Source organism: Balaenoptera acutorostrata, chromosome 13, assembly GCF_949987535.1.
Source record: "Balaenoptera acutorostrata chromosome 13, mBalAcu1.1, whole genome shotgun sequence".
Taxonomy (NCBI): Eukaryota; Metazoa; Chordata; class Mammalia; order Artiodactyla; family Balaenopteridae; genus Balaenoptera; species Balaenoptera acutorostrata.
This window is the reverse complement of record NC_080076.1, coordinates 6,536,018-6,680,196: the sequence shown is the minus strand read 5'-3', so window position 1 is coordinate 6,680,196 and position 144,179 is coordinate 6,536,018.

The following is a 144,179-nucleotide window of genomic DNA, read 5'->3' as shown; positions in this document are numbered from 1 at the left end:
CAGGAAGTCATTTTCCCCTAAGCAGAATGCAACGTTTCCATGGCAGTGAAAGGAACCAACATTAGGTCAGACAGTTAAAGAAGTAGAACAAGTGGAAGACATTTTTTTCTAGATGTCAAAAGTGATGATGAACCTGCAGCAATTAGCAGAGTATGATATTGATGCAAGCATAGAGGAGCGGTAATTAGGCACCGGAGAGACTCTGCAAGGACACAGACACAGACACAGACACACACACACACACACACACACACACACACACAGACGCACACACACACACACACACACACACACACACACACAATCTTGACAAATGCGGCTCCACGGACCAGTGAGGAAAGAGCACTCTTTTCATTAATTGGTACTGATTAATTGTAAAAATATAATTTCTGATGCTTTCTTCATACCATACCTAACCTTAATTCCAAGCTGACTATAGATTGAAACTGTAAAAGACCTCTAAAAAATAACAAGGGAGAATAACTTTTTGTCCTTGGAGTAAGATTTTTTTAATTGTCCATTACTACTAGTACAAGGGAAATAAATGATCATTTGGAGCACATTAAAATTAAGAACTTTTGTTCATTAAAAGAGACAGTCAAGAGAGTGATAAAGCAAGCCGTTCTTTGGAAGAAGATATATATATATATATATATATATATATATATATATATATATATATATATACTCATGTACACAACTAAAGCTGTTGCCCAGAGTATATAAAGATTTCCTAAAAATTAGTAAAAAAAAAATAAAAATTAAAAAAAAAATCTTTTCAATAAATAAATGGACACAATCATCAACAAAGTACATTAAAAAGATAGTGTCTAAATGGCAAAGGGCTCAATCTCATTAATAATCAGGTAAATTAAAATTAAAGTTAAAAGGGCACCTGTTGAAGAACCATACTATGAGTAGCCCAGAGTAGAACTGTTTTTTCTATTAGTGATCTTAAAATGTACCCTATAGCATCTGGGTTCATTGAAGTTTTTATAAACAGATGAATGATATTTTGATTATGGATGGCTTATTCTGCGTCAGTGCGAAGTACAGATTTGAAGATGACACAGTTAGATGAAGAAGACAATAGAATGCCGACTGTTGTAGATGATAATCTGAATGAAAGATGAGGAAGGTCTTAACCAGGTGAGGAAGGCGATTTGGAGTTAACAGAATAAATATTTAACTCAGGGTTCACATACTCCCTTTCTCCTTCCTAAAGGGAAGCGTCTGATACTTTCCCATCACTAGGCTGAACCTTATCTATCGGGAGAAAAAAGACATCAGACACACGGACCAAAAGACCCACAGGGGCAAAAGTTAATTCAAGGCTACCTGGCTGTGAAAGGAAATATACATTAGAAGTGAAGGGGGAAGGTACATATATAGCTTTCTAGGTAAAGAACAAGTGTCTCTGTTACAGCTTCATTTGTTTCACCTTTTCAGTTTCATGGTTGGGATTAACTGCTTAACCTATTTCTGTAAGACAGATGACCCTTCTGTTTCTGTAGGATGTATGTTGTCTTTCTATGCATTTTCTGCCAGCAGTGTCTATATTCTGTGTGACTCCCACTTTCTCTTTCTTTTCCCACAGTATACCTTTCCTACCAGGATGAAATTTTTATCAGGATAATAAACTGTAAAATTGAGGTTTAAGCTAAAATAACAACAATAATAATAATGATAAATCTCTTCTGACCATTCGTGTTGTAAGAGGGTCAAACATTCTGTTTCCTCTTCATGTTGTGGCTCAAGGCTCTGTGTTTGTCTAGTTTCCTCACGCTCTCAAAACTCCTGTCCAAAGGCACTTCAGGAAGCAAGCACATGGCCAACCAAAAAATTGCAATAAATTTGGTGTCTTTGGAGCTCAGGAGAGCGTGAGGAAGTACGACAAAGACCCTCACACTCTGGGCTGGGTGAGCAGGGCAGGAAGGTGTTTGCCTGATGGACCTGAATGTTCAGTTTGGCATGCCTCCACCAGGGTACTTATTTCATATTTTTCCAATCATGAATGCTTCCTTCCCTTATATAGCACTATGTTATCTAGACCTTTGTGCTCTATGGTATGCATTTTGTGACTTTAGTACTATTTTTCAAATCAATGTCAGGGATAAATGTCAGTTTTTCACAGAGACATCCAAAATTAGGGAATTAAGGAAGAAGAGTTTTACTTTAGATTTGGTACCAAAATGCTATAAAAATATCTTAGAATAGTGGTGAGTAAGTATCATTTATAGATACTATTCAATTTCTTCAAAATTGAATCATGAATTTTTAAAATCATAGATAAAACCATATCACTTTATGGCCTGAAGCATGCATAAAAGATAAGTAAAAATTATGCTGGCTTTTCAAATTTAAAAAAAGGGTCTGTATTTCACAGTCTCCTCTGAGGTGTTGTGTTTTTTTTTTCTTCTTGTTTTATCTCTGATTTCATTTCAATGGCAAGGTGAAACTTTTGCGATGTTTCTTTTCTTCCTTCTACTTCACGAAGAGTGCATTCTCTTTAATCCGTCATTTCCCTGTGTTGTTTGTTTGCTTTTTAGTATATAGTGGGCATGTGTGCCCCTCCCTTTCACAGGGATGCCAGAAACATTTTTCAAAGAAGACAAAGAAAACATTTTTTTTTAAAAAGACGGTAAGCCTGAATTATTGATAGGCTCACCCATTCAAAAGGGTTGACCAGGGTGACTGTGGTGTCTGTCTGCTTTCCTCTGGGTTCTGCCTTAGGGCACACCTTCTGCCAGTGGCTCTGCCAGGAACACCAGGCTTGTTCTTTGCTCCTTTTCCCTGCCGGGTGATTTTTGAAAGCTTGACTGTTTACTGGTACAAAGCAATGACCCAAACAGAGCACAAAACGCAATGAAGATAGTCTATGAGGGGGCCTGGCGGTACATGATTGCTGGCTGCAGTTAGGACATGGAGAAAAGAAAACAAAGCATCTATTAAGAAGTAGCCAGGAGGAGCTGCAGAACTCTTCTAAGAATTATTTTCCTGCGATAAACAAAGGAATGAAATAGATGTCCACAAACTCCATGTTGGTTTTCTTTTTCTTTTTCTTTTTCTTTTTTCATTCTGCACCAAATAATTAAGTAATGATGAGACAGGGAGAGGGAGAGAGAGTTTTTATGTATTTAAGGAAAGAGACTTTTCTCTCTTTAAGGTTTGAGTGCTGTGTGTTGGGTGAGGAACATGTAAGGAAGGGAGTGGGCAGGGAAGGAATACATAGGCACACAACCTCAGTTTTTTTTTTTTTTTTTTTTTTACAACCTCAGTTTTTAAAAGAGATTTTTGGCAGAAAATTTTTCTGAGATTCTGGTCTATTTTTGCCTCATGGATGAAGTTAAAGGCTGGGAGAGGATGAAACACTCTCTGTCACTATTTTCCCTAACGTTCATAGACAGGGTGTTCATATTTTTCCCTTACCAATCATGGAGCAGGGAGGAAGGCATCTTAGCCATAGGTCACAGGATGGGTCATATAATGACCCAGAATCTTTCTTTTCTCTAAGCCCATGAGGCTGAGGGAAAGAAAAATATGCTAAGATTAATATTTGCCAGATAGAATCAAATTTAATTGATTCTTAGTGTACTTCCAAAGGTGCATAGAAATAGTTAACCATTTCTATGGCCGTGAAGCTATGCCAACGACAACAATACTATCATTTGTTTTCCTAATATCATCTTATCCTTACCTACCTGAGATGAAGTATATTCAACAAGTAGCACTATTCTTGGAAAATGAATATATTGTTGCATTTGATTTGCTATTTTTCACTTTAGGATTTTGGGGTCAAGGTTAATATATTAAGTGGAAATATATTAAACAAGTTGAAGTTACAGCTTTCCCAAGGAATTCCAATTCCATAAGTGTTAACTGAGCATAAAAATAAATTAAACTCTAGTTTATAACATACAGGATGGAGAGGTAAAGTATGAATATCTTAAAAATAAGAAGCATTAATAGATGGATATAGGATTGGATAGGTATACATGCAATAAACAGAACTGCACAAAGTGATTCTTGCAGAAGTTAGGTAGTGCCCCATATCCGCATTCACTGTATGCTTGCAAATTTTCTACATTTCAGAGTTTTTAAAATGAAATACAGGAAATTCAAGTATAATGTGTACTGAATAATACACTCTGCTTCATTATATATTCTTACAAGTGAAACAATAAATTTTTTTGAATCTGCAAAATGAGTGGCTTTCTATAACCTCTTTTAATAATATTTCATCTAACAGTTGTTAAAAAGAAACCCACTAAGATCACGGATTCCCTAATGACCCCTTTGGAGATTAAAAGCATGCCGCATTGTGTCAGGTGAATTCTTAATGGCAAAAACTTTCCATAAACAGAGAAACTCAATCATGGGGGTTGCCATTCTGAGGAGATTTCTTGAGAGTATTTGGGAGGAAGGTACTTGGCCGGGGACTTGTGTACTCTGATTCATAAAACGTTCCCAGGATTCCTGGTTCCAACCCAGTTTGGCAAGCAAAGTGGAAAAGTAGTGAACTCAAATGATCTTTCAACATGCTTCGGTAAATTTGCATTAGTAATCTAAAAAGAGAATATTTCTTTCAAATATTTCCTCTATCTGTTACCCACTAAACATGGAACTTTGATAGATAGAATTTTAAACTATTTTAAACTATGATTTCCAAAGATTTGATAAGTAAAAATGTGGAAAATGTGTATTTTGGTAACAGAAACAAGGTATAATTGGGAAATCTTAAATTTCTTAAATATGGTTTGAGGTTTATATGTTTTATAAACCCGCATGATAATTTACAAAAATATGTAGAATGAACATTCAAAAAGTGAATGAGTGCAATGACCAGGTTTTAAAGCAGTTTCATAAAGTAATGGCTAAGAAAAGGTATCCCACTCAAGTTCTGTGAATATATAAACTATCTTCCTCAAAGATAATGTAGTGGAAATGGTTACAGCTTCTGTGCAACCTTGCAGAAGGCTGAAAAGAAATGCGCTGGCTTCAGGAGTTGTTTGTATTGTGTGAGATGGCCACCAACAACTTGCATTGCCATTGCTAGGGACTTTCAAGAGAAATGTCACTCCTCACAGCAAGCGATGAGATTTGACATATGGCATCAAAGCATCATTAAAACCACACCTGCTGCAGAAGAGGCTGTGTCTTTCAAGAGATTTTCAAGCAGAAAAGGTTACACTGAATATCCGAAAGGCTAAGGCTTATTTCTTTTCTTTGCAGACAATTAAATGCTCTAAAGAAGAAAGTAAATTTCACAAATTTATGTAAGAAAAAAATCTACTTTTGCAGTATACCTCTTCTAAAACAACTTTATGAAGGTAACACTTTTTTTTTTTTTTTTTGCATCACTAGAACATACAATATAACCTAATACAACTTATCCACAAGTATTGATTTCTGTGAGAAAAGTTTTGTCAGGAATCATAGCACACAGGGGCCTGAAAATGTCATGGTTTTGCTCTTTGGGAAAAATCTACTTTTTAAGAACTTTTCACCTCTGTTCTATATATTCAACTCTGGAAAGGAAGGTGGTGTAATTTATTGAGCATTAACTCTATGGCAATGGTTTACATATTTTATTCTCTAGTCTCACCTGGTGATGTATATAGATAAAGAAACTATGTGAGGGTGTTTAAATAATTTTTTCAAGCTCATACAACCAAAGTGGCAGAGTTGGATTTTAAGTCTGAGTTGGTCAAATGTAAAAAGTTTGTATTCTCGTTTCTTTAGGCTAGTGATATTCTCTGTGTTCCAGATTGGATTGTATGTATCTGGCAAAGGAAAATAAGTGTTGGTCTCTGAGCTCACATATTTTATGATTAGTTTGTGAGATAGGGCATATTCATAAAAGAAAAAAAAGAAACATGGTGTGGCATCTGTTAAGCATTAAATAACTAGTACAGACAATAGGCACCACCCCATCCAATATAGCACAATGATCAGACACTCAGGAAAGGCTCCTGTAGGGCGTAGAACTGACATGGGATCAGACGAATAGGAAAGATTTAAGTCAGAAGCTTGAGGGACACATATCAATAGGAATGCTGTGAGCAGTATATGTGTGGCATTTTTAATTTTAATGGGAACAGTCGACTGAGACCTTGAGTTGGCTTCTGATTCTGCTATGTAGACTGACATATATTTAGTCTCTCTCTGTATCTCCAGTGCTGGTGAATTGTCCTCATAATCAGCCTCTCTCATCTCAACACATGATTTACAGACATGACAAATATTTTTACAGTAAAATTTTCATACTGTTATCGAGCTTTCATCACTGGGAAGAAATGTTCATACATCATTAAGGAAAACATTTGTGTTTCCTACAAACAAAAAGTCACATAATTTTCCATGTGAAATCAAATTTTAATTTTCCTACATCCAAGAAAGAAGGAAGGATGCCTTTAAAAATATGTCCAAAAGAGCAAATGGCAGACTGTGTAATGAAGGGTCAAGTAAAAGGTCAGCCTGATGAAATGCATATCCGAAACTCTGTATTTCAGAACAAATGTGGAAGAAACACTATCAGTGAATAAAGTATTGGGTTGGCCAAAAAGTTCGTTCAGGTTTTTTGTAAGATGTTACAGAAAACCTGAACGAACTTTTTGGCCAACCCAATACTTTATTTGAGGATACACACAGTTTAATTTTAGTATGTATTCCATCACTTAAAAATATGTCTGGAATATTTACTATATACAGATAACATGCTAACTACTAGACACAAAGTGAGTGAAAATTGTCATATTTTGTGCTGAGTGGAAACAAAGGTGAGTGACAGATAGTAAATGTTAAAATCCCACCAGTAAATGTAAATTTTAAAACTGAAAGGTTTTTGGAAGCATACAAGAGAGGGTTCTATAACCAACAGGGACCTACTGTATAGCGCAGAGAACTATACTCAATATTTTATAATAACCTAGAAGGGAAAAGAATCTGAAAAAGAATAGATACATAAAATGTGTGCGGGGCATGTGTGTATATATACATATACATACATATAACTGAATCACTTTGCTGTATACCTGAAACTAACACAACATTGTAAGTCAACTATGCATCTACTAAAAAAAAAAAAACGTTCTGAATGTCTAATTGGATTTAAATAAACTAAAATTCAAGAAAAATGATAAAAATCACTCTGGGAGAGAAAACAAACATCAGTTCCCCAGTTCACCATGGAGAACAGGATATTTAGAGAAATGCAAGACAGTCATTGGGGAAGAAGAGAGAGTGGCGGGAAAAGGGCAAGGTTCTTGGGCTCCAGAGGCCGCAGGGCCAGGTCGTGAACAGCCGGATCAGAAAGGGTGGACATGCTGGGATTACAGTTCCTTTTCAGTGGGTGCCTAATATAGTCACATTTTATTTTATCTTTGCAAGCAATCCCTCTGGCTTCAGTGTGGACAGTGGGCGGGGTGGAGGTAACACACACGGTGACTGCGGTGCTGGTGTCAGAGCTGAGAGCTGATTGGACGCCCGGGATGGGGATGCGGGGAGGGTGGTGGGTTCGGGAGCCGGAAGGGAGCGGCTTGTGCTTCCCTCGCTGCCGCCCTGGGAGTGAGAGGGAACGAGACGGCACGTGGAGAAACCCTGGCGGGATAAACAGAAAGTGACTCGCGTGGGAAGGTCATCGCAGGTTGGGGCAGAGGAGGTTCAGGGCCGCACCAAGGAGATGGTTTTGAGGAGAGAGTCTGCCCAGCTAGTGCTTTTATTTCCTGCCCTCCACAGTGACCCGGCTGGAACTTTGTCTGTCTTGTCACCAATGAGAACAGGAAACACAATGCATACCTTAGGTTTTAACAAGGCAACAGCACCCCCCCCCGCCCCCCCCCCCCCCCCCCCCCCCCGCCTCCAGGAGTTGCCCTTAGGAACCCCCTAAGGGCTCCTTCCTGCCCCAGGGCCTCTGCATAGCAGACAGTAAACCAGGCACAGGAGCGGGTGTGCGCCATGCAGGGCTGCAGTCAGGGCCAGTGCGTGGGGAACTTCTCTGGCTGCAAGGGCTCCTGGGACGAGGACTGGAAATCAAGAATCGCCAGATCTCGGCTGTGGGGGAATAGGCTTCTCCCCCGCCCTCCTCGGGACACCATTCCTAGACTCCTGAATTCGTAAAGAATGACAAAATGGAGAAAATGCCATTTGGCTTTCCCCATCTCCCCAGCCTCTCCCGCCACCCTGTGAATACATCATCGGCCAGTATGCCTGACTCCTGAAAGGGAAAAGTAAGATCACAGGCACACACGTCTTCAAAGTCTAATTAAAGGGGGTAATCTGTTGTAAACTCTGACAATTTAGCTGAAATTTAATGGAAGACATGACCCGATTTATATTTATTTATTTATCTTGGCTACACCAGGTCTTAGTTGTGGCACATGGGATCCTCCTTGCGGCGTGTTTAGTCGAGGCTTGTGGAAAACAGGACCTTATTAATGCAAAAAATGCAGATAGGTAATTTTTCTGAAAGTAAATCATGGAAAAAAATAAAATTCATGGAACCGACATTGGCAGCATTCAGGGCGGAAGTATTTGGGATACAGACTGGAGCTGTCTGGTTGCTGAGATCAATTTGTTTTTCTTGGAGTCCAAGATATTTGGTTATTTGAGCCTGAGGCCTGTACCTATGTGAAGTGTGTGCTTACGCCCTCACCCCTTGCCCCACTTCTCCGCTTAAAGTCAGTAGAGAGAACTCTGGTAAGTTGTCTATATGTCTGTATGTAGATTTTAGGGAGAGAACATGCTAGAGGAATAGTGTGACTGGTTTATTGTTGGGCCTATTTATCTTTGTAACAGAGAGAGAGGCATTTTCAATTCAGACATCCGTCTCAGAGTCGTGGCTAAAGTGACTCTCTTCTGACTCAATCAGGTTCCCCAGCTCTCTGAAAAAAGGCCAGATTGTAGATCCCCACAAATTAATTTAGGTAATTAGCTCGTTGCCATTCTCCTGGGAGACAAGTGTTGCTTTTTCCTCACCTCTCTTGGTTGACATCCACTGGCATTGGACTATGCAGCATATTTTTCCCCATCTTCATGCAGGAGGTAATGACTGAACAGTACTTTATGGGACAAATATTTCTTCTAAAGAAGTTATCCACCTTAAATTATCTAGAATAGTGCAGCCAATATCATTTGGGAAGAATCATGAAAGTAAAATGAGGTTAACTAACTTGATTAATCTTTTATAAATTAATTGCTCTACTGGAAAGAAAAGAGCTTTGAGTTCACTAATATTTTTTTATCATTAAGAAATATATTGGTGAATTATGCTTCTGGCCAAGATGGAGTAATAGAGACTGGATTTACTCTCCTGCCTGGAACAACCTAGAACATTGTTTTTAATGTATAAAATAAATAAAGCAGCCATCTACAACACATTGGACATTAGGCAACAAAGGATAGCTATCCCTGAGAAGCAGAAAATAAAGATGACAAGACCTAGTTGGCTGCCCCCAGAGTTTCCCAGTGTAAGGGCAGAGGGGGCATTAGTTTGCCATGGGTGGTAGAACACATTTCCACAGAATTAATGGCTTAAAACAACTCAAATTTTTTCTTACAGTTCAATATGTTAGAAGGCCAATGTGAGTCCAATGAGCTATAATCACAGTGGCAGCAGAGCTGCATTCCTTTCTGGAGACTCTGGAGGAGAATGTGTGTCTTTCCGGGTCCTGCTTCTAGAAACTTCCTGTGTTCTTTGGCTTATGCCTCTTTCTCTCTATCTTCATTGTCAAGTCCTCATAATGCTTCACTATATCCCTCTTCTCTACCTTTATCTTCTCCCAAGAATCTTGTCATTACATTGGTCCCACCCAGATAATCCAGAATCATGTCACAATTATGAGGCCAGATGTTTGGCAAGCTTTCTTCCGTCTGAAGACCTTAATCTCTTTACGTGAATAATGGCAAATGTATAGGTAAATAAATGCTTTGTCTTATTATTTAAGTTTTGTTAAAAAGTAATTGACCATTTTAACAAAATTGATATTAACAGTGTAGTGAGGCTTTTAGAATGTGTAAAATTAGAATGTATTTATGACGATATTGGATTGGGACTGGACAAATGGAAGTGTTAAGATTCTATTGCAAGTTGTAAGTTCTATTGTAAGATTCTTATACAACGCATTCGTGGCATAAATATATGAAGGTAGACTGATTAGTTAAAGATGTATACTACGACCTCTGCAGAGGCAATGTAAGGTAATATATTGCTCTTTTACTGTGAGTTAATACATTTAATTTTAGATTTACACTAATGAATTTGTTTTTCAGTTTAATTCTCAGAAGTACATCTCTTCTTGGTGATAGTATCATGAAAGTGAATTTATCAAGGAACAAATGTTAAAGTCATGAGTCATCTAGTAGACTGTCCACAATCCTTTTTTCCGGTAGCTTTATACTTTTCCTTTCCCTTCTTTTCCTCCTTCTTCATGTTATTATTTCTATTATTATTATATATAGGACATCTCCACTGGTACAGAACATCATCTGGGCAGGACTGTATCTATTTTTTTCGTTGCTATATCCCCACATCCACCATAACTGTGCCTCTCTTATAATAGTCTTTCAATAAATGGTTGAATTGGCTTTTATGCCTGCATTTTATTACTTCCAGAGTAACAACTTAGTAAACTTTTATTTTTTTAATATGAATATCTAATTAATTTTTAAAAATGTGAAAGTCAGGGTGAGCAATTATATTTTGTTAGCCACTTAGCTTCTTGTCATCTGTGTACATCTCTTCACTGATGAAGGTTTTCCTCTTTTGCTTATGATGATGAAGTGTGGGGAAAGGATTTTCCATCTTTTATAAAGATGTGTGCATAACTGTTCCAAGAGATCATTTTGTCAAAGCTCAGCTGATAATTCCAGGCTTGTTGGTGGAAATTAAATAATCATATCTCTAGTTTAGCTGCCTGTCTCCTTTATTGCATCTCCACCAAAATCTTCTAAATGATGCTTAGAGACGCTCCTTCTGTTTCTAAAGCTATTCTCTTCGCCTCTCTCCCCATGGTTCCGCTTTTCCGCTGTTTTTCCTTTGCTGAGGTTTCTTTTTTGACCTGAAAACAGGAATCTAAAGTGGATCAAGGAAGCTCTCTTCAGTTTCAAGTGCAATCACTCTATTGAAGGGAGGTATGAGACTTAAAAGAAATGGAAAACAGGAGTTTTATAAAAAAACTCCCATTCTGGGTATTCAGTACTTTCTTCTACAATATCTTAAAATAATAGATGTATTTATAATTTGATAGAATTGTTTTCATGCCTAAGTTTTATGTCTGTCTTTTCTCTGATGTCACTTTCCGTAAAACCAATTGTCCTACATTAGACTTTGAATAAAATTACAAAGTCCATGCCCATTAACTTGGTAATTAAGCATACAGCTCAATCAGTCCTTAGTAATTTTTGGTTTGTCCTCAGATTGCAGGGGATAAGGTTAGAGAAAAGGGTGACCACAGAGAAGAGAAAGCGTTCTGACCCCCCTGAATCATCTCCATTCGGTGATTTCAAATCTGTTTTTAATTATTACTGGCAATCGTGTTTTCTTGGTTTTACCAAAGAGATTTTATTCCCTTTCCCACTTATAATATGTAATTAATGTACTCCTTTTCTTGTATGCTCCCCAAATCTATTTTCTCGAGAGTGATATTTCCCCTCAGGATATAATTTCATTGTAGCCTTCCGATCCTAATATTATCTATCCTTCTGGAAAACTTCTGAGTACTCGGTCCAATTTAGGCTATGCTTTTTGTAACCAGGTCTCCTTTAGTCTCTTTATAAGGGGCTGTCTCTCTCTCAGTTTGTTTTCTTGGTGTGCATGACAGAGCCACGTTTCAGGTGCTCATTTGAAACGACGAGATGATCAGTCCAGGCACCACGTAGTCCTTAATGTGTTTCTTTCTTCTGGAATCTAACATTGTTCTCTTGACCAAGTCAGCACTTGTCGAAACGTTGACTGAGAGACTGTGACTCCATTAAGGCACTTGCATCAGCACAAAGAAAAAAGGAGAAAGAGAAGGAGAGGAACATGTATTTTAGGTTGTAGTTTATCATACATAGTATATCATGCATCTTAGCTCCTTAAACATACATTTATCTGAATATATATTCTGATGAGAAATAATATTAGGCATTAAAAATTCTCTCACTGGGAAGGTAATAGATTCAAAAGGCATGGATATAATGCCTCTCTATCTCAATCATGGTAGATTTTTCATTTTACTGTAATTTCTTTCCCTTCAAGATGTTACAATGGAAGATAAAATGACTGGCTGACAGGTGTTTTTCCTTTACTCCTCCCATGCCCCTTTGCTACTCCAGCTGAGAGAGCTCATAAAAATGTCCGCTCTCCACTGGCAAAGCATGCCGCACCTGCTTGCCAAGCACTTTGTGACTACTGACATTTATGTAGCACTGTATTCCAAGTCAAATAAATTGATAAAATGCAACTCAAAATGCAGCACAGGGCTTCCCTGGTGGCGCAGTGGTTGAGAATCTGCCTGCCAATGCAGGGGACACGGGTTCGAGCCCTGGCCTGGGAAGATCCCACATGCCGCAGAGCGGCTGGGCCCGTGAGCCACAACTACTGAGCCTGCGCGTCTGGAGCCTGTGCTCCGCAACGAGAGAGGCCCGCGCATCGCGATGAAGAGTGGCCCCCGCTTGCCACAACTGGAGAAAGCCCTCGCACAGAAACGAAGACCCAACACAGCCAAAATCAATCAATCAATCAATCAATCAAACATACGCATCTGATTCAAGATCCTCATTAAAAAAAAAAAAAAAAAAAAAAAAGAACAATACTGACAAGGATTTATTAAAAAAAAAAAAAAAAAAAATGCAGCACATTGCATCTCTAATGCTTTTAAGGAGAAATGTCTTCTCTCCCAATCTTAATGCAAAATGGCCATTCCTTATTCTGTTCAGTAAAAACATGGCCGCTTCACTATTCAATTTAATTTGGAAAATGGTGCTGAAAACATATTAAAATAATATATATATGCACTTAACCAGACAAAGTCTCTCTAACCTACTTTAGGATTGTTTACTGATGTCACAGAATATGCTAAGCCAGCTAAGATTTCATTCTCTGCTAAGGCTTGTACAAATTAATAATTCGTCCATTCATACAATTTCCATTACAGATGTAAAAAGCTGTGGGTGATAGCAGAAAGTAGCCTTAGAACATTGATGTATGCAAATGGTGCTTTGGCTCTGTCTTTCATTTTCATGAAAACTTTTACTTACTTGCCATCTGAATTTATTTATTTATTTTTTTGCCTCAGCTTGCTTTCATTTACTGAAGGTATTGCTCAATGTATCAGAGTAACATGAGAAACATCTTCTAAATTGTTCCTTAGAAGAAATTATATTTTTAATAATAATAACAATAAAGATATATTTCTAAAAACTAATAAAAGAGATAACAATGAGGTAAATTTGCTGAGTCTAATTTTTAAAATTTAAATAGATACTTTGCACTCACGTTTTAGATCCATGCTTCATCTTGCTCACAGATTCACCAGGAACCTTTTCCGTGAAAGGCCGATATATCCTTTCAGAGTAGAACTGCTAATGTCTCTTGTCATATTATTCTTAAAAATGTATAATGTGTGAGTTTCTGTTGCATCTTTTTTTGTGCTAATTAGTATTTCTATGAAGGGACAAACACCCAGCGTGGACAGTTACTTGTTGTATGTCAATAGTGATAGATTAGGAATAACCTTCTAGAGATACACTTGAAGATGGATCCTGAGTCTGGGTCTCTATCCATGATCAGTGGGAAATGATGTCAAGATCAATTTACTAGTCTCAAACTTTATAGGCTAAAGTAAAACAAATTTTGTTTTATTCAACCTGCAACTGCAAAATGATATAGGTGTTGTAAATATTTTTGTGGTTGCAAATTTCTCAGTAAATTACACTTCTAGAAAAATCAGTACCTTAAGTTGCAAAGGCCCTGGTTTGGGTTATAAGATCTATCATTTAGTAACACCTATACTTGAAAATGTATTTACTTATTTAAAATTTTTTAAAATTTTATTGAAGTATAGCTGATTTACAATATTGTGTTAATTTCTGCTGTACAGCAGTGACTCAGTTATAGTATAGATATATATATTCTTTTTCATATTCTTTTCCATGATGGTTTATCACAGGATATTGAATATAGTTCCCTGTGCTATACAGTAGGACCTTGAGGACCTTGTTGTTTATGCATCCTATATATACTAGTTTGCCTCTGCTAATCCCACACTCCCAATTCATTCTCCCCCCACCTGCCTCCCCCTTGGCAACCACAAGTCTGTTCTCTATGTCTGTGAGTCTGTTTCTGTTTTGTAGATAAGTTCATTTGTGTCGTATTTTAGATTCCACATGTAAGTGATATCATATGGTATTTCAAAATGTAATTGGAAGTTTTGCTCTTATTAAGATACAGAAAATAACTCAAAATCAAGCATGCATATAAGATGCAACCATATTAATGCATGCATGTTAAAAATGTATTTCATATATTCTTTGATTTTAAAACAAAGAAGATTAATAATTAATTGATATGACTCAGTAGTACTTTTGAAATAATCATCTTTCTTCTAGTTAAATTTTGTAGATGCTTTTAGTGTTAAGAAGAGAAATCGTGAGTCTAGTGATAACCAGTAAATATCTTTTAAACAATTCTTTATCGAGGTCTATATAAAAAGAAATCACCAACATACAGTGAAAGATGTATAATTTTTATGTGCTGAATGCATTTTATATTATTTCTTTCAGACAGCGTTATTTAAAGGTCAGAATCAGCATACTCCAAATAACTAAATAATTCTGGGCAATTAAGTCAAGTTTAATACAAGCTTTGGGAGTAATTACTACTTCTTTATTAGACTACATCAAGGCCACATAAAAGAATAGGATTAATTCCCAGAGATTCTCACATTCTAGTAAAATGGAAAAATTGCCCAATGTAGATAGTTTGTAAGTCTTGGCTTGGGTCTGCTTTATGTCTAAACAAAGATAGATAATGAATTGATTATTAATGCTCATTATCAAGTTGTTTTGCTGTTCTTATTTTTCATATGGGATATATTAAGACAGTAGAAGTAGATTCAGGACATTTTCAAAAGCTTTGTTATATTTGTTATATTTACAAATGTCTTAATGTTATAGATTATAGGTCCATTCTATCAAAAGTTTATATTAGGCATTCGTATAGGCATAAACGTTTGCTTAGATGCATAGGAAATTTGAATTCTAGTTACTCAATATTTTGTTAATCTGCTACACTTATCTGATCATTAGATGGTTATCCTTATATTTAACAGGTGATAATGTAGTATTATTTTAAAAAGCAAAAGAGTTGTTTTTTCACTCAGCATTTTTAAAAATCTTCTTCTCTGGGATAGAATGGGTGATGCTGGATCCCTAAGTTAGAAGAGGCCACATAAAGACCTCCAAGGATGTATATGTGTGTGTGTGTGTGTGTGTGTGTGTGTGTGTGTGTGTGTGCGTGTGTGTATATGTATGTAGATTAAATATAGGATAACAATCGTCCACCACAAAAGAGTTTTTTATTGTTTGGAAAATCAGAAGGAATAATCAAATTAATAGTGTTTTAATACCAGAGAACCTCTGAAAAATCTAATTTAAGGGGATCTCATAAGCTGTCACATTTTCAGCATCTTTCAAGCCTTATCTAAAATAAGTGTCATCTATTAATAATTCCTTTACTCCACATAAAAATATTATTTTGCCTTTAGATAAACATCTTTGCATAATTTGTATTACAGATCACTATAAAGATTGCAAGACCAGGATATAAATTACACACTTTTTATGTCTTCCGGTGTTTTTGTATAGTGTCTAATATAAAGATGCCACTCATGGATATTTATTGGATTAAATATCTATTATTGAGTTGTGAAATATTTTTTAAAAATATTGTTTTCAAAATTAGAAGTGAGTGTTAAATTATTAAAATTAACCATTCATTTGGGAATTCAGCAGAAAAGAAATTGTGTGTGTGTGTTACTGTATATTTTCCTACACATACAAGTTACTGACTTTAATGTCTATGTGACTGTAATACACATTTGTTAAAACATTTTAGATGTAAGTTATATTGAAGATTTCATTTTCAAGCTAGTGATTTCATTTTAACATGGAAGTCTGTTCTGACATTCAGGTGAAATAAATGCACCAAATTGTGTGTAAAACCTTGGATTAGGCAGTCAAATTCTGTGGCAGTTAAAATAATGCTACACGGATTGCTACAGTTCAAAAACCTGAATAGTCTATTCCTTCCTGTGGACATAGATAATGCAGATATTTGGGGGGAAATCACAATGGTATGCTAGGGACCAAGCTTAATAAATGAAAATAGTCAGGTTTTAATTGGTATATAAATTTCCCAAATTAAAATCCATACTTACAGTTCAGTTTTCTCAGAGGAAGGCTGTAGTCTCATTGCAGAAAGTTATTTGTCTTGGAAGAGAAGGTGTGTTGGAGGAGAAATGTGCTTTCTATGAAATCATAGGTATTTTACATTCATTCATTCATTTATTTTTGTTCATTTATTTATTTGTGGTATGTATTACTTTAACAGAATAGACTCTGAGACTTTATTGTAAGACTCCTACTGATAGGGTGAGACATTATGTTTCTGGGATTCCCTTTATTTAGGTTTCTGTTCGTAAACATTAAAACTTTCAAAACCAATTTTATCATCTCTTAAATCAAGGGTTTGGTTTTAAAAGGCATTGTATCACAGAGATTAATACTACAGACTTGGGACTCCACAGGATACAGCTCAAATCGCAGTTCTGCTCATTTTAATTAGGCAAACTATTTAGTCTCACAACCATTGTTTTTATCTTTTTAAATTTTCTTTCTCTTAGTTATGTCAATATTATCTACAAAATGTTTATTGCGAGCAATCAGTGAGGTCCTATGAGGATTCAGTAAACACTCCCAAATTATTTTTATTCCATGGTAACCACTTCCTCTTCCAGCTGGATCATTTCGTGAGAACACACACATTGTAGATAATTATTTACAATGGACTGGTCAGGCACCCAGGAAATATTCACTGTCGACCGCCTTAAACACTGGCCAAAACACCCCCAATAATTGGCATCTGTGGACTCAAAAATGGAAGTCGATTTTGGTCATTTTCAGCAACATCAATCTCAGTTTTGCTGACTTTCATTGTGTTCTGTCATGTAGACGATCTGTTTCTCATGGCAAAAAACCACAGAATTAGTGACTGATAACCCTTGCATGGCCAATGGGTAACACTGAATTTCATGATAAAAAACGTATCATCATCCTAGACTGTTCTTAGAGAGCCTGTGTTGGTCCACGTGGCATCGACGCACACTGTGATTCTTCTTACATCTTAGAAGCAAAAGGTCTGTTTTCTGTGCTGGGACATGTGGCCTTAGGTGTCACTATGTTTGCCTAAGTATGAGGACCAGGGAGATGGAACTCTTGTATACAATGCCTTTTGGAGTACGTCGGGGAACAAAATTTGTTACCCCTTGATGTCTCTTTGGCATGAGGATTATTTTGAGCTAAAAACAATCAAGGCCCCAAACACTTTGACCTCCCCCCTAACTGCCTAAAAGAATGTAGATAGAGGACCTGTTCCAGGAAGGAAGCTATCACCCTAGATAACTGTGGTATGAGCTAGGTGTGTAGACAGGGAAACACCTAGCAGAGTCTGCCTGTTAAGATTCCTTTCTGTGTCCCATTGTCTCTGCCAGGCCCAGCAAACATTTACCAAATATTTGCTTTTCCATATCCATGTCAATTGCCTTTCTCCTTTTGAAGTCCTAAACCACTACCCCCCAACATCCTGCTTTGTCTTTAGCTGAAGACGGTATTTAAGGTGAGGGTTTCAGCCATTTTGGTGAGTTGCTCAGTTTTCCTGGATCGCTCCCATATATACATGTTGTTAAAATTTGGTTTCCTCTTGTTACTGTCTCATGACAATTTGATTCTTTAAACCAGCCAGAAGAACCTAGAAAGGTAGAGGAAAATTTCTTCCTCCCCAACAAGTATTTATAACAAGGCTTTCTTGACTGCAGCTGAGGTGCTCTAGAGGAAAATCTAGGGCTCTCTATTCACTTTTCACATCTTTCTCTGTCTTCCCCTGGAATTCTGCAAATTACAAGATTGCTTGAAGAAACAGTTTGAGCCTCATCCTTAGCATTAGTGGGGAATGATCCCATATATCAGGTATGATTTTATATGTGCATCTCAGGTAACACTCTGTCTGCCTGATTAGTGATCGAAAATGTGCCAGTTTCTACTAAGATAATTTAGGGGGAAATATAAGAATCAAGAAGGCTTAAGGAAGATAAGCGTTCTCCTCTTTCCTGTACCAGACTGCATAACAGACAAAGAGGCCCAGTTGTCACATTCAGAAATCCATCATTATGCTTGCAGGAGACCACATTTCCCAGACTGCTCACAGCCTAGGGCTGAGACTGAGTTGGATACTAAGGCAGGCTCTTTGCAGGGGTACGTGGTCTGGCCTTGCTGAAGCTTTCTTGGACTGCCCATTAGTCTAGGGCACTTCCATCCAAAACTTCTCCCTTTCCTCTCTCCTTCTCTTGGGGTCAGACTGCAGTTATGGCCTGATGATTCTCTCACCTTCTTTCTCCCTGTTCCCTCTCCATTTCCTGTCACGGGTGTTTCTCCTAATGAAATCATAGCGCAGGTAATTCCATCTTTGTTTCTGCTTCTCAGAAGACTGGAGGACTAGCATAGCTCGTCTCTTTTCAATCTTTTAGCTCTGATGAAGTGTTAAGATCATCATACCCTTCAGTTGATGGCCCATTAAAGTTACTGGTCCCTGCAAGTCTCCTCTCTCATTTGATTTTCATGTTAACTTTTATTTCCCCCTAAATCACAATAATACCCCATCAGCCCTTTCATCACTAATATCCTGCCATCATTTTATTGCACTTATGTGTTATTTTGTTTGTTTATGCTCTTTCTAAATGTGCACTTTATTCATGTTTTTCAATTTCAAATTATTTTTCAATTTTAATTTTGTAAACCATGAGTTATATACATTCATTATATTTCTGTTTCACAATATTTATATTTTTTTCAGATACAACCATGCTATAATATGTATTTCCAAGTGGTTTCTTTTCCCCTGTTATTCTGAGAATGTTCATCCACCAACTACAGCCTATCATGTTTACTTTAAGATAACCAGGTTGCCTACAACTTCCAACTACTAAGGTAGTGCTGTAATAAAAATCTTTGTACATGTGCCTCTACAGACAAGGGTGGAAAGTTGTTAAGATACATTCTCTGTAGCAGAATATCTGGTTCATAGTCTATGCATCTACATACTTCATTATCTTCTTGAATTGTGCCCCAGTTTTTACTGCTGTCAGCTATTCATGAGGATCGCAATATCCGCACATCTCTACCCTAGGCAAACATGATTACTCATTGTAATTTTAATTTACATTTTCCACTCACTACTGGTTTTAAGCATTGTTTGACCTGGTTGTGGCTTTGTGTGTTACCATCTCTGTAATTACTTGCTTATATTCTTTGTTCATTTTTCCAGTTCAGTTGCTATTTCTTATGTATTCTTGCTAGTAATTCTTTTTAATATATTGCTAGTGCCATGTCTTATTTTTATATACACCCATTATTCTTAATTTTTAGGTAATAAACCCTATCACACTTTTTTTGTCTTCTATAGTTTAACAAATTCTTCTCTATTCTCAGATCAACACAATTTTCCAATTTTTTTCAATTCCATTTTTTAATTAGCTTTCATATATAGCATTTAATTTATTGGTGTTCACCCTTGTGTCTGGTGTTAGGAGGGATCCTACTTATATTATTTCTTATATAAAGACCCAATATCCAAAATAATCACTAAACAATACATCATTTTCCCATATTTTCTCATATTATCTCTTATTTCCCATAGTGTCTCTACCATATTGTATGCTTCCATGTTGGATGTATTAGCCTGAGTTTTATCTCTTCATGTTGTTACATTGTTTTATTTGTCTGCTCTTGCCCTGATACCTCACTCCTTTAATTGCTGTTGCCTTGCTGTGTTAATATCTGTCCAGTGCTTTGGCTTCCTTTACTCTTTAATTGCTATTGCCTTGCTGTGTTAATATCTGTCCAGTGCTTTGCCTTCCTTTATTTAATGCTTAGCTTCACAACAGGTAGACTTTTGGCTTCCTTATATGCGTGCTGTATCTTATCAAATGCATTTTTCTGTACCCCTTGTTTTGCACATTGTTTTCTCCTTTTCGCCTATTAACATGGTAAAATGCATTAATAGATATTCTTATGTTGAACCATCCTTTGCATCCCTGAAATAAACTTAATGTATATTTTTAATTCACAGTTAAAATATGCTATGGGATACCATTTGTGGAATTTTTATGTTTACCTTCATACATGAAGTGAACCTATAATTTTCTTTTAATGTATTAGTTTTTGGGTTTTAGAAATATGATTACACCTGTCCCATTAAATAATCTGGCCAACTGTCATTCTCTTTCTGTTTTCTGGAAAATTTTTCGAAAAATGGGAATTAGCTGTTTCTTGAATGTTTGGTAAAAATCATATGTAAGCTTCTTTGTTAAGGGGACATTTGAGCAATGACTTGAAGAGTCTTAAAAAGTCCACCCTGTGAGCATAAAGAAGATGAGCTTTTCATGCAGAAGACAGAGAAAACAGCTAGTGGGAATATAAGAGGGTAATTGGTGTAATAAGTGAAGAGCAAGAAGGCCAGCCTAGCTAGAGCTCAGTGATTTAGAAAGACAGTATTTTGGTGTGAGTGTGGGTATTTTCCGATCACATAGGCATCATAGGACATTGGAGTATGTTGGCTTTTACTTTGCGTGAAATAGGCAGGCATTGCAGGGTTTGGAGGTGGAAAGGGCCATAACTGTCATTTATTTTAAGGAATTACTTAACTACTTCTCTAAAGTAAACTGTAAGTGAGTGAGCATTAAAAAATGGACAGCTCAGATAACTGCAGGAATCTATTTGAGAAGGGACGGTGACTCACATGAACCTGATAGCCTTGCAAGTGGTACAAATTGTTTCAGCTCTGGATGTGTTTTCTGAAGATGGTGCTAGCAGCATTTCCTGCAGGATGTATACATTGTGTGAGAAAACAAGAGATAAATGGGGGATCTGGGAAAGTCTTCTGGGGGAACAGATTTGGAGAAGAGTTCAATTTTAATCATGCTGATTGGACATTTGGAGAGAAGAAGTTTGATATTTGACCATATTCAAAATTGCAGTGAGAGGGTGATCTGCATTGACATTCGTATGGAGGGTATTTCAAGCACGAGGGAGAGTAATCACAAAGATCCTGTTGTGGACTGGGGTGTGTGTGTGTAGAACAATTACATATGCAAATTCACTGTAGTCAAGCTGGGAGTAGAGTAGCAGGAGAAACAGGAGAAAAGTGGCGTGTGAGGTTATGGAGGAAGATGGAGCTGGCATTCTCAAATCATCAAGTCTAAAGGGCAGATAAGAGGTTTGGTCAATAAACAAACATTAACACAGGGAAAGTAGACAAGATGAAGAGCAGAGGGTGATGAAGCGTCACTCTATATACTGAATGCAAACAAAGCGAAACAAACACGCACAAAAAATTTAAAAACTCCATTTGGACCCATTCATAGCTAATTCATTCACATCTAGAATCCACACTGACTCAGTCTTCCAATATTAGTTGATAGCTGGTCCAGGAATCTGTAACCATTTAAATAAGGTTAGCTTTAGGGTCAAACAAAGTTCTCAAATGAAAGATGATCTGTAGAGGAATTTCGTTTCCATTTTCTGATTGTTTACTTCTCATAGTGGCAGAGCCAGGCTCTGAATAAATAGTAATGTCACAAAGACCATGCATATGTATAGTGTTTCCCTTCCTTAATGTTGCCCATTATTTTCCCATTAAACAGCAAATACTTTGCAGACCTTTTTTATTAATCATAACAGTAAATAATATTTTCGTGATGAGATGCTGGAAAAATACTGAAAGAATGCAGGTGGCTAATTGAGGTGCTTCTGTGATTTATTCAAAATGAGGAACTAGTTCTCTGCTTTCTCTCACCCTGCTGCTTTGAATAACCTGAATAAGAAGGTAGCAAACAAAATGAGTTGGCTTCATATTAGAAATGTTAGCATCTGGAAACATGCAAAGAATGTGTTATTATGCCATCTTCCTTATGGTAAGAATATACTCACCCAACATGAAGCCTTTAAAGGCTTATATATATTGAGATATATGAATTACTCTGAAAATATCACTCCACTTTAAAAGTACAATTTAGACAAATTTACAATGAAAGTGATTTCTGTACCTCTTAGAGTTAAAAAATTTATAAAATCTTTGAGAAAGTCACAGTGCAAATAAATACCTTACCATTTTCACACTAATTAGTAGTAACATAAATCAAGACACCTACTTCTTGAGATTTCTCCCTTTCTTTCTTTCTTTTTCTTTCTTTCTCTCACTCTTTCTTTTTCTCCCTTTCTTTCGCTCTTCTTTCTTTCTTTCTTTCTCTCTCTCCCTCTCTCTCCCCCCTCCCTCTTTCTCCCCCCCCTCCCCCTCTCTCCCTCTCTCTCCCCCCCTCTCCCTCTCTCTCCCTCTCTCTCCCCCTCTCTCTCCCCCTCTCTCTCTCCCTCTCTCTCTCGCTCCCTCTCTCTCTCCCCCTTCCCTCTCCCTCTCTCTCCCTCTCTCCCTCTCTCTCTCTCTCTCTCTCTCTCTCTCTCACTCAATACGTTTTTAGATTGATATTCTCTCCATATGTATAATGTTTTAAACTGAATATACAAGACAAGCCCCTTAAACAATAGGGAAATGAATTGAAACGCATACCTGGAGTCAGTGTTTGAGCAGGATTCAAGTTTGGCTACTCACAATATTTCAAACATACGAACAGTACATTTTTAGAGCTGGAATTTGGAAAAGGATATGGGGGATTCTGACATTTTTAGCCTCCTTTCTCCCTGATGGAAATTTACAGGCAAGGAATAACTCATGCTGTTATAAATTTTAAATTGTAATTTCCAAATAAATTCACTAAAACAACAAGAATTAAAACAAACACAGAAAAAATGCTTCTGAAGCACCTCATACTTTTTTTTGCCAGAGTCTAGGATTTGTATTTTAGCAAATGATGAAAGACCAGTTTTTTGACTGGAAATTCATATAAACTGTCTTAGAACTAACCCTTTGATCCTCACACACAGAGGCCTGGGCTGCGGGCCTTCATTATGACTCCTGTTTAATTGAATACGTTCAGGAGTTGTGCTGCTTAGAATTTTAATAGCGCAGATGAGATGACAAGAACTTCAGAGCTACACGGAGGCCCTTGCATATTTTTAACAAAGCTTTTGACAACTTGTCAAAAAGTTGTTTGTTTTTTTTTTCTGGGTGAAGAAACTTGACGTTAAGTTACATGAACCTACCATGTGTGCTCCTAGAGATTCCATAATATATTACCCATCTCCTGAACATGAGTGCACTGATTTGACTCTCAAAAAGAGAGACTTTTTGTGTGACTCTCTTAGCTACAAAATAAAATACAGTGTTTGTTCTAAAGATTGTCTGTATGTAGAATGGCTCTGTGATGTAGTTATAATTATTGGTGTTAGGGTCTTGGGTTTCATTCCTAGCTCAGTTGTTGATTTTTTTTTTTTTTTTTTTAGTAAGTCGGTACCATTTGAGATTCCATTTTCCCCAGAGAGTGACAGCATACATTAAGTGGCTCATGCTTTTTCTTCCTCTCTCACCCTAGTCCCCAACCTGGGACCTGGTTTCTTTCAAACATTTCTGCCTCTGTCTTTGGCTCATTCATTCTCAGACAGTCCGGGCTCACAGGCTCAGCATAACTTTTGACATAACTCTAGCTATGCTACATATAATCAACACCAAATTATGTTGATTCTTCCTTTGAATCTTTCCCTCATCCTTTCTTTTCTCCTCCTCCTTATGGCCACAGATCTCATCAAATTAAATGTAGATTATTGTAATTGGGATTACTGGGCATAATTTGTCTTATTCCGTCCATCCAGGAACAACACTGCCTACATGCATAACATATTAAGAACATACTGAACTTCTGCTTTGACACAAATGGCATTGCTTGCAAGGTCTTCCAGAATTTGATGCTGATGCGCCCGTATAAAGAGATTTTTCTCTCTTCTTACGGTTTTTCTTATTTCTAATCTGATTTGGGCATATCAAAATCTCATAGATCTAACAGACTAATCATTCCTTTCTTTTATCTAGGATTTATTTTTTTGGAAGATGAATAATAGAATAATGTTCTAAAATCACTTTAATTGGATACTTTAATGCCTGTGTGGGCTCTTGTGATTAAAGGGATGAAACTGTTGAAACAGATTCACAGGGCTGTTAGCATTTGTTATTCTCTGCTCTCATTTCCTGCTGATCATCTTGTTCACCTGATGGGTAGACGCCTTGAGGGCGGGGAATATATTCAATGACCTTTGGCCCACAATGCCTGGTGCACAACCGGGCACATGGTGTATTTTCAAAAGTATTTTTAAGTGAGAGAATAATATTCAGCTTGATATTTTATCTACTTCCGCCTAATCGTGACCTGTAGCATATGTGTTCTTACTGCCCTATCACCCTGAGAAACTTTCCATCCAATTTCTTCCCTAACAATGCCTAAACTAAACTGGTCTCTAAGTATAGAGAGAAGAGGCAATTTTCCTGTTTGTTTTTTTTTAAGATTTAGGGACCTGATCTCCTCTTAGGGCACGATGTTAGACCTGAGTGAGCTATTAATACTTTTAAGAAGCTTAACTAGTCCCAACAAACACAAGTCAGCGAATTTGTGTCTGTGATACTTTCCAGAGGTAAGAAGACTTGTGCTGGTGATGAATATGATACATGGGGGTGGGGGGGAGTCACTGAAAACCACTGGTTTAGGAAAATGGCTTCTGTTCAGTGCTATCTACTGCTCTGCCCATGAGAGCGGCTTGCTTCACTATTCAGGCAAACTCCCTGCGTGTGTTCTCGGTGCAAGTCTACATGGAGGATACGAAATACTTAACAAAGCATATAGTATCTGAAAGATTTTGGTTTTCTATATGAATATTCGTCAAAAGTCTTTTTCGAATTTCTCTTTGTCAATTTTTAGAGCATATATTTTAATAATTTCGTGTGATGTTATGAGAAACAAAAGAGATAGGGATACTTTTCCTTGCTGCCTTGAAAATATTTTTGAACTAGTTACTGACCAACTATCTCTACTCTTTTGCCCTTTAGCAGCAATATTGGATTTCACAAATGCTCTGTCTCCCTTCTACATTAATCATCAAGTAAATGTGGCAGCTAAAATCAGCCTGCACTGTACTAGTGCAAAAAAAGAGAACAGATATATTGATAAATTGGGGGTTTTTCTTTAAAATTTATGTGTGCTTTTCTAAATTATAATATACTTTTCTGCTCTGCATTCCATGGCTTTCCATAGTATATCTTCTATATGAAAATAATCAACAATTTTTAACTGTGACAAAGTGTGCGCTGCTTATCAGAGAAACTACAATCTTGTCATCAAAAACATTTTGGAATTATTGCAGATATTGTGCGATTTTGCTATTTCAGTACTTTATATATTCTTAATGTGCTTATATTCTATTAAATTTCGACAGTTTGGAGGCAAATATTTCTGTGACTAAAACAACTGTTACTGCATTGTCATTATGACATCTGACTACATATAACTAAATCTATAAAGAAATTTATACATTAGCTATTTTATTGCTTACATCTTGTATTCTTACAAAAAGAAATTTTAAAACTTTCTTCACAAGTCTTAGTTACTGAGGTTATAAAACCACAGATCTAAAGACTTGTTAAGTGTTGAAAATATTGTAAACTTACAGTGTATTTTGGAAGTTGATGCCACACATACTTAATGGACCTTTCAATAGCATTGTCGCTGTTTGTCAGTAAGTGTAGCTTTGCGTCAAATACTTTGCAAGGTGCTGAATTTCTGTGATGGCTCAATTCATGCTGTCAGTGAAAATATTTACTTACCTGTAAGATTTCTATAGAATCACGTTGTTAATGGCCCAATTCTTGTTGAGATGTATCTCACAATATAAACATGGAGCTCTATAATCTTTTTAATAAAGTTTTCATCTGGTTTCAAGAAGAAACTTTCTCAAGTATTCTGTAATAATGATATGGTTGGAGAATAACTGATTATCAAAGTTGATATCTGTTGTGTTTTTCTGTTTATGTTTGTTTCTTAGCTTTGTTTTGTGTGTGTGTGTGTGTGTGTGTGTGTTTGGTGGTGGTGTGTTTTGTTTTTTTTGCTCTGAAGTCTTTTTCCTCCACATGGTAAGCTTTCTGTCATTTTTAATGGCATTCCTCATTTTCCTCTCAGAGCTATGTGAACTTTATTAAGTAGCGATGGGTGTGCTGTGTGGTAAAAGTTTTATGTCTCAGCAAGTAGTTGGGATGGGTGCCGTTAGACTTTCTCCAGCATTATAAAATCATGCTAAAAACTAGACTAAAATTATACTAAAAATATAATTTTCTATAACTCTTTCTTAGAAAACATCTAATCCAAGCAAACTCAGCTATTGACGCAAGAAACAAAATAGACGTATATAAATCCTGAGGAAATCATGTTTACATGTAAACTTCTCTTACTATTTCAACTCTCCTCTGTAATGACTTTTCTTATTTTTTGTTCAATAAAGAGAAGATCAGTTTAAATTATCGCTGGCACAAATCAAAGCGGGATGTATTCTTGTAGAGCCACCATCTCTCACTAATGACAACATTATTTGACGCAGTGTCCTCAGAATTCAGAGTCTCTGGCCATCTCTGAGCTGTTACGCCTTTTCCAGGATACTGCACTTACTTTGATATATGGCTTTTAAAGCTGATAAAAACATTAATGTGGATTTGATGCTACAGAGGAAATAGCAACAAAAGTAGTTTTAAGCACCGTTTTGTTAAATAGCATTTTGCTTGTGAGAGTGTCTAGTACCAACAGAAATGGGAACTGGACAAGTCTTGCAATTTTTTTCTGAACAAAGGTTTCAATAAATATTTGAAAACTATGATGAGTTAAATTTACACTCAGTTTATTTCAGATGGCTTTGAAACAGGATATCAGAGCACCAGTCATTATAACTGCTTTAAAATAACGGTTCCTCACAACGCAAGACAGCTGGATTATTGAAATTTCAAATATACTTGGGTTTTAAGCTTATTCTCCTAGGTCATAAAATAATATATAACTGTATCTACATATAAGTTAGGTTTGTCCCATGCTGACCTACTGCACTGAAATGTCACTGCTAGAATTTCAGTATGTCTTCAGAGAAGTATATTTAAAAAAATATACTGATGAACCTGCTGAAAAGTCTGATGTGTTAACTGGGGCATAGAGTGAACATAATATAAAGTCATATTTCGAAGTTCAGCTAGTGAAGGAATTTTTTTGCTATCATGTATTTTAAAAATTGTATGAAATAATTATTTTACAAATTAGTTTACAAAATATATCCTTACAATATTAAAAGTATATTTTGAGGAAAAAGCATACAAATTGGTTTACATTTGCCTATATTTGAAATTGCTTTATGTTTGCAAAATCAAGTGGATTGATTACAAATCATTTTTATCCTAGAGGTTATATTTTGCCCCCAACACTGAATTAAACATTCTCCGTGTTTGCATTGTACAAACATAACCATTAAAATCTGACACATAATTTCTGTTTGTAGCTATTTTTTAATAGCCATCTAGCATTGTCTGTTGTAATCCTGATTAACAATCAAGCTGTCATTTTTAAGATGGGGGTCACAGTAGCAGAAGTTTATTAAATTTATTAAATCCGTGTTTTAAGAACTTTTATATGATAATGCTTTTGTAGGATATGATTCTTTTGTGTCCATTTAGCAAATATTGTGTTTTATTTTGAGAACTCCAAACACACCACGAAAGACAGATGATATTCATCTATTATTTTAGTAAATTACAATTAACCCAGTACTTGAACTGACATGACAGCCTCCTCCAGATCTGGGTTTCTCAGTCCCGATTCTGTTGACATTTTGAGCTGAGTAATCCATTGTTGCAGGTGCTGTCATGTGTGTTGTAAGATGTTTAGCAGTATCCCTGGCCTCTAGATGCCAGTAGCAACACCTTTACCAGTTGTGACAAATGCAGATGTCTTCAGATGTTGCCAAAATTCCTCTTGGGGACAAAACCTACTCTGGTCGAACACCACTGATTTGAATAGTGAGCATGAATATCACCTGGAAGACATAATATCCACTTTATTTTTATTTTTAAATTTACATTGCTGCTTTTTCCTGGAAGATCTATGAATTAAATTATTTGTGAAAATTTGAAGATCTGTGCTTTGGAGGAAATGCTGTCTGGCTTTTTCTTTTAGATGCCCTGTTCCCCTTTTAGATACTTTTGATGCAACGGAGAATGAGGATATGACAGCCATACCTCCGAAATACTGCCTGTTCAGTTCCAGACCACTGCAAAAAAGCAAATATCACAGTAAAGCAAGTCACACATTTTTTTCTTTTTTGGTTCCCAGTGCATGTAAAAGTGAATATTAACACTACAGTGCATTAAGTGTTCAATAGCCTTGTGTCTAAAACAGTGTACATCCTTTAATTAAAAAAATACTTTATTGCTAAAAAAAAAATGCTAATCATCAACTTAGCCTTTAGCAAGTCAGAATCTTTTTGCTGGTGGAGTGTCCTGCCTTGATGTTGCTGGCTGCTGACTGATCAGGGCAGTGGCTGCTGAAGGTCAGGGTGGCCGTGGCTTTTTCTTTAAACAGAACAACGATGAAGTTTGCCACATTGATTGACTCTACCTTTCATGAACAATGTGATGTTTGAAATCCATGGTAGAACTTCTTTCAAGATCGGAGTCAATCCTCTCAAACCCTCCTGCTGCTTTATTAACTACATTTGTGGAATATTCTAAACCCTTTGTGGTCATTTTAACAATCTTCACAGCCTCTTCACCAGGAATAGATTCCATCTCACAAAACCACTTTCTTTGCTCATGCATAAGAGGCAATTTCTTATCCATTCAAGTTTTGTCGTGAGATTGCAGCAACTCAGTCCCATCTTCAGGCTCCACTTCCAATACTAATTCTCTTGCTGTTTCCACCACATCTGCAGTTTCTTCCTCCGCTGAAGTCTTGAACCCCTCAAAGTCATCCATGAGGGTTGGAATCAACTTCTTCCAAACTCCTGTTTGTGTAGATATGTTGACCTCTTCCCATGAATCATGATAGTTCTTAATGGCATCTAGAATGATAAAATCCTTTCAAGAAGATTTTTCAATTTACTTTGCCCAGATCCATAAGAGGAATCACCACTTATGGCAGCTATAGCCTTAAGAAATGTATTTCTTGAAAGTCAAAATTACTCCTTGATCTATGGGCTGCAGAATGGATGCTGTTAGCAGGCTTGAAAACCACATTAATCTCATTGTACATCTCCATCAGAGCTCTTGGGAGACCAGAGGCATTGTTATTGAGCAGTAATATTTCGAAAAGAATCCTTTTCCTAAGCAGTAGGTCTCAATATTGGGCTGAAAATATTCAGTAAACCATGTTGTAAATAGATGTGCTGTCATTCAGGCTTTGCTTTTCCATTGATAGAGCACAGGCAGGGTAGATTTAGCATAATTTTTAAGGGCTCTAGGATTTTTTGAAATAGGACATGAGCCCTGGGTTCAACGTAAAGTCACCAACTGCATTAGTCCCTAACGAGAGAGTCAGCCTGTCCTTTGAAGCTCTGAAGCCAGACATTGACTTCTCCTCTCTAGCTATGAAAGTCCTAGATGGTATCTTCTTCCAATATAAGGCTATTTCATCTACATTGAAAATCTGTTGTTTAGTGTAGCCACCTTCATGAATTAACTATATCTTCTGGATAACTTGCTGCAGCTTCTACCTCATCACTTGCTGCCTTACCTTGCACTTCGATGTTATGGAGACGGTTTCTTTCCTTAAACCTCATGAACCTACTGGTTCCTCTGCTGGCTTCAAACATTTCTTCTGCAGCTTCCTAACTTCTCTCAACCTTCATAGAATTGAAGAGAGTTAGGACCTTGCTCTGGATCAGACTTTAGCTTAAGGAAATGTTGTGGCTTCCATCCAGACCACTAAAACTTTCTCTATATGGGCAATATGCTGTTTTACTTTCTTATCATTTGTGTGTTCACTGGAGTCACACTTGATTTCCTTTAAGAACTTTTCCTTTGCATCGACAGTGTGGCTAAATGTTTGGCATAAGGGGCCTAACTTTCAGCTGATCTCAGCTTCAGATATGCCTTCCTCAATAAGCTTAATCATTTCTAGCTTTTGATTTAAAATGAGAGATGTGCGACTCTGTCTTTCACTTAGGGGCCATTGTAGGGTTATTAATTGGCCTAATTTCAATATTGCTGTGTCTCAGGGAGGAGGGAGTCCAGAGGAGATGTAGAGAGACTGGGAAAAGGCCGGTTGTTGGAGCAGTCAGAACACACACAATATTTATCGATTAAGTTCACCGTCTCCCATGGGAGTGATTTGTGGCACCCCCAAACAATTACAAAAGTAACATCAAAGGCCACTGATCGCAGATCACCATAGTAAATATGGTTTGAAATGTTGTGAGAATTACCAACATGTGACACAGATACAAGGAGTGGGCAAATGTTGCTGGAAAAAATGGTGCCAATAGACTTGCTTGACACAGGGTTGCCACAAACCTTCAATTTGTAAAAAAATGCAATATCTGTGAAGCACAATAAAGTGAAGGGCAATAAAATGAGGCCTGCCTGTACAAGTACAAAATAATTTTCAAAATTGGGGAAAATGTTGAAAAAATACAATATAATGCAGTATTCTGAGGATACAAATGAATAATGACAGATGTTAACTAGATTATCATGGTATATGCAAATATCAAATCATTATGTTATACACCTGAAATTAATATAATGTTATATGTCAGTTATACTTCAGTAAAATAATAAATCAGTATGAAAAGTTATTCAGTTTAGAATTAAGGTTAATGTCTATAGATTTATTTATATATATAAAGAAAAGTTTTACCTAAGTACATTGCTTCCTGTTTGAATATCCTCTGATTTTGGTTGATCAGTCACCAATATTTTACGATGTTACTTTCCACCTTCTCATTATAGTATCTACTAAATATAGAAGGTAGGACACTTGTTGTTTAGACACTTTTTGCTCATGAAATTTGAATTAAAGGATTATCATTTGATTTAGTTATTTTTCCCTTGACCCTTGCCGAATGTGTAATTTTTATATCCTCTTCAGTGGGGATACCATTCTCTTCCCTTCAGATTTCAAACCTTGGCTGTAAAGTAATCATTCTAACACATTATTGAGAAACAATCTCTAATTACCTTCCCTTCTTCTTCCCTTGTGATGTACGATGACTTTACTTATCTGAGGCCCAGGCTGGGAACTGAATATGTGTTCCTTTGTTCTCTTTCCTTCTCTTTTCCTCTCTATCTGCTTCCTTACTTTCCCTTTTTATAGGTTATTCTTACCTTTGTAGTCATTTCTCTTGCAAACAGAGTAGATGAATTTAATAGTGGAGGAAAGTAGTAGGAAGAATGAACGTAGACAGGGTCAAATTCTCCAGTTTACCAATAGTAATAATATAGTGTGATTCATCTATCTGTTTCTAGATCTATGAATTGGTTATAAACAATAGACACAGATCTAAAACTCAGCACCTTAATTGAAGTGATTTCAAGGGTGGAATTTAATATTTATCAATATTGAAAATAAAAGTGTTTTATTACCTAACACATATTTCTTTTGTGGATTCAGCTTTGAAGGTATTAGCCTAAGATTACAAGTAACGTAATCTATGGCTTGTGATCTTGTTATTACACAGTAATATTAATTTATCTATTTGAACTGGCTATTTAAGATGTGTGATTTTTGTGAGGTTTTACGTTAAGGAGGAATAGAGTTAATTCTTCCTCACTCATGTTGCTTTTTTTAACACAAGTAATAATTGACTTTTTTTAACTAGTCTCCCGTCCTAATTCTCCCAAATGGCATCATCTCAAAAACACACCTTGCCATTAAAAATATCTCCATCCATATTCACTCTTGGTATGTTCTTTTGCAAATATTCGGTTGGATAGATCAAAATCAGCCTCCTCCCTGTATTTTCCTTAACATACTATGTTCAGTTATATATAAGGGAGACTTTTCTATAAATGGCCCCAAACCAGAAGAGTCCAACAGAGAACAAGAATATTTTAACCTTTTCAATTCTTTTATTTATCAGAATGCACATCTTTTTGTCAATATGTTGTTCTAAAATACAAAATTAATATCTTAGAGTCTGTGTGAAACATATGCTGGAGTGAGTTAAACATTCTGCATGATTGCATTACGTTTTTCAGACAAAATATTCTTTGGTACTTGAGAAATAATAGAAGAATTATACTTTGATGAGAAAACAATTTGAAAAAATCACATCAGACCTTTGAGTTTGCTGTTATTTACTGTCAAAGGAACAAATCTCTTGATTTTGTTCAATTAGTTGTATAGGCATTAGCAAGTAATTTAACTTCTCATATCCTGCCTAATTCACAGGGTTGTTGAGAGACAAAACAGGTGTATTATTTTAAAATGCAGGTAGACAATGATAAAACTTCATTATTGGAAAAACTGAACATAACAAAATGTAAGAATAACAACAAAAAATATTTTAGTATCCTCTGTGAATGAGATGTCTCTATTAGCTTCCTTCCTTCCTTCCTTCCTTCCTTCCACTGATTAGCTATGTAACTTTAGAAATATTACTATAAAATAGGGTTTTTTAAGGTAACTTTTTTAGCATTTGTTCTGAAGAAATTATTAGATCACTTACTCAAAATATTAAAGGAATAGACTTACTCTAGATGGCTTTGGAGTGCAGTTTTCTTCTGTAGATGGTGTGACTCCTTTAAAATGGAAGTTTTGATTTTACTTTGACATTACAAGGAAAGGTTAAATTTTAAAATGTTTAGCAAAGCATTTCCTTTAAATTCTAATGCTTCACGATAATTATTTCCTGAACAATGTGACATAAATTCATTTTCAACTGCACTTAATAAAATTATACAAAATAAGGTGGAAAAGCTCTTGTATTTGAATATCATTATTGCTTAAGTCACGACTTGAATTATTCTGAACCACATATCTTAGCTTCATGAAATTTTATACCTCATAGGCACATTTCTATTCCTTGATAAAATAAGACAGACTTAAAAGAAAATATATAGCAAACAATATACTACAGAATATGCCTTTGTTGTGTGGTGTGAATCAAAAGAAATGCATATTTATATGTAGGTTTAGTGTTCACTTTTCAATTCTGGTTTAAGTTTCTGTTATAAGGAAAATTTATTTTTCTACTTCCTTTTTACTTTTTAAATCTATTTCATATTCTTTCAACCATTATTTAACATCAAACAGGAAATTTTACACTCTCAAACATAACATTCTCCATACTACTCTTCGTTTCTTGTGATGTAAATTTAAGCAACTTATTTATTTCTATTTCATCTTAATTATCAATCATGAAAAATGAGCAGTCCTCCCTCGGGCAACACAACGAGATAGCAACACAAGTGTCATACTCTTGTGCCTCTTTATTGTTGTCATTGTAAAAAAAAAAAATATCAATGCTCCAACTTAGGGAAAACTAGAACAATTAGAAATCATTATCATTCAGTAACTTTGATAGGAGGTTTACATGTCTAACTGGCATAATCATTTGTAAAGAAATTATGTGCATGCAAAAATGAGAGAGAGAACTCATTTCTCCTCCCAGAAGGAAATTGCTGGAGTTTTGACTGTGTCTGACACTCTAACAAGTGTCATGTCTTTTGATTCAAATTCTAGATGGCATTTTCCATTTTGCATAGTGTTTTAATGATCTGTGTCTTCCTTCCAGTAGAAAATTGGTGTTTTAAAACACTAAAAAATAAAATTTATTTAGTACAAAATAGTGTAAGATTCAGCAAGACAGTTGTAGCTTTTTAACTGAATTAGATAATTAATATCAAAAAGACTTTCTAAAATCTGCGAAGAGGTAGTAAAGTAGGTAACATTTTTCAAATGGGATAATTGCATTCATAGTTCATAAATATACTATAAACTCAGGCCTAGATTCTCTAGATTCCTAGGCAGTAGAAGTATTTTACAACTCTTGACCTTCATATTCATCATGTCAATTATCACAATTTATTCAATACATTTTAAGAAGGATGCCTGTCAAAATGTCCTCCGTCATAGGGGTACAAACGTGAAGACACGCTGTATGTGTCCTAACAGCCATGCTGACACAGCGAGACTGCTAGATTCATAGAGCACAGGGTTTGGGGATTTCAATCATGCCTGGAATGCTGCGATTCTTTTAGACACTGGTGCGCACGCACATATAACATGTTATTTAGCGAACCAACACCAAGATCTCTGTGCATCTGAGCAAAATGTGTATCTTATCATTTATTAACCGCTTTCTTCAACATGATGTGTTTCTTTATGTGTATGATCCTTCTACAACACTGCAGGCACCCTGAGGAGCAAGTTTGTCCTCCTTTAATCTTGTATATTACATGTTGTTGATAAAGTACTTTGCATTTAATACTGGCAAAGAAAATGCAATTTTAATGACTGTGACCAAGACTCCAATGCAATTGAATTCATTTGTCATGTGAAATATGATGGTCACCCAATGTGTTTAAGTCATTTATGAGTCCTGTGTTTATTCGTAAGAGACTTGAGCTCTTATGTTGTGAAATCATTAAGTTTAAGGATTTAAATATATAATTTATTCCCCAATATTTTATTAGCAAACAATCACTAATATGGCTTATTGAATGTGCGAATAAGTGAAATAAATTGATTATAATTTACATTAGCTATGGTTATTGTTATTTAATACAACAGGTAAACATTTGTGTGTGTATCTAACCATCTTTCTATGCAACCATCCATCCATTTACCTAATTATTGAATTTACTCTAAAAAGGCTATGTCCCTATCTTACGTACTCATATCCCAACAAGTTCATTAAAATAAAGTCAGTGGAATCTACAATTAATAGATAATAGCTTTTTAGATGATTATTGCGTTAGTCGTAATAATGCACTTTAATTAAAAGTAAAATGAACTACCAAAGTTTCACTGAGTCACAGTGAAATGAAATTTCAAAAACTTTTATAGGAAGCCTAAAAATAACTTTTCCTCATTTCTTTTGTAAATTTTTAGTTGTGGAGTTGAGGTCTTTGGGAGAGATTGGATCCGACACATGATCAGAATGGTTTTAGTAGCAGTCAACTGGACTAACGAACCCCTCAACTCCTGCTCAACCTTCAGGAGTTCTTTTCAGATTCGGCCCATTCTTAAATTGTGGTCTGTTTTCCAACACTAATTATCTGTATAAGGGTACTACTAGAAAATTTTCTCATGTATCACAGGTCTAGTTCTCTTTGGAATAATGATAAATTGGAATTCTGGTGCTAATTAACTTATGCCACTCTTTTTTAATTCTTTCCCCATGGCTAATACCTCCTTCTTGGAGACTTTGATGAGATATGGAAACCTATTTCAGTAATTCAGTAATGAACATCAGCAAGGATGTTTTCATTCATGTGCTGTGTATATATCACAGTGTTTATTGAATAATCTGTGAAGCCTTCAACCTTAGTCTATACAATAATATAGGACATAGTATATGGTATAATATGGTTTTATAATAGAACCACAGAAAAAATATTACATGAATCCCAACAGGAGATGATTATTTGGTTTAAAATAACACCGGACTCCAATGTTAACGTAGTATTTGGGCTGAGTCTTTGAAATCTAGACAATATTTGACATGCACTAGCCCCAGAAACCACCATCCAGACCGCTGTTATTCTATCACCACCACCATACCATCATCACTGCCACCACTATTATGCCATTTGAATACCGAGGTCATTTACAGATCTAGTTTACTATTGAGAAGTCTAATGACTCCCAGAATCTTAAGAGGGATTACAGATACATATTGTATCTCATGATTTGTGGTCTAAGGACTATCGAAAGATAAGAACAGAAAGAGCCTGCAAAATAACCATCTTTCCCAATTTAGCATCGGATGAGATCTATTATCTTTAGAGGCAAATGGCATCTTCTGACAAGGTACCTGCTCTTGATAAGAAAAAAGTGTCCATCTTGTTCTGCACTACTCAGTGTCTAAGCATGCACATGTTACCCAAGTTCTCACCTTTACATCAGAATTAGTAGATTCGATGTGACAAAATTAGACATACTGTACCTATAGAGAGAAAAGATGGACCAGAGTGACTGAGATGAAAAGATATTGAAAGGTATAATCAAATGACTTCTTTAATGAGTAAGGAATTATAAGGGGTTAGACCAAGGCCAGCTAAACTGTGGAGCTCCGAGCGGTCCTTGTTCAAAAATTATTAAGAATTTTAAGATGGGGATAGCAGAACATTATACCAAGTCAGGGGCCCTTTTGAGTATGGGGCCCTGGGTGATTGCACAGCTCACAAGCCCAGGAAGCAATCCTGAATTAGACTAAGAACACCAAGCCTAGAGCAAGCTCGATTTAATATAGAAAACAAGGGTCTAGATTTGTTCTCCAAATTTCAGAATAAAGTCTTTTCTAAATACTAAAGTAGAAGGTGAAGGCAGTCCAATACGTAGTATTTATCATAAAATATGGGTGTTTATGAGGAAGCTATTCTGAGTTTACTCAGATAAAGTTCAGAGTATCTAAGAGTGAAAAGGGGGTTCTCAATATATCCAGGTCACAGAATGCATGTGTGCTAAGACTAGTATTCTCTCAATCACAAATTTTCTAGTAAAATTTGAACGCAGAGAAAAGCACATTAACAGTCATATAACAAAAAACAGTAGTTTTTCTAAAAAGTCACAGTGACCCTAAGTAGAGAAAACTCTTTCAATGAACAATGTAAGAAAATGTTTTATTTGTTTAGACATCTGGGAGAATGAAGGTTTTAACATTTTATTGTTGTTGCCATTGTTTTCTTGAGTAAATCAATAGGCCCATAAAAGTGATAGAGCTTAATTGATTGCTTAGGGTGGAAATATCAAATTCTAATATGAAGTAAAAACTTGAAAACAGAGGCCCTTAAGAAATTTCAGAGAGCAGGAAATACTCAGAAAGCCTAATTAGCTATTCTACATCTGAGATGCTGTAGTGAAGAAACTATAATAGATATGTGAATGGATTAAATATTTTTCATCCATAATGAAAGCTATTGTGTAAGTGAGTAATGGTTAACAATAAGATATTCAATTGAGGCCTTATTGTTATGCATGAAAAGGTCATCAGCTGGTCTATTATTAAGTATAAACCTTACTTAGAGACACTCAAATGAAAGAAATGCACATGGAAGCAGAATTTCGCCAACCAATTAACAAATATCCAGTCCGTGAGCAAAGTTGTTTGCAAACAGAAATCTAATTTGGTTTCATTGATTGTATTTTTATTCCATCCTATGGTCATTATAGGCATTCATAGTATATTTAATTTTCCTGAGGCTGTTTGGAGAATAAACTACAGCCCTAGAAGAAGAAAGCTTTATTGTGAAATAGAAACCTCTCTGGGAAATAGAACACAGTGATTTTTGTAATGTAATGTAATCATTCTAGATAATGGACTAAACCCGGAAGAGAGTTTACTTTAGTTAATCCTAATTGATATTTCTCAATTTCGGCAGCCAATTGTTTTCAGACTAAGTGTTACTGATGCACCCCTTTTATGCTGCAATTTAAATAAATGCATGCTCTTTCCCATGTTAAAATCTGTTAATTATTTCCTTGAGAGTTTAAATGAAACATAAACTGGAGTGGAGTTATAGAGAAAAGGACAGGCAACCAGCAGTGGAAACCAAGGCTCTAACCTTAACCTTTCCCTGGGCAAAATATTTTACTTGGACCAACTCATTTATTTTGTTCTAATGACTTCGTATCACCTCAGAAAATAAGAGTAAAACAAATAAGCAAAACAAGAAACAATGACGTCATCCTGTCCCTCACATCTAGCATCTACTATTGTTAAAACCAAATTATTATACAAAGTATTCTATAATAGATACTTTGTATAATCAAAAGATTCATACTTTGTGTGATCAAATGAGCACACGTAAAACCAAATAAAACAATCTATCCATACTGTAAAAAGAAAAAAAAAAAAGAAATGATACTGTTCATCTTCCTTATTAATGTGCTCTTCTTTCTAGGCACTATTATCTACCTTTTCATTTCAGTAAATTTTCTTCCATTACCCATTCTTTTTCACAGTTTCCTGATCGACTTAAATGTGTTTTTTAACAGATGGTTTATCTACTCTACGCTTATATTTTATTTAATTTTTGTCTAAGTTTCTTAATTTATCAAAGATTTATATTTTTGGCACCAGGTTTTTTTTTTTTTTTTTTTTTTTTTTTTTTTTTACTAAACAACTTATCCCATGTATTTTTTTTCCAGCTTTATTGAGGTATAGTTGACAAATAACAATTGTATGTATTTAAGATTCATAACATGATGGTTTGACATATGTATTAATTGTGAAAGGATTAACACAGTCATGCTGTTTAACATATTTAGCACCTCATATAATTGGCATTTTGTTGTGTGTATGTGTGGTGAGAGCACTTAAGATCTACTCTCTTTGTAAATTTCAAGTATACAACACAGTATTATTAACTGTAGTCACCATGATGTACCTTAGATATCCAGAACTTATTCATCCTGCATAACTGAAACTTTGTGTCCTTAGAACAACATCTCCCCATTAACCCCAATCTCCAGCTCCTAGAAACTGGTATTCTACCCTCTGCTTTTATGAATTCAAATTTTTTTAGATTGCACATCTAATTGAGATCATGAAGTATATGTCTTTCTGTGCCTGACTTGTTTCCCTTGGCATAAAGCCTTCCAGATTCATCCATGATGTCATAAAGGGCAGGATTTCCCTTTTTCAATGCTAAGTAATATTCCAATGTATAAAAATATATACACCACATTTTCTTTATCCATTCTTCTGTCCGTGGACACAGGCTGTTTTCATATCTTGGCTATTGTGAGTAATGTTGCGATGAACTTGGGATCACAGATAACTCTTGGCAATCCTGATTTCATTTCCTTTGGTTATATGAGCAGGAGTGGCACTGCTGGATCACAAGGTAGTGCTATTTTTAATTTTTTGAGAAAACTCTATACTGTTTTCCAAGATGGTTGTACCACTTTACATTCCCACCAACAAGACACAGGTGTTCCCTTTTATCCACATCCTCCCCAACCCATTTCCTCCCAGTAAGGCAAGATGAACGTGCAAACTCCTTCCTACTTTTTTGCACCACCTTGTCCCAGGCTCATCTTGTTCTTTCCATGCTGCAGACCAGAATTCAACCATTTATTCAGACTCAAGTTCTTAACACAGGGGAAAATTAGAAGCTGTAATTTGAGTTCTTGAAGTTATCATTCCTACTGGGGTAATATTTGTTTGTAGGCCATTTCAGTGGAAGTTTTTAAAATTGTGAATCTATATTAATAGTTTCAATTCAGTTTCATAACACTTAACCTCATTGTGTTTTTTAACTGTTTCCCCTTGTGTAATATGGTATATTGGAAAGCAGTGGCTAATAGCAAACCCATTATCTAAATGGCTCTCAAAAACAAGTATTTATTTCTTGCTCGTGTTATCAGAGGCTGCAAGTCAGCTGCCACTCTGTTTGGCTCTTCTGTGCTTACCCATCTTGGCCTCAGATGTTTTCTTTTTGTAGATCATTGGCTGAAGGAGCTGTCCAGTGTTTAGGATATGGCCAAGGAACATCACATCGCCAGGTCCCAAATCAAGGAGGCTGTGTAATGTGCTTTTCCTACCAGATGATCAGACAAGTCACATGACAAGCAGAGGGGATGATATATAATAGTATTACAAGGAGGGGCAAATCATTGGTAGCAATAATCCAATTGTCTACAGCCTTCCTTCTTTGTCACAAACATTTGCTTTCGTCTGCACACAAGATAAAGTCCCCAAGACTCTCCAAGAATTTCATGCAAAGGTGACACAAGACTTGAATTCCAGGATTCTGTAATCCAAATTATGTCATGATACAGCTTTTCTTACAAAATCTGAATGAAAGACAACTTGCTTATCAGAGATTCCCTTAGATCTTTTCAAAAGGGCCATTGCACTGGATCTTGCTCTTTTGAGGAACATGTTCTGACCTTCCTCTGGCTGTGACTTTTCTCTAAGGACAAGAGATCGTGTAGTCAAGGGATGTGCATGCCTGGAACCTACGCTCTCCCTTCTAGTCCACACTTGAGTTACTAGGACCTTTGAATTCCCTGTACACATGGCCTTGAGGATATACCCTACATGGCCCTTCCCTCATCTACCCTATTGAGAATCTCCTGTCCCGTCAGCATGCCCCTCCCTAGATCCAAAGGGTAGCCAAGTGACAACAGTGTTTATGAAGAAGTACACGTACAGATTGTTGGCTGTAGTGTCCATAGGTATGCACCCAAGGAGCCTCCTGGTGTAGGACAGGTCTGGAGTTAGAAAGAAGGGGGTAAAGCAAGAACAAAGGGATTTCTCCTCCATCAGCCCATTGGGGAGGGACTTTAAGAAATTAACAATGCTGACTTCTATTTCTTTCTAGGTCATTATGATATATATATATATATGCATGTATATGTGTGTATATATATGTGTGTGTGTATATATATATATGTATATATACACACACAAGTATTTTTTTTCAACCTGACATTGGGAATTTATTTTGTAGAAAAGCAACATGTAGAGAATGCCATAAACAGCCCTAGTATGTCTAAAGTACTATATATAAAAATGACAATTGCTCCTAATGACAACACAGAAGCAGTGAAAGATACACTGACAGATCAGACAAATGTTTTCTAGCAATTAGCTCAGTTTATAAAATTTAAATTTGTGTGCGTATCATATATGAAGCACCATTTATTTTCTTACTCCACCTGGCACAATTTAAAAGCAGCTCTGTTCACTAGGCACCCAGCATACAGTGGTCCAGCATAAACAGGACAATTGAAATGATCTCTGACATGAGAACATATGGAAAGTAGCAGACACATACCAGTCACTGGTCCAGAGCAAATCTGAAATTCCACGAGGAAAACATGGCAAAGTTTATGTACTGTGATGGTTAATTTTGTGTGTCAACTTATTGGGATGGTGAATGTCCAAATAGTTGGTAAAACTGTCTCTGGGTATGTCTATTAGATGTCTAACTCAAACCCAAAGTTTTAATTCATGATGTTTATTAATAGTAAATAACATTGCAATGAGAGACGTGTGGATAATATAAAACATTGCTTAAGTTATTTAAAACACATACGATATGTTTTAAATCAGGAAATGTTAATGATGTTGCCAATTCTATTAAAGACTCACAGATATTAATACTTAAATGAAAATCAATTTATACTTTTAGTCTTTGAACTTATCATACAAGTCTGGAAATATAAAGAGACTAGAACTTGGATTGAAAGAAAGAGTGCATCATTAGTAGGAAGAAAACTTGCTGAAAATCCAATTTGGCAATATTTTAACGTCTGTTTCCAGAAAGTACAGGTAAACTAGGAAGGATGCTAGAGTGAAAGTCATTTTCATTCTTAGATCTGAAGTTCAAGGAGCAGTCTGACTATACAAGGAAGAAAACATTGGGCAGAAAATTCTTCCTGAGTATTCTGTTGACTACAGTTCTTTGAGTTCACATTTATAAATATTTATCCACATCTTTTAATCCCTGCAGTTTCTGAAATTCTTGACTAGATTCTGTCATGGGAATTCACAGCTCCTCCTTTATTTTTGTGTCTGTGTACCTTTTGGGCTTTAAATAAAACAAGAGAGTTAGCAGTTTTAGGCTACACAGGCATAGTCATGATGGAAGAATAAATGGGGCAGTCCTTTTCTTCTCCCTGTTATTGTTCATAAGTCTCTACAGAATATTACTCTTAGGGCAATAGTACCAATCAGTCACAATGCTTTCTAAGTAACATTTGATCACTAATGGGACAAATAGGCCATGCTAGGTAGGCTGCATAGTTTCATAAGCCAAAGTGATGTGCGAAAAAAAAAAATGACAGTTTATTTTTTTTAATTGTTAGCTTTATTAAACCATATTTTGTTCACTCTACTTCTTAACATTTTGAATGATATTTGCAAGCACATTTATAGAATTATCTCCACTCGAACAGTCTTATAAATATGCTCCAAATTTTTCCACCATTTATTTAACTAATGTATGTAGAGTGTCCACCAGGGCCCAGGTGCCATGATGGCCAGTGAAGCTAAAACTGGGAAGAAAAAGTACAGTTACTAAAGTTTTAGCGTTTATGAGCTTAGAGTGAATATAGAGGTATAAACACTAATCAAAGTATAATGTTGACTATGTTCTCATGTGTAAATATTTTATATCTGTAGAAATTGCTCTTGAAATACAAGCATTCAGTCAGAGTGGCTTCTCAGAGGAAAAGCCATCCATGTGTAAGATGAAATTGTAATACATGCTTAGAAGATAGGAAAGAGAAAGTGGTGAGTAAATTGTAGGAGGCTGGGGAAGAAGGCCAGAAAGGATAGTGCTTCCTAAGGAGAAAAGACCCGTGGGATGGGGCTCAGAGGGAAAATGAGAGAAAGCACGAGTGAAATCTGTGCAAGGTGCAATTATATGGGAATGCAATATATACCATTGTATATGGACATACAAAGAAACTACAGACTGATGTGTTCAACACCTTCAGGATGAAAACTCTCAGAAAATAGGATACAGGAGCACTTTCTCCACTGGATAAGTAGTGCTCACCCCAAAATTCTCCAGTTAACATTATACTTCGTGGTGAAAGGCAATTCTTTCTCCTAAGATCAGGAACAAAACCATGTGAGATTTACATCTATGTACTTCTCATTTAGTAACTGTAAGTGGTATTGTATTTTCATTTTCATTTTCTGCATGTTTCTATATCTAGTCATGAAAATAATTGTTTTTCTTCATCTACCGCAATAAAGATTGTGGTTATTAAATTTACAAATATTTATCAAAGCTTAACCCTGTCAGGCAGTAGAAACACCAAGGTGAGGAAAACAGAATGCATCTCTGTCCGTGTGGGATTTACAGTCTCTGGAAAGGGAGGGTCTCTTCAACTTTTACACTTACCATGATTACACACTGCAGCAAGTGAAGAGGGATGGGGAAAAATACAGCAGGGCGATATGATTTGGTTCATAGATTCAGGGAATGCTTCCCTGACAAAGTGGTCATTGAGCTGTGATCTAAAGGATATGTAAGAATTCCCTGGGCTGGGGATGATGCCTTTCCAGGCAAAGGGAGCTGCATGTGCAAAGTCTTTAAAGGTAGAATGACCACATTACTTTCAAGGAATGGAAAGAGATGTGAAGCATGCAATCGACAAAACAAAGGTTAGAGGGGTATTAAATGAGGTAAAAGAAGAAGGCAGTTGCCAGATAATGCAGGGCCAAAGAAAAATTCAAATCACTGAAGAATGATTTGGCCACGTTTGTATGTTCTAAAGGTCTTTCCAGCTGCAGTGTAGATACGGGATTAAAAGCTGATTGAGGATAGAGCAGCGAGGAGAGGTTTCCAATAGTTCCAGTGAGATACTGATAACTTGTTCTCTGTAATAGGGGTAGAGACACATTATCGATATAAAATTACTAGGACTTGGTGACAAGTTTTACATGAAAGTGAAAGCAGTACCGTAGTCAAGCTTTTATTCTACCTTGTCCAGCTCTAGACTTGGAATATGTTTCCTGGAAACAGCAAATGCAGAAGGAGTGTGTGTCTGTACCAGATGCCATTGGAAATTCTACATAGTTTCATCACTGAGTCTGGATCCCAGAGAAAGATGGTCTCTAGAGATACAGAGTTGTGAACCATCCGCCAGTATTTGGCAACTGAACTAGGGATATAGATGAAATCTCATTGGAAGTTATTACAGTATGAAAAGAAAGAGGAAACCCGGTCTTCGATTTCAGGGAGGTGAGCAACAAAAGATGCTGAGACACTTTAGGCAAGAAATAAAACATACTGATTATAAGAGTGTTGTGTTATGGAAGAGTATAGAAAATTCTTTCAAAATATAAATTGGTTAAAAATACATATCAGTTGTTAGGTTATAATTAGTTACATATAGTTAGGTATAAATTAGTTATATGTGTGTGTGTCTATGTGTGTGGTGTGTAGTACATGGTGTGTGTAAAATCCACGTTTAACTTACTAAACAATGACTTCTTTTTTTTCCCCAAACATTCTCTTTGACCTTTATAAACCACTAGGGGTTCATATTGTCCATTGCTTTCTGGACCATATGAGGAATAATGTGAAGTTCATAAAAACAGCGACATTGGCTTGAGAATTAACCAAATATTGAGAAAAGAAGGTAATAGCTTTGAAAGACCCCGGCCTCCCCCTTTCTTGCTGCCTTGTTGTTGCTCATTTGGCATACTCTGCCCAAGTGCCATATGCGTCTAGCAATACTTTTGACAAACAAAGATAAAACAAGAAAAGTTTTCTCTGACAGGTAGGAAGATAATATTGCCAGTCCACAGTAATAAGAAGATTAGTATTGGCATGAGTACAAACAAATAGATGAAAGGGCTGAGTAGAAGTCAGGGAGAAAACATAAATACTTGGAAATTTAATGTGCAATACATTTAGTTCCGTAAGTCAATGGGGAAAGTGCAGAGTGTTAGATGGAGAAGGATGGAAATAATTCCCTGCCTAATCCTGACTGCATGGGTGGAGCCTCGATGTGTTTAAAACCAAAATGTGAAAGATGACATTGTAAATGTAATAGAAAAAAATTGAAGAAAATATCTTTGTGAGCCTAGTGGGGGAAATAACATCTTAAACCTTTAAAGTCACAAAGCATAGGGCAAAAGTTGATGAATATGATTAAAGCAAAGTCAACGAAGGATATAGAAATGATAAAAGATGACCACACCCCCAAAACGGCTACATGCAATATTTTAGCAAGAATAAGTACAAACAAAATATACGCATTAAACATATTAGAGTGCTAAGTATGGGTAAGGCAAATTTTCAGCCCATTTCTTAACTTGCCACTAGCCTTCTCAGAAATGTATCCTAGTTCAGAGAATAAGTTACATAGTCCACTACCTATGGCTGAAGAAAGGGAAATAGATTGATATATGGGGATAAAAGAAAAAAAATACATGTCTAGTGGTAAGCTGGAAAATGATTCATAACCTTCTCTCTGAAAAAAATATATTCACACCAGCATATATATTTATTGTAAATTTTACTGATATAAAGGATATATATATCACATAATTTACCGAGAATAGTAAAATGTAAAATACTATTTATTATAAATTTCGGATACCCAAATGGAGTCTCAAAGTATGCTTTTGTTGATTTCGACCAAGTCCTTATATTCACAGCCAAACTGGTTTTCAATTAAATCATGATTTGACAAATGCAGTTACTTCCCACTTCATGAACTCTTTTTCCAATATATTTGTCATTAAATTTGACGGAGGACCTCCTGTTAAACGATCCCTTCCCCAGTGCAGATTTTATTCATTGAATGAAACTGCCTTCAGCTCTGCATTTGTTGGGATTTCACGTGTTTATCAATGATGTGAGCAACATCTTGGCTGACAGTTGACAGTTTCAAACACTGGAAGAATGATCTCTCTTTTTTTGTGCTATTCACAATGTAGCAGTTATAGACACTACATATTTTTAAGTTTGTCCTACATTCCTAACATTTTCTCCATCACGTTTCATCTAAACAATAAATCAGAAAGTAAATTAAGCCCTGATTTACGGCATTTTCCAGTTCCCATGCTGTGTTTCCACCGTGGCTGATTCCAAGCAACCAACATGATGTTAGTGAACAAGGAGTTAGGAGTGGCACACGGAGTATCATGTTTCCACCATACAGATGCTACAGACAGAAATAAATTAAAAAACTGAGAAATTAAGAAAATATAGTAAAACAAGTAAGAAGTGATAAGCTTTGAATATATATTACATTGTTCTAATATAACTTATTTAATTGCAAATTTATACATTTTAATTTTTTTTTAATTAATTTATTTTTGGCTGTGTTGGGTCTTCTTTTCTGTGCGAGGGCTTTCTCTAGTTGCGGCAAGCGGGGGCCACTCTTTTTTTTTTTTTTTTTTTTCACACACACTGTATTTTATTTTTACAAGAGATAAATAGACTGACACCAAGCATTGTACATGGATGACCACAACAAAAGCAACAATGATTGCAATTACCAAACATGAAACACACTCATACTATGTCATAATATTGACATTCAGTCCAGTAATCCTCCACTGTAACAGCTCCTTTACTTTGCAGTGAAAATTGATTTGTATATTCTTTGCCTCTGAGTCCTTGTGGGATTTTTTTTTTAATTCAGACAGAAAGTCACAAAAATTATACTCATCCTCATCAGTTCACTCAGTCCCATGTAATTAATATTTTTTTTCATCTTGATCTTTTGTTAGCACTTTTATGAGTTCATCAGTTCTTCATTCGAGTTCTGAAAATGCTTATTCATTCAGTTCAGCAGTACAGTCAGTTACCAGAAACCTGTACTTGTCCGAGTCTTTTCCATGAATTTCTTGAAGATGAAACCCTTTTATAGGAACATATTTGCAAAATCATCAGAGTACACCCAGAACTGTCTGTAAATGACAAAAGACTTAAAAATGACCACGGTTAAAGATTTGATGAAAGTTCATAATAATGCAGTTGACAAGAAAATTAGTTATTTCTGAGATATACATTTTAAAGTAATAACTAGGATTATTACTTATAACATTATACCAGAACATATAAGATTTTTAGAAATTTCATGTAATGTCTGAAACATTTATATTAACATATTTCCATACATATTTCCATACACATACAAATATAAGATTTTTAGAAATTTCATGTAATGTCTGAAACATTTATATTAACATATTTCCATACAAATAACCCAATGAAAGTTTAGTATTAGTTGTTTTGTTTGTTTTTTTTTTATACTGCAGGTTCTTATTAGGCATCAATTTTATACACATCAGTGTATACATGTCAATCCCAATCGCCCAATTCAGCACACCACCATCCCCACCCCACCGCAGTTTTCCCCCCTTGGTGTCCATATGTCCATTCTCTACATCTGTGTCTCAACTTCTGCCCTGCAAACTGGCTCATCTGTACCATTTTTCTAGGTCCCACATACATGCATTAATATACGATATTTGTTTTTCTCTTTCTGACTTACTTCACTCTGTATGACAGTCTCTAGATCCATCCACGTCTCAACAAATGACTCAATTTCGTTCCTTTTTATGGCTGAGTAATATTCCATTGTATATATGTACCACATCTTCTTTATCCATTCGTCTGTTGATGGGCATTTAGGTTGCTTCCATGACCTGGCTATTGTAAATAGTGCTGCAATGAACATTCGGGTGCATGTGTCTTTTTGAATTACGGTTTTCTCTGGGTATATGCCCAGTAGTAGGATTGCTGGGTCATATGGTAATTCTATTTTTAGTTTTTTAAGGTACCTCCATATTGTTCTCCATAGTGGCTGTATCAATTTACATTCCCACCAACAGTGCAAGAGGGTTCCCTTTTCTCCACACCCTCTCCAACATTTGTTGTTTGTAGATTTTCTGATGATGCCCATTCTAACAGGAGTGAGGTGATACCTCATTGTAGTTTTGATTTGCATTTCTCTAATAATTAGTGATGTTGAGCATCTTTTCATGTGCTTCGTGGCCGTCTGTATGTCTTCTTTGGAGAAATGTCTATTTAGGTCTTCTGCCCATTTTTGGATTGGGGTGTTTGTTTCTTTAATATTGAGCTGAATGAGCTGTTTATATATTTTGGAGATTAATCCTTTGTCCGTTGATTCATTTGCAAATATTTTCTCCCATTCTGAGGGTTGTCTTTTCGTCTTGTTTATGGTTTCCTTTGCTGTACAAAAGCTTTGAAGTTTCATTAGGTCCCACTTGTTTATTTTTGTTTTTATTTCCATTACTCTAGGAGGTGGATCAAAAAAGATCTTGCTGTGATTTATGTCAAAGAGTGTTCTTCCTATGTTTTCCTCTAAGAGTTTTATAGTGTCCAGTCTTATATTTAGGTCTCTAATCCATTTTGAGTTTATTTTTGTGTATGGTGTTAGGGAGTATTCTAATTTCATTCTTTTACATGTAGCTGTCCAGTTTTCCCAGCACCACTTATTGAAGAGACTGTCTTTTCTCCACTGGGGGGCCACTCTTCATCGCGGTGCGCAGGCCTCTCACTATCGCGGCCTCCCTTGTTGCGGAGCACAGGCTCCAGACGCGCAGGCTCAGTAGTTGTGGCTCACGGGCCCAGTTGCTCCGCGGCATGTGGGATCTTCCCAGACCAGGGCTCGAACCCGTGTCCCCTGCATTGGCAGGCAGACTCTCAACCACTGCGCCACCAGGGAAGCCCCTACGTTTTAATTTTAATTCTGGCTATATGTAACAGCTCAAAGCTTCCTGGAAAAAAAAACTTTTTTTTTTTTTGGCGGTAAGATTATACTTTATTCTGTTTGCAAATTGAATGAGAGAAATGACCTTTTGCCTGGACTCAGCCACAAGCAGACATGGGCACAGCCCGACTGACTGCCTAGCTTAGAGTCCTGGGAAATAGTGCACTGGTTCTCAGTCCTGACCTTAAGAATGACCCGGGGAGCTTTTATAGAATATTGAAGTCCAGGCCTCACTCCAAACCAAGTAAATCAGAATCTCTGGGAGTAGGCTGGCTTCCTCATTATAAAACACTTCTCAGTTGATTATAATATTTGTCCAAGGGTTGAACACGTCGTGCAGGTTCTTTGGTGAATTCAGGTTCTACTAATTGGGTTATCTACCCCTCTGGTAGATTTTTGTTTGTTTGGTTTTTGTTTTTAATTTTTACTTTTTAAAAAAGGTTTTGTTGGAGTATAGTTGATTTACAATGTTATGCTAGTTTCAGGTATACAGCAAAGTGAATCTGTTATACATATACATATAACAACTCTTTTTAAAATTCTTTTCCCATATAGGCCATTACAGAGTATTAGGTAGAGTTCCCTGTGCTATATAGTAGGTCCTAGTTAGTTATCTAGTTTAAATATAGTTGTGTGTATATGTCAATCCCAATCTTCCAATTTATCCCTCACCCCCTAGTAACCATAAGTTTATTTTCTACATCTGTAACTCTGTTTTGTAGATAAGTTCATTTGTACCCTTTTTTTAGATTCCACATGTAAGTGATATCATATGATAGCTATCTTTTTCTCTGTCTGGCTTTCTTCACTCAGTTTGACAATTTCTAAGTCCATCCATGTTGCTGCAAATGGCATTATTTTGTTCCTTTTTATGGCTGAGTGATATTCCATTGTATATATGTATCACATCTTCTTCGTCCATTTCTCTGTTGATGGGCATTTAGGTTGCTTCCATGTCTTGGCTATTGTAAATAGTGCTACAGTGAACATTGGGGAGCGTGTATCTTTTCGAATTATGGTTTTCTCTGGACACATGCCCAGGAGTGGGATTTCTGGATCATATGGTAACTCTATTTTTAAAAACTTCCTGAAAGTTTAACAATCAGTTTCCGTGAGGGGGTTTGAGCCACCTCTATCAACACTGCTGGGTACAAATACATACATAAAACAAACCTTCTGACTGTCCCTGCATTTCCAATTCAGCGTAGTGGGGCCTGACAAGACTTCTTTGTATCATCCCGTCAAAGCTCACACTCTTTTGATATCTCCAATTCTCAGCAGAAATGACACTTCATTTATTACACTGAGTGACAGTCTACTTTAGTAAGATTTGTCTTCTGCCCTGGATGTACCTTCCCTGGGTCTCTGATTACGAACAAGTGGTCTCCATCCATTCCTGATCCCCTCTCTCCCACAAAGTTCTAACCCTGATGGCTGCAGTCACCTGGCAACCCAGTGGCTTCTAGTTGAGTTCAGGCCTTGAGAGACTCTGACACGTGATCAAAGGGCAGGAAGAGCCGGGAGACGAGGATTTCCTTCTCCAGCCTCATCTCTGCTTTGAGGTTTGTTGCCCTTTGCTTTGTTTTTGGCAGTGGCTGTCTCCCTTGTGACAGCTCTGGGAGGTGGCACCTCCTTTGTGGGTGCAAAGCCACAGGGCCCCAGTAAAACAATTTTCCCTCCGGGCCCTCTCCTATATGTGATACAACAGTTTCTCACCATTAATCTCTATGTGCCTTGATAACCCATCGTGGTTCCCCTAACCCTGACCTTATATCTATACTCTGTTATACATTTTCTGAACCCTCTGCAGGTTGTAATTTCTTTCCAGGATGAAGACCAACACAACTATAAAATGAGAGGGTTGGGCTAGGTTACTTAGAAGTCCTTTCTAGCCCCATAATTATATAGAGTCTAGAATTCACTCAGGTTAATTTTCCAGAAAGCGTTTTTATTATTAACTTAAAATTTTAGATTATGAATTCCTATCTATACAAAGCAGACCTGGGAAAAGGAAACTGAATAAAAAATAGGCCATATTTCAAAAGTATGTGATGAAATAAAGGAGACAAATAAATGTGAATAATTATGACACAACAAGCAAAGTAATAAATAATAGATCCCTTAGGTAAGCCAAGTGCATTGCTCACTGAGATAGATATCTAACAGAGATGGTTGGGGCCATATTGTCTTTGTATGTGTGTGTGTCTCATATAAACATATTTTTTGTTCATCAGTATATCAGGGTTTCTCCATATTGGCATTATTAACATTTTGGGCTGATATAATTTTGTGGTTGTAGTGGGGATTGTCCTGTAAAATATAGACTGTTCATTAGTATCCTTGGCTGCTACCCATTAGATACCAGTAGCTCTTCCCCCAGTTGTGACAACTGAAAATGTTTGCAGTAATTGCTAAATGTCCTCAAGGGGGCAAAAGTGCCCTTGGTTAAGAACCACTAATTATAAGATTACACACACATGTATGTGTATAGATAGATATAGAGATAGACATATATGTCAAAGAAGACTTAACAACAATTTGTTTAGAGTCCTGCATTCAATATTATTCTACATTGTTATTATTTTGCATGCTAATACATGCTCTAACAGCTATGACTGGAAACATGTGATTTTGATTAGAAACACGTGATTATAATTTTTTTTTCCCTTTTTCCTTCCATCACATCACCTTCCGTTGTAAATATACAAGTAGAGTTGCTGACAGAACCAAACACCTAAGAAATAAACAGTCTGCACTGCATGTGCAGGACCTTTTCTGTCACCATCCAGAGAGAGGGCAGGAGGTGAGACAGCAGCACATAGGTCTCACTTTCTCCAAGATGCAGCTTCTAAAAACTCCAGTGAGAAATAAAACACAACAAAGGTGCCACTTCCTGCTGCGTTGTCTTGAATGAAAATGGCTATTTACATAGTCATTTTCTGCAGCTCATTCCAGATTTAAAGTGCCATTGTCAGTAAAATTCTGTTTAAATCAACATTTCCTGATCTACCCTACAGCTGATTCTGACTGAGCCTGTGGCTTATGAATAATCTTTGCTCTCAACCTCTTCCTCCCTTTGCTGGTAGAATCTGACCATCAGCATAATACGGGAGCTAGCTCTGGGTCAAACTGAACATTTCTCACCATTTTAGGAATATTTTATAGTAAGTTATTTCTGCCTCTGCTCTAACACATTTACCGTGTATTCTGTCAAATTTAATTTACTGGAATTCCCTTTCAATGTCACGAGTATGCCCCTCACCCATCTTCAACCATTGCAGGTTTCTCACCGGACAAAATTATTGCCAGTTGGAGGACTTCCCTGGTACCGCCATGAGTGCTACTATTTTCTCGGGGGGCACAGAAAGCATGATACGGAATCGATTTATAGATAAATATACATACTGCATGGGTTCCTCATCTTACCTAAATTTTGAGAGAACTAAAATGACATCACTTATGGTTGTATAAATATAAATTTGAAATAAAAGTAGTTTTTTACTTACATTATTACGTTTATTTATTTTTTTACAAAAGGCTTAAATTTGTTATAAGAAATTAGGACAATAAAATTACATAAAATTATGAAATCCAACTGTCCATGGGTAAGCCCTATTAATAGACACACGTCTCTTCAGACCTTCTGTAACATATACACATGCCTATGCACACATATTTTACAAAAATAGTTGCATAATATTGTTATGCAAATTTGGTTTTTAATTTCAACACTATAACATAGTCAGCTTTCCATACCAGGCATAGAAAATGAACCTAATTATTTTTAATAGTTTTATAAGTATTCCATGGTACAATTTTTTTTCCACTTTTAACATATGTAAAAAAACCAAACACATGAGCAGTTATAAACAATCCTAAATATTCTGTACTCTGCCTGCGTTTCTAAAAACCTCTTAAGTCAATGTTGATTGTAGACTTTTTACCAAAAGGTTCTTTTTTGGTGGATAGCACCCCAATGACACTGAAGAAAGATGCTTCAGCTGAAGTTGTTGCTGTCTTCCTTAACTCACAGTTGATGAATGGACTTGAAACCCTGGGAGTCCCTCTGAGAATGGGATAACCTCAAGGATTGATAGCCGTTATTCTTTGCTTTTGTGAGTTTTTTCTTGTATTAAAAAGTTTCAAAAATATCCAGTTTTTCAAACATTACTTTAAAAAGAGTATATTTGACTCAAACAATATTTAGATAAGTATATAATGTCCTTTTTAATTCCTATCAATGAACATTATATGATTTACATGAGTGAAGATCAAGAATAAGAATTCCTGATGTCCTATGTAACAATCTGTTTCTAGTCCCATTTGTGTCAACTTAAGCTAGTTCCTTGCTACTGCAAGAAAAGGGAAGTTTTGTGCCAGAGAAAGGCAAAGCTGCTACCTAGAACTTGGGGACATCCTAACATTTAGATGACTGTATTCTTTGAGGAAGAAAAAAATGAATTATTCTTTTTTCTTTTTTGTTGAAGTATAGTTGATTTACAATACTGTGTTAGTTTCAGGTATATGGCAAAGTGATTCAGTCAGAGGTGTGTGTGTGTGTGTGTGTGTGTGTGTGTGTGTACTCTTTTTTCAGGTTCTTTTCCATTATAGGTTATTATAAGATATTGAATATAGTTCCCTGTGCTATACAGTAAATCCATTTTGTTTATCTGTTTTATACATGATAGTGTGTATCTGTTCATCTCATGCTCCTAGTTTATTTCTCCCCCTCCCCTTTCCCCTTTGGTATCCATAATTTTATTTTCTATGTCCGTGAGACTTTTTCTGTTTCATACGTAAGTTCATTTGTATTATTTTTTAGATTCCACATGTAAGTGATACCATATACTATTTGTCTTTGAATTACTTCACTTAGTATGATAATCTCTGTGTCTATCCCTGTTGCTGCAAATGGCATTATTTCATTCTTTTTCATGGCTGAGTAATATTCCATTGTGTATATACCACATCTTCTTTACCCATTCACCTGTCAGTGAACATTTAGGTTGCTTCCGTGTTTTGGCTAAATAGTGCTGCAGTAAACACTGGGGTGCATGTATCTTTTCAAATTAGAGTTTTCTCCAGATATATGCCCAGGAGTGGGATTGTTGGATTATATGGTAACTCTATTTTTTTTTTAATTAATTTATTTATTTATTTTTGGCTGCATTGGGTCTTCATTGCTGTGCGTGGGCTCTCTCTAGCTGTGGCGAGCAGGGACTACTCTTCCTTGCAGTGTGCGGGCTTCTCATTGAGGTGGCTTTTCTTGTTGCGGAGCATGGGCCGTAGGTGCGCGGGCTCCTGTAGTTGTGGTGCATGGGCTTAGTTGCTCCGTGGCATGTGGGACCTTCGTGGACCAGGGATCGAACCCATGTCCCCTGCATTGGCAGGCGGATTCTTAACCACTGCACCACCAGGGAAGTCCCTCTATTTTTTATTTTTTAAGGAACCTCCATACCGTTTTCCATGGTGTCCGCACCAATTTACAAAAAGGAACTATTCTTGTGAGGTTTCCGTGAGTATTTTGACAGCGTGGACAGATCTTAGAAAGTGGCAGTATCAGAAAATTTTAACAGCAGAAGGATGGAAATAGCATACAATAATAATAACAAGAATAATGCAGTAGTAGTAGTAATCTTAAAAATAAGGTACTGAGGAGAAAGAGCTCCACATGGAACATTCCTCAGGCCCAGCATGCATTTGACATTGTGTGGTTGACAGCTCAGCTGGTTCTATTCAGGACACTGGCTGGTTTTGTTCCTTTGCTTTCGGCAGTGTCAGGGTGTTGAAATGATTTGTGAGTAGAGCAGAGTGAGGTAGCTCCAGAATTGGCCTGTAGGAGGCCTCAGCGACCACCTTGGTGAAGCTTCTTTTGAAGAGAAGTGACCTGACTGGTCCCTTAGTGTGTCCTCTCTTGGCTTCTCACAGGCTTCCTCAGTCTGGAGAAAGTGAAATCTGTGATGACTGGAAAGGGTTCAGAACATGCCACCCCAAAATATGCTGCTCCGGCATATTGACTATTTTGAGTTAAAGGCACTTGGAAAACAGCAGATACAAGGAAAATGCTCTAACTTTCCTTCTTAAAAGCAGGAGACGAAATTCCCTACTAAAAATGTCCTCCCTCTATGAGAAGGACAGTGGCGTTCTTATCATCAAGGATGAGAAGTTGAGACTGAGAGGATTCTATACAGACGGACCTCGTTAAAGCAATCCTTATCTTCCTGTAGCTCCCACAGAGCTGAGTCACTTTCCCACAATCTACCTCTTTTCTTCAACCTAATATGAGAGCAAGCACATCTCCCCATTTTTGGGGGTCTTCATTCCATGTGAGGGCTCCCGTGTCACGTAAAACTTGTATGAAATAAATCTGCGTGCTTTTCCCTGTTGATCAGTCTTCTGTCAGTTTAGTTCTCAGGCTCAGCCAGAAAGAACCCTGGGGTGGGGGTGGGGTAAAGGTAAACATTTGCTTCGCCTAAGGCTCACCCCACTCAACGCCCCGCACTCCACAGCTGACTTCATCTTCCACGTTCTCCTCTACGTGCCTGAGACCGTAGGGTCCTCCAAGTCACCTCCTGATTGTTTAGTGCTGTCGATACCAAGACCGGACAAAAAAGCGCAGGTGCTTGGAGGGGAAGGACTTGGTGAAAGAGGCTGTCTGTCTTCGTAATTCAAAGTGGAAAAGGAGGAATACATCTGAAAATCTGGGATGAGGAATGGGAGTTTTCTATTGTGTTTTGGAGGCTGAGAGGCTAAAAAAAACTGTGGAGTGAAGACTCTGTGTTTGGAGAAAATAGAGCACAGTTGTCAATGAGATTGATGTATTAGATTCTACTTAACATACTTAAATTTTCAGTTGTGTTGAAATGTACTTTTTTAAGTGTAAATTTATATTATTTTATGGAGATATAACTGACGTATAGCGTTGTGTGAGTTTAAGGCACACGATGCATTGATTTGATACATTCATATCTTGCAATGTGATTACCACCATAGCGTTAGCTAACACCTCCATCATGGTCCATAATTATCATTCCTTTTATGTAGTGAGTACACTTAAGATCCAGTTTCTTAGCCATTTCGAAGTATATAATATGGTATTAACTGTAATCACAGAACTGTCCATGAGATCTCCTAGAGACTGTCATACAGATTGAAGTCAGAAAGAGGAAAACAAATACCATATGCTAACACATATATATAGAATCTAACTGCAAGATTGTACCCTTTGACCTTTTTAAAATGTGACCTAGCTCCTGTAGTCAACCACCTGATCTGACGCTTCAGTAAGGTTATTTTCTTAAACAATAACACCAGTGTACTAGAAATGCTTGGCATTGAGATCTTCCTATGCAGCCCATGTGCTCTACATCTGTGAGGAAGGCTGGGAATTTCTGTCTGGTTTAATTATAGGAGGGAAGGAGATTTTAGTCTGTCTGAAAATTCACACTGTTGAAATGAATTAAAACCCAGACAAAGGAATCCATTTTCAGAGGAATCTGAAGATGCATTTCTTTAATATTGCTTATGGAGATAAGGCATCTAAGGAGCTCACAGTATTGCCCTTTATCTGGGTGCTGGAGAGAAGTCCTAAAAAAGGCCCTAGTCATGAATGAGGTGAAAATAAAATGCTAAAGGTTCATGCTTGGGAAAGAAAACGCTATTGGAAGTTTCCTGGCTGTTAAAGCTCTAGAAAGGTTCATTAAAAAATGGAGAGAAAGCTGACAGGGGGAAGGAGGAAGGTCTGGAGTCAGTGAGCTTGAAGATGTATGATAAACAGTGGTGAGAACAGTAAAGCAAATCGTGATGGCAGCCCCAAATGACTTCCATGGGAGTGGTGATTTTTTTTAATGCAGCTTTAGTGAAGGCAATAGGAAACATGCATTCAGGAAAATTATGCTAAGCAATATTCAGGTGGCTGAAGGGAGACGAAGAGTACAAGGGAGGAAAAGAAAATGAGAAAAGGAAAGGAAAGGATAGGAGGACCCCTGCCCACCCTCACCCCATACAAACAAGAGTTTATTCTGTCCAGAGGATTTGTGGTTTTGTTGATGTGGTTTGTAGAGTTTGGGTTTTTTTTTTTTTTTTTTTTGGAGCAAGGTGAATTGGAGCAGCTGGGGTTTCCAGAAGCCTCAGCAGAACTGCAGGCCACAGATTGAGAAAACCCAGAAAGATCAAGCTCCCTCAGCTGTTCTGGGTAATGCATGTGCAAACAAGTCTAGGAACAGGAAGAGGGAAGGGGATTTGAGTCTCACCTACTTGTCTCTGAATTACTAAGTCCTATTTCTCATTGGATCTATTAATAAAACCTGTGTGTATTAGTTTTCTATTGCTGCTGTAACAAGTGACTGCACACTTGGTAGCTGACGAAGCACAAATTTATTGTCTTACAATTCCAGAGGTCAGAAGTTTCATGTGGGTTTCAGGGATTGAAATACACAACGTTAGCAGAGCTGCTTCCTTTCCGTAATGTCTCCGGGAAAATCTGTTTCCTTGCCTTTTCCGACTTCTAGAGGCCTGTGACTTTCCTTTTCCGACTTCTACAGGCCTGTGACTTTGCCACGGCTCCTTCTTTCACTCACAGCCAGCAAGGCTGCATTTCTCTGACTGTTCATTCACAGCAGTATCTCCTATGACCCTCCCTCATCAGGAACAGTTTCTTTAAATGTGATGAAATTGGGCCCACGTGGATAATTCAAATAATTTTATATTCGTTATGTTGATCAGGGATCCTTAGTGTCCTTCATCTCAATCACATCTGCAAAGCCTACTTTATACAGGCAGACCTCATTTTATTGCACTTTGCTTTATTGTGCTTTGCAGATACTATGTGGTTTTTGGTTTTTTGTGGGTTTTTTTGTACAAATTAAAAATTTGTGGCAACACTGCACTGAGCAAGGCTGGGGCACCATTTTTTCCAACATCATTTGCTCACTTTGTGTCTCTGTGTCACATTTCATTACTTCTCACAACATTTCAAACTTTTTCATTATTATTATATTTGTTATGTTGATCAGGGATCCGTGATCTTTGATGTTACCACTACTCCTCTCTGAAGGCACAGATGATGGTTAGCATTTTTTAGCGATGAAGTATTTTTTAATTAAGGTATGTATGTTTTAGTATTTTTTAGACTTAAGGTTACTGCACACATAGCAGACTACAGTGTAGCATAAACATAACTTTTACACGCACTGAGAAACCAAAAAAATATTATTTTTTACTTTATTAAGTAAAACATTTTTCTTTTAATTAAAATTTTATTTTTTACTTTATTATTTACTTTATTAATTTAATTTATTACTTTATTGCAGTGGTCTGGAACAGAACCCGCAATATCTCTGAGGTCTGCCTGTAATACAATATATTTACTGTGTCCTGAGAATAGGACTGAACCTTTTGGGGGTGGGAAGGACGGGTGTTATTCCACCTACCACACTTTGTAAAAATCACTTTTCCTCCCCATTGGTTAAATGAATGAGGAGTAAATGACGTTATTACATATCGCTCTACCTGATCAATGTCTTGATGCATGAAAGACTTTATGTGTTTCAAAACAGTCACGTTTTATAACAAACATGCAAGCACTCTGGGAACCACAGACACAATAATAGGATCAAGAGCAATTGGCCTCCGTAGCCACAAGTATGTGTTTCATGCACAATTAGGTGAATAAATTTCTACTCTGAGTCTATCAAGTACGCAGTCCAGAAATGGAAGTCGGCAGTGGCTTTCATTTCCATCAGTCTCGTAACATGTCTTGATCTTTCTTGCAAGGAGCACATTTCTAGGCGAGCAGCCACATGACATAGCGTGCTCATTCTTACCACCCTGCCCAGATGATTAAGCCTCAGAGTAGAATTTAAAGTCAAGATCATCTCCTTTATTCTGCCCTGATTCTCAGAGCAGGAGGCTTAAATGTTTAGATGCATAATTTTCTTGATAGTGTAGCACCTGTTTATCTTATTGGCAGATAAAATAATGATTTGATGACTCTGACAGTTGGAGAGTTCAGTGGGGCAAGCAGCATCTTTTCAACTGTCTGTGGCTAAAGTATCAGTGTTACGTGGTGGAGAGAGATTTCTTGGAGGTCAGAGAAATTCTGGATAAAATCCCTGTTGTAACAACAGCAAAAACAAATCTGTGACTCTTGACTGCTCTAGCCAAGCTCATGATTCAGGGTATAAAACGTGAAGTGGTACCAAGAACCTGAGACTGAGAAATTGGAGTAACACTGAGGTTATAATTCTCCATTTGAATCAGCAGCTTTTGTGCGGTATAGGTGTGCATGTGTTTATGAAGAAATTAATTAAATGGAATCAACAAAAATAATAAAACTTCTCTTTCTCATTAGCAATTAAAAGATGCTGATTTTGGCAAACTCTCATCACCATTCTGTGGTCGCCATAACAATTTTTGTTCCTTCATTGGCATAGCAGTTCTATAAAACAGGAAGACTGTGTGTATAATTTGGGCATGTGTACTGAGGAAACACGAAAATACATTTGAATCTATTTAATTAAGCAAATACTATTTTTAAAAACTTGAAACAAAGTATTTTTTCCTTTAGAATTCAAAGTCATTTGTCCAGGTCCAGAAATAAGAAAAGAAGTCATATTTATTCCTATGAGTTAGAAAACAGTGACCTTCATTGAGATTTCCAACAATGATAACGTATTTAGAGCAAAAAGAGATTGGTGCCCACTGTTTCCAATTTGGAACTGAAAAAGCCCCTGATTCGTTTCATAGAGTTCGTGGTTTTGAACGCTAAAACCAATTCTCAATTTCTCTGGAAAATGCATGCCCCTTGTGAGTTCCTGTATTTGGGAAGGTATGCCAATAAAAAGTAACGGAAAGCAATATCTTTCAGTCACGTTTTGAATGCATTGAAACTAAGGGTTTTAAACAGAAATCTGAGATATAAAGAAGAAGGCGTCAAGGCAAAAGGAGAGAGGTTAGAAATTAGTCATCATATATCCCTATATTGTAGCTTATAGCTATATATTTTTAACAGAAGGTGTCAGAAAAATAAAATTTGGAATAATAAGGATTAATAGCTCACCTCTCACAATTTTAGGAAAGTTATGGTTGAACTTGTGTTGCAAAACCCTTCACATGTAATTATATTTATGTTACGTATCTAAGTTATTAAGTACACTTTTACTATTATAGGTTCTCCGGCACAACATACTACTTATAATCAGAACATTGCAAAAGGAGTCATGTAGAGAATGAGCTTTGGAGATAGTCCTAGAGTCCAGCCTGGCCTCATTTTTTTCACTGGCCTTGGAGAATTTATTATTCTCCCAGTGTCTCAGTATTCTCTGTGGAAATAAATATAGTCATATCCATATCTCACATATGTGGTGATTAAATAAACTAAACGTGCATGGAAATGCCCAGAAAATAGGCAGTCAGAAATTACTTATTTTCAAAATTGAGTTTCATTAAAACAGCAATGAGATACCACTACACACTTATTAGAATGACCAAACTCTGCAACACCGACACCACCAAACGCTGGTGAGAATATAGAGCAACAGGAAGTCCCGTTCTCTGCTGATGGGAATGCAAAATGGTGCATCCACTCTGCAAAAGAGTTTGGTGGTTTCTTACAAAATTAAACTTATTCTTTCAGTAAGATCCAACAGTCGTTCTCCTTTGTATTTACTCAAAGGAGTTTAAAACTTATGTCCACACATAAAAATGACAAGATAGATTTAGACCACATTTAATCAGTTTAGATTATGAATATTCAGGAAGTTACTTTTTAATTGAAGTGTAGTTGATTTACAACGTTGTGCCAGTGGGAGTTACTTTATAATGAAAATATGACTAATTTTGTTGTTGTTGTTTAAGAAGAATTAGTCTAACTGGAGATGCTGGAAGGATTGAGGGAAGTAAAATATTTGAATAAAAAGACCGATTAAATAGTCAAAAAAAACCCCTTACATCCACACAAAAACTGGAACATTGATGTTTATAGCAACTTTATTTATAATTGCAAAAACTTGGAAGCAACCAAGATGTCCTTCAGTAGGTGAATGGACTAATATATTGTGGTACCTCCAGACCATGGAATATTATTCAGCACTAAAAAGAAATGAGCCATCAAGTCATAAAAAGACATGGAGGAACCGTAAATGCATATCACTGAGTGAAAGAAGCCATTCTGAGGTGACTACATGCTATATGATTCCAAATATATGACATTCTGGAAAAGGTGAAACTACGGAGACAGTAAAATGATCCGTGATTTCCAAGGGCTGGTGGGAGGGAGAATGAAGAGGTGGAGAACAGAGGACTTTTAGGGCAGAGAAAATAATCTCTATGATACTATCGTGATGAAAGCAGGACATTATACATTTGTCCAAACTCATAGAATATACAGTGCTGAGAATGAATCCTAAAGTAAACTATGGACTTTGGGTGATTATGATGTGTCAGTGTAGGTTCATCAGTTGTAACAAATGTCCCACTCTGTGGGGGGAGGTGTTGATAAAGGGGTAGTCTATGCATGTGTGTGAGCAGGGACTTTAAGGGAACTCTCTGTACCTTTCTCTCAATGTTGCCGTGGACCTAAAACTGCTCCCCAAAAAAAGTCTTCAAAAATTGAATGTCACAGGAATATTACCTCTCTAAAATTTCAAAATTAAATGATAGTATGTTTTTGATAAGAGATTATACGCACATACATACAAACACATACACATGTCATTTATCCCAAAATTAAGAATTCGTGTGAAGTTGGATAATTTGTGAATGTTGATTTTCTTTATTTTAATGAATATGTCAAATTATCTATATACTTTACCCTGAAACATCTATTAGTAGTAAAATATTACAATAAAAACATAACGCATTTTCTAGATTACATAGATGAGTTTTAATTTGCATATTTTAAATGCGAATTAACTCATATTTTCTAATTATGCATACAAAAGAGATATGTGTATTTCTCCATTCACGGGTATATTATTTCTGACTGTGTTTTTACAGTGCATGCACTGTGGTTTAAGATATGCACTAGCACGTTGTTTTATCCTTTCCCTCTTGTGTTCTTTCCTTTTCCCAGTGAAACACTGAATTCTAGATGACCACCTGTCTAAAGAGCTTATGATGCAGATAGGACTGATTTATTTACAAGACACATCTTGGCAAACATTCTTAGATCTCACCGGCAGTCTCAGGAAAACCAGAAACGCTTTCATCCTTCATAGGATCAAATGAAAGTACTTCACATCACTTTGTGTCATCAGCCAGGAGCATATAAAGTATTTAAACTATCTGAAAGAGGCTGAAAGCGTGGCTTCTCGAATACTTTGGGCACTAACCCATGCATGTGGCTAACGTAGAAGGTTAGAACAGCGACCCCTGTCTCTCTATAAGCCCCAAGAAAGTAGTCGCCATCATCTTAAATAAGGAATTTGCCTTATGTAGCACTTGTACAGAGACACACTGACACACAGAGACAATGACAAACAGACACGTGGCTACGGGATGAGATCACGAAGAATTTATTGAACTCACTTCTGTGGAATAAACAGCTTTTTAAAGGAAAATGATACTACACTGATGTTAATAGTCATATAAAGGACATTGTAAAACTGTTATGCTTTGACCAAACATTTGGACTCAGATAAAAAGGAATGCTACAGCAATAGTCATTTTGTGTTTTGAGTCATTTCTGTGCTGTTCACGTCTTCCTGGACTTACAACGGGGTTACAGCTTGATAAACCCATTGTAAGTTGAAAATATCATTCATTGAAGATGTATATTTAACACTGAACATCATAGCTTAGCCTAGCCTACCGTAAACACGCGCAGAACATGTACATTAGCCTACGTTTGGGCAAAGTCATCTAACACAAAGCCTATTTAATAATAGTGTTGAGTAGCTCATGTAATGTATTGAATACTGCGCTGAAAGTGAAAAACAGAATGATTGTGAGTGTACGGCTTGCTTACCCTCGTGGTCACGTGCTGACAGGGAGCTGAGGTTCTGCTGCTCTGCCCAGCTGCACGAGAGAGGATCTTACAGCATATCGCCAGCCCAGGAAAATATCCAAATTCAAACTGAAGTTTCTAGTGAATGCATAGCCCTTTCGCACCATCATAAGTGGGAAAAAAATCATAAGCTGAACCATCATGAGGCAGGGAGATTCTGTGTACAGATATGGTACCCGGACTTTGTTTTACAAAGAAACAGAGAACATGGCAATATTCAGATACTAAATATATTTTGTTTTAAAATATACACTGTTTTAAGGTGGTTCTATAATATTCAATGATGCTATCAGTATTGTCAAAGACCCAACTAGGCAAAGTAGATTAGCTGATAAAAGGAAAATAACTCAGCTTCTCATCTCTGTTCTGATCTAAAGGCTTCTAGTGGTGAGGGATCAAAAAAAAAAAAAAAGAAAAAAAAAAGTCGTGGTGCGATGGCCAGATCTGCAGGAGATTGTAAGAGGGCTGGGTGGAGTGCTGAGCCATCCTGTAACCAGTTCAGATGATGTCTTCAACCCTCAGTATGCAATGTAATAAAAACAAATCAGTCGACCAAAAATGTTTAGGCAGCAGTAGCTGAGTTGATCCAAAAGGAACTGATTAACAATACATTTGTTACCAACCATATCCCACTGGTGGAAGAAGGCTTGGATCAAAGTATTTTCTCCTGTGGAGCATAAAAGGATTAGATTCAAAGAGGAACAAATTGCACTTCTATCTTTTCCTTTTTATTCACTGTACCTAATAGCTCTTTAGGAAAAAAAAAAAAAAAGTACTGGCCCATGTGTTTCATAAAAATCACTTACTTTCATTGAATTAAATCATGCCTAGAGATAATTAAAATAGGTTATTCATTAATCAAATATTCCAGAAGCCATTTTCCAATAATTCTTTATCAGGGGACTAATTTAACAAAATTAGTTTTCTTCATTTGGGACACCAACTCAGGAAAACTGAACTACCGTCAGAAACTAGTAATAGGTCTTGAAATTTAAAGACCAAGAAAGGTTTCTTGGCTTTATCGACACTTCTCAGAAATGGAAATGTCAGTCACTCTCTTATTTTCTACTTCTGGCTTTATGAAAATTATTTTCAAATCTGTATTTGCATCCTCATTAGCACATCTGATATATATTCTTCTACAATGATCTTATGCATTTAACTTTCTCCTGGACAGTTTAACTGAGATGCTCTATGCTATCATCACAGTCAGGGTGTCGGGAAGTCAATTCTTGACCTGGGTGGAAATGATGGCGATAACGAAAAGGATTGCTAAATTTATATGGCATTTTACTATCTATTTAAGACGATTTTGTACATTCACTAAAAGGCCAAACACACATTAATAACTTGCCAATGTTCATGTAGTTAGTGACACAAGTAAAATATAAAATTTATCTCTTTTCAACAGTGTATTCATTCAACACATATGCACTTAGTACCCAAAAGTTTTATTGGTTCTGAGGATATGAGCACGAACGTGAGACATTTCCTTCCTTTGTAGAGTTTATGTGACATTTTGATATTGAATTAGTTTCTTAACAGGTCTCCTTGCTCTTTGTTCCCATTACACATACTCCTACTGACAGAATACTGACAGAATCAACTTTCTAAGAATATCACAGAACACATGTTCTCCCATAACCCAGTAATATAAATGATTGTGTTATTAACCACAATTTGAAGTTCAACAGTCTTAGCTCAGCATACATGACCCGTGATGAATTATCTCCTTCATTTACAACATCCTTCGTGTCTATTAATATTGGTGCATTCAATTATTGCCCCAAAGCATGTTGTAAAATATTCCAGGGATGCCTTGGTTGATGCCACTCATCTTCACCAGCCTCGCCCTTTTTCGGTGTGAGACCAGTGCCCAGCACCTCAGCTCAGTCCTGCACATTCCCAAAATCCTTCCTTGACACCCATAGCCTCAGTGAGGATCTCACTTTCTAATATGCCATAGCAATCATGATTTGTATGGTTGCTGGTACTTACCGTAGATTCTAGCATTATTTTTCTCTTGTATGTGTGTGTGTCTCCTCAAACAGATTGATAATTCAAAGAAGAGTTTTTACTACACTATCAACAATCAACACAATGGTTAGTGAAACATAATTTACTAAATAACAGTATAAAAATACTTGCTTAATTGAATAATTCCTTGATTTATCAGTTCTATTACTTATTATGGCATGTGCCAGATGAGGTACCAGAAGCTAAAAATGGAAGTAAAAGGTAAAAATGGAGAAGAAAGCAAATGATTCCTAGCAATAATAAAAATGACACCCCAATACCCATCTAATGTTCACAGTGCTTATCATTGCATGTGACTTATTGAATTTTATTAATAGATGTTTATTTTTACCTTATAGTCAAACTAAATAAATATTTTCATACAATAGAATTGTCCCTAAAACTTATTATCTTGTTTAAATTAATAATTTACATAATCCCTTTTAAAGAAATCTAAATGTGAATATTATCAGTTTACTAATAGTTATTCTCGCTCTGTCCTAAACAAGATCTATCTTTATTCTCTCTCTGTATCCATGAACAAGCTGTTAAAAATGAGAAAATATCAAAATGCAGGAGGAGGATATGAAGTTACATACTCAGGAGAAATTCAAGATATGACAGACAAAACAATGCAATTATGAAAAGGAAAATAATTTAGCAGAAATCCAATAAAATCTCAGTAGTCATTTTTGAATTAACTTGGGAATGTTATCAGGTAGAGAAAGAAACATTAGTATTTAGTAGATATATTAAAATCCATTCAGTAATAAAAAGAACATGCCTAAAACAAATCAAAAGGAGAAAACTAATAACTTTGAGTCAATTAGAGTAATTAGATGGCATTGGGAAGAAAATAAGAGTCTAAATAGTCTACCTTCCCCCATTGCTGAACAAACTCAATTTCATACTTCTGTCTTTATAAAACTGTTTCTTCCTTTATATTTTTATATTTTCATTTATTTTCCTCCAATTTCAAAATACATAGCTGTAAATTGAAATTTACTATTTATCTATAATGATATTCCCTGACATTTATTAGACCAGTTTACTACATATGTTTCAGCACAGTTAAAGGCAAAAACACATCACACATTTCTTGACTGCTTCTTACGTGAAGAGTACTAGTACTACTACAGTCTTGAATTCTATTATCCATGGATTATTCAGGAGTCATAGTAGATTAGAAATGGAAAGAAAATTTAGATGCCATTGAATCCATGTCTTTAAATAGATTGAAGAACTGAACTGAATTGAATTCCAGATGTTTTCGCCATCAGAAAGTGAGTCAGTACAATCCAGGTCTTCTAACAGGATACAGACCTAATGCCTGTAAATTCTTGTTTTAATTTACACACTGAAAAATTGCCAGTAAGTCTGTGTAAGAGTTCTGAAAATTCAGAGACCAAAACCAGTGTATCATTCCACTGTGCAGAATCGTTTCATTGTTCTGAATATATATTCTCTCTCTCTCTATGTATATATATGTACATATATAAAATTCACATACATATGTAAATTCCTTCAGTCAATAAAATTTTATTTCATGGAAAAGTATTTAAAGCTTTATGCCAAATAACTGGCATTAAAAATGCAAATAGTGTAAATGTACTAATTTCCTCGCCTTTTATGGTGGTGAATCAACAAATACAATTTAAAGGTCATAACTCAAGTAATGGAAGTTTAAGTGTATCATTATTAATATAATGCCAAAATCTAGCAAATAGAAAAGCAGAAATCCAGTGTAAATCATTCAAAGTATTTAAGTACAATTAAATAAAAGAAAGACTAATAGCAAACAAGGAAATTATGCATTAAAATTAATAAATGAAACATGAAATAAGGTGACATATCAAGATGTGAAAATGTGATAAAGTCAACCCCCCAAAGAGAAAAAAAAAAAAAAATCATTGGTTAGCTAATAGGGGCAACCACGACATTTGTACTAATATCTTTTAAAAAGCTATTGAATAGTTTGGAAGTAAAAGGATAAGAAAACATATACCAAGCAAATAAAATAGCAATCAGGAGACAGTATATTACCATGAAACAAAAGTGGCCACTTTATAATGATGAGTGTGCAACCTATGATAAAAATCCAGTATTTATTTCATGAAGCAAGTAACATAAAACTATGAATAAAAAAAATTACAGGAAAAACTACAGGAGAAATAGGAAGACATTACGGGAGTAAAAGGCTTTAACTGTCTTATCTCAGGGCACAATTAATAGAAGTAATAAAATAGTTGACCTCCAAAGCAGCAAGCAAACTTTCTTGTCATCTGCCTGAGAATCTGTTTACAAATTGACTATTTTGAAATCACAAGGGAAATAATGGGAAAATAGCAACAGGAATCTAGGAAATTAAAAATATTAAGTAAATATTTTATTCAATTATATATACAGAAATCTGGATAAAATAAATGCTTTTCTTTGGAAATATATATTATGTTAACTCACCAACTCACCACAGAAGTTAATAAAAATAAACTGTAAGCAAAGAATTATACGTCATATGAAACTTATGAAACAAGTATCCAGGGTAAACATTTTAGGAGGAAAATACTTTCAAATTGTCAAAAATAGCTTTTATCCCAAATGTATTTAACTTATATAAAATGTTGAGAGGAAAAAATGGTTTATTTTTTTTTTTAACAAAGCTAACACTGTACTAATAAAACCCAAACACTTTAGAATATTTGTAATTAAATATGTTGATAAAAATTTTCCTAGATAATATATTAACAATAAAAATTTCAGATTACTTTAAGGTCATTTAACTATTTTCTCAGAAATTAAGACAAGAAATAGACATAAATGCATGTAAGATTTCAGTGTACTACTAGAAATCATAGGGGAAAGATGGATTATTTAACCAGTATCTACAGCACAATTTGGTACTATTTAGAAAAAAAATATGCTACCTAACTCCTTATAGTAGATAAATTCCAGATTTAGAAGATATTACTTTGCTTTTTAATATCTTCATACCCACATGCAGGGACATTTATATAAAATTTTACATAAAATCATATATCAAGTATGTTTATTCTCTGCAAATACATTTTCGCTCCTTGTGCTTTTTTTTTTTTTTCTTCTTTCTTTTTTTGGCTCTGCCCTTCTTGTTTTTCATCTATTCTATGTAGAAAAGCAATCTCATCTATCTCCTGTGGTAATACACTAAGACGGATTTTTCCATATTTTTCTTCATGTTCATATAACCCTAGGTAGATGAATATGCATATCATATGAACATGACTATTTTCAATCAATTTCTAGGTTTTTTTTTTTTTTTAAGATAGTTTTTGTGCCTTGCTTTTCTTCTCAACACCACCTCATAGTAATTCTTATAAGTCGGCTTGTCAAATGACAACTTGTTTTTAAAACGGCTCTGTTGCTGATGGCAAATGCTGAGACTGCTCTTAAGAATTTCTTTTTGTATTTTTGTTTTCAGCAATTACACTGTGATGTACTTAGTGTTACTTTCTTTGTATTCATACTGCTCAGGAGTTGCCGAGTTTTTACATACGTTATTTGATGTCTTTCGTCAGTTTTATAAATTCTCAGACGTTGTTTCTTCAAACATTACTACTTTTTATTACTTTTCTCCTCTCCTTGAATTCCATGCTTTTAAAAAAATATTTTTACCTTTTTTTCCCTGTTGAGTGCTTTTATTTGGTTATTTTCCCTTGGCCTGTCTTCCCTTTCACTAATCTTCTTTTCATTCTTATTAAAGATAATAAACCTGATATTTTAAGAACTTCGATAACAAAGCCATTATCTAAATCCTCAGGGATCATTTTCTAATATCATTTTTTCCTCTTATTTTACCTCACTTCGCCCTATATTGGCCTGCCTTGTTGTTTTTTAATGGATGCCAACTATTTGTATGAAAAACAGTGGAGATTCTAAAAGAGCTTACCTTCCTCCAGAAAAATATCACTCTTCCTCTTCTCTCATGATTTCTCTAGGATTAAGGTATCTGAAGTCCTGGTGAACGAAATAGCTTTTCAATGTGTTCCAATACATTTTTTTCTTTATTTGATCCTTCCATAGGAAATTTTCTACTGTTTCCTACTTACATGTTTTCAGAAGGACATTGACCCTTCACAAGCAAATGCATGATAGCCAAAAGCAGATGATCCTTAATTTTGTAAAACAACATTTCTACCTGTTAGACTGGCAGATAAGTAATGTGAAAATGCATAACTGAAAGTTTCTCTTCACTCCTGATGACTGCATGTAAATTAGTAAGAACATTTTCTAGTATATTTTTAAAATATACTTGAGATTCAGAATTATACATAACTTTTACCTAAGAACTGCTTTCTTTTTCTTTAGAAATCTTTACTTAAAAAGTACTCACATAATACTGTAACAATGCATGTAAAGGATTTTACTGTGGCCTTTTAATAAATGTAAATGTGACTGTTGGCATAAATATTGATTGTTTGGTACCTGTATGATCACATGATAGATTATTAGAAATACATAGAATATTTAATTTATAATGCTAGATATAAAATTATATCTTTGGCTTATTTTCATGGAATTCAACTTACACAGTACACAGTAATACAATTAATTGGGTGGAATATAGTGAGGTTATTTTCATAAGAAATTATAAAAGATCTAAAATATACCTTCTTCAAATAGGCCATGCCTTTTAAAAATTTGTATGTGATACTGCTGACACAAAAGCATGAATTTGATTTATTCAAATAGGTGAAGTTTTTGACAATCTTAATGGCAAAGTAAAATATTTAATTTTCCTTTTTTCCTCTACTACATTGCCTCTTTCTGTCTCAACATTCAATGGCTCTTACACTTTTTATATAATTTTACAGTTTTCATTTAGTCTCTATGGAGGGAATTGCTTTCACAAGATTAGATGGAATCATATCCATGAAGAAGATACATGGGAAGGAAGGGATATTTTAATATAATCAACCAACAAACTTTATTTTTGTACAGCTATTTGTAATATTTTTCTACTTCTCTGGTCTTTGAATTTCCTTTATTTTACTCTTCATCTTTCCAATTAATTTGAACAGGAGGTAGAATAAAAATATTGTAGTTAAAACAATTGATGTAGAAATACAAATCACTTTTCAGATAGCAAGGGAAGGAAACATTTCAGAGATATCTACCCCTAGTTGTTAGGAGTTCAGTTTTTCAGTGTTTCACTTGATGATAAATTATACAATGGCAAATCTTGAGTTTCACTTATATAAAATTCTGTGCATAGTCTCTGTTAAAAAATTCTGAAGCAAAAAGGCATAGTTAACATTTAAAGGTTCCTCGACATTGCATTTTCCTTCTCCTTTAAAATATTACTGCTAATGCGTATGCTCAATAGTCTTACAGCAGAAGCTCAGATTTTCCTGCCCACTGCATGGTACCAGTGGTTGGTTGATCAAGCAAATCAATTCTAAAGATATGAATGAATGAAGGAAATCGTGGTTTAAAATGATCCCCTTAAAAAAAAAAAAAAAAAAAAAATGATCCCCTTAGTCATATATCCTGTTTTCATTTTTTCTTGCATGTTATTAATTGTAAAATATTAGCACTTACTTTTGAGATCATAAAAGTCAAGGATATCAGAAGAGGGAAGCTTCCAGCAGAGATGGTGAGCCAGTCAGATGTGTCTCTGCTCAGCATGAGGCTTCTTCAGCTGCAAAATAAAATGAATCAACCATGGAATTTCCCCAACAAGCTAATAGCTATGGCTGTAGAGGTCAGATCATGGTATCGCTGTATAATTAAATTTTGAATGTAAGTGGCTTTATAAAATAGGTGAATATATAAATCATAAACATCAAATATTATAGTAATAAGAAAAACAATTAAAACTGTGGTTGCCTCGCTTGGTAATTTGCAATTTACTTCGAGTTTACAAGAGTATATCGTATATCATGGATAAGGAGATATTTATGCATGGGCTCCTTATTTTTTCTGGGATGGATGCTTATTCTAGAAAGGGTTAGAAGTATACACATCATTTTACTTATTCTTTTATTTTAACATCTTTATTGGAGTATAATTGCTTTACAATGGTGTTTTAGTTTCTGCTTTATAACAAAGTGAATCAGCTATACATATATCCTCATATCTCCTCCCTCTTGCGTCTCCCTCCCACCCTCCCTATCCGATCCCCCTAGGTGGTCACAAAGCACCGAGCTGATCTCCCTGCGCTATGCGGCTGCTTCCCACTAACTATCTATTTTACATTTGGTAGTGTATATATGTCCATGCCACTCTCTCACTTCGGGCAAAGTGTTTTTTATTGTAGATGCAAAACAATACATGCATCCCTCTCTTTAGAAGCTAGCAGAGGGAAAACACACACACACACACACACACACACACACACACACATGGTTTCAATTTCCAAATATCTGTATCAAAGGCTATTGGCAAACAATAAACTGTTATGTGTCAGAATAGATGGAAAATGAAAAGAGTTCTGAATCATCTTCTTTTAGTGCTTAGAGCACTGTTCTGTTTTATATATAAAATTTTCCTTTTCCTAATGTTAGATTGAAAATATAATTCTGTGCTGTTGGGAATATTACCCATATAGAGTGAGGAAAACGGATTATACTGATAAAACACTTAGCCATTAAAGGTTTGATATGTGTACAGAGATACTGTAAAACAGCTTCTGAGAAGATCGTTATGCCTTCACCTTCATCCATTTATGTTTGATAGACGCTGAGTTTATTTTATAAGTGTGTGTGTATGTGTGACAGTGAGCGTTTTACCTAAGAGAGCATTTCACACATTTTTTGCATTAATTGCAGGGTTAGAGAAGGTGACAGTGGTAGAACCTGAAGCAATTAAGTTGACTGGATAAGCTCCCAGTTAAAAAAATAAGGATATATGTGCCACATCTTCTTTATCCATTCATCTGTCAATGGACACTTAGGTTGCTTCCATGTCCTGGCTATTGTAAATAAAGCTGTGATGAACACTGTAAAGCAATTATACTCCAATAAAGATGTTTAAAAAAAAAAAAGATAAAGAGCACATTGGAAACAATTTAGAAACAGTCACATTAAGTATGAATTTCACATGAAAAGGAACACACATCTGTGTGAATGTATTTAAAGCAATATGTTTTGTCTTCATTTCAATAAAAGTATAATAGTTATGTGTGATATCTGTGAACATGTCAGGACTAAGGAATCTCAGAAATTTTGCTCTAAAATGTTAAATACTGGACAGAATAAGATGCAAATTACTAGCTTATGTAATGACCATTAAAAAAAAAAACTATACATCAAATCATTAAATGATCCAAGAACCATGAAAAAATCTCCTGGAAAGAGTTGTTCTCCCAGTAGCTCCAAAATTGTAAATATTTGGAAGATACGATGGAGAGACTTATAGAAAAATCTCATTCTAGATTGTTACTTAGCAAGTCTCATATTCTTACTGCAGAGAGGAGTGTGAAGGAAACTATGGTCCAGCAGCTCTATTACTCTGGGCTAGGTTTTTATTATCATCATTTCTTGGTGGGCTTCAGGTTGAACATAAATCGCGAAAGGGGCTCAATGAGTTGACGAGAAAACAGATTTTCCAGCAGTATTTATTGCCATTCCAGAACCATGGAAATTGTATGTGTGTAACAACAGATTGAATAGTTCTGCAGAGGTTTGAAGACATAGGTTAGTGATACATAATAAACTTTACAGATATTTCCTTCTATGGATTCGAGACTCACCTTCAAGACTTGTTTGATTTCTTCCATAACATTTCACCTTGGTGAACTTATTATTTTTTTCAGGAAAATCCAAAGTAAATAAAAATTAAGCTGTCACAGATCCACAACTTTTCGGAATTTAATATAGCTGAATCTTTCTAGATTCATAGGTCATTTTCTCACTCTTGTTAAGTCACCGTGGCCTCCATCCAAAGGATTTCTGAATCTTATTTCACTTAGAAACACTGACTATATTTAATCTTTATTGGCTTTGCAGTTTTGAACATACCCTAACAGGATGCTTCTTAGGACCATCTTATGATACACAATTACCGTCAGAAGAAAGGGGTCCAAGAAAAGTCAGGCAAGGGCTTAACAGATGATCAAAGGGAAAAGACAAGTAGAAATTCAGCTTGATTGTTAGTTTCAGGTGCGCCTGAAAACCAAAGATGAAGGCAGCAAAATGAATGATGACTCTGTGTCAGCCTTGTGTATATGAACATCAACAGTAACACAGGGGTCATAGCACCAACTTTCCGTAAGGTTCATTATGACAATAATATGTGGCTTACAGATTGAGCAACAATCATACAGATGTATACGTGAACTAAATGCGATGTTGGGAAATTGAGCTTGTAGGTATTTTGTAAATGCTGTGTATGATGTAATGATATATAACACATCTTACAGAAATTAATTTTATTAGTAAAAAAATTTAAACAGTCCCATAAATGTTTTGAACTTCGTTTCCTATTGCTTGTGTATCAAATTACAACAAACTGAGTAGTTGTTTTTTTTTTTTTTTTTTTTTTTTAATTATTTATGGCTGTGTTGGGTCTTCGTTTCTGTGCGAGGGCTTTCTCTAGTTGCGGCGAGCGGAGGCCACTCTTCATCGCGGTGCGCGGGCCTCTCATTATCGCGACCTCTCTTGTTGCGGAGCACAGGCTCCAGACGCGCAGGCTCAGTAGTTGTGGCTCACGGGCCTAATTGCTCCGTGGCATGTGGGATCTTCCCAGACCAGGGCTCGAACCCGTGTCCCCTGCATTGGCAGGCAGATTCTCAACCACTGCGCCACTAGGGAAGCCCCCAAACTGAGTAGTTTTTAAAAACTTTATCCTGGCAATTTATCCTGGAGTTCTGGAGCTCAGAAGTCCAAAATGGGTCTTGTGGAATTAAGTCAAGGTGTTGACTAGGCTGGTTCCTTCTGGAGGTTCTTAAAGGAAACTCTCCTTCCTTAACTTTTTCATCTTGTACAGACTCCCCCATGCCTTGCCTCCTGGCCCCCAACCCAGATCACTCCAACCTCTCCTTCTATTATCACATCTAATTCTGACTCTGACCCTCTTGTCTCTCTTTTATAATGACCCTTCTCATTAGATTGGACACACCTGGATAATCCAGGCTACTCTTCCCCAGTTCCTTCCTGTAGTCACATCTGCAAAGTGCCCTTTGCCATATAAGGTGGCATTCTCGGGTTTCAAGGACTAGGATGGGTACATCTCAGGAAACAGGGCATGATTCTATCTACTCAGGCACCTTCTATGTGTATGGTGGTGTTCTATATACTAAAGTGAGTAAGACAAAAGTTTGTTATCCTCAAAGAACTTACGATGCATGTGAGAAAAACACCTACTGTAGGTCTGTGGGGGACTAGGGGTTAGAGGGAATCCACGTGGGAAGACTAGAGAAAAGACTGGTAATAGGAAATGAGCCCTGATAGAAAAGATCTAAGTTGGAGAAAATGGGTAAAACGGATTTTCCAGGAAAAGGGAAATGTGTGTGAATAAAGGAGCTTGTCAAGTTCAGGAGAGAGAAGGGTTTGAGGAAGGGAGTGATGATTTATGAGCCCTACAGGATGAGGACCAGACTATGAAAAGCTTTTTAGGAGAGCCTAAGACATTGGGTGTCTACCCTGACCACTCATCTGCATCACCAAGGAACTTTCACACGTCTCTGATGTCGAGATGCTTCATCAGGTGTGCTTGGTACAAAGTGGATTCTGAGTATGGGCAATGATAACCTTAATACCATTTTTTAAAATGTACACTCAGGCTGAAAAGCACTTTAAATTTCTAAAGACTTTTAAATTTTATCCAAGCACAGTGGAAAACTAATGAAGGAGTTGAACAGGTTCAGATGTGACATGGTCAAATGTCTACTTTTGAAAGATAAATATGGTGGCTCTATGGACGTTAAATTGGATTACACAAGATCAGAAACATAAAGAGTTAAAAAGAATCTGTTATTTTAAATCAGAAATTACAAGGGCTTGAAATAGAGTAATGGCATTTTTCATCCCTTAATGTGGTTGATCAGTACAGAGATAAATGATGGTTAATGGATAATAAGAAATTTGAGTGATGCTTTGGGGTGAATTTACAGGACAGTCTTTCCTGTCTGTAATGATTTTCACACTCTGATCCTCAGCCCTGACTTCACTCTTAACACTAGATGTCTTCATGACTTCTGCAATTGTATGTCATCTAAGTATTTCAAATTTATCATAAAGAAGATAAAAATCTTGATTAATTACTGCCCCTTCCCCAATATCAACCTTACCCATTGTACCTATGTCAATTTATTCTTCCATTTGTTCTGGGAAGATGTTTTGGGATTATCCTTATCTCCTCTTTTTCTTTCACTCCACCACTAAGCCAGCAACAAATCCTGGAGTTTCTGCCTCCAAACTACTTTCAGAATGTCATCACTTCTCAATTCCATCGTGACCACTTATATGTCTTAGTTGACATTGCAATAGCTCCTTAATAGATATTTGGATTTTGCCTTCTTCCAACTCTATTCAAATAAGAATCAGAGAGATTCTTCTAAAATGTAAGTAAGGTCTTGTCACTTTGCTGCTCAGAATACCCCATTTGCTTCTCATTTCTCTCAGAGTAAAATCCGGTCCTGATTGACTAATGTCACTTTTTGTTTACCTGAAACCAAAGTCCATAATTGTATCCACAAAATACGTTTATTAATTCAATCAAAGTGTAAAAAATATAAGTAGGATTTCTATGAGCTTCCTATGTTTAAAATGTGATGATTATAAATATGATTTGAGGCATACTCTAAAGGATATTTATGGATTTAAGGTTTAGCTGACTGTTGGACATGTATACTTTAAGTATTTAAAAGAAACACATTCACCTATGTTCTATATCTTGTATGCTACTGACCCTGCAAACTGGTGAGAATAAACATAAACAAAATTACACACCATGTAGAATTTGAAAGTTGCTGAAAATGATAAGTGGAAATACATTTTACCATGAATAATAGCAATTTACTACTAAGCAATTACTAAAAAGCAGTAATAGCAATTACTACTAAGATGTAATTTTTAGGATCAGGACTTGACTACTATTCTAAATTAGAGTCAAAGAACATTTTACAATTTTATGTTGTTAACTATTTTAACATCCAGTGATATTTTATGGAGTAAGATGGGGAAATTAAAAAAAAATACTTGAGTGCTTTGTCCTTTAAATCGTTCCTTTGTTTACAGTCATGAAATCAATGATTTCTTGTTAGGTCAGTCCATCTCTCAAGTACAAAGATGCTGTAAAATATTGAACTCTGACAAATGTCTAGGAAAAATATTGAATAAAGAAGTCAAAAGATTTACCGAAAATGATTTTTTGCTTATAGTCAAGGGAAACATACATTTTGTACTTTCCATTTCTGTTTTACCGGGGATAAAATATCTAGTGTAGCCCTGTAAACTATATTCTTAGAGTTACAGCTAAAATGGCTTAAGAGCTCTGAATACTTTAGGGTATGCTTTAAGGAAATCATTTGGGGTAGTTTTGTTTTGTTTTGGTTTTTTTCCCTGTTGTAAAACAGTATTGTGATGTAGCTGAAAAATAAAACAGAACTGACAGTTTTGAGAAGAAAAAGTACACATGGATGTGAAATCTAAAATTAGCTGATAAATTCCCCTGCCATACAGTTAATACAAAAGATAACATTGATTAATAAATCACTATTTCAAGTCTGAAGTATGAATTGAAATCATGGGACCCTCCAGAGTAGGTTGTGTGCTATAAGCTGGTGAAAAAATATTACTGTGATTGACACACCTGTGTCACGCAAATTACAGCACAGGAAGAGAGACAGAAAGATTGTTAGACTGTACGATTATGTACAGTGTGCTACCTGAGCGTGGAGAGGGTTTCTAACCCTAAATTAACCACAAAGGAGGAACAAGGAGAAGTTCAGGTCGGAGGAAAAAGCATTCAGTATGGTAAGGCCTTAATATGATAAGGGCTCAGAAGAAATATAATCTGCGTGGAAAGTAGAGGATAAACCGTGAGTCAGGACCACAGCTGCTGGGAAGCTTCTAGCATGTTTGCCAGGAGACCTGATTATTTCTTCAGAATAATGGGAAGACAGTGAAGGATTTTACGATTCATAGTTTTAGATGATTTTCGTTTTCAGAAGGAACAGCGTGGTGGAAACATGAAGAGAGAAAGAAGAGGCGGCAGGGCTAAGGCATGGAGGAAAGTGATGGGCTGAGACCAGGTTAGGAAGACATCTGGTACTGAGTAGAATTAGTGGGCGTGGAGAGAGGTGATGTATTTGAGTTGTATCTTACAATACACAGCAAGTGTGTGCAAGGAACTATCCCAGTCTTTCTCCAAAGAACTCCATGAGCACTTAACCATATAGCCATATACTGGGGAAAGTAAAATGCACACGTTTTGAGGACTGTTGTATATAAGACATGAGCTAACGTTGATCTTTATGGACACATAGTGTTCATGACATCCCTGTTAGGGAGTCAATGAGGATTAGGTAGTAAGCGGAGCCCCTTTCTCCACAGCTCTAACAGTGGACGTGGACAGTCTCAGTGGTTCCAAGGTAACAGTTCATAGAGATGTTGTCTCAATATGTTAGTAAACACCAAACAATGTGGCTGAACAATTTTCATTCAGAGGTGATCCTGAAAGAGTAGAGGGCAGAGATTCAGACAGTGTCCCTGGCCATCCATTTTGGATGGGCAATGGTGCATGGCTTGTCCAGTTGGTCAGGGACCTGGAAGGAGCAAGCGTAGAATGTTCTAATCTCGATACCAACTGTGTGCATGGCAGCATAGAAAGATTCGGTAGACTAGCTCCCATTTATTTATACAAGCAGTGGCTTTTAGAGATAAAACTGAGCTGACTCTGGAAATCCACAGATAATCTCCAGGGGTACCCAGGCACGTATAGCTTTAAGGATTACTGTGCAAACTTTCATTTTCCTTAGCACAACTTCTTAAAGCTGGTCTGCCTGGAAGACACTTGTCAAAGCGCCGTTTTGCTTTCCCACCCCGCTTTTCGTAAGCATCCTTCTCCGCCTTTAAAGTAGACAAGTATATTCCATCTATCCTGACTTATACTATGGTGCGTTGACCTACAGTATAGGAACATCTGGGGACTCAGAGGACAACTAGAAACAATGATTCCTTCAAAGCCTCCACTAATTCACAAACTGAAGGAGGTAAATCTTCAAAGTTTACAGAAAATCCACGTGAAGCTCATGAAAATATATAAAGATTTTACTGATAATGGCAAGTTCACAGTATTTCTGTTGTCTCCAGTAGTTCTGAAAACAGTAGGATAAGTGAGTGTTTGTAAATAAAATAGTAAAGTTAAAATTAACAATAATTTGATAATTCCTTGTAAAAAATATTGGATATATTTCCCAGAATGTAAAGAAAAACACTCTAATTAGTTGGTAAGAAATCTTGTTGCAAATATGATGTAAAATACCTTGCTTTCAATAATATTGTAGAAGCAACTAAATGATTCATCGGTAGTGAGATATCACTGGGTGATTTTGTCATATAAACTAAAACGAATTTAAAACTAAAGTTGCATTGCTATAAAAGTCTTTCAATTCTAATATACTTACTTATGTAAATGAATGTTCTCAATTCTCAAAACAATGTACAAAATTAGAGATGGAGTTAGTGCTGAGACCTGTCTTGTTCTCACAGTAACAAACAAATTGAGGCCAAAAAAATCCTATCTGCCTCCTTGAGAAATGCATTTCCAATAAAAGTTCTTTTATGTTTCATAATTATTTATCAAAATTATAATATCTATTTGGGGGAATATATTAAATGTAAATAGAAGTTGAACAAGAAGAGGGATTAATGTAAAAGTCTACTAAACATGGAGTGTGTGTGTAAACGTGTGTGTGTGTAAATATATAATGGATATGGCAGTGATCAAATCGCTGCTGTATATGGAGGATCCAGTTAGATAAAATTAGAAGAATATTTTATTATCTTTATTGCAATGTGCCAGTATTTATTATATTCAGCAGTTATATAATATCATCATATCAACTACAGTTGACCTTGAACAGCATAGGTTTGAACTGTGCAGGTTCCCTTAAACACAGATTTTTTTCAATAGTAAACATTACAGTCCTACACGATTTTACAGTACTCAGATTTTCAGATTTTACAGTACTCAGATTTTCAGATTTTACAGTACTCAGATTATAGTACTCAGAATTTCGACTGTGCAGTGGGTCAGCACCCCTAACCAATGCATCATTCAAAGGTCAACTGTATTTGAATGAAAATTTAGGTTTCTAATAAAAATATTTGCGGCTTTCCATAGTTTTTCAAAAAATTAAATATTCAGAGAATAAAACAGGTTAAAGTCAGTAGTTCTAGAGGGCCATTGGATTCTCCCAGCTGAAGTATTTCTGATTCAGTATTATCTGAAATTTTTTATTATAATGATTATAGGAAAAATAGTTAATAAAAATGAAATATGAAGAAATTATTATGATTATTTACCAAAATATGTATTTAAACAACCTTTAAACCACTGTGGAAGGTCGTCTCTTAAAAAAACTGCATGGGACATGAATATCTCCGTACTATAAGTTTTGGCTACTTGGCTGACTAGGGCTTTGAATTCTTCTTTTTTTTTTTTTTTTTTAATTTATTTTTGGTTGTGTTGGGTCTTCGTTTCTGTGCGAGGGCTTTCTCTAGTTGCGGCGAGCGTGGGCCACTCTTCATCGCAGTGCGCGGGCCTCTCACTATCGCGGCCTCTCTTGTTGCGGAGCACAGGCTCCAGACACGCAGGCTCAGTAGTTGTGGCTCACAGGCCTAGTTGGTCCGCGGCATGTGGGATCTTCCCAGACCAGGGCTCGAACCCGTGTCCCCTGCATTGGCAGGCAGATTCTCAACCACTGCGCCACCAGGGAAGCCCAAGGGCTTTGAATTCTGACAGTGGATTTTTATGTCTTCCCACTCAGATTACCTGTAACGAACAAATTAAATTGCCTCTACGCAATGCCAACAATTGTTTGATGGATTAATATATATATTAATTTATTATGTGTTCTAACAGATCAACTAATTTATTCAGACAATCAAATTAACTTTAATTATATACACACTTTCTAATGGCAGAAGCATGACACAATCATTATGGGATTGATTTGAAATTTCCAGTTAAATTTTTCAGCTATAAATTTGGAGGAAACTCATGAGACTTTGTTTTCCATAAAAATTATATATCATCTGTTCAATTCCAATTAAGTTGGAAAAATTCAATTACAAAATATGTCTATTTAATAAGTACCTGAAAATCAGACAGTTTTCTCATACTCTTGAAATTCTAATTAGTACCTGTCATTATATTGAAAAAAATACTATAAAATATACACCCTGGAGAAGAACTATAATATAATTTATTATTTAAGTTTTCAGTAAGTATTTTGTGGAGAATATGCATTGCTTAGTTTTTATTCAACTTTAATCCTACATTTCAGTTTTCAGGTTATAATGACATTGTGTGGCCAGGGTGAGTGCCATTAAATGGACTGCAGGTTTAAACGTTTTAGTTTAACAGTCAGTGGTCACTATTCACTGTAGCAATAAAACTCAGATTCATAATTTATTATCTTCTGTTACAGGCATTGACCTGTAGTCACTCTTTACGGTATCAGATGAAGACACCCAACTCCAAAATCTCAAGTTATATGACAAGAAATATGAATAATGTATTCTTTAGAAAAGATCCGCTTTATTCCCCACCTCATTTTTTCACCTAGTGAATCAGAAAAGTTTTGGATGATTGTTAAATTATGCTTTTGTCAACAAACTTTCTGAGTCTAAGTGTTTTAACATCATTGGTCACTTTTGCTTCATTATATGAAATTTTTTAAGGAAATAGGACTCTTACTATTCCTAGCCCAGAGGCTTTCATTTTGTTCCAGGCTTGAGTGCTTTTCCATGGTGCTGTATCTAGAACCCCATACATAGTATGTATTAAGATGTTCTTGGCAGGAAATGGATGGGTGGTTTCCTAAAGGAGTTATTGAAGAGAGTTTTTAAAAGGGATTCTTGCAGAGATTGGATAGGGTAAAGGAAACAGTAAGGTTTAGCTAGGGAATCAGGGACTAATACAGAAGAAAGTCCTGCCATGCCTTGGTCTAAAAAGACAACGGCAAGCAGTACAGAGAACTGAAGGAGAGCTGCAGAGAGGGACAGGGTCCCCAGCTGGCTTTCAGTGGAGATGCAATCACTGCCCAAACTGACCCCTTATAGAGAGTGGGAGGGACTTGAGATATCCACAGTTCTCAGTCACCCTATCTCTAATCCCCTGCAATTTCCTCCTATTGACTGAAAAGTCATATATAAACATGTATTTTCCAGAGACAGGAAAAATAACCTTTGTATTTAGTTTTTATGGAAGAATACCTTTGCCAATCTCAGCAATCGTCACCATCACTGAATGGATATAAATTGCCCTCGACCATTTCCTGATAATTTAACAAAAACAGCGATGGTTATAATATGCTAAAGCATCTTGAAATTGGTATTATTCATCTTAAAGTCTCAGGAAACACAAAATAACCTATTTCCTATAGATATGGAAAAATGATTCATTCTTTTCTTTGAATGTGCATTTCCTGTTTTCTGCCTCAGAGATTAGATGTTCTTCCCAGTGTGCTTGAACTCAAGAAACTTGCAAAATTTGGAAGCTGCTCGTATAAGGACTTCCAAGGGCTTAAAAAGCAGGCACAGAGACATTTCAAACCAGCAAATTTTCAACATTTTACAGATTATTTTGCGTGAAGTAAAATGGTATCAAACTAGGAGACTGTGATTCTGTAGACAGAGATACATGATCCCCAAGATTTTCCTGCACATTCCAAATATCCCAAGCAATTTTGTGTTTGAAAAATGGAGCAAGCATTTCTTCCAGTTTGAATCTACTTCACATTGGTAAACTGAAGAAAAGGACAAGGGTCCAATTGACAAGCCTATTTTACACTTTGGCATATATCCTCGTAAACCTGGGTCATTTAGGGGTGATGTATTTTTGTTTTTAAACAAGAGAATTTTTTTAAAAATTTTTAGTAGAGTATAGTTGATTCACAATGTTGTGCTAGTTTCAGGTGTACAGCAAAGTGAATCATTTATACATATATCCACTCTTTTTGAGATTCTTTTCCCATATAGGTCATTACAGAGTATTGAGTAGAGTTCCCTGTGCTCTACAGTAGGTCCTTAATAGTTACCTATTTTATATATAGTAGGTGTATATGTGAATCCCAATCTCCCAATTTATCTCTCCTCTCCTGCCTACCCCCTGGTAACCATAGATTTGTTTTCTACATCTATGACTCTATTTCTGTTTTGTAAATAAGTTCATTTGTACTGTTTTTTTAGATTCCACATATAAGCAATACCATAGATATTTGTCTGTCTGACTTACTTCCCTCAGTATGACAATGTCTACATCCATTCATGTTGCTGCAAATGGCATTATTTTGTTCTTTTTTTTTTTATGGCTGAGTAATATTTTATTGTATCAATATATATGTACCACATCTTCTTTAGCCACTCCTCTGTCGATGGACATTTAGGGTGCTTCCATGTCTTGGCTATCACAAATAGTGCTGCAGTGAACGTTGGGGTGAATGTATCTTTCCGAATTATGGTTTTCTCCAGATATATGCCCAGGAGTGGGATTGCTGAATCATGAGGTAGTTCTATATTTAGTTTTTAAAGGAACCTCCATACTGTTCTAAACAAGAGAATTTAAAATGCTTTATGAAAGGTACTGAATATGAGAATGTCAATTAACACAGATCTAGAAAATACACATTGTAAAAAATAAGTAGTCATAAAAGATGAAACCTGACATATATTCTTTGCAGTTTAAAATAATGTAATATTTACTCAATATTCTTCCCTGCTTTCTAAAATCTTAAATTACTAGTTTCTCAGTAACTTATCCAGTATGCCAAGCTCAATGCGTTTTATGTGAGAATTCATTTCAACATTTAAAGTAACAACAAATAAAGTCAGTTTAAATAATACCACATGTAAGTCTATATAAACATAAAATGCTCCTGAGAAAGAGCAAACAAGTGTTTGGTTACAAGCAATTAACTTCTTTCAGTGCAAAATTATTTTTTCCTATTTAACTTGAGTGTGAATGAACCTTATGTTGGGATGTTGGGAAAATCAAAATGAAACGATTTAAATATATGAATTAATTCATTATGGTTATAAAATTACAATAAGCATACACTTTAAGAAAATGTTAAGGTCTTTCACACTATATTGATTTATCGAAATAAATAGAAATATATATTTTCTCCAGAGAATATTCCCACTCCACCTGTATATCCATATTAAAATAACCCTACTGATGGAAAAATATGATTTCTTTATGTTTAAAATTAATGCCATGATAGTCATTTATAAACTGGAAATCGTTTCATAAAGTATCAACTGGCTTATCCTTAAAAGTAGGTGACCTGTGAAGTTTGTTTTTACAACTTTTTCCCTAAGCTTTGTGAGGAGCTGGGTATACCTTAGCAAGCATAAATTCAAATAACAAAAATTCACAATCAATTCTTTGGGCTTGGATGACATTAAACGTAGTATAAAAATTTATGTGACCAGTCATGATGAATGTAAGTTATTTATGCCTATTTAAATATGCATAGATATAGAGAGATCTATACACGTCTACTTGTACATATTACAACTAGAGTATATTGTCTATTTTACAAGTAATGGATATTACGTGTATTATGCGAACACACACATAACTTATACACACAACTTTTCCTTTGGGTGAGGGAAGGGAGGAAAGACCACAGTCACATAGAAATGCAAACTTGTGGGGAAGAACAGAGAACCAGGGAAAAACACCATTAAAAGAGAAATTACGAGGAGGTTTATGGAAACCTCTGATATATATACATACACACACACACCCCCCCTTGTGATTAACACATGTGCTAATATAAATATATATATCTATATATCCTTAAAAATGTTATACAAAGTTATATATATATATAGTTATTTACCTATATTGATGGACTTGTCTCCTATCCGTGGAGCATAATAAAGAGACACACATGAGGTGTTAATTTCGTGTCCCCCAGCTGCTGACACTGAGCCACTAAGTAGTTTGTCTGAAGGGGCAGGGAACACTGATAGACCAGTGGGAAGTGATACAGGAAATAATATGTTAAATGGTGTTTTATGAAACCAAGAAGCAGTGTGGATGCTTGGAACTTACTACTACTGGGGAATTCTGAGATTTGTCTAAAACAGATGTCTCTGAATTATTTCACTCAGTTCGCAAGGAGGCTGAAGTGTTTATACATCAATTTCCTAGAGTTATTGTTTGAGGACAGCTCTCAGGATGTCTTAGTTCTGTGGCATTCAGGCCTGTGGCCACATGGGCAAAGCAGTTTTCATGGCAGACACAGAGACTGGCAGCTGGAAGTCTCTGGAACACACTGTGAGCTCCAGTGGAAATAGAGGGGCCCCAATGACATCTGTAATCATTCACGTACACATTTATGTATATTCAAAAGTCAGAGATCTGTGTTCAAACATGCAACATTTATATGTAAATCATAGCAAATACATCTCCATCTCTGTAGTGACTAAGGCATGACAAGAGTCAATGTCTTATACAAATGATTTTTTTGTGTGTAATATAACTTGATAAAGTGTGTTACAGAATGCTAGGCATTATTAAAATGTTAACATAAAGAAGTACTGGGATTCATTTTGAAAAACAGTGGCTAAAATGAATAGTGTCCTTTTTTTCCCAAAGCATATGATGCCCATGTGGAATTTCAATGCACAAATATTCAATTTTAAAACCTTTATCACAAAAAGGGCAAAATCCTTTTGGAGAGTATATGCACATTTTATCTGTCACTTCTGAATATTATTAATGAGCAGTAAATGGGTATTTTAAAGTTGTTCTTTTCAGGATTAAAAAAAAGTTGTATAATTTACAGAATTATACTTTCTCATTCTCTCTACATTTCATGAAAACCTAACGGTGTGATTAAAAATTTTTTTAAAGAATTTCCCTACATTTTTATATACTGTATTTTCTATTTTTTATTTAAGAGAAAACAGAAAAATAGTAATCTCTCATGTTATAGGTTTTTAAGAGTTATCCCTTAGTAATGAGGAAAAGTTCATACAGACAAAAATGCTTGTTTTTCTCTCTGACTCATTCATTTTTCCAAGCAAATTTTTTTTCTCAAAATAAGTCATTGTCTTGTCAAGCCATTTGATTCAGTACCTTCCCAAGCCACCTATATATAAGCATTTGTAAATAAATCACTTCCAACATATAAAATTTTAGAAATTGTAGTCTATAATATTACTGGTAGTTCTTGACAGTAATTCCTTAATTGAATATGGACCATATTGAGAATACCAAGTGTGGATATTTTTATATTCTATAGACAAATCAGAGTACAAAAACTTGCATTTGCAACCCTCTAAAAATATAGAAACTCGTATAATAGGTTGTGACTTTTAAAATAAAATGCGCTCCATAGGTAAAAACATTTCAGTTGAAATGCAGAAGCCAATTTTGAATTAAGAAATCAAAGTAATAAATAGACAAGGAAAATAATTTGGGGGGTACAATCATATAATATTATTTTTCTTTATTATTATTTCTTGTCATAATATTATAGCACCTTCATAACAAAGGTATTAAAACAAGTATTAAGGATATAAGATATACATGTCATTTAATAAGTTCGGAATCTAATGATAAATTTTACTTAGAAAAGCACATTATTCCTTGATACTTTTTCTTAATAATTTGGCCTGAAAGTTTCTGTTTCTGAAATATAAGTGCATATTTTCATAACAACCAAACAGAGTTATGTTTTTTCTTTTCCCTAAAGTTTCTAGGGAATTAAAAATATCTAGCACTAATTGCCAGTCAATCTGGTCTCCAGTCCTCCTAAAGCATAGCCACTGGACGGCTGGCAGGATACAGTGCTGGTGTGTCTGGGTAGGAGTGAGCGTTGATGGTGGAGGGAATTGACTGTGAATTACCAGAACCCATACAGAGAGAAAGTGGAGGATCTCAGCTAAAGAGAACAAGTTTATTGTTATCAAGGACATCTGTTCTTGACATTCCTGCTATTTTAGTCCTGTTTCTTCCAATTCCATCACTTCCATTTCTCCCACGATCTGTACTCCAAAGAAGGTGAGTAAAACTCATCTCCTAGCGCATAGCCAGTTCTCTCGTCCCTTATGGGCTGTGCACCATGGCTCTCTTCTTTCCTCTCCCTATCCTTTTCATGGCCACTTTACCTGGCTGACTTCTAATCAATGTAATCATCCCTCAGGTATGAGCGTAAACTTCATTTCCTCAGAGAAGGCTTTCTTTACCCTCAGGAACTGCTCTCCTAGAAGCCTGACATTTCCCCTATTTCATTGTAACTTCTTGTTTTAATTGTTCACATTTTCTGTTAATGAATAAGTACCATGAGAGTAAGCCCAGCAAATGATGTGCTTGCAGTTCAACAGTTAACTTCGGTTTTGCATCAACATAAATGAGAAAGTCCGAGAGAGAGAGAGAGGGAGAGGGAGAGGGAGAGGGAGAGGGAGAGGGAGAGGGAGAGGGAGAGGGAGAGGGAGAGGGAGAAGGAGCTTGAGCGAACTTAGATCTTGGCTCATTTATTTCCTTTTATGTGTGCCTAAAAACACACTCACCCTCATATTCTTTTACCTATCTATCTATCTATCTGTCTATCTTCAAATAAGCAACCCAAAATGAAAATAAAGCAGTGCATAGCCTCTTACATCTTAAGTAACAGGACTAGTCAACACTTTCTGGTTCATATTTCAAAAAGCTTTTGTTCTAATGAAGCATTGGTAGGGTCAGCTTGTTTTCCATTGAATCGTAATACCTTGAATTGCTTTACATTTGCTCCTCCCAGAGTTTGGGGATCATGGAAACATATTTATGTTAAACCTGTGTGTTTTTTTCCTCATTTGTTTTTCCTCATCTATGTTAGGTGGTCCTTTCTAGTTTTAGACAGAGGTTACACTTCTGTTTTCATGCCAGTTTCAAGAAACTCCTAAGGTTTTCAAATTTGGTCAGTTTCATGTGAATGCAACAAATTTTCTAGAGAGAAGGGAATGTAGTACTAGAGAAGGGAATTGATGTTTGGGGACACTTTTTACTACCGCAGTCCTATTAGGGAGACCTTCTCACCCCATATTGCAGATGAGGAAATTGAGGATCAGAGAGGTTAGGTAGCTTGTCCAGTGTCACTCAGTGGTTGATCTGGCATTCAAACCCAAGTTGCCTGATGCCAAAGCTTGTACTTTTATAAAAATAAATCAATAAATGAAGAAGCTGCACTTCACAGTGATTAATTACACACTTTGAGAAACACATGGGAAACCGGCAGAAAGTCACAAGCTGATGTCAAAATTGGTCATATGTTTTGACTGCATCTCCCATTTTTCTGTGTATATGTTATAAAGATGAAAATATATTGCCTGTTGTTTAATGTTTTTGATAATTTATGTTATCTAATTCGGGAAGAGCAGGAATTTGAGAGCATATTACTAATGTGGGGAACACAGTAGAGGATTAAGTCTCAAACAACATTTTGTTTTGTTTTGTTTTTCTCGATTTTCTGACCTCACTTCCAAATAACTGTAACATAATTCTACCACTGGAAAGATTATAATATAAACAAAATGCAAATAAAGCATCAATTGTGGTTATATTTTAAACAAATTGAAAGTTAGGGTGTATATCTATGCAAAATGTCCTGCTATTCAATTGTACTGAATTGAAGGGCTAATGGGCTAAGGGCTTATATAAATCTAGTGCACGCTTATTGGGAAAAGAAAATAAGCATACCGCAGTTCTTTCCAGATCTGTTGGGCATGCTTTCTCATATTATAAAATTGGGGGGCATGAATTATGATACAGAAGCTGTCTTGTTTTGTAATGTTGCAGATGAGGAAACAGGTTTTAAAATGGAAGTGAGTATTCAAAGGTTATGCAGCTAGTATCTCTCAGAACCCAACAAGACTCTATAGGCTGTGTTTTTCATTAGGTCATGGGCATCAGTTGTTACTAGATAGAACAATCATGCCCTTAAAGTAGAAATCAAATCATATTTTATACTATATACAATCAGAGAAGGATATATTTATCTTGTGACTAAAAACACTGCTTCTCTACACATTCTCAGAGCAAGAGATCTTAGAATGCATTACAATGTAAGACAAATCAGTAACATATCAAAATTAAACCAATAAGAAAAATACTGGTGAAATTTATCTCTACCTTTCTGTGTTCCAATAAGTACATTACAGGCAGTGTAATGAAGCACCACTACCCACAACAAAACTAACAAATTGTGTGCTTTCAGTGACCATATGTTTGATATAAATGAATGAAGAATTTGAGCCATTCTATTCTACATCAAATTTTATTTTTCAGGTGATGGTATACTGAGAGGAAAATTGTATTAGTTTCCTAGGGTTGTAACAAATTACCACAAATTTAGTGGCTTACAACAGCAGGGATTTTATTGCACAGTTCTGGAGGCTAAAATTCTGACAGGGTATCTCTCAGCTAAGCTCAAGGTGTCAGCAGGGCTGCATTCTTCCTGGAGTTTCCAGGGAAAAATCCATTTCCTTGTGGTTTTCAACTCCTAGAGTCCCTCCTGCATTCCCTTGGCTCTTGGTCCCTTGCTCTATCTTCAAGCCGAGAGCATAGCAGTTTCAAATATCCATGCCTCTGACTGTGACCTCTGATTTCATACTCATAGTTCTTCCCAAGATCCTTAACTTAATCACATCTGCAAAGTCCCTTTTTCCACGTAAGGTAACATATTACGGGGACTCAGACATGGACATCATTTCGAGGAGGGCTTTGTTTAGAGCCTCACATTGGTACACATGGTTTCTTTCTGAAGAGAAAAAATCGACCAGATATGTACTGCTTTGATATGTTTAGTGCCTGGTGTTGAGATGTCAATTTACTTACTACTAGACTTGCAACAATTTCTTTTCCCAAATTACTATTTGCCCCATACATGAAGAAGAAATAAACTTCCTCGTATATGTAATATTGGAAACCATCAGATTAGGAATGCAGGAATGATTCAGAAGATGGTTATTTGGAATATTATGAAACTATTTCTCAACAGTATTTGGTCTCAAATGGAAGTTCCTTTTTTAATTATTATTTTCTAGCAAGTCCAGGAAAAGGAATATGTTTTTCTGTTTTTAATTAAGGTGCAAATTTTATGAGCAGCTCTGAGTAAGATCTCTTTTTCTATGCATATCAGAAATGAAAAGAGGTGATGCACCTCTCCTCCTTAGATAGGTATATTGGATTACCTCTGGCAGGTGTCTCTGTTTAAATAGAAGTAATTAAAGTATACAAATATTTATGAAGTTATTGCACCAAGAATGACAACACAACATGTAGAATAGGCACTTTGTAATAATAGTCATATTGGTCCTCAGTAGAATGTAGCAACAATTTAATCGGTGGATGCATATTTTGAAATTAGTTTAAGTTTTGGAGTAGAAATTCTTTAGATAACAAAAACTGTAGAATGGCTCTGGGTACACTGGGGAGACATAATTTCCAATAAAGCTATACAAATTCCTCTATAGGGCATGGTGTCATAGCAATCACATTCTTTTTTTTTTTTTTTTTTTTTTAAGGATTTTCTTATTTATTTATTTATTTATTTTATTTTTGGCTGTGCTGGGTCTTCGGTTCGTGCGAGGGCTTTCTCCAGTTGCGGCAAGCGGGGGCCACTCTTCATCGCGGTGCGGGGACCGCTCTTCATCGCGGTGCGCGGGCCTTTCTCTATCGCGGCCCCTCCCGTCGCGGGGCACAGGCTCCAGACGCGCAGGCTCAGCAATTGTGGCTCACGGGCCCAGCCGCTCCGCGGCATGTGGGATCCTCCCAGACCAGGGCTCGAACCCGTGTCCCCTGCATTAGCAGGCAGATTCTCAACCACTGCGCCACCAGGGAAGCCCCACATTCTTTTTATATATAATTTTACTGCAGCACAATAATATGTCAATTGTTCATGCACAGTTTGTTTTGTATGGAAATGGTGGATAATGTCTGTGCTTTATAAACTGTCTTACTGAATGACTTGGAAGGGCAGTGATAAGAGATACAAATTTCTCTCTCTCCCTATTAATTTTGAAGTTAAATATTAATCAGGGTTTGGTAACTGGAAGGGAAAGGTGTTTACACTGTCCTTTGAATTCTAATGCATTTCCAGTGTCATGACCCTGTAATAGAATATTAAAATTTGTCTTACATATCATAAAAATGTTCAAAGGTTATTTTTTATCATACATATTTTTAGGTTATAATTTTAGTATACAAGATTTCCTTAAATTTAAATTTCCCTTTTTAATAAAATGGGCAGATGAATATCACATCTGTTTATAAAATTTTGATAGTGTTGTTCAAAGTACATCCATCCTCAGTTATGGTAATTTAAAATAACTCATATCTATCAAACTACTGTATGCAGTGAAAGTTTATAAAAGTGTTGGACTCACTTCCAATTTAATAAAACTATGCAAGGAAATATGAATCCAACACTCTGCAACCTGGGGCAAGTTGCTGTTTAATTTATAATATGCGTTGCTGGAGTATTATATCCAAAATTTAAAACACAGTGATGTGTAAAGATGTTTTTTTAAGTGATCAAGGGCTTAACTGAATAAGTCCCCATTTTTAAAATGTTACTATTTTATGAGTATAAAAAATGTCTAATCCCATAAATCAAATGGAAATCTCACATTTACTTACACACAAAAACACACCATAGATATTCACGGACGCTCTGAGCTCTTATTAATTATTGGAATGTGTAATATATCCGAAGTCCAGTATCCATGTATTTTAGAGATTAAAAGTAAATGAACTCTATTAAAGTAGATAGGAAGATACTATGATCATAAAAACAAAATTTTATTCATGTTGAGGTCAAGATTACAGTAAATTAACCTAGCTATTTCCTCGTCCGGTCATCAAATTATCCCAGCCACATTCATTGGAAATATATCTACATTAATCATAATTAAAATTTATATCAATTCTACAGTAATCTCTAATGAGGAAATTCATTTGAGTATGTATAGCATTATGGGATTATTGGCAGAAACTCTATGTTTGATGTTATGATGATACCTAGCAGGCAGTTGGAAATATGGAATAAGAATTTAGAAGTAAGATCAGGATTGTGGGTAAAATTTTAGAAATATCTTCATAAAGGTGATATAATAAATTATAGAATTAGATGAGATTACCAAAGGGATGGATGTATACAGCAGTAATTTTCAATCTCTGGGGTACATAATAATCACTATGAGTGCTTGTTAGAAACTGAGAATCTGGGTTACAGCTCCAGGTTTTCTGATCTGGTAGATCTGGATCAGAACAGGAGAATCTACAGGTGCATAAAACTCCCTTGGTTATTCGAAAGCAGATGTTCCTAGGGTTTATTGTGAGAAAATTGCCAGAGAATTGTGAAGGACAAAGACAGATGGATCTTTTCAACGTATTTACATTTAGAGAGAGAGAGTAGGAAAAAGAAGTAGAAGTAGAAGAAGGCATTAGTGAAAAAAAAAATTTTAATACATTAAGGAAAACCAAAGAGTCTCATGTCACAAAAGCTAAGAAAGAGGAGTGCTTGATGGAAGGAATAGTCAGTGCTCTTCGATATTGCAGACAAACATAAGAATTTGCAATAATCATGGTGACATCATTTTGTACAACATGATGAGAAAACTGGACTTACAGAAGGAATATTACAGCAATCAACAGAGACTTTTAAAAGTTTGATGACAAAGGGTAGCAGTGAAATAGGATAACATTGTTTTGGAAGATTTTTTTTTTTTTATTGTTTTAATGTTGGGAGGAAAGAAAGAAAGGGATATTAGCAAAGGATGAACCCACGAAAGAGGAAGAAGTGAAAGTAGGAGGGAAAGGAGAAATAATGAGCACAGCTTTGGAGAATTTGGAGAAGAACTGAGATGCTCAATTGAAGAGCTCTTCTCTTTGGAAAACAGGAGTTATGAGTGTGTGTGTGTGTGCGTGTGTGTGTGTGTGCATGACTGCAGGCGTGTGTTTACGTGTGAGATATCTATGTATCTATGTCTATATGTATTAGATATAAACATATAATTTCTTCTTCTCATCCTTCTCCTTCTTCTTCAGCCAGAAAAGAAAGGTGAAAGAAATGGTGAAATCACAGAGTCATAATGTAAAAACATCTAATTTAAATTGAGTGAGAACACATTGGTCTTGATCTCCTCAGGGAAAGTGTGGAGAAAGCACACTTTTTAAGGGGAGAGGAAAACAAACCTGGTCCTCAAGGCTTAACAGGGCTGAAGAGATTTGAAGCAGCTCTGAGGAAAGATTTGGAAGTGAAATACTGAAAAATGAGAATTTATTAGAAACAGAGAGTTGTAGGACATCACACGTTCAGTCCATTAATGTTGGACTAATTTACAAGGTTGCGTTACTTTGTAGCAAAAAAGTGGGGCATATTTTCACAAATTCTGGTATTTTGGAAGCAGGAAAAGAGGAAGTGGACACGGCCGTCCACCCATAGTCAGGAATAGCAAAGATAGGTAAGGCAGAATGACAAGGGACGGGTATTTAAATTATATCAAATTGCTCATCATGAAACGGTCTGGGTAGGGAGGTGAATTCAAAGGACAAGAAAGATAGTAGCTCACAGACCTACGGGAAAGTGAAAAATAAACCTCATCTATCCACGGCTATAATATTACCGTGTTTAATAGAAATAGTGGACTTGTTTCATAGAAGGCTGTTAACACTTAGTAGATTAGATACTACTAATCTAAAATAAGAAATAAGAATCTATGTAAGTAACAAGCAGAAGCAAGCGTGTGAAACAACTTCCAATTGTGTTTCTACAGATGTGCTTTGGTCCTTATACAACTTTTCTTATATAGACCCTGATACAGTGACAGCTATCTAAATGACAGCTGATACAATGACAGTCATCTAAAGTAAATGTTTAGTCTCCTGATTAAAACGCTGTTTCTGGCCTGCTTAATACATATGGTACAAGAACTACATATTCAAAACCAAAGAAAAACTAAAGGGTGGATTAGTATGCAAGCCCTAAATATGCTAATGTGACAGATTATATCAATTTTCCGCTTGTGTTTTGCTCCAAGTTAATGGAGCAATGGTCTTTGAGTTCCCTTAGCACATCTTCTACTATCGAGGAATGATTGTGGTCTCATTTAACATTCACATAAAAAATACAAGCTAGAGATATAGAAAGATATTTTTTAAATGCCACATTAAAAACCTATAGTAATAACCTAAATGGGAAAAGAACTTGAAAAAGAATGGACACTTGTACGGGTATAGCGGAATCACTTTGCTGTATACCTGTAACTAACACATCATTGTTAATCTACTATACTCCAATATAAAGTAAAATTTTTAAAAATCTATAGTAATCTAGTAGCACATGTGAAATCATGTGTTTTTATGCAGAAAACTCATTTTAAATGTATACATTTATGTCTATATGTTTATAACATATATACGTATATATGTATACATGTGATAAATATGATAAAAATATATGCATATATCTAATACTGCATTTTTACTCATTATATATAGATAGAGAAATGCAGATAAACTAGAGAAAAACAGAAACATGTAGCTAGATGTCAGATGAGGTAGAAATAGAGTTCGTGTGTCTGGTCACATTCTGAAAGATTGTCCTTATCATGTTTTGGAAGAGTTGAACTAAGAATATCATACTCGAGGAAGCATTCCATAGGCTGCAGTTGAGATTTGTTTAGTTTCTGTTAAATCAATAATAAGGTAAACACCAAAAAAGGTGATGTAGGGGCTTCCCTGGTGGCGCAGTGGTTAAGAATCCGCCTGCCAATGCAGGGGACATGGGTTCCGGAAGAGTAGCCCCCGCTCGCTGCAACTAGAGAAAGCCCGCGCACAGCAACAAAGACCCAACACAGCCAAAAATAAATAAATAAATTTATAAAAAAAAAAAAAAAAAGGTGATGTATCTGGATAATGAAATAAGAATCTATATAAGTAACAAGCAGAAGTAGTACATTTTATTACATATTGAAAACATGTCTTAAATTGCTAAATTCTGGTATTTAAACAGTAATGCTTACTGTATCTTTTGCTGGAACTGAATTATATTTGCTTTCAACACAACCAAAAAAAGTAGATCAATACAGGTAATAAATCTTTAAACGCATTTTAACCTTACAAGCTGTTTAGATGCTGAAGGATAATCAATAAGCACGGCAGAAAAACAGTGTGTGATTCATCTTTTAAGGCGGTGTTATTCTATGACATAATGCCAATAACTCTGAATGTAAATGCCAAGATCAATTTTGCTTCTGAAACATTATTCAAACAGAGTGATATGAAGTAATCACTTTTATTTACATACATGCTAGATAAATTTTCATGAATGCAATAATTATTTTATCTGTGATATTTTAGAAAAAACAGTAACTTTCACAATGATTTTCTTGAGATATTAATAGTCACCAGAATATGTCTTTAAAACAGATATAAATTCAAATATGAATTTTTCACTTACCCAGTATATGGCAATTCATGCAAACAGTGTATCTGATTCAATTTTTTAAAAAACTTTATTTTTCAAACTCAAGAGGAAACACAAACACAGTAAACAAAGATTTTTAATATTTTTCCCAGTGAGCGCACATTTTTATATCACTTTAACAACTTTCTGAATTTTATAGTTATATTTGATTATACTTACGAACAGAATAACAGAGAATCTCCCAATGGATAAGTACAGTGAGGCAAATAGCAATTTGTATGATTTTATCTTCCTAATATAGCAATAATTGGGATAATAGAGTTAAGATTTCAGATTCACGTATTATTTCTCAATAGAGAAGTTTTGTGCATTTGTCAGAAATCATAAAGCTTTACAGCATAAAGAGGCAATCTTACAGTATGCAAATAAAAAACATAGAAGAGGTTGGGGGACATAGGACAGAATGCAGACTGTGAAAACATTATCTAACTGAATTGCCAATATATTGATACTAAATTATGTCACAGAAGGGGGTGGAGTTAAAAGTTGATGTCGGCAACTTTGGAAGTGAGTGGCTTTTGTAAGATTAAAAGCAAGAGAATTTTACATAAGCCTGGTACTCGAGCAGGTGATGTCATTTTCTGCAGTAATATTAATTCTATTAATTCTGAATCCATATGAATGTGTACTAGGATTGAAAAACTAAGTAAATGAATGACAGGAGCTGAAACTAAGGTGTCTCCCTGTTATCGTGGGAGTTTACAGACAGCCAAAGAGAGTAAGGTTGGGATAACACATACAGTATAGACAGAGATTTGGTGACATCGGTATGAACTCATGTTACTTAATATAGGTGAAAACTGTACATGATGCAATCAATACTAGATCCATTCCACTGATGACTGATACTACAGATGAAACATAAAGCAGCTGACAAAAATTTATGGAAAAAAACTCCCTTTGGTATAGAAACTGAAGAGAATTCCAGTGTACCAGTATGTAAGTGGAAAGAATACAGACATGGCTTTAAAAAAAAATAAAATACGATGCAAGGGTAAAAAGCAGCAGCAAACATATAAGAATGTAATCTGGGAAAAAAAAGTTACCTATGAATGGGAATAAGGAATCATACTTCTCTGTAACTTTCAAAAGAATAAAATACACACACAAAATATTAACAGATTGACGACTCTAGAATTATTTGCTGAGTCCAGATGTACTCCAGTAACAAGGGTTATAAAATATTACTTGGAGATTTAAATCTAGACTTCTGAGAGGTTACTCAAAATAAAGAATTTTATAAAGGGCAGTCACAAAATTTTTAAATAATCATAGAACTAGTAATACTTAAAATTAGTTTAAGTAGTTCTATTAGCTTAAATATACTGTTATGTAAATGATAAAATATTCATCAAAAGTAAATGATATAAAATTTTCTTAATATTAGTCTATTCTTTTAACTAATATTAATTTTGTTCTTTTAGCAATAATATAATGAATATGGGAGAAAATAAAATTGTGTTGCCTTTCTCAGTTTACACAATAGCAGTTGATAGATTATTTTATCATTTGTGCTATAGAGATAAATTGATCATTTTTGAACCATATATATCATTAAACTATATGAATTTATGTATGTGCACATATGTCTAGGAAAACATCTATACACATAGTGGGTTAAGTAATGCTATTCCTAGGTTGTAAGATTTCAGTTAATGTTTATGTAGTGTATTATTCTAATTTATTTTCAAATTGTTATAGTAAAAATATATGGCTTATCAAATTAAAAAGGAAAATAAATGTGACTGAATGTTAAATAGCTATTGTTAATTCTAGATAGCTATTTTGAATAGTTATATTAATATTCATCCACAGTACTACAGTAGGGTCATAGCAACTGACTCACTTTTACCCAAAACTGACTTTTAAGCCAAATTATGTGGGAGGAAATATTCTTGACATGGCCCAATGGTTCTATAAATCTATTAAGTTTATTTTTTTTCCTTAAACATGCTTTCAGATTTTTAAAGAAACTGCTAGTTTTGTATGAGGACCACATAAACAGAGACACTCCATTAAATACCCTATTAAATGTGAACAAAGTCTCAGGATATCAAATAATGTATTAAGTAATTCTTAATTCTAGTATTTTATAAAGTTCTATGCTTATGTCGAAGTTTCCTTGAAAACAAAATTTGATCATGCTTTAAAATTCTGAGAAGTAATCTTAACGTGTATTTGTGTCTGTTTCTGTGTATGTTCTATTGGTAACAAAATACACCATAATATGAAGATTTCATAGCCATTCTCTAAGAAAAAAACTATTGTTACCTCTAGTACAAGTCTGACATATATCTGATCATTACAGTTTCAAATAATTTAGCTGGATAGCTGGACAGTTGAATATTACATAATATACATATTAGTAAAACTCTGTAGATACACACTGAACAGCAACTTGCCAAATGAACACAGGCTAAAGTTTGAAAAATCAATACAATATCCTTGTTACAATGTGGCAAATACTTATTGATTTTAGACATTGCTACTTTTTCCTGGAGGTCCATGCTTTCTACATTTTTCATTTTTATATTACATTGTACTGGCTAGATGCCACTGGTTTTCTCAAGTAGTGTTCTTTTGCTTTTTTTCTTGTCTTTAGTGTTTTGGTGATATCTTAATTAATATATTTTTTGCTAAATTTAATCTTTTCCAAAATAAAAAAAAATCAGATAAAATACTACTCTATTTATCAATTTTACTTTTTTAAATAAATAATTTCTCTATAAAATTGAATTCTGATTCCCCTCCTTCATCAGGAAGGAATGGGGAAATGTGCACATTCATAAGGAGCTTCGTTTGGGACCTGACAGTTCCCTTTCCTTCCATGGAAAATACATTTTCTATTCTCATGGAAGTCACAGTACACTGTGGGAATTAGTTGACATATAAATGTCCATAAAAATACTGAAAACTACAACAAATATTTGCTTTAAATTAAGGGAGGACTTTCAATCCCATTTTAAAGTATTTTCATACTATTTCAGAGAGAGAGTACACTGAAAGGACTTTCTGATATACCTGTGGCATACCTCCGTTTTTCATCAGTCTATAAAAGGTTCGTTATTTATCCTGCAGATACTGACATTCACCGGTACACATACTAGGCATTTGCTGAAGGGCCTTCAATGTGAGTGCTGTCATCTGAACTGCCTTCCGGCTCCTCTGCACAGCCCCCGTCTTACCAGCTGGGCACGCTTGACTGTCCCATGAAACGGTACCTCACTCTAAACCCGACCTTGCCTAGTGAGGCCAGAGGGAGACCTTGACTCATATTATTCATCATCAAGTTACATTTTGGGGTAGCCTGATTCTGACTGTCAATTTTGTCGTAATTGTAAAAGCTGCCTTGTTCCTGAAATCCCTGTGTGCGTTTTGTGTCTGTCTAAGATTCGAGGCAGGCATGTTCTTTGCGAGGTCCATCTCTCCATCCTCCTGCCCTACCTTACGTGCACTTCTCTGCTCAGGCCCCTTACCTTCCATGCACACTCTGAAATAAACAGATGTTGGTCTTGATCATCATGAATTAGAATTCTTTCCAGCCGCCTCTTTATCTTTACCCACCTCAACCCGGTGTCAACCCAGGAAGGGATGTGATCCCACACTCCACCCCTTTTTAACATACCTTTTTCTCTTTGAAGTACCTGGTAGTCACAGATGAGACTCCCTTTACATCCGGTTTTTGTTGTTTGTTGCTGTTGTTATTTTTCTGCTTTTAGTAAGGCGATTCAGTTAAAATGATTTTGAATTCAAGTGTGAAAACAAAATGAAATTTCTTAGCTAATCAGAGACTGTATTATTATACACTTGCAGGAGAACAGAACAAAGCACCTGTACATTTGAAAAGCTCAGTGATATCATTAAGACTCAGATTATTTTTTAATCTTTCAGCTATGCTGTTCCCTGTTTGTTGGCAATGTCTTCAGTCTAAATTTCCACAAGAGGGAAAGATGGCTATAGAGGCTCAGGGCACTATATTTAGACACAGCAGAATCCAGAAAAATACAAGAAATCCTCTCTCTCTCTTTCTTCCCCCACCCCCCATCCTAATAGTTGTAGCACCACTCCCATAAACAACATCACACCTGTCTCACTATCCAGAATTTTCCCATATTCCTTGACCTAACAAATCACTAACAGAGCTCTGTGAGCACTTTAACTGGCTTGGACCAACCAGTATCTAAGCCCTGGGGATGAGTCAAGTCCAGCCTCCCTTAAGTACAAAGTCTCATAGAGAAAGGTGGGTACCTGAACAAATGTCTGGTAGTACTGGAGAGAAGGAATAAAGGAGAGAAGGGTTTGAATAGGAGAGACTCATAGAGGCCACTCCAGTGGATGCCAAAGATCTACTCATATTCTTCCTATTAACAAAGCTTATGCTTGTAGAAAAGACACTCTAATTCATCAGCAATGTGGCAAAATCTGCGTCCTGCTATTGCATCCAGCTCTAATTCCAGGAACTGATTTATGTGCAGGTCCTTCTCATTAACCTTTTTTCTTTCTCAGTTTTCTTCCTTCTTCTTTAGGAAAGGCTACACAAGATCAAATATTCTTTTGTACAATTATATAACTATACATGAATGCATTTATGCTCAAGTGATCTGAAGATTTATGATACACCCCCAATAATTCTTGTCAGGAATGACAACCACAATCAATTTATTTCTTCTCATTGGCTATCAAAACTTTCATAGGTGGAAATAAACTTCTGTAGTATGAAAATTTTCATACACATAAGACACTCTATCATTCTTAATCTTCTTTGACTTCTATGTAATGTACTATAACTGAGAAACAGAAAAGAATAAACTGTTCTAAGGATATCATTATGTTAAAATGAAAGCAAACAATTGATATCTTGAATTTTAATCATTTTCCTTTATCTTTAAGAGAAAGGGAAACAAGAAAGAAATAGAATTAAATTTTCCCTAGATCTTTGAAATCCATGGGAGTACTCTTCAGGAGAAACAAAGTCATCTGTTTTTACTTTTCAGACCTAGAAATGAGCACTACACACCTGAATTACCAGCATCTTAAGTGTTGCAAAAGAACCAGTGTTTATCTTCACCAGGAGAACATTTTCACTAGATCCCTCAAAGAAGTTCATTAACAGGATTCTGGATGATACCATTTCACTGATGTGGATTAACAATACATTTATAAACACAGTTAAAAACATTCAATAGCTCCTCTAACCAACTCACTTAGTGAAGTCAGTCACGTGGATTAGGGCTGAATTGTCTATACTAGCCTGTAAGTCCTGCAAGAAATAATTATCAGAAGATACCAGAGCTGGTTGTTTTGAGTTCTTGATTTTAAGCATGAATTAAAAAGAGAAGAGAAATAATAATTTTAGGTGGTATGTTTAAGCATAATTTCCTTATGGTACAACAGTCTAGGAGGCAAAGGCTAAGGTGACAGTAAAGATAAAAATTAGTACCAAAGGCATGTGCAACATTGTCACTTGATCTCTATATAACCCTACCTTCTCCATGATTTACCATCACCAGTAGTCACCAAGCACGCCGTGCTCTGGTGCTTGGTATGGCAATCTTAGGATGCCATTGGTAGTCTGGTGACATTGCACAGTGACCACTGAGATTTGGTTGATTACAACTAATTTGTATTTTGATATAATTGAAGAACTATGACAAGAAAAAAAAGGAAGGAAAAAGCTATGTAAGGTTACATCAGTGCTGTAACAACTTATTGATAATTCTTTAAGAACAGGGAAGTACATTTGTCAGAGTTACTTTTAGAAAAATAGAGATTTTTCTTGTTACACAATTTCTTGTTAAATTGCTTCAGATAGAAGGACAGACAACCATAGACTGGAATATGGGAAGGATTACCTCGGGGAATGATAAGGATGTAGCCCAGGATAGAGGAAAGCTACATTCTATACTACATTATTCATCCCCATAATGCAGAGTATTCGGTAAGTGACTCAAAAGCATAAAAATACTTGTACTGAATGTATAGTTGGTGGAAACTTAGAAGGGGTGTAGTTCTGCATCCAGAATCTTGAGGAGCATTTTGAGACTGGAGAAAAGATGTGACATTCTGTAGGCCTTTGTAGATATATGGCTATAACTTGGGTTTGATCCCTACAAATAGGGAATTGGGATCACTTCCAATGATTGCTCTGAGACAGGGGAAACCCAGAAGACACCAGACAAAGCAGGGCAGAATAATTCATTCTATTTTGATCTCATTCATGCAAATTTGAATTAAGGTTCTGTCCACAGCTGTAGCTCTGATTAAATCTTCCAATCTCTCATTATTTGTTAGTGTTTCAAAAGAAGATCCAGATATATGCAGCATTATTTGAATTGGACATCAAATCCCCACAATTTCTATATGGATTAGCCAGCAAGAGAATTGTTACTTTTAACCAGGCCCAGGTGGAAACACAAGCCCCTGAGGGCCTTGGTCGAAACTCACTAGGGTATCCTGGCTTAACTCTAATTTAGAGGATCCAGGAAACAGTACTAAAGACGTTACAAAATAATTTCACTCAAGCTCTTAGAAAGAGGAAGGAAAAAGTGTCTGGGCTAGGGAAGCAAAGTGTATAGTGCACTCTGATTTTTACCTAAAGCAAAGGTAGGTAATCTGTATTTGCATATGTCGTAAAATGCATTTGCCAGAATTTATTTCAGGCAATATGTGGTGCTAGTTTGGATTCATCCCTTGATAATCTCTGAAACTGAACATGAACAGAATGTTCTTGTAAAGTCAGGGGAAGATAGGGTGGGTGGAAAGTGAAAATGCAGCTAAATAGGAGGACGGTAAATAAACACACATAATATATACATTTACATGTGTACATACAGACATACATTTTAAATATATATACGTTTCTAGAAATGTATACAGCCTTTCAGTGAATGATGCACTTTTTCGTTTCACCTATCCCTCAAAATATTCAGTAATAACTTGCACAAATCACAAAAGTCTAGAAGCAACATATTTGCTATGAAACTTGTTTCAGGAAAATGTTTTTTTTTTTTAATATGCTAGAGAAAAATAGAATAGAGAAGCCCCATTCAGGAAAAAAAGGTAAGTCAGCGAGAAGTAGGGGGCATGTGAGATGCTGGAATAAAGACAGGGTAGGCGGGGCTTGGAGCTGCGCCAGGAGTTTTCTCAGATTCCATCTCATCGTCCAGAGTCAGTGGTTTCCCCAGTGACATCAGGGCATCATGGCAGACTCAAGATGAGTGACGTGCTAACATTTTGATTAATATTGTACAACTCGCGGGGAACTTACTGATTTTCAAACAAATTCGGCCCAATTGTTTTCACTCGTATCTCTGGAATTAATAAGGATTTTTGTGTCCTGAACAAAGACAACTGATATTAAGGCCACAGCCTCCTAGAGGACAACCCGGGATGGAGCTTGCCTTTCTCCCCTTCCTTCTGCGGCTCTTGCTATGGCAGTTAGGAGAGTGACCCCAAAGAGAACAGAGAAAGGGAGAGCAGATCGAAATAAGGCTTTGTGCAAGTTTGAACCAAAGTGACAGATCTCAAGTAAGACAGGGCATCCAAATATCCTGCAAATGAGCTGCACTTGACTGTGGAGAATTATACTCAATAGCAATAAAAATGGAAATTACAACGTTTTGATTTGGGCCGATTTCTTTAGTCACATGTGTTTCATGGTGGGTAATTTCACCTTCCTTTGAAAAATTAGATTAAGTATCTTTCATTCATCGGGGTGAGATTGATGGGACTATCTGAAAATGTTCTGTTTCTTAAGAGAACTACACAAAAATGACGTTATTTGGCTAAAATTTTTATGAATTTTTAAAGCGATATTTTTTCAAAAGATTTTTTTTTTGATGTGGACAATTTTTAAAGTCTTTATGGAATTTGTTACAATATGGCTTCTGTTTTCTGTTTTGGTTTTTTGGCCACGAGGCATGTGGGATCTTAGCTGCCTGACCAGGGATTGAACCCACACCCCCTGTGCTGGACTGCCAGGGAAGTCCTGAAGCGATATTTTTAAAAGATAAAGTTTTCTAAACACAGGGAAAGCCTTGAATGTAATGAAGGAAAACTTTGAAACCAAACGCCTTATAAGAAAAGCAAAAAGAGTGAGGCACATGTTCTAAACTTAAATTTACAACATGCCAACATTTGATACAGGCGTATTTGCAGATTTTTATTTTCCATTTATGTAAGGAAATATATAATTTAACGAATACCTTTGATGGGATGTGAAGCTTTTTGGAATAAGAAAATGATATAATTGTTTCTGGAATCCAAACATATAACCCTTCTTCCTGGACTGTGAAACTGTAAGGTGAGTGGGAAATTCTCACACTAGCTATACATCTGTAAGGTGTCATCTGACAATGAATTCACTGTCAATTTATTCTAAGCACAATTAAAGGAGTAGTCATGCAGGAATAAAAATCTTTCACGATGGAAATATTTTCAATACAGCTGCTGTCCTACGAGATACTCAGATTAAGAGAAAGGGGGAAATTACATCATTACCAAGTTCATCATTGAATAAATTATTACAAATCATCAAAAAATCTTTTAAGAAGTCAACTAAAGCAAAATGAGAGGAGTTTATAAGAATTTGTGGCTATAGATCTGAGGCTCTTAGCCATTTTAGGTCTCATGGTTGACTTCCAGGGAGAAAATGGTTAAATTGCTCTGTTTATCTGTTCACCAAGGATAAATGGATGAAACTCAGAGTTCTTTGTGTGAAATGAATAAATGCACAGTGTTTCGAGAGCAGACTTCATGTCTTTGACCAAATTAGACTCACTTTGTAATGTTTTGTTTAATATGTATTGCATTACTCCTTTTTTTTTTTGCTAGGGAGTGCTGGGCTATCAATCAATTGACAAATCCCACTAGTTTAACAAAAAACAGGCTTATTTCATTTTCATGCTCCACATCAGCTGAGGGTTGGCTGTAGATAAGTACACGTCTGTCTTATGAAATTCCGGTGGAAGGACCTGCCATTATGATACAGGACACAAGTATCTAATGGTAGAGGGAAGAGGATAAATGGTGGGACCACTCATTGGCTTTTTCTTTTTTCTAACATCTTTATTGGCGTATAATTGCTTTACAGCGGTGTGTTCGTTTCTGTTTTATAACAAAGTGAATCAGTTATACAGATACACATATCCCCATATCACTTCCCTCTTGTGTCTCCCTCCCTCCCACCCTCCCTAACCCACCCCTCTAGGTGGTGACAAAGCACCGAGCTGATCTCCCTGTGCTATGCGGCTGCTTCCCACTAGTGAGCTATTTTACGTTTGGTAGTGTATATATGTCCATGCCACTCTCTCACTTTGTCCCAGCTTACCCTTCCCCCTCCCCGGATCCTCAAGTCCATTCTCTAGTAGGTCTGCGTCTTTATTTCCGTCTTGCTGCTAGGTTCTTCATGACCATTTTTTTCTTTGTTTTTTAGATTCCATACATATGTGTTAGCATACGGTATTTGTTTTTCTCTTTCTGACTTACTTCACTCTGTATGACAGACTCTAGGTCCATCCACCTCACTACAAATAACTCAATTTCATTTCTTTTTATAGCTGAGTAATATTCCATTGCATAAATGTGCCACATCTTCGCTATCCATTCATCTGTTGATGGACACTTAGGTTGCTTCCATGTCCTGGCTATTGTAAATAGAGCTGCAGTGAACATTGTGGCACATGTCTCTTTTTGATTTATGGTTTTCTCAGGGTATATGCCCAGTAGTGGGATTGCTGGGTCATATGGCAGTTCTATTTTTAATTTTTTAAGGAACCTCTGTTTTTAAGGAACTGTTCTCCATAGTGGCTGTATCAATTTACATTCCCACCAACAGTGCAAGAGGGTTCCCCTTTCTCCACACCCTCTCCAGCATTTATTGTTTGTAGATTTTTTGATGATGCCCATTCTGACCAGTGTAAGATGATATCTCATTGTAGTTTTGATTTGCATTTCTCTAATGATTAATGATGTTGAGCATTCTTTCATGTGTTTGTTGGCAATCTGTATATCTTCTTTGGAGAAATGTCTATTTAGGTCTTCTGCCCATTTTTGGATTGGGTTGTTTGTTTTTTTGATATTTAGCTGTGCAAAAGCTTTTAAGTTTCATTAGGTCCCATTTGTTTGTTTTTATTTCCATTATCTCTAGGAGGTGGGTCAGAAAGGATCTTGCTGTGATTTATGTCATAGAGTGTTCTGCCTATGTTTTCCTCTACGAGTTTGATAGTGTCTGGCCTTACATTTAGGTCTTTAATCCATTTTGAGTTTATTTTTCTGTATGGTGTTAGGGAGTGTTCTAATTTCATTCTTTTACCTGTAGCTGTCCAGTTTTCCCAGCACCACTTACTGAAGAGGCTGTCTTTTCTCCACTGTATATTCTTGCCTCCTTTATCAAAGATAAGGTGACCATATATGCGTGGGTTTATCTCTGGGCTTTCTATCCTGTTCCATTGATCTATATTTCTGTTTTTGTGCCAGTACCATACAGTCTTAATTACTGTAGCTTTGTAGTATAGTCTGAAGTCAGGGAGCCTGATTCCTCCAGTTCCATTTTTCTTTCTCAAGATTGCTTTGGCTATTCGGGGTCTTTTGTGTTTCCATACAAATTGTGAAATTTTTTGTTCTAGTTCTGTGAAAAATGCCAGTGGTAGTTTGATAGGGATTGCATTGAATCTGTAGATTGCTTTGGGTAGTATAGTCATTTTCACAATGTTGATTGTTCCAATCCAAGAACATGGTATATATCTCTCCATCTATTTGTATCTTTAATTTCTTTAATCATTGTCTTACAATTTTCTGCATACAGGTCTTCTGTCTACTTAGGTAGGTTTATTCCTAGATATTTTATTCTTTTTGTTGCAATGGTAAATGGCAGTGTTTTCTTAATTTCACTTTCAGATTTTTCATCAGTGTGTAGGAATGCAAGAGATTTCTGTGCATTAATTTTGTATCCTTTTACTTTACCAAACTAATTGATTACCTTTAGTAGTTTTCTGGTAGCATCTTTAGGATTCTCTATGTATAGTATGTCATGTCATCTGCAAACAGTGACAGTTTTACTTCTTTTCCGATTTGGATTCATTTTATTTCTTTTTCTTCTCTGATTGCTGTGGCTAAAACTTCCAAAACTATGTTGAATAATAGTGGTGAGAGTGGGCAATCTTGTCGTGTTCCTGATCTTAGAGGAAATGCTTTCAATTTTTCACCATTGAGGATGATGTTGTCTGTGGGTTTGTCATATATGGCCTTTATTATGTTGAGGTAAGTTCCCTCTATGCCTACTTTCTGGAGGGTTTTTTTCATAAATGGGTGTTGAATTTTGCCGAAAGCTTTCTCTGCATCTATTGAGATGATCATATGGTTTTTCTTCTTAAATTTGTTAATATGGTGTATCACATTGATTGAGTTGCATATATTGAAGAATCCTTGCATTCCTGGGATAAACCCCACTTGATCATGGTGTATGATCCTTTTAATGTGCTGTTGGATTCTGTTTGCTAGCATTTTGCTGAGGATTTTTGCATCTGTGTTCATCAGTGATATTTCCCTGTAGTTTTCTTTCTTTGTGATATGTTTGTCTGGTTTTGGTATCAGGGTGATGCTGGCCTCGTAGAGTGTGTTTGGGAGTGTTCCTCCCTCTGCTATATTTTGGAACAGTTTGAGAAGGATAGGTGTTAGCTCTTCTCTAAATGTTTGATATAATTTGCCTGTGAAGCCATCTGGTCCTGGGCTTTTGTTTGTTGGAAGATGTTTAATCACAGTTTCAATTTCAGTGCTTGTGATTGGTCTGTTCATATTTTCTATTTCTTCCTGGTTCAGTCTCAGAAGGTTGTGCATTTCTAAGAATTTATCCATTTCTTCCAAGTTCTCCATTTTATTGGCATAGAGTTGCTTGTAGTAGTCTCTCAGGATGCTTTGTATTTCTGAAGCGTCACTTGTTCTCCTTTTTCATTTCTAATTCTGTTGATTTGAGTCCTCTCCCTTTTTTTCTTGATGAGTCTGGCTAATGGTTTATCCATTTTGTTTATCTTCTCAAAGAACCAGCTTTTAGTTTTATTCATCTTTGCTATCATTTCCTTCATTTCTTTTTCATTTATTTCTGATCTGATCTTTATTTCTTTCTTTCTGCTAACTTTGGGGTTTTTTTGTTCTTCTTTCTCTAATTGCTTTAGGTGTAAGGTTAGGTTGTTTATTTGAGATGTTTCTTGAGATAGGATTGTATCGCTATAAACTTCCCTCTTAGAACTGCTTTTGCTGCATCCCATAGGTTTTCGGTCATCATGTTTCCATTGTCATTTGTTTCCAGGTATTTTTTGATTTCTTCAGTGATCTCTAGGTTATTTAGTAGTGTATTGTTTAACCTCCATGTGTTTTTATTTTTTACAGATTTTTTTTCCTGTAATTGATCTCTAGTCTCACAGTGTTGTGGTCAGAAAGGATACTTGATATGATTTCAATTTTCTTAAATTTACCAAGGCTTGATTTGTGACCCAAGATATGATCTATCCTGGAGAATGTTCCATGAGCACTTGAGAAGAAAGTGTATTCTGTTGTGTTTGGATGGAATGTCCTATAAATATCAATTAAGTCCGTCTTGTTTAATGTATCATTTAAAGCTTGTGTTTCCTTATTTATTTTCATTTTGCATGATCTGTCCATTGGTGAAAGTGGGGTGTTAAAGTCCCCTACTATGATTGTGTTACTGTCGATTTCCCCTTTTATGGCTGTTAGCATTTGCCTTATGTATTGAGGTGCTCCTATGTTGGGTGCATGTATATTTATAATTGTTATATCTTCTTCTTGGATTGATCCCTTGCTCATTATGTAGTGTCCTTCTTTGTCTCTTGTAATAGTCTTTGTTTTAAAGTCTATTTTGTCTGATATGAGAATTGCTACTCCAGCTTTCTTTTGATTTCCATTTGCATGGGATATCTTTTCCATCCCCTCACTTTCAGTCTGTATGTGTCCTTAGGTCTGAAGTGGGTCTCTTGTAGACAGCATATATATGGGTCTTGTTTTTGTATCCATTCAGCCAGTCTATGTCTTTTGGTTGGAGCATTTAGTCCATTTACGTTAAGGTAATTATTGATATGTATGTTCCTATTACCATTTTCTGAATTGTTTTGGGTTTGTTATTGTAGGTCTTTTTCTTCCCTTGTGTTTCCTGCCTAGAGAAATTCCTTTAGCACTTGTTGTAAAGCTGGTTTGGTGGTGCTGAATTCTCTTAGCTTTTGCTTGTCTGTAAAGGTTTTCATTTCTCTGTCAAATCTGAAAGAGATCCTTTGTGGGTAATCTTGGTTGTAGGTTTTTCCCTTTCATCCCTTTAAATATATCCTGCCACTCCCTTCTGGCTTGAAGAGTTTGTGCTGAAGGATCAGCTGTTAACCTTATGGGGATTCCCTTGTATGTTGTTTGTTGTTTTTCCCTTGCTGCTTTTTGTATTTATTCTTTGTATTTAATATTTGATAGTTTGATTAATTTGTGTCTTGGCGTGTTTCTCCTTGGATTTATCCTGTATGGGACTCTCTGTGCTTCCTGGAGTTGATTAACTATTTCCTTTCCCATATTAGGGACGTTTTCAACTATAATCTCTTCAAATATTTTCTCAGTCCCTTTCTTTTTCTCTTCTTCTTCTGGGACCCCTATAATTCGAATGTTGGTGTGTTTAATGTTGTCCCAGATGTCTCTGAGACTGTCCTCAGTTCTTTTCATTCTTTTTTCTTTATTCTGCTCTGCAGTAGTTATTTCCACTATTTTATCTCCCAGGTCACTTATCTGTTCTTCTGCCTCAGTTATTCTGCTATTGATCCCTTCTAGAGAATTTTATATTTCATTTACTGTGTTGTTCATCACTGTTTGTTTGCTCTTTAGTTCTTCTAGGTCCTTGTTAAACGTTTCTTGTATTTTCTCCATTCTATTTCCAAGATTTTGGATCATCTTTACTATAATTATTCTGAATTCTTTTTCAGGTAGACTGCCTATTTCCTCTTCATGTCTTAGGTCTGGTGGGTTTTTACCTTGCTCCTTCATCTGCTGTGTGTTTCTCTGTCTTCTCATTTTGCTTAACTTACTGTGTTTGGGGTCTCCTTTTCGCAGGCTGCAGGTTCATAGTTCCTGTTGTTTTTGGTGTCTGCCCCCAGTGGCTAAGGTTGGTTCAGTGGGTTGTGTAGGCTTCCTGGTGGAGGGGACTAGTGCCTGTGTTCTGGTGGATGAGGCTGGATCTTGTCTTTCTGGTGGGCAGGTCCACATCTGGTGGTGTGTGTTGTGGTGTCTGTGGCCTTACTATGATTTTAGGCAGACTCTCTGCTAATGCGTGGCGTTGTGTTCCTGTCTTGCTAGCTGTTTGGCATAGGGTGTCCAGCACTGTAGCTTGCTGGTCGTTGAGTGGAGCTGGGTCTTGGTGTTGAGATGGGGATCTCTGGGAGATTTTCGCCGTTTGATATTACGTGGAGCTGGGAGGTCTCTTGTGGACCAGTGTCATGAACTTGTCTCTCCCACCTCAGAGGCACAGCCCTGGCGCCTGGCTGGAGCACCAAGAGCCTGTCATCCACACGACTCAGAATAAAAGGGAGAAAAAAAGAAAGAAAGAAACAAGAAAATAAAATAAATAAAATAAAAAGTTATTAAAATAAAAAATAAAAAGTTATTTAAAAAATTGCAAAAAGTAATAATAAAAAAAGAGCAACCAAACCAAAAACAAATCCACCAATGATAACAAGTGCTAAAAACTATGCTTAAAAAAAAAAAAGACAGACTGAACCCTAGGACAAATGGTAAAAGCAGAGCTATACAGACAGAATCACACACCAAAACATACACATATACACTCAAGCAAAAGAGAAAAAAAAGGGAAAAAATTATATATATATTGTTGCTCCCAATGGCCACCTCCTCAATTTGGGATGATTCGTTGTCTATCAGGTATTCCACAGATGCAAGTACATCAGGTTGATTGTGGAGATTTAATCCACTGCTTCTGAGGCTGCTGGGAGAGATTTCCCTTTCTCTTCTTTGTTCGCACAGCTCCCGGGGTTCAGCTTTGGATTGGCCCTGTCTCTGCGTGTAGGTCGCCTGAGGGCGTCTGTTCTTTGCTCAGACAGGACGGGGTTAAAGGAGCAGCTGCTTCGGGGGCTCTGGCTCACCCAGGCCGCGGGGAGGGAGCAGTACGGAGGAGGCGGGGCGAGCCGGCAGCAGCAGAGGCGTCGTGACTTTGCACCAGCCTGAGGCGCGCAGTGCGTTCTCCTGGGGAAGTTGTCCCTGGATCACAGGAGCCTGGCAGTGGCGGGCTGAACAGGCTCCCGGGAGGGGCAGTGTGGAGAGTGACCTGTGCTCGCACACAGGCTTCTTGGTGGCGGCAGCAGCAGCCTTAGCGTCTCATGCCTGTCTCTGGGGTCCGCGCTGATAGCCGTGGCTCACGCCCGTCTCTGGAGCTCGTTTAGGCAGCACTCTGAATCCCCTCTCCTTGCGCACCAGGAAACAAGGAGGTAAGAAAAAGTCTCTTGCCTCTTCGGCAGCTGCAGACTTTTTCCCGGACTCCCTCCCGGCTAGCTGTGGTGCACTAGCCCCTTCAGGCTGTGTTCACGCCGCCAACCCCAGTCCTCTCCCTGCGATCTGACCGCAGCCCGAGCCTCAGCTCCCAGCCCCGCCCGCCCCGGCGGGTGAGCAGACAAGCCTCTCGGGCTGGTGAGTGCTGCTCGGCGCCGAGCCTCTGTGCGGGAGTCTCTCCGCTCTGCCCTCCGCACCCCTGTGGCTGCGCTCTCCTCCGTGGCTCCGAAGCTTCCCCCCTCTGCCCCCCGCAGTCTCCGCCCGCGAAGGGGCTCCTAGTGTGTGGAAACCTTTCCTCCTTCACAGCTCCCTCCCACTGGTGCAGGTCCTGTCCCTATTCTTTTGTCTCTTTTTTTCTTTTTTCTTTTGCCCTACCCAGGTACGTGGGGAGTTTCTTGCCTTTCGGGATGTCTGAGGTCTTCTGCCAGCGTTCAGTAGGTGTTCTGTAGGAGTTGTTCCACATGTAGATGTATTGCTGATGTATTTGTGGGGAGGATGGTGGTCTCCACGTCTTACTCTTCTGCCATCTTGAAGCTCCTCCCACTCATTGGCTTTTGAAGCTTCTTCTCAGACCTGGCAAACACCACCTGAGCTTACATTCAACTGGACAAAAGGCCAATGATGCAAGGGATAGTAATTCTATCAGAGAAGATAGAAAACAAGAGCAATCATAAAATGCACCACCAGTGTATAAAGTAACTTTTATTTTTTTTGTAATCTGTTACCTCGTGTGTTTAGTGTTTAGGATAGAGAGGGCTTATGAGGCAGAGATGGCAGATCAGGAGTCCAGGGAAAGGAACAGCCTGAGCCAGGACGTAGGAGTTGGAAAATTCCTTGAAAAAAGATAAAGCTCATAAGTGACTTGGCTTTGTGGGTCAGAGCCATGAACCCCTGTCTCAAGGAGGGTGGGAATAGGGAAGTTAGAAAAGGTATTATGTAGTTTCCCACATTCTTGTCTGAATATATAAGATTCTTGGAGTAGAGGGCAGAGAAGGTGAGTGGCCAGGAGTCAGTATAAATTAAATGTTCAAATACTATCCATTAAGAGCATGAGAGGGGCCTTCCCTGGTGGTGCAGTGGTCAAGAATCCACCTGCCAATGCAGGGGACACGGGTTCGAGCCCTGGTCCAGGAAGATCCCACATGCCACAGAGCAACTAAGTCCGTGCGCCACAACTACTGAGCCTGCTCTCCAGAGCCCGTGAGCCACAACTACTGAGCTTGCATGCTGCAACTACTGAAGCCCACGCACCTGGAGCCTGTGCTCCACAACAAGAGAAGCCACCGCAATGAGAAGCCCGCGCACCGCAACAAAGAGTAGCCCCCACTCACTGCAACTAGAGAAAGCCCACATGTAGCCAGGAAGACCCAATGCACCAAAATAAGTAAATTTATTTTAAAAAAAAGAGAGAGAGCATGAGATACTGGTCCTTATCCACCCTCCCCCTCCCCCCTGGTAACTATAAGTTTGTTTTCTACATCTGTAACTCTATTTCTGTCTTGTAGATAAGTTCATTTGTACCCTTTTTTTTAGATTCCACCTATGAGTGATATCATATGATATTTGTCTTTCTCTGCCTGACTTACTTTACTTAGTATGACAATCTCTGGTCCGTCCATGTTGCTGCAATTTGTGCCTCTTTTTTGAATTGATAGTAGAAACAGACACTTAGGTATACTGTTGTCTGGGAGGAAGAAATTTTTCTCTACCCTTCTGGGTTCTTCTGGCTGTTCTAAGAATTAAATTGACATGGAACAGATTAACAGGAGAAAATCAAACAAAATTTGAACAACATGTATACATGGGAAAGTCCTTGGAGAACTGACTAACTCACTAAAATGGCTAAAACTCTCACCTTAAATACAGTCTTCAGCTAAAGACAAAAAAGGATGTTGGGGGTAGGTTGTTTGGGATTTCGAAGGGGAGGAAGGCAATTTACATGGTGATGGAAGAGCAAGTGTTTGATAAACACATGTTTGCTGGACCAGGCAGAGAAGGTGGGACACAGAACAGACTGATCTTTAGGCCCTGCCTGCAGTTTCCCCCACCTCACACCCAGCCCATATTCTTTGCAGTTGTCTCTGGTGATATCTCTATGCCAGGAAGAGGTACTCTATTTAAATTCTTTTAGACAGTGAGGGAGAAGGTCAAAGTTTCTTCTTGAGTCTTTTGGACCTTAATTATTTTCAGCTTGAGATAATCCATATGCCAAAGAGATTTTGGGGGGGCAAGTTTTGCTCCCCTACACTGTGGAGTGCTTTATGCTGAGAGAGTTGAACTACAGATTCACTTCTGAACGAACTAACCTATTTATCTTGGGACATCGGAAGCATCTTTGCTCTTTTATAGCTGTTATTTATTGAATTAAAGTCAAAAATCTTTAGCAACTATTTGCCAGATATATGCTACTTGGTGGTCCATACTAGGAAAGAACATACAGATTAAATGTGGATACAAAGCATAAACATTTAGAAAACTAAAGACACTGTGTTGTCAAGCAAGGGCTCCTGTGTCCATGGCACCAAAAGCCAAACCCTGAGAGTGGGTGTTTTTAGCAAAGCAAGGGTTTATTGCAGGGCGCCAGCAGGGGAGTGAGAAATGAGCCTCAGATCCACTCCGACTTGGTCTTTGAGTTGAGGGTGTTTTTAAAGGGGAAGAACAAAGAATTTGAGATTAATCAATCATCCTCTTGTGATATTTCCTAATTGTAGTTCAGGGGGTCAGGATGTCTCCCGTTTATGATTCTCTGGTCAGGCTTGAGGGTCTGTTAGCTAATCTTGCCCTGGAGAAACAACCTGAGTTTGTATGTTGATGATATCTACAATAGCAATTTTAGTACATCAATGATGTACTAAAAGAGAAGACTAGAGGTTCCACTTTAATTGGGGTTGAGGGTGGGTTGTCTAGGGCTTCATAGGTTCACTCTTCATTGGTGAATTTAAAACATAAGAGTGAGAATTAAAGCTCAAAAGGGTACAGCAAGCTCTCAGTCAAATGGTCAGTTTGTCTAAGTCAACCTGAGCTTCCTTAAAGAAAAAAAAAAAAGAACTTCATGTTCATCTCCTTGTGTAGCTGATAAGGTGTTTATTGGAGATGGATGTCTTTGAAGTGGAAGCCTAGGCAATTAAAGGCTTGATGCCAGGCACATATATTACAATCAGAAAAATTGATTGTCAGGCTCTTACAACACTTTTTACCATTAAAGAATTTAAAATTTGGTAGCTGACAATACCAGTAGATATCACCCAGACAAGTAAACGAACAGGCAGAATATGAGAAAGAACATTCCAAGTGACAAAAGAAATATTAATAATATGTTAGTCTGTGAAAGAGGGAGAGTAAGAATTGGTTATTTGAATGAGGCTTGAAGGTTAAGTAGAATTTCCAGAGGTGAAAAGTTTGGGGTGAAGTCTATCAAATTGTAGGCAATACCATGAAAAAAATAGGTTATATATGCCAAGAGCTTTTTAAATTAATTTTTATTGTAGTATAGTTGACTTACAATGCTGTGTTAGTTTCTGCTGTACAGCAGAGTGAATCAGTTATACATATACATATATCCACTCTTTAAAATTCTTTTCCCATATAGGTCATTACAGAGTACTGAGTAGTGTTCCCTGTGCTATACAGTAGGTTCTTATTAGTTATCTATTTTATATATAGTGGTGTATGTATGTCAATCCCAAAACAGCTTCTTAAAATTATCTGAATAATGCATTAAGAGAGTAAAAAGAAAAAAATCTTGAAATACGATCTGGGCAATATGATGGATGGTGTTATGTCTTGGGACCTGAAGTTTATACATGACTTAGTGATCAAATGAATCCACTCAGTATTTGAGCAATAATATGACTGTATCACAAATACACATTTAAAGGTCAATATGGCATGTAGAAATGTAACCGATTTTTATCTGATATTTTGCATCCTGCAACATTACTGATTTCATTCATGAGTCCTAACAATTTTTTGTGTAGTCTCTAGGCATTTCTACATATAGGATCATGTCTACTCTGGAAACAGAGGTAATTTACTTCATCCTTTCTGATGCGGATGTGCTTTATTTCTTGTGTTATCTAATTATTCTGGCTAGGGCTTCCAATACTGTATAGAATAGATATGGCAAAAGTGGGCATCCTTGTTTTGCTCCTCATCTTAGAGAAAAAGCTTTCAATTTTTCCCCACTAAGTATGCTGTAACTGTAGAACCCCTAGAAGAAAATATAGGGAAATTTTTCTAGATATTGATCTTGGCCATGATTTCTTAGATATGACACCAAAAGCACAAGCAACAAAATCAAATGTAGACAAGTAGGGCTACATTAAACCAAAAAGCTTCTGCACAGTGAAGGAAACAGTCAACAGAATGGAAGGAAATATTAACAAATTAGATATATGATAAGGGGTTAATTTCCAAAATACCTAAGGAACTCCTATCGCTCAAAAGCAAGAACAAATAACCCAATTTTAAAAGTGGGCAAAGGACTTGAATAGACATCTCTCCAAAGAGGACATGCAAATGGCCACCAGGTATATGAAAAGATGCTCAACATCACTAATCATCAAGGAAATGCAAATCAAAACTAAAATGAGATATCATCACACACCAGTCAGGATGGCTATTATTAAAGGAAAAAAAAAGATAAGTGTTGGTGAGGATGGTTTCCTCACTGATTTCTGTGTATGTCCAAATTTATCAAATTGTACATGCTGAACATGTGCAGTTCTTTTTATATCAATTATACTTAAATAAAGCCGTTTAAAACATATTAATTTGGCAAAAGGATGTATAATTGATTGGACATGAAATGGAGGTAAGGAACGCATTTTCAAGGCCATAATTAGGGAACTGAAAAATAAGTACAATGATTTGGAGTTAGACTGAAAGAAGGAGATAAATGTGAGAGGTATTACAAGGTTACAAGTTTACTAGAAAATAACAATGGATTAAGTTTGTGGGTAGTGCAAAAAGGCTGAATAAAAGATTGATATGGGGCTTTTGAAAGTAAGTGTCTGCAGGATATTTTCAATTTAATAGAAAGTCAAAAGGAATAGTTGATTTGAGTTGGAAAGATAAATGATTCCGTGATGTTTATTTTCATTCATTTTGACTCAGAGTTTACTAAGGAAGTTTTTGAATTTTCTGTCACAGGCTACTCTGAGACTTTAAGGTTGCAAAGAAACCTTCTTGCCAAGTTATCAGAATTATAAGCAGTTCTGAATGGTGGAAGAAAGCAAGCCTGGAGTTGAGGATGCTCCCTAAAAATCTATCCCGGGAAGGCATCTTAAATGGCATTGAGTATGCCTATGCCATCCTAAAAGGGAAGTAGTCAGGACAGGTTCATTTACAAGAACTTCATGCTGAAACAGTGACAGCATGTAATATATTCATCTTAGTGTAAAATACATGAAAGCACTTTCTTTTTATACACATAAGCGTGGATAATAACATGGGTCTCATCCATCACATTGTATTGTTTTATAGTGTCCTTAATATACTGTTAATACAATATGGGAAGTTTAGTGTTCATTCATCAAGTTGCATTAGCATTGTATTTTGTTATTATTGTACCAAGCTAATATAATACGGTTCTTAATGTATCATCAAAGTCCATACCAAACAGAAACATTAATATCAGGAAATTTTCAAGCACATTTCCACACGGCTTGTGAATCTTTCATGTGTCAAGATGCAGTAAGAGGCTCGGAAATGTCTGTTGAGACTGCGAGAATATTTGTGAAGGGACATTATGAATGTGTTATTCTGGGCATTCTGAAGGCATCCCCATGGAAGCATGTCCCATATGAGTTAGTAAATCTACTTTGAGTTAACAACATTTTCTATCCCAACTCTCATATATGGAGAAATAATTCTACTTTACAGAAAAAGTAGGACACGCATTTATCCTCTCAGTGTCAGTTTGGTTTTGGTCACTATTTACCATGCGGGAAATTAATATCCAGTTTAGGAGCTAAACTATACAAACATGAACTAGTTAAGTAGATGATGCTCAGTTATCAAACTGTTAGTGCTGACTACTTGAAAGACAAACAGTCCGAGATGCAGTTGAAGTTATTAAAACGCAGTTTTTAATATGAAGGAGACTATAATTTTACATGAAAAGATATCTGAGTAACCACCAAAATAATGGGGCAAATGATTCATACTATGGAAATTCAAAGAAGTTTTCTTGCAGATGAGAAATGGGAAGTTACATGGGAGAACATTCTGGGTAGAAAGAATGGGGTGAAGAATTTGGACTGATTGTCATATTTATAGCTTATAGTAAAGAAACCAGCTTGTTTAAAAGAGGACTTATTATAAATCAGTATAGTATGGGAACAGGAAATAGAAAATCAATTATATTTTTAAAGATTAATCCTGTAGAAATCAGTGAAGCTGTTTGAAGATTGTTAGTATGATAATAGAATGGATAAATTATAATTTTAGGATGATCAGTGGTTTTGTAGGCAGGAAAGGAGGTTATAAGGAGATAGGAACAGAACAATTGGTAAGACTCTAGCCTCAGGTAAATAAATAGGCTGGGGAGAGAGAGAGGTTATTTCGGAGAAATGACCGAGGAGTCTTACATTTGAGTTAGGAGAGACTTCAAAAATCATCATCTGTTTTGAATTTCTTGTTTATATATAAGGCAATATTGGCAGAATTTGGGACCATTTGTATATTACCAGTAAAGAAACACTAGTTGGAAAAAAATAATTGCACAAACTAATAAAGACAAGAAAGAGATAAATGAGGGTTTAAGGGAGTGAGCATGAATTATCCTTTGAAATATTGATTGAATGATACCAGGCTGACAAGATGAAAAAAATTTATAGGTAAATTATGATTACAGTTATCACTGGATTCAAAATCATTATTAACAACCATAAGTTAGAATCAACTCAATAATAGGAGAATATAGAAGAAATCAGAGCAGGTCAAGGATACTTATCTCACATTCATGATTTAGTAAATATCTCATTTTATGATGTGAAATAGAAATCAAATCAAAAAAACAATCTGCAAATCATACATTTAACATGTAGAGTTAAGACAAGGATTTTTCTAAACAGGTGCATAGAGGCCCAAGTCCAATATCATAAAACTGTAAAGCTCCTGTAGCAAAGAAAAAATCACCATATTTTATTTTCACCATTTTCAATATTGACCCGACCAGAAGAGAAATCTCTATTTATAGCCCCCATTTCTTTTGGTGGAGAAGATTTTATTGCATTTTTGACACTTATTTAGATCAAGACTTTATATGAAATAGGATTTTCCCCCTATATGGTCCACTGGGTAGCATGTCTTTTCTTATGTCAGAAAACATGATATATTTAATCAGTTCTGCCTTCTGAAGAACATGTTCAGTCAAGTAGTAGTAGAATTCCAACTGGTTGAATGCATTTTGGGAGTAGATAGTTTTCTGCACAGCTGGTTCAGACAGAGCCCTCACAAGATTACTGAAGTGGTTACAAGAGATATTCATCTACAGTTCTCTGTCACTTAAAACTGGATATATTACACTGGCAGCAAAAGACTAAAAGACTAAGACTAAACCTGTTTCTCTAGCATCTTTAGTATGTGTATATATATACATGCATGTATGTGTATTTATATATGTATATATGCATGTATGTTTGAGAGATTCTGAAATAGGAATTTCTTGAAGTTTGCAAATTTGAACTTTCATGCTATCGAAGGAACTACCATGCTATCGGAGGAACAACCCACTACATCTTTAGCCTTCATATGTGAGCGGGTCACCATGAAGGTGTAACTTCACAACCTGCCATTGAGTTTTGTCTTAAAATCCCAAACGAGTTGAATTTCAATGATTTCCTTACTTTGTGAAAGGAAAATTTGTGAAAATTGTGAAAATTTTGGGCATGTGGGGAACTACGAATCATACAGAATACTGTATAAAATATTTTTTACTGAATGTAGCTTCATATCGATTGTGAGTTGTGTCTGTGTGTGTGTGCTTTTAGAACATGGTCTATTTCACTAGGAATATTGTGCCTTTTTTTTTTTTTCCTATCTGACATTGCTCTTTTTCTACATCTTAATGAGTTTTTCATGCCCCTTCTGTATTGGATTCAATTTTCTGTTCTATTGTATAATTTAGTTGTTTTTGAATTCCACACACATTTAAACACTTACATGAAAAATTTAATTTTTCTTCTAGTAAAAGACAATGAAGCATTTACTACAGGAAATATTCTACTAAAATAAACATTGCATATTTATCTCTAGTTTATTCTTTTCTTGCTCTCTTTTCTGTAAATCTGTAAGCATGCTCCAGAAAGGAAACTCGTTATCTTTTTAACTCTTTATGCTGTCATGAAAATTACCAAGTCATAGATTTCTGTCAATAATTATCTCATTTTATCAATCCTAAGATATAGCTCAACCTGATACATAGGGTGCATTCCCATATGCATTTCGTTGTTAATTCTAATAGTAAAAAATTTAAAATATGATTGGTTTTATCTTAATTTTATGCATCTTATAGGAATTTTGAACATTCATGGAAATGAAGATGTAAAAATGGTACAACCATTGTGGAAAACAGTTTGGCAGTTCTTCAAGTTAAATGTAGAGTTACCATATGACTCAGCAAATTGACCTTTAGATATATACACAAATAACTGAAAATAGGGACGCTAACAGACATATATGCCAATGTTCACAGCAGCATTATTCATAATAAACTAAAGGTAGAACAAACCCATTTGAATGATTAAACAGATGAATGATTAAACAAAATGTGACATATACATACAATGGACTGATATTCAGCCATAAAAAGCAATGAATTTCTGACACACGTACATAACAGATGAACCTTGAAAACATTATGCTAAGTGAAATATGCCAGACACAAAAGGACAAACCTTGTATGATTCCACATACATGAAATATCAATAATATGCAAAATCACAGAGATAGATGAGGAGTTAGCATGGGTTGGGGGAGAGAGGAATGGAGAGGTCTTGCTGGAAGGGCACAGAGTTTCTGTTTGAGGTAATTAAACATTTTTGGAAATAGAGAGTGGTGGTGGCTGAACCACTTGTGAATATAACTAAAGCCACTGAATTGCACACTTAAAATGAGTAAAATGTCAAATTGTATGTTCTATATTTTTACCACAATAAAAATATACTATATAATAAAAAAAGTTAATGGAACCATTTTTTTCTTGAATAACTGCTTTGTAATTCATTTTCTTTTACACATTTCAGCTAAATGCTGTCAGCAGAATTAATTTTTTGAAAAGATTAATTTACATTGTTACTGCTGCTTTTCTTTTTTTTTATTGAAATATAGTTGATTTACAATTTTGTGTTAGTTTCAGGTGTACAGCAAAGTGATTCAGTTATATATATATATACATATATATGTGTGTATATATATATATTCCTTTTTAAGATTCTCTTCCCTTACAGATTATTACAATTTATTGAGTATAGTTCTCTGTGCTATACAGTAGGTCTTTGTGGAGGATCTATTTTATATATAGTAGTGTGTATGATTTTCTTTCTTGAGAAGGATGAGAAGGGTGAGGAAATCATCTTGCAGCCTCTATCATAGACTAACTCTGATGTTATCACCCCTACCCCTCCATCAGAATCCAGTAGTGACCCCCCCTTAGAACCACTTGGGCAGTATTCTTGTAAGAGATTAAATAAACTGAATCCATAAAATGAACTTCACTAATTAGAGTGACCACAATCACATTGCCTAAAAAAATGGGAATATCATTAGACAATTTTAGTAGGTAAAAAGCAAAAACATTATCCTTACTACTCCAAAGTACAGATTCCCAGAATAAGAAGGGAAATGGTGCTTAAGGTGACTTGTACTTACCCTATTCTTATTAATCTTAGGCGTACACTGAGATACTGTTTTTTAGGAAAACTAAGCATAGCAGACATGAAGGGCTGCAAACATGGGACCCCTTTTGCTGAAATAGGATTATATTCCCTTATGGAGCTGTGCAGCTGTGTACAGACCTGGACCAGCTTCGTTCCAGGGTAATCAGTATACACAGTATAGAAAAGAAACATGGGTGGACTGACCAAAACTTTGCTTAATTTTTAGTGGGTGTAGAAGCTGCAATGATCCTCACTCCTTTGGAACCTGGGGTTCCTGAAAACTTGTGTCAACAGGTGAAAACCAAGAGGGTCATTAATATACACCTATTGACAAGAAGGTGGTTGAGTATGTAAGCAATTATTTATGGAAAAAAATTAATGATACATATTTATATCGTGAGATTCTTTAGAATCTCTTTAGAACATCTGAGGTACATTATAAGAATACCCAATTCTCATTTTTCCTAAGGGAAAGCTGGAGTGGAGGGGGGGATATATTGAATTATATAAGATCGCAAACACAAGCATCTTCATTTAGATCAGAAGCAGCAGCTAGTGATGTATTCTACATTGTTTACCTTTTAGTGTTATTTTGGTCTCACTTATTGTGTGTGTAGGTAAATGTAACCTCAATTATATACAGTATAATCAGGATTTGTACAGTTATACATGATATATCATGATTTGTATCTCATCTGTTTGGATTTCTACGGCACCTATTATTTTTCAACTTCCCTGAGGGTAGTGCAGAGTAGGTTGTTAATCTCTTTATATCTCCAGTAGATTTCAAACATAAATTTCAGATTAGACGAATTAGAAAATATGTGAAGCTTACTCTTGATTTTTATTGCTGCTTTGCTTTTGGCAGAAAGATGTTAGAAGGATTGAACTCTCTGTTTCACCAGCAGAGTTGGCTATGCCCACATGGCAGAGTAATAGTCTTTGAACCCCTTACAAGAAGGCGGAGACTTCTGCCTAACATCTGCACTATTCCGTTGGTATATGTTCATGTTGACTTGAAGAGAGAAAGGATGTTTCTATACAAGTTTCTCCCTATTGAGTTACTTGTCCTGCCATTTTCTTTGACTTTTGTTCTGAAAAGGGTCATAATCATTTCTGTTCAACCAGTTGAATTTGAGGCAATATTTCTCCACAACTGATTAGTCTAAAAATATCTCACAATATTTTCCCCTTAAGATGCAGTAAGATCAATGTTGTGTTTGAAACGAAATAGTTTAAATAGAATTGGATACTAAGCTAATTTAATGGCTTAAAAATGGTATCCAAAATGCCATATATATACTGATATACATGTATATAAATTTAAGATAACTTTGCCATTTTTTTTGGATTCTGCAACATGACAGTGATAGGAAAAAGTAAAATCTCATTTATTTTGCTTAATAGTGCAGCATCTCAGTAGAGTCCTTTAAAAATTTAGATCAGCTGCATATATTAAGAAGAAATCTTTCTAAATGTTATTTCTGATTCATTTCTCAGCCATGATATTCTAGGTGTATTATGTTCACTAACCTACTTAGAATGCTATAATAGAGCCTTTCTGTTTTTTCCCCTTAAACGAGATTATGATACAATAAGAAAAGCTTCACTTGGTTTTTAATATTTTTGAGTTCATGAAATATAGATTGCAACTGTTAAAAGCCCATTCTGTCCCTGTAGATAGAAGACTGTCCCACTGCATGATTTTAGACCTCTTTGCTTTAAAAGAGAATATTTCCAGCTGTGGAAGTGAGGGTGCTTTTTCTTCTGTGAAATAGTTATGATATTTCATCAGGCTTTCTATTATGTGATGCATACATTAAAAAAAAAATGGTGGAGTGTCTCGGTTTATGGTCCACTTGTGAGTGTGAACATACACGGGAGTGAAAACCTAGCATCTAGTTATGGGGTGTCACCGCCTGCGGTAAACCGATACCAAACAGAAACATCAGTTCCCTCCAGCAAACCTATCATTCTTCTAGCCTTTCCTCTTCCCAGATCTCAGCTGTCCAAGAGACAGTCCTCAGACTCCTCTTGGTTCCTCCTCCCTTCCCCTGTGTTCTCTCTGTTCTCCCTCTAGGCTCTAATGTGTCCACTTTATCTCAGCTCACAACTCATCTCGTTACAGCCCTTCCTCTTGGACGTCTAATATAGCCTTCTCCTAAATCACGTCATCCATGATCCATTCACCATGTGCTGATGACAACTTGCAGGCCTCAGGAGCTGACTTATAAGCTGACGCATATTGCTTTCTCCCTGTGACCCATGTACAGTGCCCTTTTCCCTACAGACACAGCACGTAGCTTTGCACATCAAAGGGCGGAAGGGGTTAGCTCCTTTTATTATAATAAACCCTCATTTCCCACTTGCAAAATGTTGCTTTTATCTTTGGTATTTGCTGATCTAACTGCCTACTGACCAGAGGAGAAATGCTTTTATCGGGGGTCACAAAATAGTGCAACTGCCTTAGAAGGCAGCACTGCTAACTGGCCATTTGGGGTCCTCATGCTGACGTACCCAAAGTAAAAATGAGGGAGGTTACAGTATAGACGGAAGTAATTGATTTGATCGTTAAGGGGAGGAGTGGGGAATGTATTTGCAAACCAAGGCATTCAGCAGAGCATTTCTCATTATATTCCTACACTCACCTGTAAATCTTACTAGAAGACATCAACAAGCTAACATAGTAGGAACATGAATGACTTAGACCAGTCAGGAACAGAAGTTTGGGGTCAGTCTGCAGAGTAGAGAGATATCGTCAGCCGAGTGACTTTCTGAAACTAAAGAAAACGTTGACTGGAGAGAGAAAAATAAGATATACCGACCAACTGTGACCATAAGAAAAGGTTCAGGGCTTCCCTGGTGGCGCAGTGGTTGAGAATCTGCCTGCTAGTGCAGGGGACACGGGTTCGAGCCCTGGTCTGGGAAGATCCCACATGCCACGGAGCAGCTGGGCCCGTGAGCCACAACTACTGAGCCTGCGCGTCTGGAGCCTGTGCCCCGCAACGGGAGGGGCCGCGATAGTGAAAGGCCCACGCACCGCGATGAAGAGCGCGGTCCCCGCACCGCGATGAAGAGTGGCCCCCGCTTGCCACAACTAGAGAAAGCCCTCACACGAACCGGGGACCCAACACAGCCAAAAATAAATAAATAAATAAATAAATAAAGTAGCTATAAAAACCCTCTGTGGAAGTATAAGTTGGAAATTGCCTGTTCAAAGAAATTAAAAAAAAAAAAAGAAAAGAAAAGAAAAGGTTCAGATATGAGAACTGTAGAACTGCAGTCATTATGTGTATTTTTCTCTTTATCCACACACACATGCACACACACAGTTATACACGCACATATACATACAAATATTAATTTATAGGTAGTATATTTAAGCCATTTTGTATTTTAATGTTCTCCTCATCACCATCCTCTACTCTTTTCTATAAAGTACTGCTGAAGATTAAATTTATAGCTGTCTTCTTTACTGGATATTCACATGAGCCCTTGTAACTGAGCTGGTAAAAGAACGGAGATGTCTCAAAGGAGCGTACTGTGCCTCATAGGAGGACGACCTTGGTTTCATGAGAAAACCTTGCATCTCGGTAGGTAGAGGCAGAATGGGCTTCTAACTGCACAGCAGGTTAAATTTCTTTAGAGCGTCATCTACGGGTGCAGAGTTGAGACAGCGATGGTTTGGCTGGGACTTCCGTGGTTACCTGAGCGTCCCAAACACACCCATTGAGAGTCTCTTTGGCTCTTCAGGGCGGAACCCAGGAAGGAGCTTTCGTAGTATCTATTTCCGGTAAATTTCCAGGTCAGAGTCTGCCAATGAGAGGGACTCACGGGAGATTTAGAAAACACAAGACACAGAGAAGGCACCGTCCTCTGAACTCATTTTCAGGCAATACTTGCAGATAGGAAATGCTTGGAAATACCAGCTTTGGGGCTGTAGGGGGTTACGTTTGACACCATCTAGAGACCCTCCCCCATCACTAACTAAACTTCTGGAGTTTCAAGAAAGTGTCTTCCGGAACTCCTGAGAATATTCTCCTTATAATGGTGGCCTTGCTTTGTGCTCAAAGACACCTTAGTGGTGTGTAGTAAGTCTCCAGTCACCAGCAATGAAACGCTGTCCACTGGGACCTGGGAGTGGCTTTCGTTTTCCTTAGCAAATCCCTATTGAGACAGCTGCCAAGAGTATTCCAGGGGGAGAAAACTGCTTCCCAAGCCCCCCTCGGGAGCCAGAATGCACAAATTAAGGTTCTGGTTCATTTGCCTTTCACCTGAACTTAAATGAACTTTACAGTGTCATAGCTTCCGTGAAGGTGATCTATAAAAGAGTTCCTTAGGCAGAGAACGTAAATGATGTTTGATGGATTTTAATAGTAGAACCTATAGGAGAATTTTCTGCATCAAATGAAATCATTCTGCTTTATGCCAAGTCAGATTCCTGCAATGTCCGAACCATTTCCTATGACTTATGCCACTTCTCCTGTCCAGATGTGATGACCAAGCCCCTTGAGTCTAGTTAGTACATGACTTCTTAGAGGCTTGAATGATTCAACTGGTTTAAAATTTTGTAGTTTTATAAAGTAACGCTAGGAACATCTGTATCAATATTTTGAGTCGATGAATTGTGCTCACTGGATTTTTCCAGCACAGTAAATTCCACCCTGTACTGAAAAATGAAGTTTACTGTCATTAAAAATCAATGTGACATTTGTTAGCATTTGCATTTTAACTCAAGGAGTCATTGGGTTGAAGGAAATATCTTGAGTGAAATGAATATACCTAGAAACTGTCTTGGGTCTTCTAATAGCAAGTCATTTCCATAACTCCTTACTGGTGCTGTCATTTGTGTATGGGTAGACACAAACACAGCAAATGACTTCCTGAATATGGAGAAGGCTACCTAAGAACCCTCCATAACATCAGCAGAATCTAAAGACTAATTAATATGGTCTATCTAAGTGTCACTGAGTTCAGAAATCACAGAACTCATGTGTCCTTGTCTATAATTAGTGTAGACTTTACTTATTGCTCATTCATTATTATGTGGCCATCATGTTAAAATATGCTGTCTTAGCGAATTTAATGTTTGTTTTACAACCATTGTGTATGCAACATCCCTACATCCAGACTCATCAGGGATCAAGTATATAATACTTAAAATTTTAGTTCACTTAAACAGTGAAGGGCTTAACTGGTTAAATAAACACACACACACACACACACACACACACACACACACACACACATATAAAAGATAATTCCTAATGAGCAACATTCTTTCTACAAATTAATGCATCTGGCATATCTCACTTCTAAGGAAGGAATTTCTTTAAATTCAGTCATCGAGGACCAGAGAGAGACCAGTTCATCTGCTAAATTCTATTTGTATCCTATTTGCTAAGGCTGGGGCTCCCAAGAGGTTGATATTCAGACGATATTCACAGACGGTTCAGTGCTTAGGAACAAGAAACCAACCTGAAACATGTCTATGCTGTTGGGAAATTTGACCAGCAGCTATAGTCCAACTTTGAAATATGTGCTTTTAATATGATCATCATGTCTCTGTTAAATATCTGATAGTGACTATTATTTATGAAAAAATTCTAGAGTCTAAAGACATGATGATCCCTTCTTTCTACAATTGCTGGGTTTTATCTTCTACTCCCACTTTCAGATGCTCTGGATTCCAACCCCACGAACGTACCACGTATTGTTCAATCTCCCTCTTCCTTAGTTATTCTCACTTTGCTCCCAATGCCTAGAATAACTTTTTCTCTTTCATTTCTGCCTATTGAACTCCACTCATCTTTTAAGAGGCCCAATTCGAATTTCATTTTCTCTGCTCAATTAACTCTTTTCATTTTCTCCGTCTCCTTAAGTAATCAGTTAAACATTTTCTATATCCTTAAAATATCTTGCTTCATGTTAGTTGAACAAAAATTGATACCACCCCTGTAGACCATAATATGCTTCCAAGTGTAGAGGTTGGATTTTACATACCTGTACTTTATAGTGTACATTATTTTCACTTTAGGTCAGAGCCAGCAACATATTTTGTAGGATAGAGAGCAAAATGATAATGTAGGACCCAGACCAGGGCCAGGAAGTCAATGTTCCCAACACAGGGCAGACACAGGACCCCATGGGATGGCAACTGTCACACCAGAAATGCTCAGTCCCTGCATGAGGGACGGAGGAGGGCCCCACTGTGTCATCTGCTTGAATGTCCTGTGACACCATCATCCTGGAGCAGGGACAGATACCCTTTATCCTGCCCCAGCTACAGAGCACACCTGGGACCCAATCTGTCTGAGTCTAAGGCTCAGCCAGGGACCAAGGACAACATAAGCCTCCCACCCCTCAGGGACCTGGTTCCCTCCATACATGGGCAGGTAGACATGGTCATGAGGTTCAATCAGGGAAGGGAAGGCAGGTGAAAATTGGGAGGTCAGGGGTCAGGGAGCGGGCAGCCAGGAACCTATCCTGGGGAGACTGCAGCAGGGAGTACTGTGTGTGAGCCAAGGATCCATGCCCAAGGGGATGCTTCTCTGTCCCGCCGGACCTCACCTCCAGGACTCAAGACAGTGACCCAGGGCATTAAACTCAAAGCATGGGGCTGTCCTGAGTAACTGTACAGGCCTCCTGCCCTGAAGCTGGCCCTTATCAGATATGAAGTAAAAATTGGCTTTTTATATAAGGTGTTTATGGGGTTTAACCTTATCATAATTCTTAAAGAAATATAGACATTCAATTATTAAAATGCCAAAATGTTTGTATTCGATGAGATGGACGCATACTGTTATTATTCCTAAATTTGAGGGTTGCAGAAAGATCATCTAAAACCACTTCAGCTGTATTAGGACTCAGCTGATTCAGATTGTAAGCTGGACTGAAAAACATTACTTTGAAATACTACCAGAACCTTAGTAGTGCATAATTTTAAGAATACTGATAGACAATGATAAAAATACAATCAGCGTTGGCAGACCAAATAGTGATAATAATTGAAATTCTGTTGTAGAGACTTAGAAAGTACTACATCATTTTAGCTATTAGCTGCCCTAGGTCTAAAAAACAATCATGATTTTTGTTTCAAGTATTGTTAAGAATGTATCCTGAAATAAAGTCACAGCATGCAAAAAAGAAAGCATGGACCCATCTGTAAAGCATTTTTAAAACATGAGGATTTCTTCAAACAGGATTTACAGTAAATTTCATTTCTTGATGACATCAGTAAATTTCATTAATTTATACTTATGAGTTATACTGATACATCATGTATACACCTTACCTGCTGCCTTTTGAACACCGTCATTCTTTATACATAAAGAGCTTTGCTCTAACTGAATTAACTGAATTATCAGGTATCAATAATAACAGGATATGTTTGTGGTCATTCATTTTTTGTCTGTCCTCAGCTATAATAAATAGATACACACAAAATAGTTCTACATATCAAATAGAAGTGTAAATAGGCACAAGGTTAAATTTTTACCATATATGTGTGTGTGATATATAATAAATATACAGATCAGATTTGCCAGAGTTATATTTCACTCTCTCTACTTTGTGTATACCTCATTGCCTCATTGTCTGTGATGGGGTAAGTCTGGTCCCTCAGTATTAATGACAAAGTGCTACAAAACCACTGGTAGTGATGCTGTGATCATACAGTCTTTATGCTCTGATTTAGTTGTCCTTTTGCATAAAACATTGTCTACGGTTGAATGTGCAGATAGTTATATTTTATCTTTTTGTATCGCTTAAAATTCTGTGTGTTTTATTATTAGTGTTTCACTTCAGTTAAACCTTTATTTATTTTAGTAACTTAACTCTTACTTAAAAACAACAATATTAAAGCTTTTAATTACTTACTTTTTGGAATTGTTTTAGAATACAGTATGTCCTCATTATTATGAATTTGTGATTTATTGATGACCAGTATATTCTTCAGAAGGTTAAAATGCAATTAAAGAAATTTCTGAGAAAGCAAACTAGTTTATGCATAGATTTCTGCTTTTCTGAGTGAGGCATTTGCTATATACATCTTCCCCCAATAGTGTACTTGACCTAAATTTACTATTCAGGATAATAATCTGAAGAAGTTAATGCCTAAAAACACCCACTAATAAATTCATTTAATCATTTATTTTTTAAAAAATGTGCTAGTTACTGGGAATATTTACAAAAAAAAAACACCCGTTATCTGCTCCTAGGTGACTAAGGAAAAGTTTTTTAACAGTCACAGTAAAGTGTATTAAATACGATAAGAGTACACTTCATTCATATTTGAGCAGGGCCACCTCAGGTTAACTGAGATCAAGAAGGAAAAATATCTTAAAACTAAGATTGTAATTAAGTTCACTAGATAAGGAAGGGGTAAGGTTATTCTAATTGCTTTCATCAAACTTAAAAGAAAATATATTTTAATGTGTTCATGTTTAGCAAGTGGGGAAAAATAAACCAAAACATAAACATTCTAGTAAAAACAACTTCTCCTAGTTTGGAATCTGTAACTATACTTCTGAGTGTGAGTAAAATATGACTTCAGAATTATTTTTCTACATAGGGACAAGGTTGATTTAACCACACTGACCAGCTAGACAGCAGTAGAAAGCCAAAGTAGCTTGCTGTGTATTTATTACATAGTATTAGCTTTCACAGTGTAAGTCCTTTGTAAAAAGATTGTCATATTTCTGTTTTTAGTAACCTGGTCTCCCCACACTGTCTAGATTGTTTTAAGATTAGTTGAACCCTGAGGAGAGTATATATTTTTATTTGATTGTGGATTAGGAAAGATGTGGCTAGCATTCCATGACTTGTTTAAAACTAGCCAATGTATCACTGAAGGAAACCTTCTAAAAAGGAAAAAACAAAAGTTACTAAAGGATTTGTACTCTTTAAAGCCGCTTTTATTGGTTTGTATCTCTTCATAAAGAAATGGTACCCAGCTGGATTCCTCTAAGATTGAATGCTGGAGGGCTTTCTCAGGATCAATGCAAAATATCTCTTCAGAAGATAACATATCTGATAAATCAAGGTGATTCCAAAAGAAGGACTAAATTCTCATTACAGTTCAAAGACTCTCCGAGAAGTACTGATAAGCAGGTAGCCCATCTTAGTGAACCTCGATGTGATGCCATCAGAAATACTTAGAGCTATGTTGAGGGGTGGAAAACAAGGAAGCCTTACTCCCTCATTATCCAGAGACTTCTGATAAACTAGTGGCAATTCCTGGGGTTTTTATTTTAGCTGCTTCCCTGATACCCAGGCTTATTCTTTCATAACTACAGCTTTTTCTCTCTTCCCAGATTCATTAGACTCTGAGATGTTTGCAGACAGAAAAATGTAGGCAGTCTTGAGCACAATGTAGTTTTTCTGCATTTAGCTATTTTTTTATCTTTATGTTTTGCATACAGAACTGATATTAAACTAAGAAGAATGCAGGTGAGAACATTTCTTTTTAATATATGCTAATGACTGCAGTTTGGCCCAAAATGTGCTGCTGTTTCTATGTAACACTTTGATACTGCTGGGAAGATTTTCTCCTAAGTGGTTTTATAGTTAATTATTATCCCCTCATACCTTAACTTGGATTCTCTACTACCATTCAACACTTTTTCAGACTTCCACTACCTAGCAAACCAGCTCATAGCTTTATCACCTATATTGAAAAGATTGAGAAAAATAAATTCTGAACAATTTCTTTTCAGATTTGATTTTCATGCCTTGAAAAACATTTCAGAGAACATTAGAATTTCTAATATCTTATCCTATTACCTTGAAAATAAGGAATTTAAAATAGAAGCCTAGAATTTGAATAAAATGGATATAGTGAATATACTCTAAAAACCCAATGAAAGTTGGCTTAAACCTCAACCAATTTGAAATGGATGAATAAGAATTTTCAATATGAATAATTATTAAAACAAGTTGAAATTATAGAACTTAAGGGTAGCGTTAAGAATGTGCTTAATATCTATTGTTAGACCTAAGAAATCTATAGAGAGTAGTATCTATCTATATCTCTATATAAAGAGAAGATAGAGACAGATAGATAAAGACTGTTTTCAGTTGATTTCTCTTGTACCTTTTTTTTTTACTTAGTGTTGCAGTGAAACTGAGAATGCATTATGCCCTTAGAATCCATGCATACAAGAGTTCTCTACAATGTCTTTGAGACAGCTGTGGCATGGTGACTCCAACAGTCAATAACCAATTTCTATACTGCTTAGTAAGCCAGCTCTGCCATTTACTAGCTTTGTGACTTTGAGAAGACATTTAACTTCTTGGATGTCCAATTTTCCTGTATCAAATACAGAAGGAGGAGGCGGAATGAGGGAGAAGGGAAGAGTTTCCTTCCAAGTATCGAAATTTAATGATCGAGGACATATTTGTGCTTTGATATTTTTCCAGTACATCAATCGTGTAGTGCCTTCTGAAGAGAGCATAATGCTTTCTATATATTGTTGCCCATAAGGCAAACAGGATACTGAAGATTTGTGTGTGTCCTGGAGAAACACTGAAATGATGTTTGCCATTGAAACACAAAACACAATACACACAGGCTCTGGAGACTCCTGGGCTCTGCAGCAATGCCTGGCCTAGCCCACCTACCTACCTAGACAGCTTATTTAATTACTAGTTTACAGTACCCTATCCTTGTTCCTTCCTCACACCAGGTTTTGTATCATTCCTTCTGGAGTGGCAGTGAAAAGAATGCAAAGCACAAGTGACAGAACCATGCTAAGACAGATTGAATAGTTAGTTGTCCTTTACAAGTGAAGAACACAAAGTTTTTCAGCCACCTTGGCTTATCCGGTAGAGCTCTTGGGTGTTCTATAGAAAAAGATAATAATAACGTTGTGGTGTCAGGAATATCTTTTTCCACCCATGGTCTTTGGGATACAGAGGTAATTACATACAAAGGATGGGTTATTCAGAGAAATTTACATTCAGTCCATGGCCTCATGGAAACAGATAAAGTGCTAGATAAAAGTAAATTATACACATTGGGAATATGTTCAAAATATTTTAAAATCCCTAATATTAGCAGAGTTTTCTCCTAAATCTGTCTGGTATTCATTGCAAAATAAACTAGGCTTTTGAGAAAAGGGAGATCAGAATGTAACTTCTAATGATTACATTATTAACGCTTTTTCTATGCCACTGTAAAACCCATAATACCATCTCATACTACAGTGAAAAACTATTTGAAGAACTTAGGTTATTTGAATTTTGCAGATGGGAGGCTGGATTCCTATAAAAGGGCCAACACTTTTTAAACTTAGTTCATCAATATCCTTCAACAGAACCAGCAGCCAAGACAAATAATTGGCAGTTTTAAGTAGAAGTGGTCAAATTACATGAATGATAGGTAATTTAGGTCGCCATTCACCAACCTAAGGCAGTTCCCTAAGAACGCAAGTTGTTGAAACCTTGAGCAAATTTTAAGATGAACTAGTTAAAACTGCTCATTTTCCACTGACAATGGTGAATATTTCTTTCAAATATATGCCTGCAAATAAAATTTTGAACACACATTTGATTTGATTTTCCTGGGATAAGCACACAACCAAGTCTTTAGTGAAATTCTTTAATAATGAATAAGGAGCAATTATAAGAAATCATTAAATAATATTTTTCAATAAAGATTATGACTACATTAAAACTTTACTCTTATAATACATAGGCCCTTAGTGACTTACAAAATTGTTTATGTAGGTACAAAATAGAAGCTATTTTATTTAGCTAACTAATCAAGTAAGTGACTTTTAATTTAATGCAGCTGTACATACAGTGAACATCCCACATCACTGAACAGTTAATGCTACCTTTTATCCTTTATCACTTTCTTTATGAGCTAAGGGATTGTTCATTCAGATTCTTCTAATCCTCATAATACCTGGGCCATTATTACAAATCCTTGCTATTCGGATAGCATCCAATTTCTTATGAATCTCATGAGTATTACAGAAATCTTGTTCAATGAAAATAGAGGTAACACATTTTGTCTGGAATTTCATTTGCAATTCAATAGTTTAAGTGCTAACATAAAGAGAGGGCTCACTTGAAACTCACACTAGTGTGTTTTTTTCTGTCTGCAGGCATGCCACATTTAGAAGGCTGTCTCTCATTCAATATGCAACAGCCAGAAAAATATTACTTTTGAGCCCTTTTCTTGGTCATGGGTAAGACTGAAAAAGGTAGAGGGTGGAGGGAGATGAAGAAGGATTAATAGAGGTGGCAATTCTAATAGCTGTACAAATCTGTGATCAATGCCACAAAAAATGTGGAGTATTTTTAGGATAAATTTACTTAAAATATATTATCCATTGTAGTCTTCATCTTGGTAGTAACACATTCCCCTCGGTACCAAAACAAAGGGCTTGGAATATTTCTACACAACTTCTTTAGATTTAGTCCCTTATGGAACTTTCTCAACCTGGTAAAAGGTATTGCTATGGACTGAATGTTTGTACTGTCCCTGCTCCAAATTCCTATCTTGAATTCCTAACCCACAACTTGATAGTTTTTGGAAGAGTAGACTTTGGGAGGTAAGAGCCCTTGTGAGTGGGATTAGTGCCCTTAGAAAGGAGATCCCAAAGAGCTAGGTCATCCCTCCTGCCATGTGAGGACACAGGGAAGAGACAGCTATCTATGAACCAGAAAGCGGCTCTCACCAGACACTAAATCTGATCTTGGCTTTACCAGCCTTCAGAAGTGTACAAAATAAATGTTCCTTACTTAAGCCGCCCAGTCTATGGTAGTTTGTTATAGCAGCCCAAATGGACTTAGTAAGAAATCGGTACTGAGAGTGAGATGCTGGGGGAACAAATACTCAAACACATGGAAGTGGCTTTGGAACTGGTCACGGGTAGAGGATGGAGGTGTTTCCAGGTGCATGGTGGGAAAGCCAACATTGCCATGAATAGTCTGTTAAGGGTGATTCTGGTGAGAGCTCAGAAAGAAAAGAGGACAGCTGTATGTCTTCTAGGGAATACTGGAGTAATCATAAACAGAATATGGGTGTAAATATAGAATGTAAAGGCCATTCCAATGAGATTTCAGCTGGAAAGGAGGAACGTGCTATTGGAAACTGGAGAAAAGGCAATCTTTGTTATAAAGCATCAAAGAATTTGGCTGAATTGTGTTCATGATCTCATGTTTTGTGGAACGTAGAACTTGTGAGTGAAGAGATTTCTAGCAAAGTGTTGAAGGCTTAGCTCCTCTTGACTGCTTATGGTAAAATGTGTGAGGAGAGAAATTGCTTAAAGACTGAATTGTTAAGAAAAAAAGGAAGCAGAACGTAAAGATTTGGAAAAACATCAGCCTATTCATATGGCAAGAAATGAGAACACTAACGGCGTGGCCAGTCATCCGTTTAATAAGGGGATTTAATGTTGTTTGCCCTGTTAGGTTTTGGTCTTACCTGGGACCTGCTACCCCTTTCTCCTTTCCTATTTCTCCCTTGAAGGATGGTTATGTCTATCCTTTACCTGTCCCACCACTGTATTTTGAAAGTATTTAACTCGTTTGGCTTCACAGGTTCTGAGCTAGAGAGCAAAACACCTCAGGATGAACCATACCTTGAGTCTCACACATATTTGATTTAAATGATATTTAGATGAGACTTTGGACTTAGACTTCTGGGGCTCTTGGGATCAAATGAATGTATTTTGCTCACCGCCTCTGGCAGAATGAGTTATTCAGTGATCTACTCACCCCAAAATCTTTGAAAATTACCCCTGGTCTAACACCCCTAAAGTTATATTCCATACATGACAAACCCTAGTGAAAAATGGTATCCCGTGGTACAATCCATTATTTACAATCTTCACATTTCTAAAGTAGACTGAAATGATGTTTGCCTTTGAAACGGCCAATGTCAAGAAGACATTCAGGGCTTTCAATGGTGAATGTCCCAGCTTCATACTCTGGCTGTCTTCAGAAAATACAGAAAGGGGCATAATAGACCAGGATGTGTCATGTCTCCAAGTCTTCCAGATTGGACTATCATGGGAACTTGTAATTCAGTGTGCCTGAAGGGTACATTTTCGGGGGGGGGGGGGCATGGGGAACAGCAAGGTTTTTGATCAGCAGTGAATTTTTCTGAGGAGCGCATTAATAGGAGAAGAAAAGAGTTGGTTTGGGCTGCTAGAAATAGAGAATACTGACTGTGAACCTAAAGATTGTACTCCTCGTTGGGAGGTGGGGTGGGGTAGCGTATTTGCCATGACAGGGGTAAGAGGGGAAGATGGAGGCCATTTCAGTGATGGGAACAAATAGGGCTCATACGGCCAGGGAAAAGGGCTATTGCTTGCTTATCCAAAGTTAACAGGAATAGAAAGCAAACTGGAAAGAACATGACCCTTACTCCATGTTTCAGGATCTTTCTATGGCCCACAATTTGTGAAAATGCTTAGGAAATCAGCTGTGAAAGAAGAATTATAGCATCGACACATGTACACTACCAAATGTAAAATAGATAGCTAGTGGGAAGCAGCTGCATAGCACAGGGAGATCAGCTCGGTGCTTTGTGACCACCTAGAGGGGTGGGATAGGGAGGGTGGGAGGGAGATGCAAGAGGGAGGGGATATGGGGATATATGTATACGTATAGCTGATTCACTGTGTTTTACAGCAGAAACTAACACAACATTGTAAAGCAATTACACTCCAATAAAGATGTAAAAAAAAAAAAAAAAAGAATTATAGTCTGCAGGATCCAAGTCCCAGCATTTCAGAAGGAAATAGAATTGTAAGAAGGTTTAGAATTGTAAGAAAAGAAGCTTAAGGAGTAGCTCAATTTTAACATTGATGAGTTTCATTTTAAGCTTTGGGTCAAAGGGAGTGGAGGAAAGGATCTGAAGGAGAGGATGAGATATGTAAATGAACCTGCATCCAAACACACACAGGTACACACAATAGCAACATAAAGCAGATTAAGATAAGTGAGTAGATTCCCAGCCCTGGGTTCCAGTAAGGTGACAGAGTAAACACCACCATTACCCTCTATCTGTGAGTCAGTAGGGGAGGGACTTGAGAAAATGGAAAGGGCTAAACATGTGACATTTACCTCCTGTGTCCTGAGTTGTACTTAGGATGGTTGGTCTTTAAGTTGAAGAAATGAGTGTAAGGAAGTCTGTAATGTAATAAGCAGTAATGGGGCTGTGCCTAGTTGAGTAAACCCCTTAGGTGAGCTCTGTTAATAGGGACATCGCTGCCGGTGGGATGTGTATCAATATCAGGGTGTCATCGCTGCCGGTGGGATGTGTATCAGTATCAGGGTGTCATCGCTGCTGGTGGGATGTGTGTCAGTATCAGGGCGTCATCACTGCCGGTGGGATGTGTATCAATATCAGGGCGTCATCGCTGCCGGTGGGATGTGTATCAATATCAGGGCGTCATCGCTGCCGGTGGGATGTGTATCAGTATCAGGGCGTCATCGCTGCTGGTGGGATGTGTGTCAATATCAGGGCGCCATCGCTGCTGGTGGGATGTGTATCAATATCAGGGCGTCATCGCTGCCGGTGGGATGTGTGTCAATATCAGGGCGTCGTCGCTGCCGGTGGGATGTGTATCAATATCAGGGTGTCATCGCTGCCGGTGGGATGTGTATCAATATCAGGGTGTCATCACTGCTGGTGGGATGTGTATCAATATCAGGGTGTCATCGCTGCCGGTGGGATGTGTATCAATATCAGGGTGTTGAGGCATCATCCATTAACACAGCATGGCTGAAAGAGCAGCAGCTTTGAAGTGAGGGGGACATAGTTTGCAACTTACTGGCTTGATGCCCTTCAAGCAGTTATTTAACCCTTTGGAATTTAGTTTCAGCTCTAAAACAAAGGAAATTAGGTCCACCTTACAGCCCTTGGGTGAGTTATAAATTATATAATTTATAAATACATGTAGAGCACTTTGAAAGGACTTAACACTGACTGCATATTTAATGAATCATGGCTGTTATTATTATAAATGTAAATTGTATTTCATAGAAAACAAGTGGCCGTTAAAAGATCTGTGAAGGAATAGGCAAAGGGTAAGTACATGCTTAAGGTTTGTGCAGCGTCAGAAAAAAAATCGCTGTATGAAAGAGGAATGATAGCTAGCAGATATATCATCAAATGGGACAGAAACTCAGAGGTAGCATAAGTAACTGGAGGCTTTAATTAGGCATCAATCTCTGTTATCATTTAATCTAACTAATTAGATTAACAAAATGAGAACAAAGTATTCAAAGAAAAACATATTCACTTAATTAGCAGTTTTGATTATGTTTTCAACCAAAAATTACAGCCTTTAATTTTGTGAATAGCATCAGAACGAGATACCTAATATCTGTCTATATCTATCATATGTACCAATATAATAGTACTACAGTTTTATGTAGAGGTTTTCAAGCACATTTGTATTAGAACATACATCTGAATAAAAATTTAGTTTAAATTATTCCTTGACAGACTTCTGGCTTTCTCACTTTGGACCTAGATTATACAAATATTTGTTGAAAAGAAAGAAATACATAATAATGCAATATCTACTTTTTAAGTAATGTTTCCATTGGCATTATGTGAATGGCTTTATCTACAATTTTTTCTTACATCATTATTTTTTAAATAATGTAAATTAATAGCCTAGTAGAGTTTTCACATTATTATTATCCTTGTTATTATAATTATAAAATAAAAGAGATCTAAAAAAAAAAACAGGTTGAGAAGTAGAACTATGCCATCTAGAGTAAAATGCCCTCCTACTTTTTTATTCGTAAACATAATCCATATTTTGTAACCCAATCATAATGTATACATAACTATTATCCAGACCTTAATAGTATTCCTTCCTTACTTAGTAAATACATTTGCAACCCAAACATAGACCATTTTTATTCTTGTCATTAAAAAAAAGCAAACATTTTAAGTCTTTTTAAAAATTTTTTCCCAACTTTATTGAGGTATAAATGATATACAAAAAAGTCCGTTTTTTTTTTTTTGGCCGCGCCGTGTGGCATGTGGGATCTTAGTTCCATGACCAGGGTGGAAGCCACGCCCCCTGTAGTGGAAGCGTGGCGTATTAACCACTGGACCACTAGGCAAGTCCCTAAAGCGCACATATTTAATGCATACAATTTGATGACCTTTTTCATATGCGTATTTTCATAAAACCATCACCGAAGTCAAGGTAATAGATTCATCTGCCATCTCCAAATGTCCTCTTGTGCCCCTTTATCGTTTGTTTTGTGTGTGCGTGGTAAGAACAGTTTACATGAGACTAAAATCACAAGAAGATATCATCTTGTATCAGGATAGCTATTATCAGAAAAACAGAAGAAAAGTTTTGGTGAGGATGTGGAGAAATTGGCACCCCTGTGTACTGCTGGTGGGAATGTAAAATGGGACTGCTCCCATGGAAAACAGTATGAAACTTCCGCAAAAAATCAAAAATAGAAGGTGCCATATGAGCTGAAAGCTCAAAAACATTACTCAGGGGAATTAAATGATGTATAATAATGTAGAAATTTACCTGTTTCATAAGTTGAAAGATTCAATATTTTTTTTTACGATTTTTTTTTTGGCATGGACCATTTTTTTTTTTTTTTTTTTTCCCACACACACACACTGTATTTTATTTTTACAAGAGATAGATAGACTGACACCAAGCATTGTACATGGATGACCACAACAAAAGCAACAATGATTGCAATTACCAAACATGAAACACACTTATACTATGTCATAATATTGACATTCAGTCCAGTAATCCTCCACTGTAACAGCTCCTTTACTTTGCAGTGAAAATTGATTTGTATATTCTTTTCCTCTGAGTCCTTGTGGGATTTTTTTTTTTTAATTCAGACAGAAAGTCACAAAAATTATACTCATCCTCATCCGTTCACTCAGTCCCATGTAATTAATTTCTTTTTTTTTCATCTTGATCTTTTGTTAGCACTTTTATGAGTTCATCAGTTTTTCATTAGAGTTCTGAAAATGCTTATTCATTCAGTTCAGCAGTACAGTCAGTTACCAGAAACCTGTACTTGTCAGAGTCTTTTCCATGAATTTCTTGAAGATGAAACTCTTTTATAGGAACATATTTGCAAAATCATCAGAGTACACCCAGAACTGTCTGTAAATGACAAAAGACTTAAAAATGACCATGGTTAAAGATTTGATGAAAGTTTATAATAATGCAGTTGACAAGAAAATTAGTTATTTCTGAGATATACATTTTAAAGTAATAACTAGGATTATTACTTATAACATTATACCAGAACATATAAGATTTTTAGACGTTTCCTGTAATGTCTGAAACATTTATATTAACATATTTCCATACATATTTCCATACAAATACAAATATAAGATTTTTAGAAATTTCATGTAATGTCTGAAACATTTATATTAACATATTTCCATACATATTTCCATACAAATACAAATATAAGATTTTTAGAAATTTCATGTAATGTCTGAAACATTTATATTAACATATTTCCATACATATTTCCATACAAATACAAATATAAGATTTTTAGAAATTTCATGTAATGTCTGAAACATTTATATTAACATATTTCCATACATATTTCCATACAAATACAAATATAAGATTTTTAGAAATTTCATGTAATGTCTGAAACATTTATATTAACATATTTCCATACAAATAACCCAATGAAAGTTTAGTATTAGTTGTTTTGTTTGTTTTTTTATACTGCAGGTTCTTATTAGGCATCAGTTTTATACACATCAGTGTATACATGTCAATCCCAATCGCCCAATTCAGCACATCACCATCCCCACCTCATCGCAGTTTTCCCCCCTTGGTGTCCATATGTCCATTCTCTACATCTGTGTCTCAACTTCTGCCCTGCAAACTGGCTCATCTGTACCATTTTTCTACGTTCCACATACATGCATTAACATACGATATTTGTTTTTCTCTTTCTGACTTACTTCACTCTGTATGACAGTCTCTAGATCCATCCACATCTCAACAAATGACTCAATTTCGTTCCTTTTTATGGCTGAATAATATTCCATCGTATATATGTACCACAACTTCTTTATCCATTCGTCTGTTGATGGGCATTTAGGTTGCTTCCATGACCTGGCTATTGTAAATAGTGCTGCAATGAACATTCGGGTGCACGTGTCTTTTTGAATTACGGGTTTCTCTGGGTATATGCCCAGTAGTGGGATTGCTGGGTCATATGGTAATTCTATTTTTAGTTTTTTAAGGAACCTCCATATTGTTCTCCATAGTGGCTGTATCAATTTACATTCCCACCAACAGTGCAAGAGGGTTCCCTTTTCTCCACACCCTCTCCAGCATTTGTTGTTTGTAGATTTTCTGATGATGCCCATTCTAACAGGAGTGAGGTGATACCTCATTGTAGTTTTGATTTGCATTTCTCTAATAATTAGTGATGTTGAGCATCTTTTCATGTGCTTCGTGGCCGTCTGTATGTCTTCTTTGGAGAAATGTCTATTTAGGTCTTCTGCCCATTTTTGGATTGGGGTGTTTGTTTCTTTGATATTGAGCTGAATGAGCTGTTTATATATTTTGGAGATTAATCCTTTGTCCGTTGATTCATTTGCAAATATTTTCTCCCATTCTGAGGGTTGTCTTTTCGTCTTGTTTATGGTTTCCTTTGCTGTGCAAAAGCTTTGAAGTTTCATTAGGTCCCACTTGTTTATTTTTTTTTTTATTTCCATTACTCTAGGAGGTGGATCGAAAAAGATCTTGCTGTGATTTATGTCAAAGAGTGTTCTTCCTATGTTTTCCTCTAAGAGTTTTATAGTGTCCAGTCTTATATTTAGGTCTCTAATCCATTTTGAGTTTATTTTTGTGTATGGTGTTAGGGAGTATTCTAATTTCATTCTTTTACATGTGGCTGTCCAGTTTTCCCAGCACCACTTATTGAAGAGACTGTCTTTTCTCCATTGTATATCTTTGCCTCCTTTGTCATAGATTAGTTGACCATAGGTGCGTGGGTTAATCTCTGGGCTTTCTATCTTGTTCCATTGATCTATGTTTCTGTTTTTGTGCCAGTACCATATTGTCTTGATTACTGTAGCTTTGTAGTATAGTCTGAAGTCAGGGAGTCTGATTCCTCCAGCTCCATTTTTTTGCCTCAAGACTGGTTTGGCTATTCGGGGTCTTTTGTGTCTCCATACAAATTTTAAGATGATTTGTTCTAGCTCCGTAAAAAATGCCATTGGTACTTTGATAGGGATTGCATTGAATCTGTAGATTGCTTTGGGTAGTATACTCATTTTCAAAATGTTGATTCTTCCAATCCAAGAACATGGTATATCTCTCCATCTGTTGGTATCATCTTTAATTTCTTTCATCAGTGTCTTATAGTTTTCTGCATACAGGTCTTTTGTCTCCTTAGGTAGGTTTATTCCTAGGTATTTTATTCTTTTTGTTGCCATGGTAAATGGGAGTGTTTCCATAATTTCTCTTTCAGATTTTTCATCATTAGTGTATAGGAATGCAAGAGATTTCTGTGCATTAATTTTGTAACCTGCAACTTTACCATATTCATTAATTAGCTCTAGCAGTTTTCTGGTGGCAGTTTTAGGATTCTCTATGTATAGTATCATGTCATCCGCAAACAGTGACAGTTTTACTTCTTCTTTTCCAATTTGTATTCCTTTTATTTCTTTTTCTTCTCTGATTGCCGTGGCTAGGACTTCCAGAACTATGTTGAATAATAGTGGTGAGAGTGGACATCCTTGTCTCGTTCCTGATCTTAGAGGAAATGCTTTCAGTTTTTCACCATTGAGAATGATGTTTGCTGTGGGTTTGTCATATATGGCCTTTATTATGTTGAGGTAGGTTCCCTCTATGCCCACTTTCTGGAGAGTTTTTATCATAAATGGGTGTTGAATTTTGTCAAAAGCTTTTTCTGCATCTATTGAGATGATCATATGGTTTTTCTTCTTCAATTTGTTAATATGGTGTATCACATTGATTGATTTGCGTATATTGAAGAATCCTTGCATCCCTGGGATAAATCCCACTTGATCGTGGTGTATGATCCTTTTAATGTGTTGTTGGATTCTGTTTGCTAGTATTTTGTTGAGGATTTTTGCATCTATATTCATCAGTGATATTGGTCTGTAATTTTCTTTTTTTGTAGTGTCTTTGTCTGGTTTTGGTATCAGGGTGATGGTGGCCTCATAGAATGAGTTTGGGAGAGTTCCTTCCTCTGCAATTTTTTGGAAGAGTTTGAGAAGGATGGGTGTTAGCTCTTCTCTAAATGTTTGATAGAATTCACCTGTGAAGCCATCTGGTCCTGGACTTTTGTTTGTTGGAAGATTTTTAATCACAGTTTCAATTTCATTACTTGTGATTGGTCTGTTGATATTTTCTGTTTCTTCCTGATTCAGTCTTGGAAGGTTATACCTTTCTAAGAATTTGTCCATTTCTTCCAGGTTGTCCATTTTATTGGCATAAAGTTGCTTGTAGTAGTCTCTTAGGATGTTTTGTATTTCTGCGGTGTCTGTTGTAACTTCTCCTTTTTCATTTCTGATTTTATTGATTTGAGTCCTCTCCCTCTTTTTCTTGATGAGTCTGGCTAATGGCTTATCAATTTTGTTTATCTTCTCAAAGAACCAACTTTTAGTTTTATTGATCTTTGCTATTGTTTTCTTTGTTTCTATTTCATTTATTTCTGCTCTGATCTTTATGATTTCTTTCCTTCTGCTAACTTTGGGTTTTGTTTGTTCTTCTTTCTCTAGTTTCTTTAGGTGTAAAGTTAGATTGTTTACTTGAGATTTTTCTTGTTTCTTTAGGTAGGCTTGTATAGCTATAAACTTCCCTCTTAGAACCGCTTTTGCTGCATCCCATAGGTTTTGGGTCGTCGTGTTTTCATTGTCATTTGTCTCTAGGTATTTTTTTATTTCCTGTTTGATTTCTTCAGTGATCTCTTGGTTATTTAGTAACGTATTGTTTAGCCTCCATGTGTTTGTCTTTTTTACGTTTTTTTCCCTGTAATTCATTTCTAATCTCATAGCGTTGTGGTCAGAAAAGATGCTTGATATGATTTCAATTTTCTTAAATTTACTGAGGCTTGATTTGTGACCCAAGATGTGATCTATCCTGGAGAATGTTCCGTGTGCACTTGAGAAGAACGTGTAATCTGCCGTTTTTGGATGGAATGTCCTATATATATCAATTAAATCTATCTGGTCTATTGTGTCATTTAAAGCTTCTGTTTCCTTATTTATTTTCATTTTGGATGATCTGTCCATTGGTGTAAGTGAGGTGTTAAAGTCCCCCACTATTATTGTGTTACTGTCGATTTCCTCTTTTATAGCTGTTAGCAGTTGCCTTATGTATTGAGGTGCTCCTATGTTGGGTGCATATATATTTATAATTGTTATATCTTCTTCTTGGATTGATCCCTGGATCATTATGTAGTGTCCTTCCTTGTCTCTTGTAACATTCTTTATTTTAAAGTCTATTTTATCTGATATGAGTATAGCTACTCCAGCTTTCTTTTGATTTCCATTTGCATGGAATATCTTTTTCCATCCCCTCACTTTCAGTCTGTATGTGTCCCTAGGTCTGAAGTGGGTCTCTTGTAGACAGCATATATATGGGTCTTGTTTTTGTATCCATTCAGCCAGTCTATGTCTTTTGGTTGGGGCATTTAATCCATTCACGTTTAAGGTAATTATCGATATGTATGTTCCTATGACCATTTTCTTAATTGTTTTGGGTTTGTTTTTGTAGGTCCTTTTCTTCTCTTGTGTTTCCCACTTAGAGAAGTTCCTTTAGCATTTGTTGTAGAGCTGGTTTGGTGGTGCTGAATTCTCTTAGCTTTTGCTTGTCTGTAAAGCTTTTGATTTCTCCATCAAATCTAAATGAGATCCTTGCTGGGTAGAGTAATCTTGGTTGTAGGTTCTTCCCTTTCATCACTTTAAGTATTTCATGCCACTCCCTTCTGGCTTGCAGAGTTTCTGCTGAGAAATCAGCTGTTAACCTTATGGGGGTTCCCTTGTATGTTATTTGTCGTTTTTCCCTTGCTGCTTTCAATAATTTTTCTTTGTCTTTAATTTTTGCCACTTTGATTACTATGTGTCTCGGCGTGTTTCTCCTTGGGTTTATTCTGTATGGGACTCTCTGCGCTTCCTGGACTTGGGTGGCTATTTCCTTTCCCATGTTAGGGAAGTTTTCGATTATAATCTCTTCAAATATTTTCTCTGGTCCTTTCTCTCTCTCTTCTCCTTCTGGGACCCCTATAATGCGAATGTTGTTGCGTTTAATGTTGTCCCAGAGGTCTCTTAGGCTGTCTTCATTTCTTTTTATTCTTTTTTCTTTAGTCTGTTCCGCAGCAGTGAATTCCACCATTCTGTCTTCCAGGTCACTTATCCGTTCTTCTGCCTCAGTTATTCTGCTATTGATTCCTTCTAGTGTAGTTTTCATTTCAGTTATTGTATTGGTCATCTCTGTTTGTTTGTTCTTTAATTCTTCTAGGTCTTTGTTAATCATTTCTTGCATCTTCTCAATCTTTGCCTCCATTCTTATTCCGAGGTCCTGGATCATCTTCACTATCATTATTCTGAATTCTTTTTCTGGAAGGTTGCCTATCTCCACTTCATTTAGTTGTTTTTCTGGGGTTTTTTCTTGTTCCTTCATCTGGTACATAGCCCTCTGCCTTTTCATCTTCTCTGTCTTTCTGTAACTGTGGTTTTTGGTCCACAGGCTGCAGGATTGTAGTTTTTCTTGCTTCTGTTGTCTGCCCTCTGGTGGTTGAGGCTATCTAAGAGGCTTGATGGGAGGCTCTGGTGGTGGGTAGAGATGACTGTTGCTGTGGCGGTCAGAGCTCAGTAAAACCTTAATCCACTTGACTGTTGATGGGTGGGGCTGGGTTCCCTCCCTGTTGCTGTGGCGATCAGAGCCCAGTAAAACCTTAATCCACTTGACTGTTGATGGGTGGGGCTGGGTTCTCTCCCTGTTGGTTGTTTTGCCTGAGGCAACCCAACACTGGAGCCTACCCGTGCTCTTTGGTGGGGTTAATGGCAGACTCTGGGAGGGCTCACGCCAAGGAGAACTTCCCAGGACCTCTGCTGCCAGTGTCCTTATCCCCACGGTGAAACAGAGCCACCACTCGCCTCTGCAGGAGACCCCCCAACACCAGCAGGTACGTCTGGTTCAGTCTCCCCCAGGGTCACTGCTCCTTCCCCTGGGTCCCGATGCACACATTACTTTGTGTGTGCCCTCCAAGAGTGGGGTCTCTGTTTCCCCCAGTCCTGTCACAGTCCTGCAATCAATTCCCACTAGACTTCAAAGTCTGATTCTCTAGGAATTCCTCCTCCCTTTGCCGGACCCCCAGGTTGGGAAGCCTGAGGTGGGGCTCAGAAC